This window comes from Hoplias malabaricus, chromosome 9 (assembly GCF_029633855.1).
Source record: "Hoplias malabaricus isolate fHopMal1 chromosome 9, fHopMal1.hap1, whole genome shotgun sequence".
In the NCBI taxonomy this organism is placed as follows: domain Eukaryota; kingdom Metazoa; phylum Chordata; class Actinopteri; order Characiformes; family Erythrinidae; genus Hoplias; species Hoplias malabaricus.
In genome coordinates, this window is record NC_089808.1 from 22,802,768 (window position 1) to 22,943,156 (window position 140,389).

Consider the following 140,389-nt stretch of genomic DNA (forward strand, 5'->3'; position numbering starts at 1 on the left):
TCTCTACTCCTTCATGGTGTGCCTTTCAACTAAACAGAAACTAAGTAATTGATGATTGTCAGAATAAGTATGTTCTTCTCTAAACTGCTGAGTTGCTCAAGAGGTGATATCATGGATAGAGCTTTTTTTATTATTTATCATGGGCTGGAACTGAGCTGGATGAACTGGATTTGCTCAGTTTTGGTGCCAGAGATATTGCATGTTGAAGCCAAATATGTGACACATTGAGAAAAGCTTGTGAAACTAGTACACATACTTGACAAGTTTGGGAAGGAATTATTTTTGCCAGGTCACGAATAATGTCTTATGATCATCTGATATTGAAATCACTGGAATCCTGGAGTGGTGGATGTTGAGTGGAGTTTTGTTTTATGATTATGTGCATTTTCTCTAAATGGCTTGTGACCAAGTACATGTTTATTTCTTTTTTTTTTGTATCCTTCCTTTGAGCTACCACTTATGGAAATAGGGCCAAAATAATAATATTAAAAAAAAAACTCTTATTAGGATAACTGTAACTTTTTTTTAGCTACACAAAACCATCATAACTGTTACAAATGTATAGTTCTCATTTTTAAAAATAATAAAATAATTACCCACTGTCCTTTTCAAGTTGTGAATATGAAAAAGAAATTATAAAAATTTATTTAGAATAAAATCTTGCATTAACTTACATTAAAAGTCCCCATTTTGGAGATACAGTGGGGGCACTCGTGGTCTAAAGATTAGAGAATTGGGCTTGAAACCAAAGGGTTTCTGGCTTGATCTCTATGACCAGCAGAAAAATGTGGGTGGGTGGAGTGAATAAACAGCACTGTCTCCCCCCTCAACATCCACAGCTAAACTGCCATTGAGCAAGGCTCTTAACCGCCGATAGCTTCCCAGGCACTGAGGTAGTTGCCCACCACTCGGGTGTGTTTCTGTTCTTTGCCGTTAATGACTAGTGTTTTTGTGTTTGTGTGTTGTGACTCAAGTTTCACGTTAATTCTGTTCTATGATGTTTAGGGCACATCTTGAATTTTATTTAAATGTATTTTATTTCACATTTCACAAAGTATTCTTTCTGACAGAAACAACATGCTCCAAACACTGCCTCATAATTCAGTTACACCGGTTTGATACTGAGTGACGTGCTTTTTTAAATGTATTTTTTTTTTTTTAGTTTATTGAGATGTGTGAAAAGAGAAAAGACTCATTTGGAGAAATGGCAGTGTCGATTGTTCTCACAGAGCTGGAGTCAGCTGGAATGTGAGGTTGAGCTGTGGTTTTGGAGATGTGGAGCTCCAGCTCTGTGGTCTGAGTGTGGCGAGATCCCCACTGGCTTTAAGCTGTTGTTGCTTGGAAATTCCTCCTGTGCTTGTGTAGTGATAAGGAACCCATAGTCAATTCAGCTTTAGTGAGGCTCATTTAGGCTTCACGTTCATTTCGAATGATGAACTCGATGTGTTTATGAGCCCAGGCATGTGTTTGGCTGCTGAGAGTAAATTACACATTTTGATGTGAAGGGTAACTAATCACTGTAGGACTGCATGAGCACTACATAAACCCCTCATGATAACTGATATAAATTGCAACTTACATCTTTGCAAAATTTAATTCACAGATGTACAACTATTTTGTTGCTTTCCGAATCTCCAGTTTGGTGGTTTACATATGTTTACAAACTTTGAAAATACCAGCAGTACTTTATAAATAAATTGACCTACAATAATGCTCCAAAATGTTTTACATTTACACAGTGGTGCAGCAGGTAGTGTCGCAGTCACACAGCTCCAGGGACTCCGAGTGAGGCGTTTGGTGTGTTCTCCCTGTGTCTGCATGGGTTTCCTCCGGATGACTGTCTGTGAGGGGTGTGGTGTGTTCTCCCTGTGTCTGCATGGTTTTCCTCCGGGTGACTGTCTGTGAGGAGTGTGGTGTGTTTTCCCTGTGTCTGCATGGGTTTCCTCTGGGTGAATGTCTCTGAGGAGTGTGGTGTGTCCTCCCTGTGTCTGCGTGGGTTTCCTCCGGGTGACTGTCTGTGATGAGTGTGGTGTGTTCTCTCTGTGTCAGCATGTGTTTCCTCCGGGTGACTGTCTGTGATGAGTGTGGTGTGTTCTCCCTGTGTCTGCGTGGGTTTCCTCCGGGTGACTGTCTGTGAGGAGTGTGGTGTGTTCTCCCTGTGTCTGCATGGGGCTTTCTACGGGTGACTGTCTGTGAGGGGTGTGGTGTGTTCTCCCTGTGTCAGCATGTGTTTCCTCCGGGTGACTGTCTGTGATGAGTGTGGTGTGTTCTCTCTGTGTCAGCATGTGTTTCCTCCGGGTGACTGTCTGTGATGAGTGTGGTGTGTTCTCCCTGTGTCTGCGTGGGTTTCCTCCGGGTGACTGTCTGTGAGGTGTGTGGTGTGTTCTCCCTGTGTCTGCGTGGGGCTTTCTACGGGTGACTGTCTGTGAGGGGTGTGGTTTGTTCTCCCTGTGTCTGTGTGGGTTTCCTCCGGGTGACTGTCTGTAAGGAGTTTGGTGTGTTCTTTCTGTGTCTGTGTGGGTTTCCTCCGGGTGCCCTGGTTTACTCCCAGTGTCCAAAAACACACGTTGGTAGGTGGATTGTTGACTCAAATGTGTCCATGTGTGAGTTATTGTGCGAGTGTGTGTCGCCCTGTGAAGAACTGGCACCCCCTCCAGGGTGTGTTACTGCCTTGCGCCCAGTGATTCCACCCTGAACTGGATAAGCAGTTCCAGACAATGAATGGATGGTAAGAAGTTACAAGACTTTATCCACAGCTCAGAGCCAATCGCTGACTGTTTTATTGTATGTTGTGCGCATCCTGACCAGTTACAGGTCTTGTAGTGTTTTCAGAATTCAAGGACAGTGCAGTGACAGCAGGGGTTGTATTTTCTGCCAGAAAAAGAAAACTACAATATTCTAGAGGGCAGCCTTGGTCGCATGTTTATAGAAGCAAACTTGGGATTCGAAGGTTGCCATTTCGATATCCCCAACTAGCAGGGAATTGGGGGTGGGGGAGTGAAGGGACAGCACTGTCTCCTCCCTCAACATCCACAGCTGGACTGCATTTACACCAAACCACTGCCATTTAACCATTTAATTGTGAGAGGTATGAGAAATTCTTTTTTGAAATTAATGCATACAATTCATACAAAACCATTAGGTGCAGAATGTACATTTAGAGTGGGTTATACACTGATCAACTGTAACATGACCACCTCCTTGCTTCTACATTCATTGTCCATTCTCTCAGCTTCATTGTCCATACAGGAACACTGTGTAGTTCTACAATTACAGACTGTAGTCCATCCATTGCTCTGCATACTTTGTTTGCCTCAGTACACCCTGTTCTTCAATGCTCATGTATGATATATTGAGTGTTCTTCTTGAAGCATGCTGAGCATCAGTGATGTTTAAACATTTACATTGTTTACAACAATCTGAATTTGTGGAAATGTGTAGCTGTGATAAAACACAAAGCATTATTTTACATTTATTGCCCATTTTTATGGCAGAAAAACAAAAGAGTGAATCTGGTTATACAGAATGTAAATTGAAGGCAATGATAATGTAGTACATAATTATATTTAAATTAACAGAAAATATGGTTAACTGCCAGTAATACATTCAGACGTGTACAGGTGAAGTCAATGAGACCATGAGATTTACAGCTGGTCTTCTACAACTGTTTGGTAACAGACACAGTCTTGGTTCTCAGTCGCTGGTCCACTCCAGCAAGCTCCATAACTTCTCTTTGTAAACTGGATCTGTAAACTGAAGAGGAAAAAAACAGTTTTATCATTTCCCTTAAAAAATGTTTTCGCAGTAGAAAGTCAGATTTTTTCAAGACATTACATTTCAAGAACTTGCCTTAACCTGATGTTGTACTCCCCCTAGTGGGCACAATATTCCCTGTCTCCTGGTTTAAATCTACTGATAGAGGAGTCCCGACATGTGCATGTTCACAGAGTGTAATGAATCAGCAGAATCAGAGCTCTTTGTGTGCTCTATGTCTCATATCACTGTAGAAATAATGCACAAGGCTTTCTCTCCTGTTGGAGGTGCTGTGTTTGTTTATGAGAGCTTATTCTGAATGGGCTTTTGAGTGGTCAGAGCTGACCCCTGTTGTGTTTAATCAGAGTAAATATAAACACAATTGATGTGTTAATTAAATTCATATGCACGAGTCCTGTTGTTCAAAAGGACCATTTCTGCCTCCAAAAAATAAACATCTAAGTTTGTTTGACTGCATTCATTACAGATCAAACACACGCACAACATCTGTGACACATCACGCTGTTAACAGAGAACAGGACATGACATGGCTGAAAAGGAAGCCACTCAAAATGGCAGCCTGCGAACAGAGGCTAAGGGTTGAATTATGAATGCATTTAATTTGAAAATGCCAAGATTTTAAACTATATACATTTATTGACAAATAGACAGGAAGCAATGTATAAATTATATTTAAACAGTTTTCTACTAACTCCTCGTGCAATCCACAAGCCAAGACATGTTTGGTGTCTTCTTTGGTTTAATCTGCAAGGCTAATGTTGCTAACACTAGAGCCAACCGCCCAAATCTTTTCTGAAAACACAGCCTTAAATCACTCCAAGATCTTTCTTTAGGAAACAATATGACTTTCTGTGAACTATTTACTAACTTTTATATAAATAAAACCTCACAGTGCCAGCTGAACAGTGTCAGACATTTTAGAAAGAGTTTTTGTACCGAATTCTGCCTTCCCTCAGAGACCAAATATTGTATGGCAGAATGCATACATATGAATGGGAAATGTGAATGGGAAAATGGACTAAATTTAATTGTAATTTATTTCACAATGTTTTGAACAAAAAATGTAGTAAATATCCATAACAAAACAAACAGTCACCTTCTCTCTGGGTTCCTCATGTAGTCTGTCTCTTTATTAACTCCCACTCTGTCAGCTTCTGCTTTCACTCTCATGTCAGCACTGCTCTCAGTCATCTCTCTGAGCTCCGTTTGGGAGCTGGACATGCCACTGTGGGCAACACAACACGTGAGCACTACATGTGGTTTAAAGACCACACTCTAAAAATGTAGTTTACAAACCTTAAAGCTCTGTCAATGCACAAAACCCACAGCTTCACAGACTGTATATATACAGCACTATGCAAAAGTCAGAGACCAACATCCATTTATTCAATTTCTAGTCAAAAAAAGCCATTACACACAATTCATTATTCTTTCATACTTATTTTCACATAAAATTACACTTGCATAAGTTAAAAAAACAGGTGTTTTCAAAATTAGACTTCACTATTCACAATTACTAAATAGATTAAAAGCTATAGGGAACCATATTGCATGGCCTGGTATTGCATCTAAAATGGCCCCCTCAGGTAAACAGCTATAAAGATTTCATGTTCATTGATCATTTATTAATACAGGTCATTTTCATAATATCTGCACTAAAGTGTAATATTGCACAATTTTGCCATATTTAGTTATTGGCCCAGACTGGGAGAAAACATCACCTGATTGACCGTCACTGTATGGCAATATCTCAGATGCAGAGCTAGTGTCCAGATGTCCATCAAAATTTGGCAAAGTCTGAGTGGACTTCCAGCTATGTAGGAGAGATTCTGTTTTAAAAATATGGCTTCCCCCATGTGGGGAATCCACTCTGTGGAGCATAAAGTAGTCATTTCAGGGACTACAAAGCCATTCTTCTGCTGTAACAATAAAAAATGGCGATTATTAATATTATTTACTTCTTTTTAATGGTAAAAATGACTGAATGCTCCTTTAATCCCTAGCCTTGTGCGGCCAGTCAGCGCCACATCATTCATGTAACAGATTAGCATTGCTCTTCATTGCCTGGAGGACAATAAACATTTGAATGGAGTTATTTGTTCCCCAGACTCTGGACACTGGACAATGCTCTCCTTCCAGAAGCCAACAGCTCAGGTCATGTGGCTACATTACTGCATTGTTTGCTCCAGTTTGCTGATCTGGAGCTCTCGGTTCTGTAGGATTCTTCTCAGAGAGTCGATCTCTCGCTGCTTGTCCAGCAGCTCCCTCTGCAGGCGATGGTTGGTCTCCTCCAGAGTCTCACAGTAAGCCTAGGGCGACATATACTGCTGTTTTGTTTTCATTCATGACAATATAAAGATGCTTCCCGTCAACATCTCTGAACAGTGGACATTTAAATGTGTGGACATCCCTATTTGCCGGTTTCTCGTAGTTACTGAAAGTGATAATGATTTGTGGTGGCTTATGAAGACAATATCTCACCCTGCTCTCTTCCAGACTGTCAAAAGGACCAGGGGGGTCATCCAGGCACAAGAACGCTCTCACTGAATCACTGCAAAAAGAAGGCAGACATTGGACATTCAGGGTGAGCACAGACTTTATGGCCTGTGTCAGCATCCCACGAAATCAACAGAACTGGACTCAATCCAGTACTGAGGTCCGTTTCAAAAGGTATAAACAAAGCTGTATCTTTGGTGTAACAAGCTTTAAAGTCATTATATCCAAACATCTCTAGACAATCTCTATAAGAAAGCATGCGGTACTCTCTATGGGCCATTGTGGAGTAGCTGCACATGATCAAAACATCAACAACCCCATTGCGAAGCATAGACTCGAAAGGTATTCCTACCCCAACATTGGGCTGGGCATCACTTATGTTAATGTAGCTGAATGGCATCAAACTCAAACTTCAAACAGGGTTGAAACATGGTTTAAAGTAGCTGTAGAGGTTGTTCGCCACCTGTCAGTGATGTCTTTGTGGGCTACAAGGTTCTGCAGGAAAGCCTGAAGACCCAGCTGTCTCTCCTCTAGGAAGTTCATGTCATAGTTGTCTTTGAACCAACGCTTGGGCGGCAAAGCAAGCCGGAATTGGGGGAATGCTTCTTTGAGCTAACACACACACACACACACACACACACACACACACACACACATATATATAAAAAGATCAATGTGATACAGTAGCTACACCTGTTATTACCGCACTGTCCCCTGAGCCCATCCACTTCCTCCTAACCTTGTCATTGAGTCTGGAGAAGTCAGTGTATCGTCGGAAAATCACCCAGCTCTCGTCAGGTGCTCGCCTCACCAACACCTTATAGACCTGAAACAGACAGAAAGAAAAAGACATTAAAAATATTAAAATATCTGTGAAATCTAAGTAGAAAATGAATGTGTTAATTATACGCTGCAGAAAATCACATGGAAGCTTCAACAATTAAAAATAATTCACATTGTATTGTGTCCACCATTTGTTGAGTGACATTAAAGGCACGCTAGGTAGTAATTTCACCTTAAAATTACAGCTTCAAAACCATTATGTTGCTGCACTGACCTGTAATAGGGAGAAAAGAGCCTCTGTTTTTGCTACTCTGTGCTCAGCACTGCCTAAAACTGCACTGTGTAACTTTTGGTGAAGGGTAGGAATCCCCCCTTGATTTCATGACAGAGCTGCAAAAGTGAATTACATTCTGTGAACTCAGAGGCAGCCCAAAAGCAAAAATACCATTTCTGACATACTGTTCCTTTAAGATCTGGTATCTGGCATGGCTAATATTTCATGCTAACACCAGAACCTTTGATTGGTTCTTCTTTTGTGTCTATTTCCTTTTCGAGCTACAGATTTCTTGATGACTCCACATCTTCTCAGGCCCATAGCACTGGGCTTTCTCCTGTTGTTTTGAATATATTTCTCTGACTTATATTTCTTTATGCAAGTGGACTATTTTATAGCTAATTATAAATATACATAAAAATCAATAACTCAATCATTTTTGACAGGAAACTAAACGAAGGGTGGTCTCAAACCTATGTCCATGTTTAGTAGTTAGCAACTAAAAAGTTCCAATCTGACCAATGATCATTATCACAATCAGTCTCTTCTTAAGCCACATTTTGGCAGTGTTTTATAAATAGTGTGGAGCTTTGTCATGAGTGTGTGACTGTTACACACAGCCATGCCATTTATTTTCAGAACTGCATTCCTCTTACTGAACCGATCCAAGCAGAAAATGCTGGATTGGATACTGGAGGAAATATGAACAAATACAATCAGATACTGTAACAAATCAACCCTGAAATAGTCAGTAAAAACCAAAAGTCTAAGCTTACTGTAAACTTTGCCCGTTCCTCCATGACCTCGTAGCCCACTAAGGTAGCTATGGGTGGTCTGTCATAAAGACTTTCTCGACTGGCTCCGTTCTCCGTGCTGTTGAGCCTCCTCAGCCCTCTCCTCACCCATATGTTTTGAGACAGAGAGTCTGAGCTGGCAGTGAGGTTGCTCAGGCTGGATGTTCTCCTGTATCCGAGTCTTGAGTGATGGGATGAGGGACACATCTCCATGGGGTATGGGACGGGGACAAACGGCCCGGCCATAACTATGACTTTAAAAAGGAAATAAAAAAGAAATAGAAGAGTTATCATTGACCAACATTTTGTGTGTAATATTTATTTGCAGAGTTTGTCATATTACAACAGTGATCAGAAGTGTGTTTTGTACATAATCAAAACAACAAAATATCATTTGACTTAGGTTTCACAAAATTTGGCCCATGACTAGAGAACTGTGGAACATCACAGAACACCCAGCATCTACTTATAATTTATATAAAGCGTTATAAGTGCCAGTTGTAACATATTTTGAGTTTGATTCTGGTTTAAAAACAAGGACATAGCTCCAAAGTGGGAGATGTGAATGCAGAACAACAAAACAGAGGAATATAAAAGCCAAAAAATGGGAAATTAATCTACTGTAAATATGGTGGAACAAAATATATATAAAGTAAATATAATTGTTATTTGATATAAGTGACACGTGCATAAATAAAAGCATAACCAATAAAAATACTGCAAATATATTTGTATTTAAATATATTAAATTGGTAAAAACAAACTCACGTAGTGTTGAATCTTATGCAGTATAATTTTATCAGGTTACTTACCAACAGCGGATTAGTTATTGAGGTTAATCAGCTGTATCGGGGAGAGCTGGGCAGGAATGAGCGTTAAATGGCCTAGATTTAATGCGATATTGTTGCCCTAAAATCAGCTGACAGACTCAAAACCACATAAGACCCACCTGTCTTCCGTCAAGCCCCGCCCCCATTGCGCTAGGATTGGTTAGAATGTCATGCTCACTCGCAGCCCGCAGAATTAACCAATTCTATCGCAGTTGGCGTGAGAGGGACAGCCAATCAAGGTGCAGGAGGGCGGGACCTGACTGAAAACGGGTGAGTATGAAAAATAACTCAAATTCGCACAATCGCTGGAGTGTTTCATCTGTAGGCGGAGCCATAGAGCCGCGGTATGATTGACTGTGAGTAGAGCCAATCAGATTTTAGAAAGATTTATATTATAAATAAAATCTACTAAATAATTCATTTAATTCATGAAAGACTTCCATAATTAATGGAAATATTCACACTATGTTCGTGCTGTTTAACAAAGCTAGTGTAGTAATAATACATTTTATTAATACTATGCTAGCTTTCTTAAAGAGAAATTACATCCAAAACTGAAAGCTTAAACATGGCTATGTTTGTTGTAAACATGCCTTCTTGCCTCTGAGATATTCTATTTTAAAACTAGGAATACCACCTTCTGATGATGTATGTTGAAGGTGAAAGAGCATTTTTGGAAATCTACAGCTGTATTACAGAACAACACACACACACACACACACACACACACACGCACGCACACACACACACACACGCACACCTTGTATTCATTCACTGGGTTATAACATTGTGAGGGATTCCCTGAAAATTCCCCAAAATGTACTGGACATTCCCTGAAACCTGACACATTACTGGAATTCCCGAAGTCGTTAGGCTCACAGTAATGAGGGCAGGCCTACATTTAAGTCAGCATATGTGCATTGCTGTATTACCACTCAGTCTCAGAGGTTAGGACAGACATCCAGTGTCTTTATATGGAGCTGTGACTGAGTGTAAAGGTATGACTCTGGGAACTGTGATGAAACCAATGTCACCAATGAGATCAGCTAGAGTGGCTAAGCTGCTGTTATTTTTATCAGACGGAGGCTGTTTGGCCAACATTGTGGAAGGCAGTTGACTAAATCTGGAATTCCAGGAATGTCTATGAGGAAACACTTCCCTGGATTTATTTGGAATATCTTTATGTGAAAATAAGACCCAATTCAGTTATACATATACACATGCACAAATAAATACGTATGGACAGGTTTAAATAAAAATATATATGCTTATGTAAATTATTTCACACTCATTCATCAAAAGCCACGCCCCCACCACAAACTCTTTGCTGTGATTGGTCAGTCTGATTTTGTCCTCTGTGATTGGTCAGAAGTCAAATTAGGTTTAAAAAAAATAGAACTAAATACTGTTCTAGTCTATTCCATTCTATTCCATTGCTGCTGTTGCCCCGTTCTTTTGGTTCATAAACTGCTGCTGTGATTTATACAACCTCAGCCTCACGCGCATCAGACGCTGACCAATCAGCGCGCGCTCTCTCTCCCAGGGGACGTGGCTCCTGTACGGAATCGGGTGCGAAAAAAAATCCACGCGCTGCCGGTGTCTCCGCCTCTTTTACCCACACGCACCTGCGACACGGGAGAGGAGGATCCGAAAAACAGAGGAGAGAGGGAGACAGAAAGTGAGAGAGTGAAAGAGGGAGGAAGAGAGAGAGAGAAAATACACGATTCAAATGACCGCGGAGAGCGCGAGCAGCTGCTCCTACGGACTCTGCGCGTGACAGCGCCACGTGCGGTTCGTAACAGCCGCTAACGGCGCTGCGGCGAAGGCACGAGCTGAACGGCAACGTTTCGTCTCCGTTTTTTTTAGGGGGGTGTTGTTCGTTTGTGTGTGTGTGTGTGTGTGTGTGTGTGTGTGTGTGACGGAGTTGGTTGGGAGTGATACGCAGCAGATTCACCGAAACTGACGGTTTCTTTTCGTTAAAGTTCCCCTAAAACGTCATTGTTTCTGTTGTTTTCGTTTGACACAAACCCTTAACGTTCCGTTAATTCGAACTAAAGTACCGTTGCTGTCCCTTGCATCTTCTGAAGTTTGAAAAAACGAAAATAAACAGTCGTGTGCCAGTTTCGTTCTTAGAATTGGCGTGACGTTTCCCGTTAACGTGAAAGTTCCAGTTTCGTAAAAGCCGTTAATTTCGTACGAAACCGACGTAGTGTGACAGTTATATTTACATAAAACGACGGTGTAGCTTTAGCGCGAAAGGGACCCGAACGAAAACCGTAACGTTAACGTAACCGCCCCGGGCTCTGTTCACATGGTCATGCCGTTAATGAGGCACTGTGACGCGTCCGCGTCTTCGGCGGCGCCTCGCGGGGAATTCCGTTAGGTGTTCTCCCGGTTCTCCCGGTTCTAGCTCGTGATGGAGTCCGCGGGCTGTGTGAATATCGGCCGGTTAACAAGCACGCTGCCCGTCATCCCGTACCGTAAACTCACTGACCTCCACTACATCAGCAAAGGCGGCTTCGGAACGGTGTTCCGGGCGCAGCACAGCGACTGGAGAACCACCGTCGCCATCAAGTGCCTGAAACTGGACTCGCCCGTCGGCGAGAGGTGAGTCTATGCACTCAATTGTTTTGGAAATCTGCTAGAAAGAAGGCTGTAATTATTGAGGTTTGTCCCCTTTTTTTACAATAAGGACCTGTACTTTACAGTGAAGGCTTTAAACTAGGTTCTGAAACATTGCTGTGAGGATTTGATTGCCTTCAGTCCTATAAACATTAGTGAGGTCCAGTACTGAGGCTGGGTGATCAGTATTTTGGATGTGGGATTATTAGATAGAGCTCAAACACTACAGGTGCACTTTCACAAGCTGACTGTCTTTAAACCCCTCTGGTGGACTCTTGGTATTGGGCATAGGGGTCTTAACTATGTCCAGACTAATGTAAACTAAGCAACAATGTCCACAATATGTGCATTTTCACTGTTTGTAGTTGAGGGATGTCAACAAACTTTTGGCCAAACCCCATTCTGCCAAAACATGAACTTCAAATGAACTTTTGCGTTTTCTACACGCATTGTCCAATTTATCATCTTCACTCACAATACAGGAACACTTCATAGTTCTACAATTACAAACTGAATTTTATCTGTTGGTTTGCATACTTTTTAGCCCCCTTTCACCCTGTCCTTTAATGGTGAGTTTGCAGGTATCTCAGTATTACAGAGACACCGACGTGGTGCTGATGGTGTGTAATGACGCCTTTCTACTGCATGGTACATAATCTGCGCCGCTTGGCTCTTATATATATATATATATATATATATAGAATCAGCATGCTCTTCCAAGCGAGCTGAAAAGAGACTAAATGTAAAAGAGCAATGGTTGGTCAGAGAGAGCTGTTAATCACTATGAAATGCAGACTACCCGCACAAACTGGCCATCTGTAAAATCTTTAATCTACAGCAGAGATTATATTTGTTTTTATCTGACCCAAAATGACAGCTCATTGACAGGTTCAAACGCTCCTTGGATCAGTGGCTGAGGAAAAACTCCAGCTAGAGTGGGACGAGCAGCAAGGAGCGCGGAGCCGTCTGAGCCCCTTGAAACAAGCAAAAACACACACAGGAAACTGCAGTTAATATTACAGACACTTTTTTTTTTAAAATTATTATTATTTTAAAGCTCATGGTTCCTGTTAGAGATGGGCTTTTGCAACATCATCAGCTATATTTCACAGTGGAAAATTTATAAGTTACTAGGGACCAGGTCTGAAAGGTATGTCAAGACTTGCCAAGTCCATTCCAGTAGATTTGCACGCAATGCAAAGCGCCATTACTGTGTTGCACTGGTTTGAAAGGATCAGACACAGCAGTTGCTCCTGGAGTTTTGCAGCACCTTACCTACCCACTCCCCACTCTATTAAACACCCGCTACATTGTTGGTCCACCCTGTAGATGTAAAGTCAGAGACAATAGGTCATCTGTAGCTGCGCAGTGTGTGTTGCCAATAACACTCGTACCAATATAACACACTAACACACCACCACCACATTAGTGTCAATGTAGCACTGAGAATGATCCACCACCACATCACACCTGCTCTGTGGTGGTCTTGTGAGGGGTCCTGACCATTTGAAAAACAGGGTGAATGGTCTGTATTGTCAGTGGAGTTGATAAAATAGACAAGGTTAAAGTATGCGTAAGACACACTTAACAGTTCAGCAGGACGTTGGTCTGGTGTAAGTTGCATTCAGTTGTTGCTCAGAAGGGGAAACCCATAGAGCATTTACTTCATTTGAAACTTCCCCACAGAGAAAGGAACTGTTTACTGAAAGAGGCTGAGGTGCTCCACAAAGCCCGTTTCAACCATATCATTCAAATCTTTGGAGTGTGCAATGAGCCCGAGTTCTTCTGTATCGTCACCGAATTCATGACCAACGGATCTCTGGACGAACTTCTGCACGAGGTAAGCATCAGTTGTCTGTAACCGTTTATCCAGTTCAAGGTTGAGGTGGGTCAAAACCCTACCAGAAAACCCTACTAGCTGTTATACAGCCTCTGTTGTTGCTAGGTTCATCACTTTTGTAACTTTTGTAGGAGGGTAGGGAACCACCCCACACCACTCCCTCTCGAATTCAGGGCAGTACTGTGAATATGAATTACATTCTTCAACTGTAGGGGGAGCCCAGGAGCATATCTTAGTTTGTGTTCCTATAGTCTAGGCTTGGATTACCTGGGACGGGTTGTGTTTGTGATGTCACAACACATGGTTGGGGTGGGGGGGGGGGGGTCTGCTAGGCTCTCTCTGCTCATGGCAGAGCAAAGGCATCTGGAGTCAATGGAGAGAATTCCATATGTTGAGAAACACATACAGATGAGGATATTGCTCTATTCCTGCTGCATAGGTGGGTAATATTGTCTTATTTTTGCTGTTTCGGATTTCTTAAAGTGGCATGTCTCCTAATCTGCGAGACAGCTAACTGCATTACCGAAAGTGCTACTAAACTACTCAAGTTACAAACGAGTTTCTGTGGTAATTCAAAGTGTGAATATGAATAGAAGCTTACAGACAAGTTAACCTTCAGCCATCATACCGTTCCACCTTAAAAGATGCAGAGCTTCTGAAGGTAAACAAACCAGAGAGAACATCAGTTCCCCACATCTTAGACGTTCCTTTTAAACCGGGTGATGGACTGGTGCTCTGGCCAGAGTGTGGTCCTGCCTTGCCCCTGGACCGACCATGACCCTAGTGCAGTGACAGACGATGAATGAATCTGAGTGAATGAATCAGCGTCCTTAAACAACATTGTTAAAGATGTAGGCTGAAGTAAAAACAGCAGCTCTTGTGTTATGAAATTTCCTCATTCGAGTTCCTTCACGTTTAGCATTGTCTTCCATGTTACCTGTCTTTCACAGCCCACTGTTTTCTCTTGTGTGACAGAAAAACATGTATCCTGCGGTGGCCTGGCCACTGAGGCTTCGCGTTCTGTATGAAATTGCACTGGGGGTAAACTTCCTCCATAACATGAGCCCTCCACTGCTCCATCACGATCTGAAAACACAGAATATCCTGCTGGACGGAGAGTACCATGTGAAGGTGTGTGAGCTTTTCCTACTTTTGTGATGAATTGCACGTATGCCATCATTCACACAGCTTTTTTTTAATTCTGAGGAAAACCACTTCCTCTTGATGGCGATGACTCTTAAGATTGATACCCGTGAGTAACCTTTTCCAAACACACGAGTTAGATTTAGACACTCCTTAACCTTCCGGCCTGCAGTTCTGAGCCATTACTCGGAGATAGAAGGCTTCTATTAACCTGTGTGATCTTCTTATGAAAAGCAGTGGGTGATTTGCATTTGAGCAGGACCTTGATTATTCCAGGAGCAGTCTTGTGTAAACCTCTTCTATTAATAAGGATATGCCTAGAACCGTTGAAATGAACTCTTCTCCTGATTGCAACAAGCCCAATTGTTCTTGAGAGCCATCTGCATGTGGACGCTGGGTTATGCATAATAACCCCATAACCTAGTTGAACTCCTCATCTAATTTGTATTTCTTGTTTATCATCCTTGACAGATAGCTGATTTCGGCCTGTCCAAATGGCGCCAGCTTTCAATCAGCAAAGGGTCTGGCTCTAAGCCCGTGGAGATGGGAGGCACCGTCATCTACATGCCGCCTGAGGAGTACGAACCCAATAAGAGCCGAAGAGCTGACGTCAAACAGGACATGTACAGGTCTGAGTTGGCTTGATATCATGTTAGGAAGCCTATGCTATACCATGACTATTGTACTTTTAGAGACAAGCCAAGTTCATTTTTCAGTATGTTTTGATGAAATAAGAATAGTAAACAAGCATAATTGTACTACTTTTTTTTTTTTAACCTTTCTTTCTACACTTATCTGTCTTTATACAATAGCAGTGAACACTTCAGAAAGTTTAACGAACAGTAACAACACACTCTGCTGGTGTTAATAATAATTATTGAGAAAGACTAGTGCTTTACTTTTGAAAACAGAGCCAAAGCAAGCATCTTATCTGATTTGTAGTTTACTGATTAGCTGTTTAGAAAGTCAATACTTGCTTCTCTTCCACTTTTGGCTTCTCAGCAGCAGGGGATTTAAAAAGAAAGCTCTGGCTACTTCAAGAAAGATCCCTGTTATTTATAATGTGTCTAAGTTGAAGAGTAAATGATGACCTATTACTGTAATGTTTATAAATGTAGTTCTAAATTATGCTTTCCTCTACATGACTATGGTTTCTCTTTGTAGCATCTGGCGTTTTTCAAACAGACTGAAGAGTTTATTTTAATGGCTTGTCCTTTCTGGTCTGCATTTTTCACTTATTCAGCTCATACCTAGTTAGGGCTGGATAATTATTCGATATCAATATATATCACAATATAAACAATATATAATAACAATGATATGAATTTTAAACACATTTTCAATATTTCTATATATACATTATTTACAGCATCAGTCACGCACTGACATTCATTACAGGGCGCTACCGTCAGTTCATTGCACTCTATTTTAAAGTTAGTTAAAAAATATTAACAATGACAAAGCTAATAGGTTTAAGTTTGTCATTGATGTCATGTTTCTTGTTTTTCCTGGCAATTTTTCAGAGTGATTTTTATTGTTTATATGATATCGGAATTATATAGTATCAGCAGAAACTAAGAAATATATTGTGATATAAATTTTGGCCATATCGCCCAGCCCTATACCCAGTTATTTTAGAGAGAGAGAGAGAGAGAGAGAGAGAGAGAGAGAGAGAGAGAGAGAGAGAGAGAGAGAGAGAGAGAGAGAGAGAGAGAGAGAGAGAGAGAGAGAGAGAGAGAGAGAGAGAGAGAGAGAGAGAGAGAATGAAAGAATGAATGAATCCTGAAACGATTGCATTTTCATTGTTTTTTGTTGGGCTTCCTGAGGTTTTTGAATGCCTTCACAGATCTGTGAACAAGACACAGAAACGGCACTCTGCTCACAACAAAGCCCACATTAGTCACACCTGCTTGGGCTCCTCCTCTTTATGAAGGGACATTTTTTCCAGAGACACTGCAAATTAAGTAATGACTGAACATTCTGATGTGACAGAGCAAAAGACAAATTCTTGTTCTATCAGCTTTTGTTAGAAGTTAAGTTAACTCACAATTTTAAAGTAGCATAATTTGTCATGCATGTGCCCAGCCCTTCCCCCAGTACATGACTGGACTAGTCTTGCGTTAGGCCCCAGTTTGTCCAAGATTAGTCAGAAGCCTGTTGAAATTGTTGGACTGAAGTGAGAGTTTTTCTTCCTCTAAGGGGAGTCCCGAGTGGGCAAGTGTGGCAGTTCTTCAGCCATTCACTCTGTTGTTCTCTTCCTCTTTCAGTTATGCCATTATCATGTGGGAAGTGCTGTCGCGACGGATACCGTTTGAAGGTAGTGGAAATGGATGGTTTTACTTTCTAATTTTGAACATCATGACTTAGAGGAACATGCAAGCCAGGTTTTAGGCCTTACGACACAGTCGAGGGTCCGGCTACAAAGTGAGAATGAACTTTCTCCCCTGACCCACCGTCAGAACAAACCCTAAAACACAGCCCAGTAAACAAGGAACTTCCCTGGACATTTAGAATAGATCTAAAAATAGTCAGTCTGTCAAGGACATTTTAATATGTCAGTGGACGTCCAAAATCCATTTTAATAGGTCAGTTAAATGGTGACCAATTAATAATGTCAATGGACGTCCAAAAAAACGTCTGATAGTCGTCTTTTCAACTTTCATTTTCAACCTTTAGAAAATGTAGATTAGACGGCACTCATTACATTATTTCAACGGCAAAATGTTTACTGGGAGTGGAAAGTTAATCACCCTCAGGTTTATTAGTATTTTTGGGTGAAATTGTAAACTGAACTCTTGGGACATTCATAGCTTCAGGGACAATTGTACTTTAAAATAACACACAAAACAACTTGGATGCAGAAATACACAAGAGTCCCGACCTAAAGAAACTAGGAGGAGATTTTAAAAAGGTATAGCTATTAGCCCCTCACTTTTCTCAGTGTTCACAGAACAAGTATTATACCGTTGGCATTGAATTTTTCATTGTCATTGTTCCAGAAACAGTTTCCTCCTCGTAAATCAAAAATCACATACGTTTGCTGTGTAATTTAATCACAGACAGCTCTGTTCTTAACATGACACCGCTGTATTTCATAACTGCTTCCTTCTTTTTCTTTCCTCACATACATTGAGTTATTGTTTCTCCATGTGAATCAGACGCCACCAACCCCATGCAGATCATGTTCAGTGTCCTGCGAGGACTGCGGCCCGATACGGGACCGGACAGTCTGCCCACAGACATCCCCAGCAGGGAGACACTCATCAGCCTCATGACCAGCGGCTGGACGGCCAACCCAGACGAGCGGCCTTCTTTCCTCAGTGAGTGTCTCAGAACACAACTGTCCAGCGAATACCAACAAACTGTTGATATAACATACCTGCGTGCGTTTACAAGGTGACTGTAGGATGCTTTGCCTAATGCACGTTGTTCTAGAAAGTTCTTCCTGTGCAGACTAATAGTGAACAATATTAGTGAGGTGATCTTTTTGGATTTTGGATCTAAATGTGTTTAAACAAGTTTAAACTTGTGGTAATAGACCCAAGGAGAGTGGAGATATGAGAGCCTCCGTGTGGCTCATTTGACACTTCTATAACAGGGTAATATGTCCCTTTTAAGGCCTGCGTAGTCATCTCCAGTCATCTGCTTGTTTGGATATTACTTCCCTCCCCCACATAAAACATAGTTTATTATACAGACTTTAAATATTTTAGCTCTTGCAAAAAAAAAAGTTTTTTAATATAAATGTAATTACCTCAGATTGAGGTGGTCTTGTCAGTTCTCAATTTAAAAACATGATCTGTCTTGGCTCGTATTTGAACACAGTGCTTTTCCCTGAATTGTAAACTGTGCTGTGTTTTGTAAGAGCTACAGAGTAGCAGGCCTATTTTTACCGTCCTTTACTGAGGGCTTCCTAATCCTTGCTATGGCCCATTTTACTACCTCTGTGCCGCTCTGTTCTTCAGTTCCTCTTTTTTCACAAGCATTTTCTTGTCCCATTTTTTTATTTATATAAAAAGTACTTCCTTTCCTTTCAGCAGCCAGTCAAGTAGTTAATAGGGTTTCTAAATGTCTTGATTTGTGATTGTTCATGTATTTGTGTTGTCCACTAGACTGTCTAATCGAACTGGAGCCTATGCTGCGGAGGTTTGACGAGATTGACATCCTAGAGGCAGTACTGGAGGTCAAAAGATCTAAGGTGTGTTTATACAGGGACATGAAGGGATATAAAAGAGAAGGCAACATGTTATATGTTGGAAAATGAAATAGTTAAGCCCTTATTAAAACATTGGGCCTTATTACAGAAACAGTCCTATTGTTTTAGAGGGTTACAAGTTTGGCTTTTAGTTTTGGGATTACAGGTCTGTCCCCCTTCAAAGACGAAAGAGCCTGATCTTCTTAACTGCCTGTGGCCATTGCCAAGTTGGCCACAGAGTGTAAAGGCTTTTCTTTAAGCTCTCTGGTGTGTGTCAGAAGATGAGGAGATGAATAATTTATTTGGTTCTGAGATGAATTATAATTTGATTAGGAGATATAAGCTCAGTGGGAGTTGCACAATTTCGAACATAGCATGTGTCAGACCTTTGTGAATGCAGTAAAACCGAGCTACGACTGCCTTTAAAAGTTTTCTAAAGGTTTCACTTTCATTTGTCACACATTCTCCCAAATACAATATGTGTATTTTCTCCTTCTTTATAGTATATGAGGCCACTGAGCAGTGGCTCAACAATGCCTACGAATGGAAAACCCATAGAAGAGAAGAGTTTGAAGCTACACAGTACTCCCTGGCCAGTCAGTTTCTATGGCATCTTTTTCACAGACCTGCTTTTAATGATGTCTGCTGTGTGTGTATACATATTTAAATAACATATTCCTGCTTCTAGGTGGTTGTGAATTTCTCTTTTTCATGTGTCACCCTAGTAGCTTAAAGGTTTATCAGTTTGGGATCATGCAAAGCTACAGAAAATTAGATTAGCATTGGTTTTATTGTAAATATGAATGTTATTTACGATGGTGAAATATTTTTGATTATGATTCTGTGACAGGACAACAGCTCCACATCTGGATCAGGGTCCTGCTCCTCTCAGGAGACAGATATGTCCCAACCAGCCTTCCTTACAATCTCAAATCCTTCTCATGGTAATTCTTTAAGCCTGCATTTCTACTGCACTGTTGGTGGTGTGAATTTGCACCAAAAATTAGACATGTTTTAAAAGGTGATGAAGAAGAATTTGAAGAATTGCCTGACTGCTCCTTTAACTATACCTTGTACATGTTTCCACTCAGGTGCACACGGACCCATACCGTCAGTTTTATCCTTACCTTTGGATGCTCCAAAACCTCTGTTGGATCAGAGCTTTCAAAATAACCTGAACCCACAGTACCAGACGGCCCAGCCCATCTCTAACTACAATATCCCTCTTAAACCCCATCCTCCTCAGACTGAGTGCGACCTGCCCCTCAATATCCAGCCTCTCACCTTGCAGACACACCCACAAGGTACATGGCATGAAGCTACACTCTAGGTCTGTCCCAAACCTTCTACACTATACACTATAGGTCCATCCCAAAAGGTTCGGACTACGTAGATGGCTGTTTAAATCAGTAGCATTCTAATGGACGTCTGTCCTCATGAGGCAGATTATTGAGACACTCTACCTGTAGACCAATGGCGTCACAGCTTGTTCCCACCCACTGCATGCAACAGGTGTTTACTTACCTCAGTGGCTAGTGTTGCCTCCACATTCCTGCGAATTCCTTGGAGTCTAGTTTTCCTGTTTTTATTGGCATTAAAATCATTTCTGCTCTGGGAGAAAAGCAAAATAGACGGGAATTAAGCTTGCATTCAGTGGCACGGTGGAGCAGCAGGTAGTGTCACAGTCACACAGCTCCGGGGACCTGGAGGTTGTGGGTTTGAGTCCCGCTCCGGGTGACTGTCTGTGAGGAGTTTGGTGTGTTCTCCCCATGTCTGTGTGTGTTTCCTCCAGGTGCTCCGGTTTCCAAAAACACGTTGGTAGGCAGATTGGTGACTCAGAAGTGTCCGTAGGTGTGAGTGAATGTGTGAGTGTGTCGCCCTTTGAAAGTCTGGCGCCCCCTCCAGGGTGTGCTCCTGCCTTGCACCCAGTGATTCCAGGTAGACTCAGGACCCACCCCCATAGTGAATGATGAATGAATGATGTTGCATTGCATTATGGGATTCGCAGCTGAGGAACGGTTCAATACTGCCTTAAATTTTAGCCAGATTAAGGTATCTCGGTAGGCAGCATATTTAAGGTATCTAAGAATTGGGACACCCTACAGGTCAAGAGAGCTCACACTATGACATAACATGCTCTGTATGTCAACAGTTCACTAGGATTTGCGACAGACCTCAAATTTCCAAAATTAACCACACACATTTTAAAGGGACACTAGGTAAGATTTGGTATTTTTGCTTTAGGGCTCTCTGTTGCAGAGTATAATTCACTTTTACAGCACTCTCTTGAAATCAAGGAGGAGGGTGTTTTTTGTTTCTACAGCAAGTAACTGCAGCTGCTATTGTTCATAGTCATTTTAACTGTTTTTGGCTGATCTGTAATCTCCTCCCTCACATTCTCAGATTTCCCGTTGCCGTTGGAGAGCGGAGGTCCGGCCGGGCGCTGGATCAGCTCTCGGCGGGAGGAAGTGGTGCAGCAGATGACGGAGGCTTGTCTGAATCAGAGTTTGGATGCACTGCTGGCCCGGGAGCTGCTGATGCGCGAGGACTACGAGCTGGTGTCCAACCAGCCCACTCGCACCGCCAAAGTCCGCAAGCTGCTGGACACCTGTGAGCGCCACAGCGAGGAGTTCTGCCGCGTCGTGGTGAGGAAACTTCAGGAGAACAAGCAGATGGGTTTGCAGCCCTATCCTGACCTCACCTCCCCAACACCACCTCCACCTTACAGTGCCCCCAGCGCTCCACTACTCTCCAGCTCATACAACAACACCCGCAACCTCTTCTGATCCGCCAACTCCTTTCAGCCGGACACTTCTATACTTCCTTTCAGGAGTCCTTTCAGTGACTCCTCTGAGGTTTGCTCTTGTTTTCGGAATATCTCGGAAATCTGTTTTTCTGAAATCTGGAGCGTGTGTGATGTTCGTTTAACAGATTGTTTTGCTGCGTAGCTTTTCTGTGTGACTGAACATCGCCTTTGGAATCAATCCTTGGGATCTTACACATCAGCCCTTGTTCTGGAGGGTCCTGGAGGCATTGGACTTTCTCCTTGTTCCTGTGTGGAATTACATAATCCAGGCTGGTTACAGTTGCTCTTGTAGGACTCTTTTAAAACATTGCTGAACTGATCAGAATGAACATGGATAAAGCTTTCGGTCCTACAGACTTGGTCAGCATTTTCCATGAGTTCCTCGCCTCTGCATTTAAGTGATTTTGTCTTCCTCTGCAATGATCATGATTTTTCCATGACCTGCAAAACATACAAGGCTCTTATAATGTAGCTTTTCTGCTCCAGCAGAGTCATTCAGCTTGGCCCAAATTGGATGTGGGTTTGAATCTTATTTCCTTCATAGCAATTAGGTCATTTATGGGTCTGATGAATTTTGTGAAGATAACTGATTACAGTCAGTTATGTCATATGCCTATAATCACATCACTAAAGTCAACAAGACGCTGTCTGGTTCCTTGTGCAATTTAGTTTTTTTCTGAATCGGCTATTGTGTTTGTCTGTAGGGAAATGGCAGCTTTTGAATACTGTGCATAGTTAGTGGCAGTGTGATACAAACTCGTTTGTCGTGTACTATTTTAGGTTCCGGCCGTTCTGTAGCTTGGCTAGGCTCGCCTCGGTACACTACTTATTATTCACAATCCTCTGTGGTTTTATACCAAAACAACATGCAGGTTTCTTGAGTGGAACATGACTTTGCTAAATTGGTGCCAGAGGACGCTATGAAAGGAAATCTCTTTTGCTTTGAAAGAATTCAAGCATTTCGGGAAGAATGCAGGTTTGGGCATAATGCATAAGGTTGCATTAGCCATGATTAGGGCTGGACAATAATTCAATATCAATATATATCGCAATATAACATTTTTCAATAACAATGAATAACATTTTCAATATAATAATAATAATACGTTACATTTGTATAGCTCCTTTCTCAAACTTTCCAAAGGACACTCCATTAAAAAAAAGTGATCATGATATCAATAAATATATATATTTACAGCATCTGATCACTGATGGGGCACTGTCATTATTTCATTGCACTCAATTTTATAGTTAGCTTGAAAATATTATAATTTACAAAGAGGTTGTTGTTTGATGGTGATGTCATCTTCCTTTCGGTTCTTTGTTTTTTGTTTTTCTGTGGATTGTTTATTGTTTATTTCGATATCAAAATTGTTATTGACTGAAATTAAGAGATATATTGTGATATAAATTTGGCCGTATCGTCCAGCTCTAGCCATGGTCTTAACATACACATTACAAGCTGTAACATCAAGAGCTGTGTGAACCCTTACAATTTCTCATTCAGTTTGTGATAAAGACTACTGAGCAAGTAGGTGAATAGTGGCTCCAAGCTGTTGTGCAGTTTGTATTTGCAACCTTATGGACTTTTTCTAGACAAGGGATCCTTCTCTGTCTTTGGAGTCAATTTTATGATTCTTGGAGCACACGACAAGCCTTGAATTTACAGTCTAAATCTGGGAAGAGGAGAAGACCGCTTTGAGCGAATGAAAAATGCCTTCTGCAGAAGGCAGCACCAGCCAAGCTGTTACGTTTCGGTCTAGGGGATGGGTAGAAAGAGAAACTCACAAGCTGTTCTGATTAACCCTGTGTATGGACTTATACCTGCTGACTGAATGTGCTGCTCCGTGGACTGTGGCTCAGTGTCTTAGAGCCCACCCTGAGACCGAGAGACCTACGCCACATTACTGACGAATATCTCAGGACTCTACTGAGGGACTTGTTCAGAAAAGGCTTGTTCTTCACCTACAAAGCCAGTTCCACTGGTACCTGATGTGTCTGTTTAACAACATTGTTGTTGTTGTTATGTTCAAGTTTACATCTCAAGAGGCAGTTAGAAAAGTGCTTTACATACCTTCTAACCCCCACAGCCCCCTCATTGTCACATACAGTTTTTGGCTTTTGGCCTAGTTGTGTTCTGGGCTGCACTGAATTGGATTAGCAAAGCTAAACCTCGTAGGGCTGGACAATAATTCAATATCAGTATATATCGCAATATAAAATGCTTCAATAACAATGATATGATTTTTAAACACATTTTCAATATTTCAATATGAATTATTTGCAACATCAGTCACTGACTGACGTTCATTACAGGGCACTCATTTTAAAATTTAGTTTAAAAATATTAGTATTTACAAAGCCAAGACATTTAGGTTTGTCAGATATGTCATATTTCTTGTTTGTTCTTGGAAGTTTTTCAGTGGGTTTTATACTGTTTATATCGATATTGGATATTATATCGTATCAACCAAAATGAAGAAATATATCGTGATATAAATCTTGCCCGTATCGTCCAGCTGTAATTTCATGCTTAATAAATTCCACCTGATTTAGTGGGATTTTTTTTTTCCCCGTTTTTAGATCATTTTGGATTTGTGAGGTACTCTTTCACATCAGCATTTAAGCAAGGTAGCACTTGGCCTTGATTTAGTTTTGACCTCTGTCTGGAGCATTTATTCCTGGATAAAGTAATAATGTCCTTGATTTCGAGGCCATGCTTTTGTTATGCTACCTAGGATAGGACTGTATTTGTTGAGCTCGTTCTCATGCACATCCCCTACCACTGTGGAGCTGGACGCTTCCCAAATAGCTTTTGGTTTGCTCAGTCTTCCCTGAGGCTGCAAACCACACAGTCTTTTCATGCTGCAAACATCGGGTTTGCTCTCTTGCCAAGTCAGTTGGTCTGAGATATGTAGGCCACACTTTGACAAATCAGTGTAGCTTCATGTTCGGACACTCCTCAGCCTCAGTTTGAGTTTATGGAGGGAGAACTGCTTGTGCAGTTTTATGTTTCAATACTCCAGTAAGTAACTCCGGTTTTTAGAAGGCAACATATACCATATCTTATGTTCATAGGTAGAAATAACTAAATCTGTGCCAAATGTGTCAGAATTGTTCGTTGCCTTAAAAAACAGGCTAGGCCCAAATGAAGACGCTTGCCTTTTTCTCTAATAGTGTCATTCCTTGTTTGTTTTATTTATCAAACACATAAGAGACCGATCTCTCTGCTGTCACTCATCCTAAATCCTGACTAATAATGCATAGCCAATGTAGCAACGTACAGGTGGCAGGGATGTGATTTCTTTTATTACTGAACATGTTCTGTACATAAAGAGCGACTTCCAAAAGAGACTTCGTCTGTGAAGCTGTGTTATTAAACTGTGTATAATTCCTTCCACACTGCGAGTGCTGTCTTGTCACTTCACAAACACCACAAGGTTCAACTTCACTGATTTCGCAATGCTTGTAATGCCAGGAGTCAGTCAGCTTTTCCCATGCTCTGTTTACACCATGGTTCAGATGGCGACTTACAGTGTAGAATGCACTTGTTCTTGGGAAATTCATACTGAGAAATGTGATTCAGTTTAGACGGCTATTTTGAAACTAGGTAGTCTCCCTGTGGTGCTCTTCCTAAAGAAACCATGGTAAATGCAAAGTTACAGGGTTCTGCATTTTAAATTATTTCCCACGAGTTTGGGTCCCTTTCCCCTGTGTCTAATCAGTAATGATTATTAGATGCTCCTTGGTTTAAGATTTAAAAGTTCACTCAATTACCCTTGAAAACTTTGATTATTATCATAAAGTAAATCACTGCTCTCTCTGCAAATTTAATATGAGTCTTTCACAGTGGACTGTGTTGTTCAACTTTGCTATTGAAAGGGGAGGGTCTCTCTCTATCTCTCCCCATCAGTACAGAAGTCTAGAAATAGATGCTGGAACTTGAGAAGCCGTCTGTCCTCTTGTTTGGAAAAACATCTCTGAATATTGCCCTGGTCTGTGATTGCGACACAACTCCCTGGAGCTTTACCTCAGCAGTTCACTCTGAGCCTCAGCCTTCCTTCATCTGGACCTGGATCTCTACAGAAAACAATTATAACCTTTTTCTACTATTTTTGTCGACCACAATTTCACCTTCTCTGCTGTATGTCATCACAGAACGTTAAAGGTATTGTATCTGAATTTCTGTTCTTGTTATTTGACTTGGTGTAGTGTGTTTAGTGGGTTTGTCCCAAATGAATGATCTAGAGCTTGTTTTGAAGTGACAACTTAAACATAGGAATATAAGATGTTTCAGTTGCTTAAAGGGAACAACTACGATGGTGGGAAAACACAGTTCTCTCTGGTTGTTTACATTTAGAAGCTCAGTGTCTTTTAAGGTGGAATGGTGTCTTTGATTTGTTTATTTTTGTAGCACTTTTGGTAAGGCAGTTAGCCATCTTGTTTGGAGAAGTTTCCATCTTAAGTGATCCGAAACAGCAAAAAGTCAATATTACTTATCAATGGAGCACGAATAACTCAATCCTCATTTCGGTTCGTGATTTTTAATGGTTGGAGTTCTCTCTGTTGTCTAAAAACACTCCAGATTACTCTCTGCAAAAAGCAGAGAGAGAGAGAGAGATAGCCTAGCATACTCATTTACAGACAATGGGGCTTCGTAAACATATTAAACCAGTTTCAAGCAAAAACTAACCAGAGAGCATCAAATGGTGAGGAAACATCTAAATTTTATAAAAAGTGTTTATTGATTACAATCGTGAACATCAATTTTAAGGCGTGATGCAATTTTCCCTTTGTGTTGTGTTTCTTTTCGTAATAAATTTTGGAAATGGCCATGGTTTCTGCCGTGCAGAAAACCCTCCAGCATATCATCACTGTCTGGACAAATCTTTATATGTCAAAAAGAAAAAAACATTCTTCACATTTTTACGAGTAATAATGTAACCGGATTTTATTCCAAGTCATTTTTGGACCATTTTTATGAGTCCATTCAACATGAAATTCAGCTGGCATTCATCCTATCATCCTATAATCAGGAGATTGCTGGATCAGTTCAATAGAGTATAACTGTCTTTGCTCTCTTGGTGGGTGGGATTGCCCTTCCTCTCCCCCAAGTCTTTGCTCGCAATGATAGCTAGGATGTGATAGATCTGGGCTGTATGCGTTTTCCACAGACACGGTAAACTGTTCAGTGGCATTTAGTTGGCAGGCGTTTGAAAAAAACTGGTGGACTGAAGTAATCAGGCGACTCACTGACTGGATAACACCAGGGTTCTGGGGTTGTGGTTTCAAGCCCCACCATGTGTCAATCTTTGTGAGGCGTGTAGTGTGTTCTCTCTATACCTGCATGGGTTTCTTCCAGGAGCTCCAGTTTCCTCCAAAAACCCCCAAAAAACGGGGGGTTGGTAGGTGGTTTGACTGTTTAAAGTGTCCAAATATGTGAATATGTGAATCTGTCAATGAGTGTGTGTGAGTAAGGAACTGGGTGTGTGGTGCCCTCTAATGGACTGGAGCCCTGTCCAGGGTGTGTTCCTGAATTGTGTCCAGTGATTCCTGGTAGGCTGTGGAAAGGATGAAGCAGATACAAAATATGAATATATTAATTAATAATATTTAGGAAGAGCATTTCAATAAATATTCAAATATATTCCAGATTTTGTCCTGCGATGACCTGACCATATAATTCAAATATCTGTTATCTCTTACTTTGTTGACCAGCATGAAGCAGAAGTTGCTGGACATGGGGCAAAGGCTTTGTCCCCCATCCCGGGCAGACTCAGACATTGACCTGAAGGCTCCAACAGGTCCTCAAGGTCAAGAGGAGAAGATGGTCATGAGGAGGGAAATCTCTCTGGCCAATGGTATCTGCCTCATTGTGGGGAACATGATCGGGTCTGGGATCTTCGTGTCTCCTAAGGGCGTTTTGCTCTATAGCGCCTCCTACGGACTCTCCCTGGTTATCTGGGCTCTTGGGGGCTTGTTCTCTGTTTTCGGAGCCTTGTGTTATGCCGAGTTGGGGACCACCATCGGCAAGTCTGGTGCCAGCTATGCCTACATCCTGGAGGCATTCGGCGGCTTCTTGGCCTTTATCCGCCTGTGGACCTCCATTCTCCTGGTGGAGCCGGCCAGCCAGGCAGTCATCTCCTTGACCTTCGCCAACTACCTAGTGGAGGCACTCTACCCCACCTGCCAACCACCGTATGACGCTGTCAGACTCATCGCTGCGGCCTGTCTCTGTGAGTCCTCCATGTAGATGGAGATAATATGATAATTTAATGAAGGGCATCATTTACAAGTCTATGCATTAATATGATAACCATAAATAGACAATCATAATTCATTCATTCATTATCTGTAAGCACTTATCCAGTTCAGGGTTATGGCAGGAATACACCCTGGAGGGGGCGCCAGTCCTTCACAGGGTAACAATGACACACACACACACACACACCCACCTACGGACACTTTTGAGTCGCCAATCCACCTACCAACGTGTGTTTTTGGACTGTGGGAGGAAACAGGAGCACACGGAGGAGAGCCACACGGACACAAGGAGAACACACCAACTCCTCACGTCACCCGGAGCGGGAATCAAACCCACAACCTCCAGGTCCCTGGAGCTGTGTGACTGCGACACTACCTGCTGCGCCACCGTGCCGCCTACACTCATTCATTTTTATATTCATATTTATAATTCATTTTCTGGGCATAGCCTCATGAACGTTGCCCTTCAGTAAGGTGTTAGTATTGTAATTTGTCTCTGCTTACACTATTTTCCTATAATAATAATAATAATAATACACGGCATAAAGAGCACCACAATATAAACAAACAAATGAAGATGATAATGGAGCAAAACAAACACAAGAGCACTTAGTAAAAACAGAGGAAACAAGAATGGAAAAGAAAGAGAACAGAGCAAAAACGGCTAAAATTCAGGGCTTCTGCTCCTCGCTCCTGACTGAGAACACCGCTGTGGCGTTTGATTCTTGTGGTGTTTTGGTGAAAGTAGATCACAGATGTTTCATTAAAACCCAGAAGTGTGTTCCCTGTTGAAAAGGGGTATAATGTGTCCAGTTTAAGTGTGATAATCGGTTTGACTACACTTGCATGTCACATCAGGAAGATGAAAGATCCCACAGAGGGTTTGAGGCAGGGGGAATTTTACTGAATGAATGTTGAGCAGTGGCAGACGACTGGTGGTTTCTGCAGAAGTGGAGGTAATCGCTTTAGTGCTGTTAGTCACTGTGGTCAACTTTTGTAAGAGAACATTTAGGCTGGAGTTTTTCCATAAGCTTACTTTTTCCCCAGTGCTTTTGGACATTCCCTTGTGAAGACTCTGGGCTTGTTTCACTTTACTAGATTTTGTCAGTATGCTTGAAAGACTAATGCAAGCCTAAAAGGCAGGGTTTTCCTGTTGGGAATTCCGTTTCACTGAGGAGGCTTCATGTTTGACTCAAGTTATCAGGCTCATGTGAGAAATGCAGCTTTGTGGAATCCCTTGTGGCACTGACAGTTGCTGCAGCATCAGAAATGAAAGAACAGTGTTTGAGTTATGCTAGCAGGGTCAGTGAAAATCAGTATTTGGTGACGGTTGTACAGTTGGCACTGACTGTTACATTGTTCCAGTCACAAACAAGAACAGTCTATTTCAGGAGCCCAGTTGTTTTAATATATTTTTAACCCCATATGGGTTCTACAGTAAGTAATCTGCTAAGCTATATTTAAAAAATCTTACTGCTGACTTATTAATTATGAACTTCTTTATTTATCTATCTTCCTCCTTTAATGTTCCTGTCAATCACAGAAAGTCAGATTTTCAGAACATTGAACTATTCATTAAAAAGCTATTAAATATTCAGTTTTGTTAACATTATATTCATTCCTTATCTGAAAACACTTATCCACTTCAGGGTGGCACTGGGGACACACCCTGAAGGGGGCGCCACACGGGCCGACACACAGACTCACACATTCACTCAGACATTTGAGTCGCCAGTCCACTTCTACTAACGTGTGTTTTTGGAGCGTGGGAGGAAACCGGAGCACCCGGAGGAAAAGGGGAGAACACACCACACTCCTCACAGACAGTCACCCAGAGGAAACCCACGCGGACACAGGGAGAACACACCCCACTCCTCACAGACAGTCACCCGGAGCAGGACTCGAACCCACAACCTCCAGGTCCCTGGAGCTGTTAGACTGAGACACTACCTGCTGTGCCACTTACCGCCTGGTCTAAACCCATAGGCTGCCTGCACTGACAGCCAGAATGCAGAGAAGAATAGAGTTTTCTGCCAGTTGGGCCGTGTTCCCTCTGGGCAAAACAGACGTCAGTATTACAGACGCAGTGCTAACTTTTGAGTGGGCAACAGCATACTCTCAGATGTCACTGGCTGGAGCTTTAGTATTAGGATCTGGACTATGCCATATCAATTGTCCTAAAGCTGTGATTGGAACTGAAGCATGTTCTTGAGAAAGTGTAAAGCTGTATTTTTTTTTGTGAGGAGATATATTTTTAAATCATGATTACAAAAAAATAATCCTGGTATTCTTATTTTGTATAAATTGAATTATTTGCCAAAGAGAAGAAGTGACTCAGTTAGTGTATGTTCTTATAGTCGCTGTTGTAAAACATATATCTCTGAGCTGGCTGCTTTAAAAGAAAAGATATTCCTTAGTTTAAAATTGAATGAATTATGCCTCTTCCTTTCTGTCTCAGGTATGTTGATCTTTGTAAACTGTGCCTATGTGAAGTGGGGCACTCTGGTTCAAGATGTCTTCACCTACACCAAGATCATGTCACTCATCCTCATCATTTCCATTGGCGTCATAACGATAATAAGAGGTAAAGAGTAAGCTTTCATACTAATCTGTGCAACTGTAGTACTAGTAAAGATGTAGAATTGTGGCCGTTGAGCCGAGTTTATTGAATGTGCACTATGTTGCAGGACAGGATAGTATAGGCTTTTATTATCCCACTGGGGGAAATTCGCATTGTTACAGCAGCAGAGTATACAAAAGTAAATAAAGTAAACCAAGAGTAATAAGTAGACACATTATACAAGTACAAAATAAGATATGCTATAGACATAAATATGTAAACATCTGTTTGCAGAGAAATAAAAAATAAAAATAAACATTACACAAGTTCACAGCATGGATATTGCTCATAAATTGTGTAGGTATTGCACAGGTACTGTTCTGTCACAGCAGTTACATGAATACTGACATTGGCAGTCGAGCATTATACAGGTAATGAGTCATAGCAGCAAATATTGCAGGCTGATATCATTTGCAATGTTAAGTTTCAGATATCAGACAAGGTCTCAATTAATCCTTTTCCAACAAATAATCGTCTCTGCCATTGTACTGTGCTTCTGTGCTCTTTTCAGCCTGTGTTTGCAGAGGGGATTTTGTGTGCGGTCATGTGACAGCTTGCCTCTGTTTGATCGCTACTTTTGATTGGTGAGACGCAGTCATATGACAGAGCCTCTGTTGGAAGGCTCAACAAAACAAAATAAAGAGGTCATGCATTGGATGGATAAATAAATATGTAGCAAGCAGACTGTAACTCAGTGTGACTGAGTAAAAGTACCACTTCTTCTTCACAAATGTACTCAAGTAAAAGAGAAATGTATGCTGCATTAAAACTACTCTTATAAGTACAATTTATCCAAAACGTTACTCAAGTAAATGTAACAAAGTAATTGTAGTGTGTTACTACCCACCTCTGGATATGATGCATGTGTAAATGTTGCTGAGTTTGTGAACAGCAGAGAAAAGTAGCCAAAACACACATATGGAGCATTTTCCTGTTTTTATTTCTCTGTTTTCTTTGCAAATAAAACAACACGTAATTTCCCATTTTTCATTTTACCTTTTCAAACCAAAAAGCTCCACGGATGCGTCTGATTCACTGGTCTTTAACCCAGCATTATATCGAGGACAATATAATTAGCTGTAAATGACTCCATTTAGCTCCACTGTGTGATAACACTTTATTTGAGGCTCTGGGTGCCTGACCCACCCACAGATGTACTCTTATTCAGGTCTAGCTGGGAAAGAATTGTCTGGTTCAGGAAACATTTTATGTTGGTGGAAAAATAGGATCATGAACAGGATCCGAACTGGTTCTACACTGGTGGAAAATGGCTATATAATGTGATATTATGTCCATGAATGATAAATTCCTTCTAAAATTTCATTACCTCTCTTACCAGGTTGATTTCTCTTTTGTGGCCAAATAAAAAAACAATCAGTCATCAACTACAACCACTGCTTTTACAGGATGATGGAGTTAAGATATTATTTTACTTTATAAACATTAAGTTTCAACTTTCCCATGTGCCACAGGAGAAACGAAGAACTTCGAGAATCCATTTGAAGGTTCCTCCATGGAGGCTGGCAGTATCGCTCTGGCTCTGTACTCGGCTCTGTTCTCTTACTCTGGCTGGGACACGCTCAATTTCGTCACTGAAGAGATTGTGAATCCAGAGAGGTCTTGCAGGCTTATGTTTCATGTTGTGGTTATTACACAAATAGAAGCCTATCAAATGCCTTGCCACCCCATCACCCAGCTAGATGATGGAGCTAGACTTTATTATCTGACCTGACAAAATAAACATCCATCTCTGGACTTTTTTAACACACAAAAAAAAACTGTTTTATTGTGGTTTGACTTTGAATAAGTTCATATTTGACAGGTAAAACCCTGCAGTCATATTTGCATTCAGGATCGATGTGGGTTATTGTTTTTGCATACAGGAATTTGCCTCTAGCCATTGCCGTCTCCATGCCTATAGTAACTATTATCTACCTTCTGACCAACGTGGCATACTATGTGGTGCTGGACATACCTTCATTTATGGCCAGTGATGCTGTTGCAGTGGTATGTTGGGGTCCAATGATATTATCTTATTATTATTTATATCTTATCTCTATTAAAGACTGAATACAAGAATGAAAGTAGATTTATCACTATATAAATTTTTATTTTTTTGCTCCATTTTCGTCAGACATTCGGAAACCAGGTGCTCGGACCCATGAATTGGATCATTCCCATCGCTGTGGCTATGTCCTGTTATGGAGGACTTAACGCCTCTATCATTGCTGCCTCAAGGTGTGGTTTCCCTGTTTTTAGCTTTAGGCATCTCTTATCAATAATGATGGTGAATTTAAATTAATGTACAGCTGCTCCAGAGCGTCCCATTTCATGTCCTGCTTTTTCTGTGAAGATTATACCCCGTCTTTTGTACCGCAGTTGTACATCTGTGTCAACAATAGCTTCCACTTAAAGTAGCGGTCAGTCGCACAACGAATATGAACTATGCTATGTAGGGCATAGAGATGTTACGTTTCTGTCTGATTATCTTGTCCCACCTTCTTGTGGCAGGTTGTTCTATGTGGGGGCGAGAGAAGGCCACCTCCCTGACAGCTTGAGTCTGATCCATGCCAAGCGCTACACTCCTGTCCCTGCGCTTCTGTTTAATGTAAGTCTGATGTGAAGGATATCTCCGAAACAAGTTTATGATTCTGATAAATGTTTGTAAAAGTTGTTTACAATTTGTAGATCCCTACCCACCCAGTGTGAGATATATATATATATATATATATATATATATATATATATATATATATATATATATATAGTGGTGGAAAAATCATGACAGAAAATAAGACAGCTCTTTGAGTCTCTGAGTCGGCATCAAGTGAGACAGCATTTATTAATTAACGTGAGAGAGGGACGTGCGCGCAACGCTGTTTTTCACCTCTTTTTTTTCCTGACTATTTTTGATCAGCGTCTTTTTATACGTGGAAAACCCTTTGAAGTACACCATCTGTTCGCTCTTTTACATTTCAGTCATCTTTTACTGTATCCTGTTCCCAAAACTCAGAGTTTCCCACCATTTGTTTCCCCCTATCTCCTGTATTTCTAACACCTTTCCAGACGTGGCCTGTGCCTCCCCCTCTATCTCCTTGGTCTGGAGACAAAGGGAGGTGTCAATATGTTATTTGAAACACACATACACACAAGTCTGTGGTCTCACACAGAGAATTAGGAATAAAACAATTTCAGTTTACACAAACATGCGTGGCCATTGCTGATTAAATATCTCTATTGATTATGAATCATTTATATAAATAAATTTCCATCACAATTTATATATATATATATATATATATATATATATATATATATATATATATATATAGCAAAGGCTGGGTGGGGATAGATAGAATATATATTTTTTTTTCCCTTCTTCTTCTTCCCCTCTCTCTACCCCACCCAGCCCAGCCTCAACCCTTGTGCATTACTGTGTGACAAACATAAGTGAGGTCAAGTACCGATGTTGACTAATTAGTTCTGGATCACAAACACCACACCACCTCATTCCAAATGTATTGGATGCATCTCAGTGCTGTTGGGCTTTATTCCCTTTTAGGTAGTGCTTGGCTTTGGGCATAGTACATCTTCGACTTATGTGGGTCCAGAGCCTACCCAGAATCACTGGGCGCAAGGCAGCAAAACACCCTGGAGGGGGCGCCAGTCCTTCACAGGGCGACACACGCACACACATCTACAGACAGTTTTTGAGTCACCAATCCACCTACAAACGTGTGTTTTTGGAAACCAGAGCAGCCAGAGGAAACCTATGCGGACACAAAGAGAACACACCAAACTCCTCACAGACAGTCACCCAGAGCGGGACTTGAACCCACAACCTGGAGCTGTGTGACTGTGACACTACCTGCTGCGCCACTGTGTCACCCCTTCATTTTTAAAACTACGTAACAGTTACTATAAAATGACAAAAGACAAAAGAGTGGGGTTTTTTTCCCCTGATCTGTGTAATTTATTATTGAGTATTTTCTGATATTGAGTCTCAATACTATACTTGTATTTTCTTAAATAATATTGTTGGACAGTGCAGTGCATCTCTGCAGGGTTTAGTTCTTAGTTTCTGTTGACAAAGCCAAGAGGTTTGGCTTTTTTATGGTTCATATCAATATCGGAATTATGTTGTATCGACAGAAACTAAGAACTACATTTTATGGTGCATACGATGTAGTTCTTAGATTCTGTCGATACCTCAAGACAGAGGTATATCGATATAATTCTGATATTGATATCAACCATAAAAAAGCCAAACCTCTTGGCTTTGTCAATATTAATATTCTTAAGCTAACTTTAAAATTTAGCGTAAAAAACTGACGACAGCGCCCCCTGGACGACAGACCGTCAGTCAGTGTCTGATGCTGTAAATAATGTATGTGGTAAAATTGAATATCTGTTTAGAAATCATATCATTGTTATTGAAAAAGTAAATATTGTGATATATATTGATATTGAATTATTGTCCAGCCCTATATATAGTATACAAAATATAAATACAATACAATACTTGGTGCAGCTTTACTGGAGTAAAACTAAAAACTAGAACACTCAAACTGAGTAATGTAACCACTATAGCAGTTATAAGTGTTAGACTGCTTTTGTTCTCCAATTTAAACTGCTTCTACCCTGCAGACGATTTTGCCACATCCCGCTACAAATTTCACTCTCCGTTTAAGACACCCATGTGACCGCTGACATCAGATAAAAGCTTGGGCATAGCTCCATGCTCAATAAATCCAATATTGACTGGCCCTGATACCAGTATTTGAGATCAGACCAGGACATCCCTACACCTTGGTCAACACTGGGTGAAAGAACTTAAATTGGAAGGGGTCTTTGTGACTCCTTCTCAGTGACTCCTTCTCAGTTACAACACTTCACCGCAACCAAGATATCAGCTGTGGCTCTCCCCCTCTTCTTCCTGTTAATCTCCTATTGGATATCTTCTATTTTTAGGGCACTACACTCATTTATTCGACCTCCCTTCAAGTTGAGTCTATGATTCTTTCTTTTACAGACCTATCTGGAGCAACTTACTGTTTTCTCATGTTACAGTTGTAGGCAAACAGAGTATTAGTAGAATCCGATTTCACCCCTGAGCCCTATCACTTAGCCCTGCCCCTCCATTTTGCCTAAGGGTGAGGTGTCTCAATTCTTGTTGGGAAAGAGGGGTAGGGATATGTGAATCCCTGGCAAGATGGCGGTGCAAGCAACCAGTCTGTATTTTCTCCTTTACAAACTATTAGAATCATTGTATTACCTTAGTTTAATACAGTTTCAATGTTTTATGTCTAATCCAAGCATAAAGCATTGCTACTACTATGCAAATGTCCCATTGGTTAGGAAATCCAGGATTGCTGAAATTTGCTGACCTTTTGAAACCATATGACACTCTAAAAGGGCAGCACGGTGGTGCAGCAGGTAGTGTCACAGTCACACAGCTCCAGGGACCTGAAGGTGTGGGTTCAAGCCCCACTGGGTGACTGTCTGTGACGAGTGTGGTGTGTTCTCCCTGTGTCTCTGTGGGTTTCCTCCCTGTGACTGTCTGTGAGGAGTGTGGTGTGTTCTCCCTGTGTCTGTGTGGGTTTCCTCCCTGTGACTGTCTGTGAGGAGTGTGGTGTGTTCTCCCTGTGTCTGTGTGGGTTTCCTCCGGGTGACTGTCTGTGAGGAGTGTGGTGTGTTCTTTCCTCCAACGCTTCATTATCATGCGTTGGTGGGTGGATTGGCAACCCAAAAGTATCCTTAGTTGTGAATGTGTGTCGCCTTGTAAAAAACTAGCACCCACTCCAGGGTGTATTCCCGCCTTGAGCCCAGTGATTCTGGGTAGGCTCCGTACCCACCATGACCCTGAACTGGATAAGCGCTTACAGACAATGAATGAATGGATGATGCTCTAAATTTAACTATGTTAAAGTCCAGGAGTACTTCTCTAATATTGCAGCAGGGTGCAGCCTGAGCACTGCTCTTTTCTGTGTTCTGATGATGTATCAGGCTCCTAAAAGACTGCTGCAGGGCGACTTAGTTCCAAGGAACAAGATAACACTCAAAAACAAGGGGTAGAGTTAAAATGAAGAAATGGGAGTCACCCATAGAGATTTTACTGGTACCAGAGCAGGAAATCTACCCTAGGATTCTGCTAGAAGATAGTGGCGTATCGGGCACTCCACACCTACCATCTGCTGTCCCAGAATACCCCTCATCATGTAGAGGCTTGTGTATGTCCTTGGGCCTCATTCCAAAAGGGCATTGTCCAGCTAGTTTGGGATCAACACCAAGCCTGGAATGACTCTCCACTGAGAGTGATAACAACTATAGGTCTTTGTCTACACTTTCCTCTCTCGTTTACGTTTTCACACTGCAGAAAAAAAGCTAGATTCTGGTGTTTACTGACTGTAATGAAGTGACATTTCCCTTTCTTATGCATGCAGATTATCTTATACATTCCAAGTGTAGCATACTGGTTATTTTGGGAAAAAATGAACATGGCATTGACAGTTATACCGCATGTTGCTTTGCATCTTACAGGGCATTATGGGGCTGATCTTCCTGTGTGTGGAGGACGTGTTCCAGCTCATCAATTACTTCAGCTTCAGTTACTGGCTGTACGTAGGTCTGTCTGTGGCCGGCCTCATCTACCTCCGCTACACTCAGCCGGACAGACACAGGCCTGTGAAGGTACTGGATTAGTATTAACAGCCGCCCCTCTCTGTCTTGAGGTTAATGCAAGAGAACTTCATTAAAAAGTGTTGTGCATTGTGCTTTGTCCCTTTTTGTCTTCTCTCCTTCAGCTGACGCTCCTATTTCCCTTCATCTACTGCTTGTGCAGCCTGTTCTTGGTCATTGTTCCACTCTACAGTGACACAGTCAATTCCCTCATAGGGGTAGGAATCGCTCTGTCTGGTGTGCCAGTGTATTACCTGTGTATTTACCTCCCAGAAGAAAAGAGGCCGAGATGGGTCAGTAAGCTAAACGGTAAGTGTTTTATTTATTTGTAAGATGATGGTGTATTTTAAAGGGTGGTGCGGTGACACTACAGGAACATAGGGTTCTGTTTGCAATCCCTGCTTTGGTCACTGTCTGTGAGGAGTGTGAGATGCCCTGTGATGGACTGGCGCTCTGTCCTGTGTGTTCCTGCTTTGTGGTCAATGACTCGATCTTTAAGTCCAGATAAATCGGTCTAAAACGTGAAATGTTGCCAGAGGCCACTGGCAATAGACTGTGTTGAGCCCAGCCTATGGCATCGGCATCTGAGATGCGCTGCAGGAGTTTAACAGATTTGAAAAGCGTGGATTATCCCTCTAGCCTTCCGGTTTAGAGCATCAGGACTGTGTCAGCTTCCTCCCCTCTGCTGCAAACGGATAATTATTACTCTCAGTTCTCAGAACTGATGGAGTGATAATGAAAGAAATTGAGCGGTAAAAAGGCTTTGCCCCCGTAGAGATGCAGATATTTGGTCTTCTTTATGCTTTATGATTGTGGGTGCTGCTGTTACGTCTGACGTTGTAGTCCTAAACTGATTTGCTGTGGTAAATGGGGAATATTCGATGTCTTAAAACATTTATCATTTATTTTTCCTCATCTTTGCACTGATATTTTGGGTCACCTCTGTGAAGATTGTACTAGGGCTAGCCCCGAATATTCGGCTGTTTGGATCTTCATTCTTTGTGTAGGTATTCGGTTTTTAATTCTGAGATTTTGGCTATTAGTTTTTAGGGTGGCATGGTGGCGCAGCAGGTAGGGGTCCTCTGTGAAGAGTGTGGTGTGTTCTTCCTGTGTCTACGTGGGTTTCCTCCGGGTGACTGTCTGTGAGGAGTGTGGTGTGTTCTCTCTGTGTCTGCGTTGGTTTCCTCCCGGTGACTGTCTGTGAGGAGTGTGGTGTGTTCTCTCTGTGTCTGCGTTGGTTTCCTCCGGGTGACTGTCTGTGAGGAGTGTGGTGTGTTCTCTAGTTTCTAGTTTGTACTAAATAAAATGGATACATGTACTTTCCCTTTCTCCACTTATTCCAAAGGTATTCAAAGGAGAGCCTTCACTCAAAACAAACTCAGTTCCATGCTTTATATCCTTTTTATTTGACTATTTACTTTGAGCATGATGACCTTAGGCTCCATCGCTCCACAGTTTCCTGTTCTGTTGGTCAGTGCTTCTTACACATGCACCTCAGGAAGAAAAAGAAAATGCAAGGAAAATGTTGGATGTTGTAGGATTACATTAGGAGTTGTCTGTGTCATGTATAGCAGGTAAAGAGACTGAATGTAAACGCATACGTGGAATTTTAATCCAAAACAAAGACACAATAAAAGGAACCAACAATAGAAAGAAATAGTAAATTGAAAGAAGAAGCTAAACTCAAGAAATAAGCTGAAAAAAGAGAGCACGAATATTCACACCGGAATGACAGACACCAAAGAGACACAGACAAAGGTTTGTAAACACAAGGGCTGTTAATCACTGACCACCAACTGGTTATTTGCCGATGCAGGGCAGGACTTAGGCAGGTAACAGAGGGGTGGAGATAAGGACAAAATCAAAACAGAAAAACACAGCTCAAAATCTTCGCATGAGATGTTTTGACTCGTAAGATGTGATTTACGAGGCGGGAAGAGTGTTGTGCTTCTTCCCACTTCTGTTTCTCAAAAACTAAAAGCTCTGTGTATCAAGCTCAACGTGACTGTGTTGCCGTTCTCAGTAGAGAGTTCTGAGTAGTGCTGCCTTCTCTGACAAATTTAATGTGTTGACCCTGTCTCTTCTTTCTCTCTGTCTCTCATCTGTCTGCTGTACCCTCTGCCAGCTACCATCACCAAATACACTCAGATCATGTGCTACTGCTGCCTGACTGACCTGGACGTGGAGCCGGAGAAGCCGACAGAGAGTAAGACCCAGTAGGACTCAACAGTGGAGATTTTATACTTGATATTTGACTTTCTTGAAGAGGACATGGATATGGAACATTTGGCACATTACGTCCCTCACTAACAGTAAAAGGACTATTTAATTGTTCCCATTGAGTGAGACACTTTGACTGAAGGTGATTTGTTCTTCAGGGTGCTCCTTGGCAAAGGTGGGTAGAGTAACCCAAGTCCAGACTCAAGTAGAAATATTGTTACTTGGTAAAATGTAAAGGTAGCATCCAAAAACAACCAAAGTAGATGAGTCTTGAGTAACTTCTAGGACTGCAGTGGAACCTCCAGCATGTGTCAGCACAAAAACCGAAGGGTGCACCACTCTGTCCCTCACATTCATCATTTTGGTTTAAAATAAAAAAAAGCTAAAGCTTCAAATTAATGGTGTGACCTGATAACAAAACACTCACGGTACACGCCAACAGAAATTAGTCAGTAAGTATAAACACAGTAAAAAGTACTCATCTAAGTGCTAAGTACATGTCTTGAGTTAGTGTTTCTAGTTACTCCCCACCTCTGCTCATTGGCTCATTAGCTGGTGTTTTGAAAGCACGTCACGTCTCCTTGTTTGAAGACTTCAATGCAGCTCTTGGTGAGAAGTCACCAGACCCAGGAGGACTGTACTTGGCAACAAATGCCTCCTGTTCCTTTACCCTCTGTTGTTCTTTATGTATCTAAAGACGAGAAGATGAGAAAATGACCTTCGGCAAGAACATGGTGGACATGTAAATTGTGTCAGTTTTGTACATGTACTGATTGTCTGAAGTGCTTTGACAAGAAGAGGGAAAGGAATGTGTTCAGATCTTCTCTGGTATTTTTTTTCTAACACCTCTGAATTAATGGGATGCACCATTTTTTTTTTACCTTCTGACAACAGCAATTTTGATAAACATTACTCCATATCTCTGCCGTTGTCTGGACTGTCTATTATATACATTACATAGGATATTATTTATTATTTTGTGTACCTGGAGCCTACCAACCCACAAACTGTGAAACAAGACCAAAAACCCGTCAGTCATTCTGATTTTGTGCTGCTTCTGATGTCAAATGGAGCGACAGTGTTCACATTGCCCCGCCCCCTTGTATGAGTCTGTCCAATCAGTTAAATGCAGCAAAACAGACACAACAAGTGGAGAGCACTGTGTATAAACAGAAAACAAGAACAGAGAAGAAAGAGAACTGAGGGAAAATGGCTAAAACCCAAAGCTTCTGCTCGTCGCTCCACACTACTGTGTGCTTGGGGTCAGGGTGAACAGCGAGCGGCTCATTATCATTTAAATGAACAGGAGCGGAAAGCGGCCGTTCTGAACAGAGGGGACAACGCAGCTGTGTGGTTTGATCCTCGTGGTGTTTTGATCAAAGCAGGTCACATTTCAGTTAAACTCAGAACTGTGTTCACAAGGGGAAAAGGGGTATAAAATGTAGGGCACATTAAATACACACAACATGTTCACGCTCAACTAATACAGTACGTTAACTGCCAGACTGGATTTGACCCTGCCAGATTTCTATTTCTCAACGATCTTCTGATCTGGCTTCATGATGGATTACCATTATATGTATATTTTAAATTAGAGCAGTAACCCATGTCCTAGATTGCTTCCTGCAGTTGATTTCACAAGGCCTTGGCCCAGCATAGCTTCTTCACTTTTCCAGATGCTTCTCGCTTAAAATAGAATGCAAGGCCTTCCCTGAGATCCTGTGGCCGATATCTAATATTATATTGTCTGCTACATGTCTGTAGATGTCAGAGAAGTTCACTCGCCCTCTGTCTTACTTACATTTGACTGGCCTTCACAAATTCTGTCCACTGTTTTAGGACCATTTTTTCTTGACTAACCAAAGCTACACTTGGGAGACTGTACACTCTAATTCCAGCTCTGGATGTGTTCAAATCTGAAGCAAGAGTGGAGCTTTATTTTCTATTTTCTAAATGAAAGTTTTAACATGAGACATATTCTACACCTTTCCCACTAGTGAACACATTCCTGGGTCTGGGTCTTACTGAAACATCAAAACACCACTAGGATCAAACACCACAGCAGCGTTCTCCTGTCTGAACAGCCCTGTTCAGAACGGCAGATTTCAGAACCCGTTCCTTTAAATGATGATGAACCACTCGCTGTTCACCCTGACTCCGAGTGCACAGCAGTGAGGATCGAGGAACAGAAGTTGTTAGCCGTTTTCGCTCAGTTCTCTTTCTTCTCCATTCTCATCTTCTCTGTTTTTACTCAGTGCTCTTATTTCTCTGTGCCTGTCCTGTCTGTTTTGCTGCTTTTAAATGCGGGTCCAGGGCTGTGATTGGACAGATTCAGACAAGGGGGCGGGGCAATTCTAGTCTCTGCACTCAACGTCAGAGTTGGAGCAGAACCAGAAGAACTCTTTTATCACATTTTCAGACTTACATAGCCCACAGTAAACTGACTAGTTGATGTTGTTTCACAGTGTGAGTGTTGGTGGGCACTAGATGACCAATTTAATGTGCAACTGAAAAAATGATATGCCCCATTTTATGCTGTTTATCTGAAGGGGGCTTCTGTTTGGTGGCCTTAAATGATTATTAGGAGTCCAGTGTCTTAGAAACTAACGAAAAAGTAAAGAAATGAAATGCTAATAGAACTGTTATCCTGCTAAGTGTTGGAGGGAAACATTTTTTATTTCCTCTGATCAAACAGGACACAGGACAAGTTAGACATTTGAAATAACTTGGAAAAACATTGGCTTTCATTGCTCATGACTCAACAGCGTGTGCGTAAGCCACAGGAAGGTCAGCAGTTTAGAGGGAGGAACTATAGCTGAGTAATGTTCCAGAAGGAGGAACTTCAGTCCCTTCCTTCATGGCCTCTCTGAGCAATCTGGGTCACAGGGGTACAATGACTCAGCATGCTTTGAGCTGGTGGTGGGCAGTTTTAAGAGCAGCACGTTAGGATGCATATCTGGCTTTGTATTAGCCTCGTATTAGAGCATTAAACACAAACCATGACAACAGTCAGAAACTACTGTCCTTCAGCATGTCCCCATGCTTTTGGCAAACTAATAACGTCATCTACGACCAGGAAAGTGCTGAGTAATGCCAGGATGATCACAGTCAGTAAATATTTCCAGGCCTGTGTTCCTGTTAACTGAGCGTTTATCTAACGTCACTTAATAACTTTAGGGATAAGCTCGAGCTTGACTTAAATGTTACCATTTTGAGAGAAGAGGCGGAGTAAATGCACACATAAAAACTGTAAAAAGTTGTTGTTTATCGTATTGTATTCCCAGAATCACATATCACATATATTCCTTGTCAGTTTAAAAATACTGATAATATATATATATATATATATATATATATATGTATATATATATATATATATATATACCTTGTGACTTATATTAATCCTACTCCCACAGATTTTAGATTTATACTTTGAGCAGGTGCTGATTTGAAACAGAAAATAGTGTTACGTCAGAATAAACTGCTCCTCCACTGACTCTTCGAACTAAATTGATTTGTCTTACAAAAGCCTTGAATGTGTTTACGGGTGGTAATTGTCTTTGATACTAAATTAAAGACAGCAAAAAGAGAAAAAAGGAATTCAAAGTATTGCATAATAGAAATTATTCATAACATTATTAATGCATTTTCTTTATAATGCATTATATTGCATTTACCCCTTATTTACCCCTGGTCACTTCATGTGACACCTATCTGTACTGTATGAGAAGTTTCTGCTGTACAGAGTTATGTTACTTAGAATGAGTTATGGTTGTACTGGGAAGAGTTTTAGCTGTAGTGGGAGGGGTTACAGTGGTAGTGGGAAGAATTTAGTTGTATGGGAAGAGTTACATTTGTACCAAGAGGGGTTTTGGCTGTATAGCACTAGTTTTTGCTGTAGTGGGAGGGGTTTGTGTTATATGGGAGGCGTTTTGGCCATAGAGGGAGGAGTTTGTTATATGGGAGGGGTTTTGGCTGTAGTGGGAGGGGGTTGGGTTGTTTGGGAGGTGTTTTGGCTGAAGTGGGAGGGGTTGGGGTTGTTTGGAAGGAGTTTTGGCTGTAGTGGGAAGAGTCTGAGTTGTATGGGAGGAGTTTTGGCTCTAGTGGGAGGGGATTTGGTAGTGGGAGGGGCTTCAGTTGTAATTAGAGGAGTCAGGGTTGTATAGAATGTGTTTGGCAATGTGGCAGTAGCTTCAGCTGTAATGGGAAGAGTTTGGGAGGAGTTTTGGCTGTAGTGGGAAGGGTTTAATTTGTAATTGGAGGCATCTGGGTTGTATAAAAGGAGTTTGGATTCAGCTGTAATGGGAGGAGTTTGGATTGTCTGGTAGGAACTTCAGCTGTAATGGGAGGAATTTGTGTTGTATGGGAGGAGTTTTGTCTGTAGTGGGAGTTTAAGAGGTCATAGGAGAGGTTTTGGTGGTTGAATGTGTTCTAGAGAGATGGATGTGTGTACACAGCTATAACATGTGGCTCAAAATGTGTCTCTGACCACATCCTAAAGTGGTTTGAGCGCTTAGATTTGTATCTGTTGTAAATGCATCTTAATTTAGGTTAGTTTACGCTGTGGCTTGGCCTTAACCAGATATAATCCTGATACTCAAGACTGATGAAGTTACCAGGTGTAACTGGGATCTGAGAGCGGCCTTTATTAAGATCAGATTGATTACATGTTGTATGAGCTGTTGCAAGAGCAGTTTGGCTGTTACTTTATTCAGCTGTCTGTAAGTCTTGATTTTCAGCTGAAACCCTAAAATCTGGTTGAATTCTGCACAATAGAGAGAGAGAATGGCCTTTATTGTCATAGCTCAGTGCATGTTCAAGGCAACAAAATGCATTCAGCAAAAGAAGCAGGAGCAATGGACCTGAGCGCCTCTGACATGGGCCCAAATGTGATGATCATTACGTTTTCTTCAGCACATCTCCAGAACAGCATATCTTAAGGTTGTTCCCATTTATACAGTGGTTAGTACCTATCAAAAGTGGTACAAAGAAACACAACCAGTAAAGACTAACTGGTCCAGTCCCACAGAAGAGCTACCGTGGCACACACTGCTGAGGGGGTTAATGCTGCTCTCATGACCCTGTCACCAGATCACCAGCTGCCTTTCCTTGGCCCACTTTTGGCAGGTACAGACTACCACACACAGGGAACACCCCACAAGACTTGTTGGGTTTGGAGATGTTTTGTTCAAAATATTCGGGACATCAGTTTGAACCTCATTAACGTGGCTCAGATCTCCTCTCAACAGGATTATTTTACCTAATATTGGGGGGGTTGTGTGCAAATTTTTAAAGAAGAGATTAATTTGATTTCTGTTCATTACTCACATTATTATTACTGTGATGAACTACTCTTCAGATATGTTTCAGCAGATATACGTCCAGACATGTAGCCCTACAGCAGGAGGTATTTCTAAAAATTCGCTGGTTTCTGAAAACTGTGGTGAGAGTAACTATTAACTTCTAGCAATGTAAAGAACCAAAAAAGCCAACTCACGCTGCTGCAATGTTGAAGCCTCCACCGTGGAGATGGGAGCGAATGACATTGGGTTAGTCGTGTTGGGTGAGTTGGTGTACAAAGACAAGAAATCTGTTACCGGTTACAAAGTAAAAAAAAACATGGTTCTGTCAGTTTTGTTACCGAAAAATATTTAAAAAAATATTCGTTGCCGTAGACGAGAACTAAATAAAAATAATCATCTTGAAGAACCTAGATGAAATGTCTTTGCACTTTTTGTCAAAGAATAAATACTAATCTATAATATGATAAATGACCTGTTATTTCTGATTTACAAATACAAAATCACAAGGACATCAAAACAGGAAAATGCTCCGTCACGCGTCACCTTTCCTGTTGCGTTCACTGTCTGTTCAGAGCTGCAGCTCAGACAACTCTGAACCACACTCTGACGTCATTTTACACAAGGCACAAAGAACACACCACAGTATCTGCCGCTGTGTCGCATGACTCTAGGGAAGAAAGGGGGTTTTCCTATAGGAGTGTGAGGAGATTTTGGTCTGTAGTTAACTCCATTTCTATCTTAAAACACCTGTGCATCATAGTCCTGAGACTGGGAGCAGATTTTACTTACATTTTTCCAAACATATTTTCAGAGTCTGGTTCCCAGCTGTCCTGCTGGGCAGCGTCGCTCCACACGTGTTTATTGTAGAGGAGTCGACTCCACAAGAATTGTTTCTTCGAACTGTGGTCAGCTGTTAAACTGTTGTTTATGAAAGTTAGTAAAATAGTAAAACCTTTAAAAATACATGATTAAATTAGGCTAAATTTACTTTGAGTACATTAAATAAAAACAAAAAGACTACAGTGTTTTACGTACAGTGTTCCACAATCATTAAATGACTAAAATGAGGCTGTAACTATTATAAACTTTAGTCAAAAGACTAAAACTAAATCAAAATGAGTTGCTAAACTTAGCACTGGTTCTGAGAAGTTGCTGGTTTCGGTGTTGAAAGTAACTTCTAGAAGTGTAAAGCATCAAAACAGCCAACTCGCTCCTCTGGTGTCGTAGTTTTTGGTGTGGTGATGACATCGAATGGCTTTTTGATGAGTTGTGATTGGTGGAGTGTAGGTCTCCAGTGGGGTGGAGATGCTTTCACCTGTTAAAAATGAAAAACATTCACAATGAGATCAGTACGAGCAGCTCTGTATTCTACACAGTCATCAGTGTGTAACAAATGTTAACAGGTCTGTGAAGTAACTTAACAGATCTGTGTTTGTGCCAATAAACTAATCCACTGTCCATTCTCTCAGCTCCACTGACCATATCGGAGCACTTTGAGCAGGTGGGATGTGGTGGTGGATCATTTTCAGTCATTTTGGCTTTAGTCATAAAGCTAAAACTAAATCAAAATCAGCTGCTAAAAATAACAATGGTTCTGAGAAGTCGCTAGTTTCTGAAAACTGTGATGAGAGTCATTATCATCTAGAAATGTAAAGAAAAAATTGGTTCTTCACCAATTTTAAGTTGCAAAATGTGAGACTGTCAAGTCTGTGAATGAATTAAGCAATTTTTTTAAATCTGTTTGTGCAGAATTGTTCACATTTTAGAGGAATTCATATATTCACAAACATTTACGCACCACCAAACAAGCAGTGTCCCACATCTATCAGCCATAACATTAAAATCACCTCCTTGTTGCACTGGTGGACTTCTACCATCACACCTGATTTCAAAATACTCTCGATATAATAAACTATTTTTTACACATTTGTGTATTCGGATTATATTGTTAATTTTAGTTTCGTGTTTATACATTCCAGTGTATTTGTGGATTTGGGTTGTATGAAGTTACTCAAACACATGCAAATGTCAGGACATTTTTGAATAATATTTTACAAGCTCAAAAGCTTGAGTTTGACACGTGCTGTAGAAGATAGTCCCCTCTTGTCATGTGTATAATTGCTTCAGAGTGTGGTTCTAAAGCCATCCTGCTAGCTAACAGCTCTGAGAAAACTTACAAGAGCAAGCGTAAAAAAAAAACAAGAGAGCGCCTTGTGTGTTTACTCGCCTTGAGTTGCCTTGACGACGGTGTTAAATTTTCGTTAGAGATAAAATAAACAGATAGACCGTTTTTGTGTTTCTTATTCTTTTCGAATTTGTTTTGATTTCAAAGGGAAAAAGATATTGCTTGTTTTTACATTACATGGAGTATGAAATCCGTTTTTCATTTGTTAAATATGAACTTAAATTAAAAAAAGAATGACCAAAAAGTACACGGACCAAGAAATCTCTGTTTTGTTTTATTTATTTATTTTTTTTATTTAAAATGGAAAACAGAGAGTTATTTTTATGTTGTTTTTTTTTATTTATGTTTATTTTTATAAATGGAAAAAAGAAAAATGATTTTCGTTTTCCATTTTGAATTGAGAATCAGATTAAGTCATTTACCCCTTTTCTATTTTCCCATTTCAAATCAAGAACTGAATAAAATTTGGGAACGTGTTTTATCTGCTTTGTTTAAAAGCGGTGTTGCTTAGGGAAGACTACCCCATTCATTCCTAATATGGGCTTAGAACTGACCACAGACTGACGGATGACTTCTGTAAATGCAGTTTTGTGGAAACACTGAGTAGTTGTTTTGCTGTTATGTAAGGTGTTGACTCACTTACGCCCATTGTTTTTGGTGTTGTCTCCACTGCGCTTAATATTTAACCCATAAACTAATATTTCATATTTAAAGTGATTGTTGTGCAATAGATTTGAAGTAAAACGGGGGGGCAGATTGTACAGAAGTATCCTGAATGACCAGATATGAACGAGTGGTCATACAGTCCCTGGTTATATAAACAAAAGATCTGCGTGTGAAGACTTTTCACACGACCTGGACAGTCTCATGACTACTATGTGTTGTAGTAGATGGTTGAACACAAGCAAAAATGTTGTTAGACAAGATTAATTACCAATTACTGATTGGTATCACCTTTAAAGAATGTTTTTGCAGCGTCCAGAGTTGATCAGCCACATATTTTTCGAGACTTCTTGTTCTTGTAGTGCCACCATCAAATTGACTGATTCATTAAATTTATAAAATTAAATCAAATGAGTCCCTGAGCTGAGCCACTAAAACTACCACAAATAAAGTGAATACATTAAATAAATTCAAACTCTATATGAATCTGGAAGACTCACTTTGTCCATGAGTGAAGGCGATGGAGCCTACAAACAGAAAGAGGAGCATCTCTCCCGTTGGACATCTCTGTGAGCTCTGCCTGCTGCGGAAAAACTTTCCTTTCAAAATGTAACACACTGCCAGTTAAGCTGCACTTTCAGAAATGCAGCTACTGTGAAGAAATATCTCTGGGGTCAGTCGTAATTAGAAGCTCCACCCACCAGTGACATCAACCTGTCAAACACCTGCATACAGGACTGAATAACATTAAAGGCCTTATGCAAGCATGCTCTAGTCTAGGAGGATAAAAGATAACAACGTAATAATATGAAATATTGTCATAAAATAAATTATAATCAGCTGTGTGTAAATTTCCACAGGTTATATAAAAATATTAGATAGGAATGATAAAGACAAAAAACATGGAACTACGACATGCAATAGAACTTATAGAATTTATTTGGAAAACACACAATTCCAACCAACATCTAAGACTGAACTCCAGAGGCGTGGTTTAACTCTCCTGCAAACTTCTTGCTGAATTATTTTGTCCTGTTTATTTTCTCTAGTAAATCTTTTCTGAGCTGAGACAGGTGTATGGACCAGTTCCTAACCACATTAACAAAAAACAGGCCTCCTTCTTTATGTCTTGTGTCTTTAAAGGTAAGATATGAAAACTAGGGAAGTGAATGGGGCTTATTTATAACATTTAGAGGCATTTGATGCAGGGGTTGATGTATCTCTGTGGAGTAAGTTATGGTTGTTAAGAAAAGTGAATTATAGTATTTAGTTTTATCATCATCATCATCATTATTATTATTATTATTATTATTATGGACTCTTGAGTTGACTGCTTCTGCTGCTGCTCCGAGACTCTTGAGGTGAGGAGCTGGACCCCAGAGGAGAGGCGATGGAGAGCCCCAGACCCAGCTCCACTGTCTTTACACTGGGAGACTGAACTGCTGAGCCTCTGGAGCTGCTGCTGGCTGAGGAACCTGAGGATCTAATACAAACAACAATAAACAGCAAGAAATAGACCATAAGCATGGGGGTTGTCACTAGACTGGTCTTGTTGTATTATTTTCATTCATTCATTGTCTGTAAGCCTCCCCGGAACCACTGGGTGCAGGACAGGAACACACCCTGGAGGGGGTGCCAGTCCTTCAAAGGGCGACACACTCACACTGTGTTTTTGGACCGTGGGAGGAAACTGGAGCAGCCGGAGGAAAAACAAACCACTCATCACAGACAGTCACCCGGAGCAAGACGCAAACCCACAACCTCCCCCATATACATACATACATTGAATATGAATTTGGAATATTTTAATATATTATGAATATTTGCAACAATATTCACTGTTAATTTTATTTATATTTATTCATGAACACCCCTTTTCAAAATAGTAAATAATAGTTTTACATATGTATATTGAAAATTCATTGTTTTAGGTTTACTTCATTTCTATTTATTGATTTGTTTGTTTATTAAAACATACTCCCCCTATTATTGTTTAATTTTAAATTTGCCCCTCCAATTTATTTGTAATTTTGTTAATATTTAATATAAAACATTATTTCAAAACAATTTTTTCCTTTGTCGTCTTGTCTGCTGTGTTATCCTATTAAATCACATTTTCTCCAGAGCTGTAACTAAACCCAGTCAGAGCTGATGATTACAGCTCTGTGAATGAGCTCCAAGTGAAGATGGATGTGGGTGAAGCTGGGAAAATGGAGTGCTCTGCTGTGAGGTGGAGGTCTGTGGAGAGTTCTACCTCAGAGAGATGGAGCTGCGAGCCGAGCTTATCTTTGAACTCTGTCGACTTGACGGAGTGGAGGAGGGAGATGGCAGGGAGAGTTTGGCCTAAAATGGAAGAGATAAACACAGTCATTCTGCAAACAATGAAACAATTCCTGGTGTAAAACTGGCAAGCGTACCCTCTACTTAAATATCAACCTTGCCTTTCTTTACAAACAAGCTAAGCCTCAAGTTTAGAGGCTGAGGTGTCACACTTTATTTTGATACCCCACTAGATTTAAGTTGAGTAGAGTGAATATTTAAACAGCACAGATTATTGAGGATTTAAGGACATTCAATTCTAGATCTGGAGCTTATACCAAAACGCACAGTTTGAAAACAAGCAACCCACTATTTCTGTTGTCTGCCCAAATCTGAAAACATGCCATGAAATTAGATGTTATGATTTTGCTTCATGTCTTACAGCATGTGCAGATATTTCAGAACTGCCCCAATCACAGCACTGGACCTGCATTTATGTGATAGTACAATGACAAGAATGAACTACGAGTGCGGAGAAATAAGAGCACTGAATAAAAACTGAGAAAACGAGAATGGAGAAGAGAGAGAAATGATTGGAAATGGCTTAAAACAAGAGCTTCAGCTTCTCGCTCCTCACTGCTGTGCACTCGGGGTCGGGGGTGAACAGCGAGAGGCTCATTATCATTTAAAGGAACAGGCGCTGAAACTGGCCACTCTGAACAGGGCTCTTAATACAGGGGGAGAATGCTGCTGTGGGGTTTTATCCTTGTGATATTTTGACAAAAGCAGGTCCCAGGCGTGTCATAAAGATCCAGAGCTGTGTTCACTGGTGGAAAAGGTGTAGAATATGTCCCTTTTCAAACAGTAGGTGAGAATGTTCAAAGCAGAGGGAACCATCAAAAAACAAAAAAGTAATGTGTATATGTACAACCTCATTTGCTGCCTCTGAGATGTTCTACCTGCATGAAGTACATCTGTAATATGGCCTGAAGATCAGGACGCTCCTCCATCAGCTCCAAGAGCATCTTGTTGACAGTTTTATTTAAGTCTTTCAGTTCTTTTAGCTCAATGTCCCGCTCCTCAAAGGTCTCCTCCTTGGTCTTCTTAGCGGAGCGGATTTCCTTTGTGAGTTTGGAGCACTGCAGAAGAAAGGGGAACAGTTTGAGAACAAAACAAATTCAGCTTGTGTATAGGAATGATTGAAGCAAAGCTGTTGCTCTGCAAATGCAAGACCACTTTCATTTATTTAAACCCCATTCCAAATTGCAGTATCATCATTTGTAGTACATATTTTATACACCTTTTGCTCACAGACTTTCTTTGTGTTTTCCTATGAAATCTTCAGGCATACAGCCAAGGGTTATCCTCAGAAGTTGGTTGTAGTTGCTGCTTCTTGCTGATCAAAGTAACGCCCAACACTTACAGACACTTGGGTGGCAAATGCCATGCAGCTAATTCCATTTAAGCAAAAGCAGGCTTGCCTGGACTTCTTTCAGATTGGAATGTCTTGGAGATGTAAGATTGAATTGCTTTCATTGTTGTTTTATTGGTTTGTTGTATTTTGCAGTTGTTATGGGTCATGTCTTCTCACTATCTTTTAATAATAATATTAAGTAGAAACTCCTGTTTTTTCAGTTGTTCTCTCATCTCAAATGTAACTGGATTATACACAGTGTCTTAAGTATCTCCCTGTACTATTTAACCTGCATTTTATTGCAGTTTGAGTGGGGATTAAATAGATAGAGTGGACTACTATTGGACGACATCAAGCTTAGCGAGCAGGTTAATGTGTGTGAGTTAGAGAAATCTTGTGGCAGTTGTGACCTAAAGGTTAGTGAAGTGGGCTTGGGACCAGAAATTTACTGGAGTGTTACCCAGGGCAGGAAAAACAGAGGAGTTAAAGAACAGTGCTTTCTCCTCCTTCAACATCCACAGTTAATGTGACAGATTTTTGAGAAAGCTGATCCTGAAGTGTGTGTGTGTGAAGTAGGGCTGGGCAATTAATCAAAAATTAATCAAAATACACATTCAGAACTTCTAATCGACAAAATTGTTTATATCAATTGTTTTTATTCTGTTATGTCCCCACTGTGTGTTCATGTACTGTCCCTTTAAAACTACCAAGCTGTAGTCACATGATTCTACCACTATCTGCCACATGGAGGAGAACCTAAACGCCGAGGCCAACCTAGCGACTTGAGCAGCTTGTACCTCCGAACCTTAAGACTATACTCCCAGCTACATTTGATAAAATATCCCAGTTTTAACACTGGAGCATATTTACAGCACAAGCCTTGTCAACGAACTATGAGAGTCAAAAAACAAAAACAAAATAATACTTCATTAATCATAATCGTGGTAAAATGTACAATTAATTGTGATATTGATTTGCACTCATATCGCCCAGCACTAGTGTAAAGACATTAATAAAGCATAATTTCTTCTTGTTCTTTTAATAAACAGATGAATGTGATGTAGATTATCTTTAAAATATTTTTGATGTACCCCATAGGACTCAGACCCTGAATTCTGTGAAATTCCAGTTGTAAAAAAGCGCCATAAAATAAATCTGAAATTAAATTAATTGAATATCATTACAAAAATTTAAAGTGACGCAGTGTCTTGTTTTTTCAAGTTAAAATATGCTACTTCTACACAGTGTTCCAAAGCCTGGAGTGGAATGAAATGATCTAAATGCATTAAGTAGCTGTTGTATTCATGGATAAAATAGATAAAAGATAGCTAATGCCTGGTATCACTTTGCCTAACAATAGATCCACAATGGCGTATGGAATAACACAGAGGAGTCAGACCTGTCTGTTCACTCTGTCCAGTTTCTCTTGCTGGGAAAAAAGCTCTGCATTCAGAGCAAGAATGTGTGACTGGACGTCATTTTTTCGTTGGCTCTGAGTTGCTTCCTCCTGCAGAATGGCATTCAGTGAGCTGCTCATGCCCTGAAGAAGGTAAACAACATGCAACAGTGATTGGTTTGATTTTAATCTGCTTTCCTTGTGTCAGGTAACTGATTCAAAAAAGCGAGCATGAGTGCAATTGTTCTGTCAGATTAATTAATGTTACATCAACTGAAACTAAAAACCTTACGGTCCTATTCACAGTGTTGACTTACAATATCAAGTCGTTATTAAACGAGTACATTGTTTTTTAATAGAAAAATGACATTTACTTTCAAGTTCTCAAAGGTTTGCGTCTGTACTTCTGCTAATCTCTATTTGCTCAAATGTCAAAAGTTAAAAACATGGCTATCACAGAAAGGATGTTTTTAAGAGCACACAACCCATTTCACCTAATTCAGATCAGAGTGGTAAACATTTATAAATATGACCTGGAGGGGTTTTAGTTTGAAATTCTATTGTTAAAATGCTTCAGGATTTCACTGATAAATATCTGGCAACCAGACCATAACTGAACAAACAAAGAGTTCAGAGCAAACACAGCTTTACACAGAAGCTAATCATAAACTGAGCCTAACCTGTGCTACAGCTCGATGATTTTGCTGCTACATAATTATGAACCAATTCTGGACAGAATTTAAAATATTTCTTCTACACTTAAATAAATAAATAATGATTTAAGAAAAAAGAGAAAATGTTAGGTGACAAAGCTTGAAGAGAGCAATAATCACTGTAAATAAATATCCTGTCGTATAACAGCTATTTTCAATAGTATCATCCTGTTACTCTTGAAAAAGGGCTCTTCACCATGAATTTATCGCATCACAAAGAGTGGTGTGAGGGTGTGGGTATAACAAACAGTTCCCATCATGCCCTGCAGCCCCCAGAGAGAAAGGAGCTCTTTATTCAGTTTCTACTTCAGAAGGATGTCGATTCTTTTATAGTGGTTTTCTGGCAACCCACCTGCCAGTTCTTAACAGTTATTTTACAGTGAAACTACTACTAACCTGAATGTCTTCCTGTAGTTCTCTGATTTGTCGTCTCTTATGCTTGTACTTCTCTTCAACAGCTCTTTTCTGTTCATCTAACTTCGTTTTTTCCTTATACTCAGGACCTACAGAAATATTTCACAGTTTTAAGGCCTTAGGCAGAGGTTAAATAATGATACTGACACATATTGGTAGTCTCTAGACAGATGCTGGGTGCAGTTCCCCTGGTGAAATTTAGGGTTGCTTCTGAAATTCAACCTTATAGCAGTTGAACCACAATATATTTATTAACAATTCATCCTTTAGCTAACTACAGTCAGGTGTAAAAGAGAAGGACTGGGACATACTGGACTCTGTGACCTTGCTGAAGGATTTGCGGTAGGTCGTGTTACGATTATTAACAACATGGAAGGTGTTTTCCAAGGCTTTGATCTCTTTCTCTGTCTTGCGGATTTTAGCGTCAAGCTCATCCCCTACGCGCTGAAGCTCCTCTTTCTCCTGAGCTGCCTTTAGGAAATAAAATAAAAACAGGCAAATATACACCTAATTTTGTGTTCCTTCAATATATCTGTGCATTAATAAACATTTTAAATGTCTCTTTATTTTTGTATGTAAAAAACGTGCTCTTTTCAGGCTGTTAATGGCACGCCATTGTGGAGAATAATCAATCTGCTAAACATGCATGAATGAGATCCAAGGCAGGTTCATGAGGCACTTAAAAATCATTCAATCACTTTCTGTCAACACTTCATCCCCAAAAGGGGGTTAAACCCAGGACCACAGGACTCTGGAGCTGTGTGTCAGCACTAAACTCTAAATTTATATTCTGTTATTTATCAATAATATAAAAGTTCTTCTACCTTAATAATATAATAGGCCTGAGATTTTTCCTCCTCTCCCTCTGGCGCAGCCATCGCGATGGTCATGATCTCATACCGCTTCCTCATCTTGTCGATTTTGGACAGCCGTTCATGAACCTCGGCACTGGGAAGCAAACATCAATCATGGCCCGTGTAAGATGGTGTATCAGGTAACTGATAATGCACAGGTAAGTAACACCCCACATAGAACCAAAACAAGCTAATATCTGCACAGGTCTGGACCTGTGGCTCTGAACCAGCAATGTCTCACCTGAGCCCCTGTCTCTCCTGATCAGTGATTTTGATCTGCTTGGTGAGCATTTCTCTGTGGACGCCGATCTCCTCCTGACGCTCCTTCATGGCGGCCTGCAGCTGCAGCCGTCTCTTCTCCAGGGAGAGCATGCCATCTGCTCTGTTGTACAGCAGGTCCCGCAAACGCTTCACTTCCAGCCTCAGGATGTTATCTTCCACCATGCTATCCTATGGGAAACGGATAGGTTAGCCTTTGGGGCTTTTTGGCAGGAGCTGGGGGCGTGAAGTAGCTCGAGGCAACACAGCTGTTTCACCTGTTTCCGAAGACGCAGTTTCTTCAGCTCTTTGTCAGAAGTGTCATTGAAGAGTTGCAGCTCCTCAATCTTGGTGGTCAGGTCTCTCTTTTGTGCTTCAGTTTTCTCTGCCTCTTTTTTTACACAGCGGATATCGTCCTAAAAAACATGCATGCTTTGTTTTTTCCTTTTTTTGTGCTTTTCCAGTGTTCTTGCTGAATAAATGGACATACAGCTCTACAACATTAACCATACATTTTTTCATCTATTAGGATGCAGTCAGTGACCTGTTCACATGGCTACTGTGAAAATAATTAAGTGTACAAATATGTTTTAAAGATATAAATGTGTAATTGTAATTCAATATTCCAACATTCTTCCATGCTTTTGCCATTTTATGATAAGTGTGTATTGTAATATAAAAAATGTTTCATTTCATTAAAAAAATCTTGCACACTGCATTCGTTATGAGTAATTTTGTTGGCTTCACCTGAAGCTTTTTGAGCTGTGTGGTGAGTACACTGGCTGCGTTCTTCTTCTCATCCAGAGCTTTGCTGAGCTCTGAGGTTTGCTTCTCCAGAGCCTGCTTCTCTTCAGTGTTCACCTCACCTCGCAGACGGGCCATTTTCCTCTCTAGCAGCTGGATCTGGAAGTCCTGAGGTGGAGAAGGTACGGACATTTACGAGAAAAGCTTATCACTATTTGTGGGTCACCTCTATGTCGACAGGATAAGCCTCAGTAAGTGCCGAGCCTTGACAGTGAAGGGTCTTTGGAATGGAAATCAACAAAATATGAAATATTTAATGGTGGACCAGGTCTGATTACGAAACACTTCGAGGGCCCTGTTCTCTTGCCTGGTTGTAGATGATCCCCTGTTGTTTGAGGGCATTCTGGTCCTGTTTGCTGATACGACTCTCCAAGTTGGAGAGAGCTGTGCGGCTGCCAGAGAGCTCAGCCATGGTGTTTTTCTCTTTTGCTCTCAGGCCCTGCAGCTCCTGATTCTTCCGGAAGAGAAGCTCTCGCAGCCGCAGCAGCTGGGTATCGATCTCCTGCAAACACAAACGCATAGTGGTATACTGAGTTTAACGGAAGAAGCTAAGCTTTAACACACCAATAATATTTACAGCATTTAATGTTTAAAGCAATAATAAGTAATATTTGACTGGCCTGTATTAGGGAGAACAGAGCCTCTGCCGTTGCTATTCTGGGATCAGCACTGCAGAAACTGCACTATGTAATATTTGGTGGAGATTTGGAAACCACCCTCCACCCCCTTCTCTTTCTTCTCCTTAATTTCAGGACAGTGCTGATAAAGTAAATTGCACCCTGCAACTGTAGGGGGATCCCCCGACCATTCATTCATTCATCGTCTGTAACAGCTTATCCAGTTCAGGGTCGCGGTGGGTCCAGAGCCTACCCGGAATCATTGAGCGCAAGGCAGGAATGCACCATGGAGGGGGTGCCATTCCTTCACAGGGCAGCACACACACACACACACACACATTCACTCACACAGTCATACCTATGGACACTTTTGAGTCGCCAATCCACCTACCAATGTGTGTGGGGAGTACTTTTTCACTTTTCCTATTGAAACCAAATGAAATGCTCTTTAAACCTTGAGTCCATTCTCTCAGATGAGACCCCCACAGTAGGATGCCATACAGTGTCCTCCCCTGCAGCTGTCTGCATATAGGGACGTAGTGAAATGTGGCGCTTACTTTAATGTGTTGCTCCTGGCCGCGGAGCAGCTGCTCCATCTGCTCTGCTCTCTCCTCTGTGCTGAGCGCTGCCTCTGTGGCCACCTGAAGCTTCTCCTCCAGAGCAGCGTTCTGCAGACGGGCCTCGTCAAGCCTGCGAGACAAAACACAACACTGCTGAATTTACATGGCAAAAAAACCCTGAAATAAAGGAGTTAGGCTTAGCATAGGCAAGGCATAAAACAGACACTGCATCTCATTAAACTGCCATCATAGGGGCTCAACAAGCTTGAAGGAGAACACTAACTGCCTGATTCTGTTATGATAGCTTCCATACACACACACATTGGCTAGCATTTTGCTGGATGTTTAGGGGAAAATGAGAGCCACCAAATCCAAACCTGTGGCACCATTTAAAGCAGTCATTCAAAATGCTGTGTAGTCCAGGACTAGCCTTAATCCCTGTCTTAATCCCTGACACACATTCCAGAGCATTACTTTGTGGTCTTGTCGCTGATCTCCTTCTTCATGTTGATTAGGTTAGACCTCAGGGCCTCCACTTCTGTAGCTGCACGGTCCACTGTGCCTTTCAGAGTTTGCAGCTGTGAAAAAGAAACATCTTTTAATGTCCAATAAAACAACTCTATGTCATTTTTTACCTTTTAAATTACAGCTTCAATATCACTGTGACGCTCCCCGGACTTGTTATATGGAGAATAGAGCCTCTATTGTTGCTACTCTGGGCTCAGCACTGCAGAAAGTGCACAGTAACATAGCCTTTGTTGTAACTTAGCCTTGTATGAATTTTCAAGGGTAAATATTAATCCTTAATGTCAAAGACCCTTTCTAAACCATTTAAAATGTTCCACTTGACAGAGAGATAAAGCTGAGTATCTTGAGCACAAAAAGATAAGAAATATAATAAGTACAAGTTAAGAAAATTTTGAGGAAAGGTATGAGGTTTTGTGCCAAAGCACAGCTCTCAAAGTTTGTGCTAGAGAGTGATTAGAGACTGTAGGTTTGTTGCAAGTAATGAACAACAAATCAATGATGCCCCAGGGATCACTACACAATTGAATACACTGTCATACACTTATTTGAACTGTGAAGGAAGGAAGATTAGGTAAGGGTTGAAAATTCAGAAGTCCCTCCAGCAGTTTTCTAAAACTCGCCTCATCACGAAGACGTATGCGGCTGCTCTCCTGCTCCTGCAGCTGCTGCTGGAGTCGGATGGCCTGTCGCTCAGCCACGTTGATCTTCCTCTCACACTCTTTATTGTTCTCCACCTCGCCGGCTAGGAAGTTCTTCTTCTCTTTTATCAGTGCTTCCCGCTCACGGATCACCTGGTTCACCTCGGCCAGCATCTACCAGAGACAAGGATAGATCAACAAACTCGCAGAGCCTTCATCCCTGCTATAGCTATATGCAATTATTGAGATGTGAGATCGCAGGTACGAATTCCAGGTGATGCCTTAGCTGTTCGAGGCTGGGAGTCCTAGACCGCAAATTGGCCAGGCTTTCTGAGTGGGTAGGACAGCCCCTTCTCCTCATCACTGAGCATAGTGCTGGCTAGAATGAGTATCTGTCAGCTGGTGTGAAATTTTTGGACAGTATGTGGTCTAAAAAGCTAAAACTTAACTAAAAATAGCAGCAGATGACCTCGCGTGTTCACCTCCATTCTCCTGAGGCTGGTGGCGCTGTGTGTTGAGACTCAGTAAAAGTGTGGAATTGGGGACCACTAATATTTAGGAAGAAAATTCAGCAAAAAAATGGGGATAAACAATTCCTTTACAGTTTTAAAAAAAACAGTAACAATATAAAGTGCCTTAAGAAATGTCCTCACAAATGGCTTTGACATTCTATATTTAAAATAAGATTTATCTCCAAGTATAAGCCTGTGCTATATGTTTAAGTAAAGTGTCATTACAATTATTCATTCATTCATTGTCTGAAACCGCTTAACAAGTTCAGGGTCGTGGGGGGGCCGGAGCCCACCCAGAATCACTGGGGGCAAGGCGGGAACACATCCTGGTGTCAGTCCCCCACAGGGCGACACACACTCGCACATTCACACCTACAGACACTTTTGAGTGACCAATCCCCCTAACAACGTGTGTTTTTGGACTGTGGGAGGAAACCCACGCAGACACAGGGACAACACACCAACCTTCTCACAGACAGTCACCCTCCAGGTCCCTGGAGCTGTGTGACTGCGACACTACCTGCTGCACCACCGTGCCACCCTCATATATATACACATATATTGCCCCGTTAGCCCAGATTCATTAGTGCTTTTGAAACAATATCAATGGACACCGGAGGTACAGGCTATGGCTGAAATGCCACAAATTACCAAAGCACACTGCTGCATCTCCTGATCTCTCTTCCTCATCTGCTCGATAGTGTTCTCCCACTGGTGGATCAGCTCCTGCCTCTCCACATGAGCCTGCCGGAAATTCTCTGCAGTCTTGTCCAGACCAATCTGTGCACGACACACAAATTCCACAGAAGAACATGACAATGACAATGACGGACAGTTAGGATGCCTGAAGCTGATTCAATTATTTCCACTATTTTTATTGTTTTGTTTATTTAACTACTGTCTGTAGCTCTACATTTACAGACTTTGTGATACATTAGTAATACTGTGGTATGTAATCGGGGTCATTTTCTGACCACAGAACTGCCCTTGTCTGAAAATGTTTGGGATATGGACCACTCCCAGCCTAGCAGAAACACTGCTGTGTCAGACACACATCTTAAATCTGTAAACTCACACAAACACACTCACACACAACTATGCCAGTATCATTGCAGAGTGACCCCAAAAATATCAGGTCAATATATGTTCAGTGATGCATAGAGGGCCTGATAATGTGTGCAGAAACAGGTCTGGTCTCGGTCTGGAAGTGCACACTTTAACTGACCTGTGCTGTGGCAGTCTCTGTTAGCTCATTGTCCAAAGCTTTTCTTTTCTGCTTAGCTTCCAGTGTCAGTTTCTCAATGTTCAGAGTCAGTTCCTGTATAAACAGAAAAGCCAGCTGTAATACTGCACATTCCTTCAGTACTTCAGGTTCCTGGGTATACGTTGCCAGTTTTAAGTTGCAAGCACACATATGTTTGTGTATTTTAAAGGACAAGTACACTGTCAAACAGTAATTTTTTGTCTACTGTTGTCTTTTGAATGTTCAGAAAAAAGCTCAACAATAACGAACAGAAGTGAGTACAGAGGGGATCCTCTTCGGATCTTACAACATTTAACAGGCACATAAGATGAGAGCGGAGAAGAAAGACATCAGCGCCTAACAGCTAAAATGTGTGGCTGCTGCTTTCTTGGGGGGGAGGCTGTGTGTGGCTCATTCTCATTTAAAGGAACCAGCCATTCTGAACAGGGCTGTTAAACAGGGGAGAACGCTGAGGTGGTTCTGGACCCTTGTGGTATTTTGACCAATAGTACATCACAGACATTTCGTTAAAACCCTACACCTGTGTTTCCTTGTGTTGTAACACATCATTGTTACACTCAGAAATGGCACACCAAACAAAAAGGTTTGTCCCATCAGTGTACTCTGGCATTAAAAGAAACACTTGGTAAGATTTGGTTATATATTTAGTGGTGGTTATATATTTAGTGGTGGTTAAGGAGCAGGGTGGGAGTCCTACCCTCCTCCAAAAGTTACACAATGCAGTTTCTGCAGTGCTGAGACCAGATTAGCAAGGACAGACGCTCTATTCTCTCTATTACAGCTCAGTGGATCATCACAAAGATATTGAAGCTGTAATTTGAAGGTAAAAATATAGTCCCTAGTATTTCTTTAAGAGCTGGTGTTTAATAACTCACTCGAATCCTGCTCTCATCCTGCTGAGCGTACTTGATGATGGCCATGGTGTCCTCGTCTTTGTGTGCTGATTCCTTCAGCCAGATGTCCAGAGTTTGCTGGTCCCAGTTCAGTTGTTTCTTCAGCTCCTCCAGTTTCTGAGTGGCTTTGAATATGCTGTTCTAATAGAGGTGAAAAAACAGGACAGGAATTTAGAAAGATTAGAGACCAAAAACAAGCTGCAAAAGTGCATTGCACTAGTTAGACATTTGGACACCTCATTGAAGATATCTTGCTGTTGCTGTTTTAAAATAATAGAGAAGATGCCAAAACCATGAACACAAATGGAAATATGTGATAAGCAAAAAGCTTTAAACTAAAGAAATCTCCCATTTTAAAGGAACACTGGGGTAAAATTTGGTATTTGGGACATAGGCTCTCCTACATTGACAGAATGTAATTAACTTTAACAGCACTGTGTAGTTTCTGCAGTGCTGAGTCTGCAACGACAGAGGCGTTATTCTCCCCTTTACAGGTCACTGAAGCATCACAACAATTTTGAAGCTGTAATTTGAAGGTAAAAATACTACCTAGTGTTACTTTAAGTTCTTCAAATGTAATTTTTGATGGGCAATTTTATTCCTGTGTTTGCTTCATGAGGATACACCTCCGTCCCCCAATCACTCATGAAGCTATGTCCATAGCTTTGTCTGGTAAATTCTGAATCTTAGTGAGATGTCAAAACCTCCTGCGAGTTCTTTTTCTCCCGCAGTGATCCCTGCTCTTTCTCCAGCTGAGCGATCTCCTGACGAAGGCGGCCCATCTCTCTCTCTGCCAGGGCTTTGAAATGCTTCTCAGACTCGGTCTCATTTTCCCTGGCCTTACACAGCGCCTGCAGAAAGATCAGACTTCAATCAATCACTGAACATTAAAGGGGAATTTGTTTAATTCAGTAACTGAGATGTTCACAAAGGCACTCAGAGTTGTTTGGTGTAAAATGGCCAGTGGTAGAAAAGTGTTCTGCTTTTCTTTACAATTTAGACCAAAAACATATTTTAGAAATATTAAAATACAGTCTCAGGTGTTGAACATTCATCAGAATCAGAAAAAAAACATCTATTACCACCACTGTGAGCCATTTTCTTTACTTACTAAGATATTTTTAAACCTAGAAAATGACCCTGACCAGATGCATAGACCACTTTTCTTGTTACAACTTAATAGGGGGAAACCTGAGTGTGGGAGAGCTCCTGCTGCACGTTCTTCAGATGTTCAGCCATGGCATTTATCCTGTCTTTGTACTCGCTCAGTTTGTTATCGATGTCTGTCTTCTCCTTCTGTTTTCTCTGGAGCTGAGGAGTGGAAAAAAGAACAACTTTAAGTTAAAACGAATAACATTCTGGATCACAAACAGCACTTCAACCTGTCCCAGTAGTATTGTTTGGAGATACATCACGACTGGGTACACAGTTCCAGTGCTCCAGAGCTGGTGGTAAAGACTGGAATTGCGCTCATGTGTAGCTGCTCCAAAGTGTCCTTATTCTAATGGGGTTTGCGTAAGGGGTTATACCTAGCCCTCTGGCCTACGAGTGGCATTAGGCAAAGTAACCTTAGGTTCAAAGAAACTAAATTCCCTCATTAGAAACGTATCCATATAAGTTTGGACATGCAGTAGTTTAAAGCAACACTGCGCTGTAGGCTCCTCCAACAGCAGCAGCTGCAGAGTGGAATTTACTTTTACAGCAATGTCCTGAAATCAAATGTTCGGCTACACAGTGCTGTTTATGCAGTGTTGAACCCAGAGTAGCAAAGACAGAGGCTCTGTTCTCATAATTACAGCTCAGTGGAGCATCACAATGATTTTGAATTTGTAATTTTATGGTACACATACTACGTACTGTTGCTTTGAAGTAAAGAATAAGAAAAGAATAAGACGGCTAAACTTGCTCACCTCTTCTTCTAGAGCTTTGTTTTCTGCGTTAGCCACTGGAATGGCGAAGCCTTCGTCCCAGTTCACCTCAGACAAAACCGCTCTGGCCATTTTCAGGACTCTTTATCGACCAAATCTGTTCAAATAAGAATAAAACCTCTGAGAAACCCGCTTTCCGTTAACTTCCCTCAGCCTGTTGCTGTAAGCGTTGCCTAGCAACAATGCCGTCACTGGCGCCACCGCCATGTGCCAGCAGAGGGCTCTAAACTCACAACATTATACAGTACAACCGGTAAGCTATAACATTATGACCACCTCCTTTTTGTTTCTCATTTCTGACCATACAGGAGCACTCTGTAGTTTATAGTTACCAACTGACTGGACTCCCTCTGCTTTGCATACTTTCTTTTTAGTGTAACTGGACGCTGCCCACAGGACACTGTAGGCTGGATATTTTCAGTTGGTGGGCTATTCTCAGACCAGCAACACTGCTGTGTCTGATCCACTCGTACCACCACCAAAGCAGCACTGAAAAGAGCCTGGTAATATGTTTGTTGCCTCAGCTGAGTAGAGGAAGCTCTAACATATTCATATAATCTCAGGATTAGGGCCACATTTTTGTGACATCTGGTGGCTGAGTAGGTGAACTTCAATAACAGAGAGGCATTTCAGTGCACCTTTAAGCTTTATCAATTAAAAAGACACAGAACTTCCTGTTTGATCTAAATGCACTTTTATGGTTATACCTCAAGGTGAATATCTAATTATAGCCATTTTAGTTTTTATTACAACTTTTGATACTATTCTCCATAATAATACTGCAATTGTATTTTGTTGTTAAAAGTATATCCTGATTGTAGTTTTAGAAATTTTATAAAACTATCATGTGCAAATATAAATTTGGCAAGCTTATGTACAGGGTGGGCCATTTATATGGATACACCTTAATAAAATGGTTATTGGTTGGTAATGGGAATGGTAGCCGATACTTCCTGTTTGTGGCACATTAGTATATGGGAAGGGGAAAACTTTCTAAGATGGGTGGTGACCAATGGTGGCCATTTTGAAGTCGGCCATTTTGGATCCAACTTTAGTTTTTTCAATGGGAAGAGGGTCATGTGACACATCAAACTTATTGGGAATTACACAAGAAAAACAATGGTGCTTGGTTTTAATGTAATTTTATTCGTTCATGAGTTATTTCTATAAGTTTCTGACCACTTATAAATTGTGTTCAAAGTGCTGCCCATTGTGTTGGATTGTCAATGCAACCCTCTTCTCCCACTCTTCACACACTGATAGCAACACCGCAGGAGAAATGCTAGCACAGGCTTCCAGTATCCGTAATTTCAGGTGCTGCACATCTCGTATCTTCACAGCATCCCATGCCTTCAGATGACCCCAAAGATAAAAGTCTAAGGGGGTCAGATTGGGAGACCTTGGGGGCCATTCAGCTGGCCCACGACGACCAATCCACTTTCCAGGAAACTGTTCATCTAGGAATGCTCGGACCTGACACCCATAATGTGGTGGTGCACCAGCTTGCTGGAAAAACTCAGGGAGCATGCCAGCTTCAGTGCATAACGAGGAAAACACATCATCATGTAAAAATTTCACATATCCAGTGGCCTTCAGGTTTCCATTGATGAAGACTGGCCCCAGTATATTTGTACCCCATATACCACACCATACCATCATTTTTTGTTCCAACAGTCTTGGAGGGATCTATCCCATGTGGGTTAGTGCCAGACCAATAGCAGTGTTTTTGTTTGTTAACTTCACCATTCACATAAAAGTTTGCCTCATCATTGAACAAAATCTTGTTTTTCTGTTTAAACTGAGGGTCCTGTTCCAATTTTTGTTTGGCCCATTCTGCAAATTCAGTGCACCGATCTGGGTCATCCTCGTTGAGATGCTGCAGCAGCTCAAGTTTGTATGTGTGTCATTTGTGAGTAGCTAATATCCATCGAAGGGATGTTTGACTGATGCCACTTTGACTGATGCGAGTGCTATGCTGTCGACTCTTGCTGAATGAAGCTAGGACAGCCACTGATGTTTCTTCATTAGTGACAGTTTTCATGCGTCCACATTTTGGCAAATCCAACACTGAACCAGTTTCACGAAACTTGGCAAGCAGTTAACTGTAGCATGGGAGATGGGTGGTCTCGTAGGGTGTCTTGCATTGAAATCTGCTGCAATGACCCGGTTACTGTGTTCACCAGACATAAGTACAATTTCTATCTGCTCCTCACCCGTGAACATCTGTGACATGTCAATGGCTGTAAACAAAGAGAAACATGTAAATATCTCATGAATGAATAAATGTATGTTAAAACCAATCACACCATTGTTTTGTCTTGTGAAATTCCCAATATGTTTGATGTGTCACATGACCCTCTTCCCATTGAAAAAAAACAAAAAGTGGATCCAAAATGGCCACCATGGTCACCACCCATCTTGAAAAGTTTCCCCCTCCCATATACTAATGTGCCACAAACAGGAAGTTAATATCACCAACCTTATCCATATAAATGGCCCACCCTGTACAAAAAAAGTACAATCAAGCTAAAGGCGAATTCAGTTTTAGATTATGAAAATGGCCAGTGCACCTATACCTTGTCGAAAATGCCCCTATGTATATGCCTGATGTAATCAGTGAGTTCAACTAATTTAAAGTGCACTAATCAATTCAACAGGCACATCTACCCAGTCAGCAGATGAGACAAATCCCAAATCCCAACACATGCACAACATGAAGCCTGTTTTTTTATCGCCTTGCACTGTGTACCATCGCTGTGTCCGAAACTCTGCCCCAATATTTTGGGGCTCTTCTTTTTAGTAGAAGTCTCTGAAAATGTAATGGACAATATTCAGTGCACTCAAACAATCCCACAATGCACCGCAAAAAGATGCCGTACAACAAACTGTGTACACTAGCTGACATTAATGGATAGTGGATGCGCACAATGCACTGTGCTGTTTGGCAAAAACACACGAGGTACAAATGTACGAAATCGCTCTCTACCCTCTTGAATTCAATTCCCTAGAACAGCGCACAGTATAGTGAGTAATATAGGCAATAGTGAATAGGGAGCCATTTCAGACACAGGGCACCGCAGCGCAGAGAAGGATCCACCACACAAAACATACCTGCTCTGTGGTGGTCCGGACCATTGCAGAACAAGGTGAAAGCAGGCAAACGGAGTATGCAGAGGAAAAGATGGGCTACAGAGAGACATTACAGGCAGTGGAGGTGATAAAATGGACAGAACTATTGAGCTAAGCTAACAGTTTAGCAGCACAATGGCTTAGAAACTAAATGGTAACCACATTGATAATTGGTGTTATGGCGGATTGATGAGTGTGCTGTATTTACTGTGTTTTTAGAATGACAAAAGCAAAACTATTTATAAAAGGATGTAATATAGCAAATATACTGTCATAATGACGATCAAGTTTAATCAAAACCAAACAAGCAGTGTGAAATCATAGCCATTTTCAACAGCAACAGAAAATATACAATAAGTCACAATAAAACTAACAGGATTTGGGTGTTTCTGTACTTCTTGCCTTGTCCCCTAAAAAAAAGTATACAATCAAAGCTCTGTGTCTCAGATGTTTCATAAAAACCAAAAGAAAAATAAACATTCAAAAGCAGGAATGCACACAGGAGTATTAAAATTAATATTTAATATCTGATGGGATTTAGACATTCCCTGACCAAGCCCTAGGAGTGGATTAAGGTGGCATGTCTGAGTGTCTATTGGGATTCAGCTTCTGTCCGACTGATTTTGGAGCATTGATGGGATCCTAGAGCTTGAGCCAGCCTTGGGTCGACACAAGTGGCACACATCCAAAAATGTACAATTTAAAAAGCCCAAACCACCACTAGATGACCAAAGAGGAGACGCGTCTTTGAAATGTCTGTTGTACACAAGCGTCTCGATCCTGAGGGTTGGAAAGGCAAAGTAGATTTCAGTTCAGTTCTCTGTGCTCTGGGAGCCAAAGTAGAGGTCCGGGTGTCCCCTCAGTGGGACCTTAAAGACCTTCGGGGCCTAAACAGCTGTGCTCTTGGTCCCGATGTGCGGCCGAGCAAACTCCACAAAGTCATCAATTAGCACTGGCCATGCTCCTGCAAAACGAGGACATAACAGTTACAGGTAAATAAGGACATGGTACTTTAGATTTCAGGATTAGTTGTGCTTAATGTGGGCAGCATGGTTGTGCAACAGGTAGTGTCACAGTCACACAGCTACGGGGCCCTGGAGGTTGTGGGCTCAAGTCCCGCTCCAGTTGACTGTCTGAAGAGTGTGGTGTGTTCTCCCTGTGTCTGCGTCGGTTTCCTCCGGGTGACTGTCTGTGAGGAGTGTGGTGTGTTCTCCCTTTGTCTGTGTGGGTTTCCTCCGGGTGCTCCGGTTTCCTCCCATGGTCCAAAAAACACACGTTGGTAGGTGGACTGGTGACTCAAAGTGTCCATAGGTGTGAGTGTGTGAGTGAATGTGTGAGCTTGAGTTGCCCTGTGAAGGACTGGTGCCCCCTCCAGGGTGGAATCATTGGTGCCCCCTCCCAGCATGACCCTGAACTGCATAAGTGGCTACAGACTATGAATGAATGTGCTTAATATGACCAGGTACATGTTTAGAAAAAAGAAAATCACTTTTTCACATTAGCACTTTAATATTGGGATCTGGAGTGCCTACCAACCCACAAACAGTGAAGGCATGGTATGAAAAAAGCTGTTTTTTTTTTTTATGCTTGTGGTACTTTTACCAAAGCAGGTCACCAAAATTTAACTAAGACCCAGAACTGTGTTCATTTGTGGACAAATGGGAATAATATGTCTCCCTTAAAGCTTGGCATGAAAGTTTAAAGACTTAACTAAGTCAAGCCTCTGATTAAGAACAGCTTGTGTGAAGGTCCTTAACGAATTATGCTATGCTATGACAACACTAAAACCTGTCTAGTAATGAGAAGTAAATAATGAGAATTCTAACTGTACATTAATGCAGTGATGAAGAGAAGCGCTGGTAAATGCATGAAAGTGTAAAATGTGTGTACACAGACCCTCCTCATCGTAGTTGGACATGTCGTCGGTTATCATTGTGCTGAAGTCTAACAAGAGGTTCCAGGTGTCTTTGGGAATGGATCTCTTATGGTGTTCCTGCAGGAAACAAAACAGGTCAATACCTTTGTTATCGAATATGGAAACACAGCTCGTCAGAGGTACACACAACACTAAAGGCTGATTTATGCTTCTCCGCTGACGCACAGAAGAGCTTATACAGCAGCCTGCAAAAGTGCCCTACGCCATTATGAATGTTTATGCTCTCTGCAATTACACCATCAAAACACTAGGACTGAATCTCAAATATCTTCCTCAGCCCTACGTAGTGCAAAATGTAGTGGTGAAGTAGTATTACTTTTTTCATTCGTGAAGTGCACTATTTAGGGAGTAGGGAGTGTTACATAAACTAAGAACTATTCCACAATATCTGGGACCCTTTCATACACATTCTTTTGCATTTTTACATGCATCTGTTTGTTGGCAAAACATATGCAGTACACCTCCAATGATGCTTCATTATTAGCAGCACAAAAAGAGGCAGTGACTGGCTTCACATTTCTGAGACATTGCGCTGCATCCCCCCCAGGCTGGTGGCAATTTGAGTGATTGAGGGAGAAAAGTGGAGACAGCTAGCTGTCAATTACCAGTTGAGGATTAATGATTGGGAAGAAAAGTGAGATAAAAATATGAAGATTAGTAAGAGAGATAAACAGTCTTACCACTAAAAACTTGTTCCACAGATCTAGGAATTTGAAGCGTCCAGCGAGTACTAAATTCCAGTAAGCGATTGCCATTTCTAAATCTAGAACAAATAAAATACAGAGAATATAAATTTAAGATGTCATATGGTGACCGATCCAATGCAGAGGAAACAAACAGACACTTACCCAGGCCTTTTTGTCCAGGATTCTTTGCAAAGTTGAAGGTAAACTGATAGAAGTCCTTGAATTTCCCCTGGTCTTTTAACTCCTGCTCCATTTTGGGCAGCTGTGCTTTGAGCTTCTCTATGCTGTCGCATCTTCAGACACAAAAAAGTAATATTACAGTCTTCCTAAGACTAGATGAACCTCTATTCAAAAGTCTTTTGAACCCTAGTGCTCTTACAAGGTTTACGTTTGTAGAAAGATTAAGGTACATTACCCTTGTTCAGTCATTCCATCCATGAACTCCTGCTTTGAAAACTCGCATTGTGTGGCTGCACGAAACTTCCAAGCTATCAGTAGTACACTTATACTGGCCGGATCTAGACCCAGGTCATCACAGAACTGCTGAATGCCATCTATGCCAATCTTGTTTTCATCGTGGGGGTCTATTGGAATGAGAAGAAAAAACATTTTTCGTTCCAGATTACAATGTCTTAGGCCAGGACTTTACCAATCATAAATTACCAACCATATACTTCAGCACTATCATGTGTCATACTGTCAAGCAATATGATACTAATCTAAAATGTTTAACTTGCTTTGGTCAAAATACCAAAAGGATCAAATACCACAGCAGCATTTTCCAACGGTTTAAAACAGCCCTGTTCAGAACGGCTGGTTTCAGGCCTGTTCCTTTAAACGATAATGAGCCGCACGCTGTTCATGCAGAAACTCTGGTTTTTAGCTGTTTCTGTTTGTTTCTTTTTCTTCTCCATTCTCATTTTCTCCCCTCTGTGCTTATATTGTCCCTAACCTCGTCTTTAAGTATTAAACACACTAAAGTTATATTAGTATATTTAATGACTAACAACTAATGAAAATCAATAAGCTTTTGTTCCATGTCTGTAGATCAGATAATGAATGAATGAGTATTCCCTCATTTCCACTTACCTCTGTACCGATTGTAGAGCTGTTCTAGTTTTTTCTTGTCAAATGATCCCTTAATATTTTGTATGTAGAGTTCAGGATTCTGGAAGAAGTTGTCTGTGGCCACGTCTAGTTTCCAGTCATTCTGGGACAAACAATTCAGTGCTGTTTTTTCGTTGGACTGGGTGAAAACCATGAACTGACGAACTTTATCCTTCTGTGAGGATTTCAGCTTGTTCTGTTGGGAAAAAGCACAGGCAAATTTAAGTGATTCAGTATCCACTTTGAACAGAGCTCAAATAGGTGAAGGTCTGCTTAAGTATTAATGTGTTTCACTTATGCACAAAACTCTATGAGGAAAAAGGCTCCACTTATTATCTAGTGGCATATAAATAGTAGAAATAACAGTACTTGTGCATGGTTTCAGGCTCCTTTACTCCTGAATGAATCTGACCCAGTCCTGTAACAAACCTATACTGAAACAGCCCACACTCACATGTGGTGTTGAGTTTTAGCTTTGTATTAGAGTAGTTCACTAGAATGAGAAAGATATCCTACATTTGGCTGGATCATTCAAACAGGCAGATTTAGAACCCTAACCCTTAGTACCTTAATAAATAAAACTCTAAACCACCTACAATTAGTAAGCGCAGACCTATGAAAATGAAAATATATTCTGTCACTTTCTCCACCCACACCTCCACCGCTTGCCTGAGTCTCAAAAGCTCTGTTCTGCAAGCTGAGGACTGGTTCCTTAGGTCTGTGATGTCAGAAACCGTAAATATCTGAAACTGTGTTTTTGAGACCATATTTGGAAAATTGCCATTTCAAGGCAGAAATGGTCAGCCATGGTTTTGACTGTTATTTTGTGTGTATAAACCTCACAGGGACATGTTAACAAGATCAAACACATGGGTGTATATGGGACGGTAGGTCTTTAAAGAAAAAAAACAAAGTTTTGGTATCTGGTTGTTATCAGAAAGAAGTGGTACTTTGTGACCTTTTTAGGTAGGCAATATGATTATATAATGTAGTCTGGTGTGCAACGTTATTCATCCAGTTTCTATTCTGCAGAGCATAACTGAGTTACTCCAACCCTCAGCCTGTTCACAGCTACAATATAGAAATAATTGACTTTAATTGGCTGCTGTTCAAATGGCTGCCTTCGCCCTACATAGTGCGCTACATACGTCATAAAAGAGAACGTTCTGTTTCCTAAAGTGCTCCACGACAACAAATTGAAATGAGCCCTTTAAGTGTGAGTGCTTTTACTTCTTTATTTTAGCTTACTAGGACGTTTTGCAGCTAAATGTTAAGACTAAACCCACCTTTGAGGGGTTCATTTCACTTGTCAGTGAGCTTCAGTCTTTATTGAACACCTCTGTAGCTCAGAGAAGGGCAATAAAAGCCACGTTTAAAGCAAATAAACGACTTTTCCCTGCTGTTTGGTTGTAATGAGCCTTAGCCGGTGGCTACTAACGTTAACTCTGAGCCCTACAGCTCAAGTGCACATACAGCCGCTTAAAATACAAATACACCCATTTTCACAGATAAAACCGGTCACAAATCTGTTGAACGAGAGCCGTAATTACCTCTAACTGTGTTTCCCCATCAAGCAGACATTAACAAAACGAATAAAAACCTGTATTTTTGTCCTCATTTACCATGTTTGTGATCTCCAGTCACCCTCTTCCTCTCTCCCTCTCTCTCCGCTCTTCATGTATTTCCGCTACTGCTCACTGAGGCCCCCACAGGCAGAGAGGGGGAAATGAACAGAAATAATATTTATTAACTTCTTAATCTACAGAAACACTTTATAGATCTAGTTTCAGAATGTAGTCCACCTGTTGCTCTACATATTTTGTTAGCCCCATTTCACCCTGTTCTTCAACGCTCAGGACCCCACAGAGTGGGGACAGGGACATGTTGGTATATGTGGATCAGACAACAGCAGTAATGCTGCAAGTTTTAAGTCCCCGTGTCACCGTTGGACTGAGAATAGTCCACCATCCAAAAAAAGATCCAGCCAACAGCATCCTGTGTCTACTGGTGAAGGACTGGAGTATGACCAACACAAAATGTGCAGCACTAGATGACCTACTGTCTACATCTTTAAGGTGGACCAACGAGGCAGGAGTGTCTAACAGAGTGGACAGTGAATGGACACAGTGAATAGACCACAAAACCACTTTGCCAGCACAATTAAAGTGTTAAAGACCCCCCCCCCATCAATTGGTGGGGTCTTTGTGTGTGTGCGGGGGCTAAGTTCTACATCTAGGCCCAGTTTCCCAAAAACATCTTAGTGTTAAGTTTGTCTTAACAGGGAGAGAAAGTGTTCACTGTAATGCTCACTCTAACACTTAGGAATCTTCTTTGTTCTAAGATGCTCTTAGGAAACCCAGCCCTGTTATTTTGAGGAACGCAGATCAGATTGTGTTCTCCCCATGTCTCTTTGGGTTTACTCTGAAAAAATTCCAGAATGAGTGTGTGTGGTACAGTGATAACCAGTGTGTAATACAACCAATAAGAGTCCTTAGGCAAGACTCCTAACACTGCGTTGGTCTACCTGCAATACCAGTAATCTTGTGAGTCGCATTGGATAAGAGTGTGTGAAACTGTCCGTAGGTGTAAGTGATTGGGTTAGTTTGAGTAATTGTCTGAGTGCAATTGTTCACAGGTGTGGCTGGTTGAGTGTGTAATTGCTCATATACGTGTGATTAAGAGATGACCTTGGATGGACCGGCTCCCCAAACAGGGTGTGATTGTATCTTGTGCCCAATGACTCTGGGTAGGATCCAAACTCACGGTGATATTGATTGAGATGGACCACTTTAAAAAGATGAATGAATGAAAGAATTAATTTGTTTTTAGGGGTTTAATCAATTAAAAGAGGTGGACATTAATTTATGGTCTTGGTCATTCCAAGTGATCAGATGTGAAATGCTGTTTTGTAGATTAACTTATTGTCATAGTAGTGGTGATATTAACAAGACGTACTTCACAGAAAATTCTGTGATTATGCTAAATCATATTTGAAATTTGGTTATGATAGGCTTGTGGTTAATTAAAATCCATTCCTGTCAGTTATGTTTAAGACACAGATAGTACCTGAAGATATTGTATTCTTTCAAATTTAGAACTGTTCTAAAATAATCAAAATTACATTTAAAAAGTATAGTAGCTGTGGAAAGTAAATAGTCTCTGTATTCTGGTTGCAGACATTAAAACCTACCATTTACCATTCTAAACTATGAGTTTCTCTACAATTGAACTTTTCTTATCAAACTAATCAATGAGTACTTGTGACTGAATTATTTGTATAACTATAACTTTAATAGTTAGAAAATAATTTGAAAAATTGTTGGGTATCCCCTCAACCCTCTTTGGTACACCTTCGTTTCACCTTGGTGTTTTTTTTCTGGATGTGAGCTAAAAATTGGTAAAAGAACAGAAAGTGGAGGGAATTTTCCACGCATTAGCAACAGCCCATTAGGCCTTAACTGCTGGAGACCCCGTAGCGACCTCAGCACGCCTTCAGCATTGCGGCAATATCCATGCGTCTCATGATATAGTCCTGCGCATAGTCCGTCCCACGTTAAAAGTAAAAGCGCCGTTGCACTTTATCTGAGCACAGGGTGATTAAACACCACTGCTACTGTGAATTAAGAGGGATTTTAAAGCGAAGAACCAACGTGTCTGTCGGGCCGTTTTATAACAGCTCTGATAACGATACGGGAGTTGAAGAAAAGGTGTCCCGGTTAGATAAAAAAATCGCCCGAGCTTCGTGCGCTCCTCCTTTCCGAGTGGATGCCGAAGTCGCGAACGGACCATGTCTAGCGGTTCTGCCGATTACAACAGGTATTTCGCTTTCATTTCGGTTAAATTCGGTTTTTGAAGAGGCTAAATTGTTATATCCTACACAAACTGTGGGTTTCGACGTGTTCAAATTAGAATTTTTGTTATTAAATAGTTAGAAACGGGCCATACCGCGGCCTGCGCCACACCAGTTTGTGCTCAACGGCGACATTACAAAAACGTTTGTAACCGTCGTTTAACGTTTAGTTTTGGCACGTTGTCGTATTTAATTTATATATGTAGTTTTTAAACTACACATTCCAATGTGTTTCATCAGTATTTGTTGTTTATTAGCTCAGTTCTCGTTGACGCCCGCATCTGGTCGCTGCGGCCTAGTTTCCTTAGCTGCTGCTCGTTGGAATTCTCCGTTCCATCTTAAACTGCAGCCGTTAACATACGGCTGTTATGGCGTTTAAGGTGGATCCAAAAGTTAGCGTAAAAAGCGTGCGCTTGCGTCGTGAAGCTACGAGTTAGAAGCTGTTTTAAGACAAAGCGAGGTAGGACTGCTATCCTTTGACAATAAAGACTGTTAGCCTTTGTCATTTAACATATTTAAAATGTGTGTAAGGTGTACCTTTTTTATAGGCCCAAATATGAAAGTTCTCAGAGTTGACCTTAAAATGGCACAAATGATTTGGCTGCGCAAGTGCATGTCTGTAAAGGGTGATTGGAGTGCCAGTAGCGGTGTATATTACGGTAATGCAGTAGTAATGTTATTCAGCATGGAGCGAAGGGCTCACTTTGCTCCCTCCATCCACGTGGCATGTGAGGAACGCATTTCGGTTCCCAACATGTTACACTGCTCTCGGCCTGTTCTCCAACTGAGACATTCTCCGGTGTCTATTATGTAACCTTTAAAGTCTTGGAGGACTTGCAGACCCTTTTCTTAACCTCATTTTGTCTTTTAGCTCCAGAGATCGAGACCATGGAGGGCCAGAAGGGATGGAGCCTGATGGTGTCATCGAGGTGAGCACCTTGTTGTTTATTATGTAGTAAAATTATTTCTGTATAAACCAATCTTAATGTTTGGAAGTTACTAGGAACACGTGCTATTTTATACTATGTATGAAACAAGCCATCAAAAATGAATACTGATGCGACAAATTTTTCTTTCGCATGCAAATTTCCAGTGATGGAATAAAATCATGAGACTAGTGGTGTGCTCAAATCATCTCAATCTTTAATGTAAATACAACAGTATTAAATTAGATGATTTTAAAATGAGAAAGACAGGCTATCCTTACCAGTTGACATCAAATGATTAAGATGAGCACTTCGGGGCTCTCTTGGCTTTGGAGGATTGCGATGATGAAATGGCTTTATACGTTTTGTTGATGGGTCAGTGTAAGTTGGGTCAGGATAGTTGGCCTATTTTTCTCATCTTGACATGGCAAAAAATAATCCCTGTGTTAATTTTACATAGGTTTTGTTTAGACCTGGCTCATGCATGTAACCACACTGCAAGGCCCCTATCTTTTCTGTGATTAAACCCCCAGTTTTGTTAAATGTGAGAGGGTGTCATAACTGTCTTGTTCTTTGTTAGTGCAGTGATTTTACCTATTACAGCCCCAGTGCTGCTAAAACACACAATATTTCCAGGCAGCGTCATCCTTATTCAGAATTTCACATTGAAGTCATCCTTATGTCGAGTATCTTTGAAGTAAAACGTGCTGAAGTATTGACTATATGGTCTCTTTAGCATGATTATATTGGGTACATTATACAAGGATTGTGTGTGTTCTCTCTTGCAGAGCAACTGGAACGAGATCACAGACAACTTCGATGACATGAACCTGAAGGAGACGCTTCTCCGCGGGATTTATGCCTATGGTTTTGAGAAGCCGTCAGCTATTCAGCAGAGAGCAATTATTCCTTGCATAAAAGGTGATTAGAACTAGGTTATCAGTTAAAGAACATATTTTGGTAATACTCTTAAACTGATACGAAATGTATTTGTTCCCCCAACGCACAGTTTTATCTCGTCCTGCGGCCCTAGGATGTTTCCGGCGGGGAGTCTACGTGTTCCTGTGAACGCTTGAGATTTACACTATCTCTGGTTTTCAGGTTACGATGTCATTGCCCAAGCCCAATCAGGCACTGGCAAAACAGCCACGTTTGCCATCTCCATCCTGCAGCAATTGGAGATTGAGCAGAAAGAGACTCAGGCTCTGGTCCTGGCACCAACCCGAGAGCTCGCTCAGCAGGTATGCTGTACCCGAGGTCATGATAAACTTAAGTGTGTCTCAGACCAAGGCGGCATATTTGGGGAGTAGCTGAAGCCAAGGTACTATTTTGCTATTCTTCTTGCTTTGTGACTGGTCAAAGTGTGGACTTTGTGTTTGAATGTGTCCTTATTTGGTGCTTAGCAGCAGACAGCAGCCCAGTCGTGTTAAATGTGTTTTCCTTGTATTTAGGAGTCTTCCTTTATTTTAAAATTAGTTTAAATTGATTGTATTAGGAAATTTAGGCAGTAAAAAGCTGATTATATTTTATTTTGTGTGCACTTAATCAGCGTTTTTGTCCTTCTGTGTGGTTTACAGATTCAGAAGGTCATCTTGGCCCTCGGTGACTACATGGGTGCCTCATGCCACGCCTGCATTGGGGGCACCAATGTTCGCAATGAAATGCAGAAGCTTCAAGCAGAAGCCCCCCACATTGTTGTGGGCACTCCTGGTCGTGTGTTTGACATGCTGAACAGGAGGTTTCTCTGTGAGTGTCTGGGTCTTAACCAGTTCATCTGTGTAATGTTTTCAAGTGTGAAATGATGGTATTCCATCTTTCGGGACTGACAAGTCATGGAGATATCTTTTTCTTTTTTACTGATCACATTCTTGGGGGTGCCATAATCATTCCTACATGTTGGTTTCTTTTTGATAAGTAATCAGTATGTACACTCTCTTTCGTCGTTAGCTCCCAAATGGATCAAGATGTTTGTCTTGGATGAAGCAGATGAAATGCTTAGTCGTGGATTCAAGGATCAGATTTATGAAATTTTCCAGAAATTGAGCACAAACATTCAGGTGAGTGGAGCCTGGTAAAATTTATGCTCCTTGTCTTCCATACTAAAGAACTGTGCTTAAATCGCAGAATCCTGGTTCTCCTGGTTTATGCGATAGTGATAGCAGAGTGCAAACATGGAAGAAGAGCAAAAGCCCTGCACTGGTTATGAAATATGGTTGGACCTCTTTCTTAATGTCCAGTGGCCTGTTTCAAGGTTCAGCGCAACAGTTATTGTAACAGACCCAGTCGCCTGTGTCTAGTGTAGTTTTGGCTTCACATGCTGCTGTGAAGAAACCAATCATAATGTACTATGGTGTGCTGTCCTGCAGGTGGTGCTGCTTTCAGCCACAATGCCTGCTGAGGTGCTGGATGTGACCACAAAGTTTATGCGAGAGCCTGTCCGCATTCTGGTGAAGAAAGAAGAGCTGACTCTAGAGGGCATCAAGCAGTTCTACATTAATGTAGAAAGAGAGGTGAGTGTATTTTATTTTATTTCTAAAGGCCTGTTTAAGCCAGTCATGAGTTTTTCTAGATGGAACCCCTTCTTTTCCAAAGTGCCATGCCAAAATCAGCAGGTCTAAGCTTTCGGGCTCAGTTCTGGTGGTCGTGCTAGTATGGCTTACTACAAAGAAGGGAGAGCAAAGACACAGCATCGCAAATGAGTCTAGGAGGGACCTCTTTCTTAATGTCCTGTGTCCTACGTCTCGAGATTCTGTGCGACAAGCTACAGAAAGGGGACCTTGTCTGCAGCATTGTTAGTTTGATGCATTTTCTGATAGCATAATGGCTCCATCTGCAGGAATGGAAGTTGGACACTCTCTGTGACCTCTACGAAACCCTGACAATCACCCAGGCGGTCATTTTCTTGAACACAAGAAGAAAGGTGGACTGGCTGACCGAGAAGATGCATGCGAGGGACTTCACTGTGTCTGCCCTGGTAAGATGGTTTATGAATGCCTCTAGTTCATCTGTTCGATTGAGTGTTTAGCATCAATCTGCCTGTTGGATTAAATATGAAATGATGGTTTTTCATCTTTCGGGACTGACCCGTAATGGAGACACTTTCTCAGTGCTGATCATACCTCCAACCAACTGGCTGTGCATTAATTATGGGTAGTTGGGTGAGTATTTTTGGTTTATTTCTGAAAAAATGCTCTTGTTTTATTGCAGCATGGAGACATGGACCAGAAAGAGAGAGACATCATCATGAGAGAGTTCAGATCTGGCTCCAGCAGAGTGCTGATTACTACAGATTTGTTGGTGAGTTAAGTGTAGCCTTCTGTATGTGGTAGAAAGCATTCCTTGGGCCTCTGTGTTGTGTATTGGAGAAGCAGAAGTGCCTTTGGTCATCTTTGACCCAATAGATGTTTATTAAAAGCTTGCAGGCCACTGCTTTATGCAGATGAGTGAAGTGATGTTGTGTTTCCTCAGGCTCGTGGAATTGATGTGCAGCAGGTTTCCCTCGTCATCAACTACGACCTTCCGACAAACCGAGAGAACTACATTCATAGGTGAGTCGTCTCCTAGGGTCAGATGTTTCAAGCCGTTTTCAGTGACAAATTGCTAACTCCTTTACTCCCCCACAGGATTGGCCGCGGAGGGCGCTTTGGCAGAAAAGGTGTTGCCATCAACTTCGTTACTGAGGAGGACAAGAGGATTCTTCGAGACATCGAGACGTTTTACAACACGACCGTTGAGGAGATGCCAATGAATGTCGCTGATCTGATTTAAACTCTGGAGATTTTAATGCAGGGATAGCTGTTCAGAATAATCACTTGCATTTTTGCGCTTATTTTATTGGAAGAATTTAAAAACCTGTTCTCCTCAATGCTGGCTGTGGATCAGATTTGCGAATTTGATACGTGACGTGACTTTTTCTGCGTGGACGGTTGTAGACTCCCTACCAGCTCCCCCTGGTAGTGGAGTTTACAGAACATGGGTTCTTTAAATGTATTCTTTATCAGGTATTTTCTTCCTAGTATGTTTAAAATGTATGTGTTAGATGTTCTTCACCGTTTAGTAATCTACTTGTGGACTAAAAGATACAAGTGCTGCATTAAGTCTGCCAATTATGTTATGCTAACATATGTGTGCAGTTTAACTTCCCATGTCAGTAAAACAAAAGGCACTTTTTTTCTTTTTGTTGAATGTATTAATTTAATTGTATATTGTTTTATCAAGTACTTCTTTATGTGAAGTCCTCTTCAAAAGTGGGTCTTAAACTAAATGTTCCATGTAGTGTTTTGCTCATTTTGACAATAAAGAGGATAGTGATATTCAGCCTAGGACTTGGTGTGTCTCTTAAGCCTTTGTGACAATTAGAGATGAGCCTTGGGAAAGGCCACTGAGAAGAAAAACTGTTTCTCTGTGCCTTGGAAACGCAAACCCGAGTCTCTGTGTGCACGTCAGTGAAATATGTACTGCAGATGTTGGGATAGTAACGTTTAATGCTTAAGGAGAGAGGATGTAGCCAGTGGCTGTCACCAGATTTAATTTACAATCTACAACAGGCAGACTCCAACACAACTTTACAGCAACAACTTGAGAAGAGGAAATTCCAAGGGTGATGTGAGATTAGATTGAAGATGGACTAATTAGGCTTCTGTAATCTGCAAGTAAAAACAACTTACGTTGGCTTCTCTAATAAACGTGCTATTAATCTGCAACACCTTTTATGAGCTGGATGTGTGTAATGGGATATGTTTTTCTAGAGGGAGCTGCTTATGGGTTTTTTTTTTTTTTTAAATGGTGGTTCAATCTGTATTCCAAAAGTCAATGCAGTTCTGGGGTCTTGAACACCTATGACCTGCTTTGGTCAAAATACCACAAGGATCAAACACCTTTCCATGTAAATGGCCCTGCTGATCTCTGCAAAAGGTCAGTGTCACAAAGCTCACAGAACCTCGTTTTTACAGTATTAGCTTGTTTCTATTTTCTCCACTGATCAAGACTGCTACAGTTTAATTCCAACTTTGCTCATGTAAACATGGCTCAGACATCTCAACTTTAGATTCCCTGATGCATGAGGGATTGTTACAACTCCAAAGAGCTTGCACTTGATGTACAGTATCTGAATCTTTATTACAGTTTGCCCCAAACTGACTGGGTGGTGGTGTTTCAGTGTGAGAGCTGGTGGGTTCCAGGGCCCAAATTTATGTAAACAGGCATTGAGGAAGTTAATTTTAAACCAGTCCCTTTTTTAACACTAAGGGGTGGCTTCCCAGACAGGGGTTAAGCCTAGTCCTGGACTACTCAGCATTTTGAATTATGATTTTCATTTTAAAACGAGGATACAGACTAGACTGAACTGGCTGATGACTGTGGGGTAGTTTCTCATTCAGAACAGGCCAAGATTAGGCTGTAGTTTTAAACCTGAAGATGAGTGCATTAAAATGCACTTCTTTAGTAAGTTTCTTTTCAGGGCCCCATAGATTGGTCTAACGACAGTTTTAGTTTTGAGAAATGGGGAGGCTCTGTGACCACAAAAAAAAAAAAGACTTTCCATTCATAGAAGATAAAAAAAAACAGGTGAGACAGGCAGAAAGTAAAGCAGTTTCCTGTGGTAGAAGGGGCTTTCCACTTGGGCCAGTGGATCCGGACTGATTTCTGCTTTAGTGTAAAGAAAGTGTAACGTTTATAAGAAAAATCCCTGGGGCGTTCTAAAACTTTGTAATCAAAGAAAACACCACACTGATAAAAGTAGGGCCGGGCAATTAACCGAAATCAACATTCAGAACTTGTCTATATCAGTTATATCAATTATTTTTTACTTTTGTATTATTCTGTTATGTCTCCACTGCGTTTTGGTACTGTTCCTTTAAAACCACACTACCAGGCTGTAATCGTGCGTTTCTGCTCCATGGACGCAACCGCAACACAGAGGCCGACCGACTCGAGCAATTCGTACTTTGGTTTTTACTATAATTAAGATGACACTGAAGAAAAAGAAGGCAAACACTGAGGAAAAGCAACCAAAGCACAATCACACACCGAATATAAACAGTGCTCTGAAAACGAGAGGAACAAGCTCCCAGCGACATTAGAAAAAATATCTCAGCTTTAACACTGGAGCACATTTACAGCACAAGCCTCGTCACTGAACTATGAGGGTCATAAATACAAAAACAAAATATTCGTTCATGAACTGTATTTGTAGGGTCGCACTCACACAGCTCCAGGGGCCTGGAAGTTGTGGGTTGGATTCCCGCTCCAGGTGACTGTCTGTGAGGAGTTTGGTGTGTTCTCCCTGTGTCTGCGTGGGTTTCCTCCGGTTTCCTCCCACAGTCCAAAAACACACGTTGGTAGGTGGATTGGCGACTCAAAAGTGTCCGTAGGTGTGAGTGTATGCGTGTGAGTGTGTGTTGCGCTGTGACGGACTGGCGCCCCCTCCAGGGTGTGTTCCCGCCTTGCGCCCAATGATTCCAGGTAGGCTCTGGACCCACCGCGACCCTGAACTGGATAAGGGTTACAGATAATGAATGAATGAATTGTATTTGTGGTAAAATGTACAATTAATCGTGATACTGATTTGCGCCCATATCGTCCAGCACTAGGTTTAAGTGTTATATTTCGTATACTACATTCAACATTGCAGACTAGGCAAATGTAAGGTGGTCACAAGATTAGAAACACACATTAGAAACATTTCCTTGAGACTACGGCTTGTTCTTTGAAGAGAAAGAGGGTAAATGCATCAAGAAAGAAGAGGATTTATAAAAGCCACAAGGATTTCTTTAAGACGTGGGTTGTAGGCAGATGCCTATTAATCAACACTGAAATAAGCAGTGACGATCTAAATAGAAGCATCAAAAGATTTATTAACGATACAAAAAAGCAAATTGCATTTTCCATGTACACAAATCTCATAAGAGACAGAACAGACACAACATACATTTCCAAACCAGTCACAGGACACTCAGACACAGGCAACACAATCTGACGTCTGGGCAGCAGAGTCATTTGATACATTAGCTAAAAATAGGGTTGTTCTTCTTCAGCAGGGCCAGGTGGTGTCAGTATCCAGTTATGAAACAGGTTTCACTTGGAAGGATGTTCAAATGAGCCCCAATCAGCATGTCGTTCTGATCTCATTTGCCACGTCAGAGGGTTGACCATAATTTCGTCATAATCCTTGATTAAACAGGACTTTGGAAATGGGCACCTGCCGGAGCCACCTGTGTTCACTGAACAAAGCCACGCCTTTATCTGTAAACATCTGCTCGTGCCAGGTAAACTCTACTTGGGAATACTGTCTATGCTATTTGACTAAAGCTAAGAGTTTGCAGTTAGAGCATCAAAAGGCATCCAGATCTGAACAGTTCGCTGCTCTGAAGCAGATTTCCACACATCTTGACACCCTGAGTAAAAGGATGTGATCACAAGATCAACACCTGACCAACCGGTGTAAACTATAACTTTTGCTGGCTATTGCTGAGGTAGTGAACACACACCTTACACTACACGTTTCATAATTCCAAGGATGTGTTCCTTAGAGGTAAAAATAGGCTTCAGAATTCCCTGTAACAACAATAGAGGAGAGCACCGTCTTTCTTTTTTTATTTTTCCAAAGCAAGAGAGCTGCCAATGCACTAGGCCCTTGCAGAACAGACTTTAAGAACAACTTGTGCTTGTGGATATGTGTTAGTGTTTTCACCTCCCTGTTCTTGTATTCTGTTTAAGACTGACCGGTGAAGCTTGTTAAACATGCAAGAGGCATAATAGATGAACCTTGATTTATGCAAATAGGATTAGTGAGGGCTCAAACCATTGACTCAAGGATATTCCTTGTAGCCTGTCTCACATGTGTACACGGGTTTCTCTCCAATTGTTGGTAAGAGGAGCTCTCGTGATCAAGTTAAAAAAAAAAAAAACGTATCTGCAAGGCCAAGTATATGGTAGGTTCTCAGTGGTGTGCCACTATGACACTTCACGAAGAATTTATGGCTCAAAAAAATAAATAAAATTGGGGGGAAAAAAATATCCAACTTACACACACTTCTCAGCCTTATACTTAAGATTACCTCCTTGTATCTACACTCATTGTTTTCTTAATTCATCAACTCCACTGACCACACAGATGCACTTTTTAGTTCTACCTTTACAGACTATAGTCCACCTGTTGCTCTGCATACATTTTAGCACCCTTTCATCTTATTCCTCAAATGGTCAGGACACCCAAAAAAGCATGTATGATTTGGATGGTGGATCATTTTCAGCGCTGCAGTGACACCAACGTGGTGTTTGTGCGCTGATACGAGTGGATCAGACACAGCAGTCGCTGCTGGAGTTTTTAAACCATGGGTCCACTCACTGTCCACTCTGTGAGACACTCCTCCCTCGTTGGTCCACCTTGTAGATGTAAAGTCAGAGACAGTAGCTCATCTGTCGCTGCACAGTGTGTGTTGGTCGTCCTCTAGTTCTTCATCAACGACTTCAGTCCAGGAGTGACACTGAGGGGTTTATCGACTCCAGCAGCACTGCTGTGTCTGATCCACTCGTATCACACACTAACACACAACCACCATGTCAGAGTCACTGCAGCACTGGGAATGATCCACCATCTGAATCATACCTGTTCTTTGGTGGTCCTGACCATTGAAGAACAGGGTGAGAGGGGGCTAACCAATTGTGTAGAGCAACAGATTTAATTTGCTGTTCCTGTAGAGTCAGTGGAGCTGATAAAATGGACAATGAGTTTAGAAGTAAAGGCCATCTTAATTATATGACTGACCATTCAGGAAAAAGTCTCATGAGCCAAAAAAAAAAAAAAAAAAAAATAAAATAAAATAAAAAATGCTAAAACAATGAGGAAAAAAAAAAACATCTGTCTTAAAAGAATGCTGCTTTGCATGGATAGGTGTTTATAAAGATAGGTTTACAAAGTAATCTCACTTTAATTAAAGTGCAGTAGAGCTTCCCAAAGAGTCCTGAGGACACACTCTCCACACTAGGATCTGTTGCATGTCTCCAAAGTTCATGGAAGTCTTTCACGTGTCCATGCGAGGTCATCATCTGATTATAAATGCAAGGGTGGTAAGGGGCTTTGCCCTCTCCCGAGAAGAAGACATGCTCCTGGGGTGAAATCCCCATGGCATTGGCACAAACTCCCATGAAGACATCGTCAATGTAAAGAGAGGCATTCAGGTTGAGGGAAGCTTGATAGAGCCTGGAGGCCACATCGCTGGAGATGACGTAACCAGCCCCAGGGGTGTAATCAGGATACAGCAACCAGGGATACATTTCTTCAGACACATAATACTTGCTGTCCTTTCTGCGAATTGGTGGAGAACCCCGATGCACTTTCCCAACCCAGAAGTCTTTTACCCCAGTGCGGATGACCTCTTGCAAATAACGGATCAGGTTCGGCACATGAACGAAGATGTCATCGTCTGCAGACATGAGGAATCGAGCATGGGCACAGAATGCATGTGTCCAGCCCAGCTGCATGAGCAACTTAACGGTGAGGTTGTGGAAAGTATCGAGAAAATCCTGTTGGATCAAATCCTGATAACGTTCGTCTTCCCAAAGGAGTTTCCGCTGAAACCTATTCCTCTCCAAAGTCTGAGGGTGAACACCAAGAGCAAAGACCACCTTCACAGTCACACCCAAAGTCCTCTCGATATAGGTCTCATCCCCCCATGTGGACCGAATGGCCTGTCGCCTCTCAAAGTTCTCCGGTGAGCTTTTCACAAACAGCAGAAGCAAGATGTCCCTGTCTGCACACTTCCACTTGTGGTTTATCAAATACTGGTGGTTGCTGAACTTCCGGGCTTCCTCGCGGCTAATGGTCAAGTTTGCCGTGATGTAGTCGAGGCTGGGGAGCAGGTGCCTTAAGGAGTAGGACTTTATGTGGCTCATTAGGTTGTAGTCTAAACTTTCCCAGTACACCATGACCACTGACAACGCAAAGCACGTCATCATCAGCTGCTGGAGTTGTCGTTTTCGGATCCGGCGTAGATTCACCATCATCCTGCACCTTTAGACGTCGAGCTGCTGTCAGGTCCGACAAGGGGCACGAAAGGAGCCTGGGTTACATTTCATGGAGAAAGGCTGTTTCTCAGGGCATTGTAGTTGGATTTCCATCATAAGGCAGAGAACATGTTAAATCTGGAACAGAAACATGGGAACATTTGTAAATGTGTATGTACCTTACAAACCAAAATACCTCTGTTGTGTTTTGCGTGTTCATTAGATCATCAAATAAGTAGTAAGAGTACCTGCACAATAAGTGGACTTGATAAAAATGGGCAACAAGTGCAAGTACAGGGCAGAGGTTCTTTTAAACATAGTTTCACCCAACAATGACCTGGAAATCTCACACACACACACACACTACACTGTGGATTTATTGTAGGCACTAACTGTAAATATGAATATGCAAATATATCTATTTAAATATATTTGACAATACAAATGTCACAAAAGCAGTGCTCTTGTCAAAATGCGACAGAATTAGGCGTCCTATTTTAGCTTGTGTGAAACCCTCTCTATATATTTAATTACAGGACAATCACCAAATCTATCCTGTCTAACGCTAACATACAGCACTGTTTGACTTTTCTGTAGGAAGTGTTCTGGTTGGAGTTTTTCAGAGATCCCTGAATCAATGCAAAAGCCAACACAGCAAACGTGCCATAGGGTGGGCCAATAATGGGGGGCTTTAAGGCCTTAGGGACAAAGTGCTGAGAGCGATGCAAAGCTTTCAAACACAGTGAGGTGTCTGATGGAACACAAAGGAAACTCAGAACCCATAGCTTCCGCTGGACACTGGGTTATAACCAAATGATCGTCAACCTGGAATGCCTCACATCATTTAAAGAAGTACTAATGTGCATTTTCTTTTCTCCCCACAGCATCCACCTACCAACGTGTGTTTTTGGACCATGGGAAGAAACCAGATCACCCGGAGGAAACACTAAACTATTAGTAATTACATTATCAGTAATATTTGTTGTCGTTAATATTGACCACTGTGTTTACCGGTGTTTGTTTACATAAGAATGATTTGTTTGTTTGCTCTATTTATTGTGTTCTCTGTTCTGGGTCCATAATATGGATTTAATTTGGGGGTGGTCCAGACACAGCCATGTAGTTATTCCTTGGCTACTTTATTAGGTTTATCAGTGAGCGTTAAGAGGGAAGGACTGAAGAGATTCAAGGTCGGTCTGAATGTGAGAAGCATCATCTTTGAATTTGAAACATTTTTCTATACACTTTTTAAAAGCCTTAGCTGAGGAAATGTGTTGTAGTTGATAAAGTACAGAACAAATACCAAAGTAATTCAAGTCCTGCACCAAGAATAAAACCTTAATAGACAACAATAAAACACTGCTATTAAAAAAAAAGTTGTGATACATGTTATTTCCAGGCCTTATTGACAGGTCTGGCACATGTAACACGTTTACCTCTGTACCCAATCTCTGGTAACCAACATATGCCTGTTCTTCGGTTGGTGGAACACATGTAAGTTTGCTGTAAAACAGTGTGTTTCTAACCCAGTGGACAGTAAGTACACAAACAGTGGAGCAAAGTGCAGACTACTTCCTTTAAAATAGGTGTCCTTGTGTACATGAGTTGAAATCCATGTAATTAACAGATATAACAGCTGACCAGAGGAGGATAGGTCCCCCCGTGTGAGCCTTGGTTCCTCCCAAGGTTTCTTCCTCAGCCCCTTGCTTCGCTCACCTGGGGAATATTTACATTTCATGTTAAAACTTTTATCTTTACTGGAATTCTGTGAAACTGCTTTGTGACACCATCAATTGTAAAAAGCGCTATACAAATAAATTTGATTTGATTTATTAAACCACTTGGCAAAATGCTGTGATCACACAGAGAAGCCCGACATGACTTTGCATTTGTCAAGAACAACGTGGCTTGTTTTCCAGCTGCAACATCAGTGTCAGAACAGTTGAAATGACACCTTTAGCTTAAAACTTCAATCCAGTTTTGGTTCTCCTAACTGTTATCTCGGGTAACAGCGGCGAGCTCATCTCTAAGGTGACAGACAAACACCGTTGTAAACACAGCAGGTCATCAAATCCCTTTCACATTAAGAGTCCAGGTTGCCATGGGGCAACAGAACACAAATCCTGCTCTGCATGGATTGTGCACTGGCAGTCCCCCCTGAAAATGTACTAGCCAACTCAGTCAGGAGAGATTTGGTGTGAAATGTTTAGGTGTGGAGAAACCAAAGTGAGTCAAGCGTATTCAGATGTGCTCATAGAAACCAGGCGCTAGAATATTTCCAAGCCTGACTGCTCAAACACAGACAGTGATTACAAAAACTGAAAAAGAATTTGACATTTGACACAGTTCACACAGAAAACAGTTGCAAACATCTCTCATAAAATTATTGCTCACATTTCAGTTCCAAAATCTATAGCCTTCCTATTACAAGTACTTGAGAGCAGTTTTAACTTCAAAAATGGCATTAAACGTGTGGCATCTTTAATGCATCCTGCAACATTTCATGCGACCCTCCCTAAAAAAGGACACAAGACAGAGTCTTAAAAAGTAGGTGACAGATTTACATTCTGATTAACACCCTGCAAAAACAGCTAAATGTTCAACTAGAGTTGTCAAAATTAATGTATTAAGGCTGTTTTTTTAACTAAATATTTTGATAAATTTGGCCACAATAATTCACTGTTTTTACAGAGCCTACTGACATATTAGTTTCATCCAGTGTGGTAAACCTAGCGTTGCTATCGCAGAGTTCAGGAGGTAGGTTAAATTTTTTAAATACATATTTCAGCATAAACATCTTATATTCTTACACTTTCTCTCGATATTTAAGCCATGAGCTGTGGTGTAGTTTTAATTTCCTCCACTAAAGCTACTGTGTCCTACACTAAAGCTCTCTCTGAAATTTTTACTCAGCAAATGAAGATAATCTAATTCAAATAATCAATATTACACTGAGATATTTAAATAAATAAATAAAGAACAGCATTATTCTGGCCAGTTTATCAAGCATAATCATGCTACACCTTTATAACTTGATTTTTGTGATTACGTTTGTCTATATTTATATTAGTAGTGTCTTGATCTAAATACATAATTCCACTTTGTTGATCAACCATTGATAATATTATTTTGCATTTATATATCCATTACTAAAAGTTTAAGTCTTGCAAAAGGACAATAAGAATGAGTTTAATCACAAGCAAATAGTGCAATTAATTAGTTAATTCTTTTAACTGACCTACATCAATAATTCAAAGGGTTTGTAGAACCAGTTTGACCGAGTCAAGGCAAAGAACTGAATTAAAAAGTATAATCCTTTCATGAATTGCAATGTCCCCTCTCCATGCCCTTTATCTGTATTCCCCATGAAGCTCTGAAGGCGTGTAGGCTCGCTGGTGGCTGTGGAGAGTAATAAAGTCTGTATCTGGGCTGCAGATATTGTGACTTCTGGTTCCTATCACCAGCACTGAAGAAATCAGAGTCATGTTTGTCTTTAATCAACCACTGTATTATGCAGGAATCTGACAAATCTGTGGAATTCTCTTAAAAACACGTGCAAAAGAATAAAAACAAACATTGTAAGCATAGCTTAGAGGTGATTATGGAGTTTTCAAAAAAGTAATTTTGGAGCCTGGTCTTGGTACATGCAGAGCTCTTTTTTTCCCCTTTTATAAACTTTATAATAGTTTTGTAGCTCTGGTGCAGAACAACTCCCAGTCCAAATTTGATTTTCTCCATATTCAGACTGTATCCATATTGATTTTTTAAAGTCTGGACAGCATTTAAAAAAAAAAACCTAACAAACACAAATCAATAAAAAACACAAATCAAAACCTTTAAATCAGATATCCTCCCCTACCAACAATGCGAAAAAAAAAAAACCTCTGTATGGTTTTATTGTGGTAAACCTAAGCCCTTCTGACATTGGGCTGCATTTTATATAGAGCCCAGACACTTGAGTTGTCTGCCCCCCTTGTCTGAATCTCTCTAATCATAACACTGGAACCACGGTAATGTGAGGAGAAAGAAAAGCATCGTCTAAAAACTGAGAAAATGAGAATGGAGAAGAAAGAACAGTGAAATCGGCTGAAAACCAGAGCTTCTGCTTCTCACTCCCCACTGCTGTGCGCTTGGAGTCGGGGTGAAAAGCAACCGGCTCATTATCATTTAAAGCAACAGGCACTGAATGCGGTCGCTCATAGATAGGGGGAGAACGTGACTGTGGGATTTGATCCTTGTGGTGATTTGAGCAAAGCAGGTCACAGCTGTTTTATTAAGACCCAGAACAGTGTTCACTTGTGGATAAATGGGTGTAATATGTCCCATTTAACGCACCACTATACATAAAGTTGGACACTGCTTTGCATGTACAGGTCATCTTTAAGCTTCATGGAAGAAAAGCAGAATATAATTTTTGCATAATCTCTATGTCTCCACATTAGCTGTTAACTCCTATCACACACAAATCAGACACAAAGGGAGGGTGAGAAGAAGAAGTAGAAGAAGAAAAAAAAAAGAAACTTCCTTTCTTAGAGGTAATGACCAACATGTTTTCACACCACAAATAACTCAGCATCACAGCTCAACAACAAATGCTAGGGACACCTCAGTAAACCACAGAACAAAACCATATATGGCGAGTTAGGACTCATCGTGTTGGATGGCTAAGGCATCACACGTACACATATATGGCTTTGTCCTGTGGTTGACTGAGGTGTCCCCAGCATCAGCTCTTTTGGATGACAGACAAGATAATGATTAGAAGTTCTTAATGTCAATTTCGTTTAATTGCCCAGACAATCTTGTCTATACTGATTATATAAATTATGTTTATATACAAATTAAAATTGGATTCTGTTATGTCTCCACTGTGCGTTCATGTACTGTCCCTTTAAAAACTATGCTATCAAGCTGTAGTCACATGATTCAGCACCCTATCTGCCACATGGAGGAGAACCTAAACGGCGAGGCCGACGGAGCGACTCGAGCAGCACATACCAAACAAAAACACAGCATATGTGGTTTGGAAGTGCTGTGACTATAATTAAGACGGCACTAAACAAAAAGAATTCAAATGTAAACGCTGAGGGGAAGAAAAAAAAAAAACAAAATAAAAAAAAGTTTCAGCCAAAGCACAATCACACACCATATATAAATATATAAATATCCCAGCTGTAATCCTGGAGCATATTTACAGCACAAGTCTCAAAACTGAACTATGAGGGTCATAAATACAAAAACAAAATAATCGTTTATTAATCATAATCGTGGTAAAATGTACAAATAATTGTGATATTGATTTGCGCTCATATCACCCAGCACTAAATATACCACTTTTTTTTTTTTAAGCTCTCTTCACAGCCCAACGAGTTGCACATTCACCCACATTAGCTGGCCACCATGCCTCATGACCAAAATGGGGGTAACACTCCACCCAAACACAGAGCAAAGACTTATATGCTCATTTAGGTTTCACAGTCACTCTGTCTCGCATGGCTAAGGCGTCACTGGGCAATCTCCTAATGTTAGAGCCTCGCTAGAGCCCAATTAGCGACCTCCCACAGTCTCTTAGCAGCTAGTCCTAGAGACAGTGTTTTTGGTTTACCAGGTCTTGCATGGCTGTTGTGGGTTTTTCTTACTGCATATTTTAATAATTTGGATCCGTTTGTTAGCTTTAACTTTGACTTTCAGCTTCATTATTCACTGAAATATCTGGTCAGGATTTGAACGGACATTGTTTTTGTTGAACTGAATAAGTACAGGCACATGAACTTCTTTTCTCCACACTATAGAGACAGCAGCAAATTTATAGCAAGAGATTTCCTCAGACATGGTGTAGATGTCAGGGATGAATAAAAAGGTTGAACAAAGGAAAAATATGGACATCTCTAGGACATTCAACAAAAAGTGGGACCATGCAGGAAAAGAGTGCCGGCTTTTTTATACTTGTTTCTTTCCTGGCACCTCATATAATGTTTTTTGCTCTTTTTAACCTCGTACTTGTGCTCTCAATCAGAAAATCACTGCTCCTTTTGACCTCGTAGGAGGTAAACTGTAATGCGAGTTCTTGAATTTGGGCATGGCGCACCATCTGAGCATTAAGAAGTAATTTAAGAAGCACAATTTTTTAATTAAAAGAAAAAAACAAAACAAATCCACTAATGCCAAAATAACTCAATAAGCACTGAACTCAAACAATATCATGTGGAGTTCACTTGCTCCGAGTAACATCTCTTTTGGGAAACCCACATTTTTCTGTTGCAAAAAATATGTTGCTAGCAAACAGTAGAGTTCTAGTTCTGTTATCAGTGTTACTGCAGATGTTAGCTTAGGCAAGAGGAAACGGCTCACAATCAGGACACAAAAAATAAAGAACCAACGGTTTTATTTAAGGTAGGCCTACATTGCTTAAGCTACACTGCAGTGAAAATGTACCCTTTCCTCAAACTAAAGGTTACCTTGGACCTTACAGAGTAATCCTGCATCTTGATGGTGAGAAGACTGCACACACACTGTCCTCAGAAAGTATATGATAAAAGTGCTAAAAAGTCACGTTATGCAGAAAACCACAGCAAAAATTGTACAGAAACACCTGCCCTATGAACTGGCAGGAAACATGGGGGCGAGAGGTGAAAAGAACCGTGCTTCCTCCTGCCTCAGCATCTACTGAAGTGCCCTTGTGCACATAATCCAACAGCCCGTGAGTTTGTGTTTGTGTGAGTGTGTGTTTGTGTGTGTTTTAATCCCATTTTCAACGCACGTCCTGAGTTAGGAGACCTGAAAACCTAGAGGTGCCCAATAGAGCCCAACAGGGCGATACCGTAGCATTCCCAATAATATCAAAAACATGTTTTTAAATTATCTTTTTAAAAAATCATATTGTGATAATTGCAATGTTCTGACTTATGTAAATATACCATGCCGTCACATGTAATCAGTCATACATTCGTTAAAAAAATGTAATGTTAAATACATTCAAAATAATAATAATTTTAGATGTTAATGTTTTTAAATATTACACACATTTTAAGCTATGGTTCATGACATTTAGTAACAAATATTGCCTTTAAAAATAGCACATTTAAAGTCCACAACTAAAATTAGACTTTTATAATTTAAGGGACTAAAACTGTGCTAAAAATAATTTAAGTTCATTTTTATTTATGTTAGTTTTTTGTTAATTATTAAAAGTAATTAAATGTACTAAAATTAAACTAAAACTAATACACATTTCAGTTGCCAAATCATACACACAGTTGCCAAAATTAACACTGCTCAGCATTTTTATATTCATTGTATTAGTTTTGTTATTTAAGGGTATTTTTCATATAAATGTTTGCTGTTTATATTCTTGCATTAAACATCCTATATTTTAATTTTGTTACATAATGTATTTTATACTGGAAAAACCGTCAAGTTTATTTATTTATCTCCCTCCCCTAATGAATATTTGTAAATGTTATATTTACACAAATATTAACCTATTAAAATAATTATTTAAATTTTTAAAATGTAATATAATATAGCCCCCTCCAGTGTTTGTTCCTGGCTCGTGCCCAGTGATTCCGAGTAGGTTACAGACAAGACAATGAATATTAATTACATTCTCTCAGTGAGATTCTCAGTGTACAATCTCTTCTAGGGGGAACAACTCAAACCTCAAAATTATCGATGACCCTACACATCTATACAGAGCTGTGTACAGATCCGTTTTTTTTTTTTTTTTGGTTCTCTTGCACACAATTTCACTTCCACTTCCACTTCAGTCAAATCTCTTGATTTACTTGTGTACACAGGGTTGGTCATAGTGTGCATGTCCAGATAAGGTTAAATGCTAAATGCTGTGAAAGACGTGTCCTCCTTTGTCATTCACTGCACAGAAATCTAACATTCATCAGCATGAATGTTAGCTGTTCCTTTAAATAACAATGAGCCACTCACTGTTCACCCTGACCCTGAGCGCACAGCAGTGAGGAGCGAGGAGCAGAAGCTCTGTTTTTTTCGCCGTTTACGCTCGATTCTTTTTCTTATCCATTTTTACTCAGTGCTCTCATTTCTCCGCACTCGTTGTGTCTGTTTTGCTCTGTTTAATCATAAAACGCGGGTCCAGCTCTGTGAATTGGTGACTCAGACAAAGGGTTAGGACAACTCTGGAGTGCCTGCACCCTACGTACAACACAGCACACAACATCTGAAAGACACATTATTATCCCATGTTTTCAGACTTTCACTAGATCACAGAAATCTGACCAGGCTGTTTTAACACACACAGTGTGTGTTTGTTGGTAAGAGCTCCCAAACTAATATGCTAATGCTCTTAAAAATTAAAAATGATATCCTCATAATATATCCACTTTAAAATGACCAAATCTGACATGGTTTTCAACCTACTTTTCTCCCTTCACTTAAAATAATAAATTCATTTAAAAAAAGGTTTGTTTTATGTGCACTTCAGACCAATATGAACACTCCCATCATGAACGGTGGCTACTCTCAAATATTTAAATGTCACACATTTACATATACAGTGTTGGAGTATTTGCAGGTATTGTAACTTCTACTTAATGCTATATAAACTCTAGTCTCCAAAAAAGACAAGAATTGATGACACTGTTCTATTTTTTCCTCTTTACACAGAAAAGAGAAATATAAAAAATAGGTTACATTTCGGTTTTGCACTGACTTACAGCAAACAGCACACATAAGAAAAAGAGACGTATATGGATGAGAAAATGTATAAGAACCCATGACCACAGGAACTCACTAGTCTGCGGAGCGTGTGGAGGTTAATAGGCTAAACGTTTTTGCAATGAAAAACACAGCTGCTCGTTGTATTACTGTCTGTGTGCATGCACAGGTATTCTATAAGAAACTATATTACCATACAAAGTAAAGAGGATTTAATGTCATTTCAGCTTTATATCCATACACAGTGAAATGAAATCCTGTTCCTCCAGGACCATGGTGCAACACAAAATAGGAGTGCAGGCTACAATCTACAGCATAATAACTCTGAAGGTAGGGATGGATGATATGGCCAAAATTAATACCACAATATATTTCCAAATATTTCGGTCTATATGATACTTTTCTTAAAAGCCCTAACCCAAACCCACCACAAATATGTGTAACTCCATTCATTATCTGTAACCAGTTTTTCAGTTCAGGGTTGCGGTGGGTCCCTGATTGTGTGTGTGTGCGCGTCTGTTGCCCTGTGAAGGACTGGCACCCCCACCAGGCTGTGTTCCTGCCTTGTGCTCAGTTATTCCGGAGCCTGAATCACTGGCCACAAGGCAGGAACACACCCTGGAGGGGGAGCCAGTCCTTCACAGGGCAACACACACACTCACACCTACGGACACTTTTGAGTCACCAATCCACCTACCAACGTGTGTTTTTGGACTGGGGGAGGAAACCGGAGCACCCGGAGAAAACCTACGCAGACACAGGGAGAACACACCACACTCCTCACAGACAGTCACCCGGAGCGGGTTCTGAATAGTCACTAAATCTAGTGGCAAAATCACTAAGTTCACTATACAGAGTGGAGGTTTGGACCCTGATGTGACATTTCACAAGGTGGATTGGTCACGACTTAACAAATGGAAAGTTGTTAGTATAAATTCCTGCCATTGCTGCTGAAAAACATTCTAGAGGAGATATTGGGCTCACAACAGTGCACTGTAAAAAAAAGTGCTTATTAAAATATCAGACATATGTTTGAAAATCATATATATATATATATATATATATATATATATATATATATATATATACACACACACTAACAGATTAAATTTGAGTGTTACTTTAACTGATTGATTTAGAGGGGTATTTTGATGGTGGGCAGATATCTGATGGGGACACGGCTGACTTGTGAGATCAAATGTTAATTTTAGACTGTTTTAATTTCCTGTGCATAATGTTGTAATGAATTTTAAATGTGGAGTTGTCATTTTAATTGAGAACTGTTTAAGCTTCTCAAACAATATTATAAACTACCTCTGTTTCTACACTCACTGTCCTTTTTATGTGCACTACTGACCATACAGTTCAGATATACAAGTCTATTTAGGTTTGGGCTATTTCCACTGGTCTATTTGTCAAAGTTAATACAATGCAACTGGCAAAGGAAACAGGAACTAAAGTTATAAACGTTGCATTTAAATCTTCTTCATTTTCCCTTGGTAAACTTAATTTGTACAGATTCACCTGCTGTTTAATGACTTTTTAATGAAAACATTTTACATAGCTTGTACCTTCTCTTTTATAACTTCAGATATGTATGTGTTAGAAATACTTACACATACACAAACTGATCAGCCAGACATTAAAACGTCCACTTTGCAGTTCTACAATTACAGACTGTAGTCCGTCTGTTGCTCTGTATACTTTCTTTGTGCACATTCACCCTGTTCTAAAATCATGGGTCATGGGTCATGAGCCCCACAGAGCAGGCATGGTTTGAATGGTGGATCATTCTCAGCGCTGAAGGGACACTGAGGTGGTGGTGTGTTGTGTGGGTATGAGGTGATCAGACACAGCAGTGCTGCTGGAGTTTTTTTTTTTTTTTACTAATACACCAGCTCTGTGGTAGTGTTGTGTGGGACCTGATCACTGAAAAACTAAGTGAAAAGGGGCAGAGCAACAAATAAACAGTTTTTTGAACCAAGTTCAAGTATATGGTTGGTGGAGATCATAATAGAAACAATTAATGTAGAAACAAGGTGATTATTTAATGTTGTGGCTGAACAAAGTGTGTGTGTGTGTGTGTGTATATATATATATATATATATATATATATATATATATATATATATATATAATGTAAATATTTCTAAGTATTTATAAATGTCCCTTAATGCATGTTGTGTGCATCATGAAACAAAACCATGTCTCAAATAAATAAATAAATAAATATTTTTAAATTATACATGAAAGTAATAGGATTCTATATAAAAGCAGATTAAAAATGAGTGAGTGTAGAGACTTAGGGGTTATATGAATTGTTGGGTTGATTTTTGTAAACGTAAATGCAGAAAATCATTAACATCAGTTATATTAGCGATACTATAGATTTACTTGAGCGAGTGTTTGTTTTTAGAGCTTTAACAATATTTAACAACACATACATCCTAAGTAGATATAGATAAAGAAAATATTCTATCTAACGTGTTATTTAAAAATAGAAATATTTTAAATAAAGTCCTGTAAGGGGCAGGTGAACGCCAAATATTTAAGGGAGTGGTTAAAAATTAAATGTAGTAAAAGATGAGGAGTGCCCTGCTAGTTAGCTACCGCCCTCCCTCCTGTATTTTAAACACAATAAAGTGTATAAACATTAAACCGTAAATGGTATAAACGGTCGTTTAAAGACTAGGAGCTGTTTAACAGTCGTAGCACTGAACTCCCATTTCTCTGCGATATTTTCACACATTTTATGAGGGGTAAAAAAACACATTACTCTATATTTCATTATTTTACCAAACTCCACGCCCAAACATTAAAGTGAACTATTAAAAGGAAAATGATGTGTTAAAATGAGTGTTATTATCCTCGTTTAATTTATATCTTTGGAATTTTCCGTTCCACCTTAAAACGGCGGCCGTTGACGTTACCACCGCTTCGCAGATTTTCTACCTGAATTTCAGCCAAAACCTCAATAAACAATGTTAAACTTTTTAAAACCGGTTCAGAAACTAAAAAAACTAAAAATGGAGCTTACCTACCTCCTTCTCGCCCGGAGCTGGAGCTGGAGCTAGCCCTCCTCCCAGGGTCTGAGGAGAAGAGTAAAATGTGAAGAGTAGTTCCGTTGTGTTTCTTTTTTTTATGAATATCTCTCTCTCTCTCTCTCTCTCTCTCTCTCTCTCTCTCTGTGTGTGTGTGTGTGTGCGTGTCCCAGGAATATATCACGTTGTGGGGACACAGACTGTTTATACGTTGACATTGTGGTGACACTCATATCATATCAGGTATCATACACACAATGTTAATCCTGAATGGCTGAAAGGGGTTGCACGAGAAACCATTATGAGAAACAAAGCCACATGGCCTATTCAGTTTTCCTAAAAACCAGAGTAATTTAACACAGTGTGCACCAAATATGTAACCTGAAACTCTTATGTAAGAAAAATCCATACATATACATCAATTTTTGTCAATTTGTAGTTTCATACATCTTTTGAACACAACAGCTGTCCTTCACATAGTGTAAAAAGTTCAAGATGAATGGAAATATAGAAATTACTCAAAATAAGATCTTTTTTACATTGACTTCCACTGAAAGGTAAGTACTTTTTCCCCTTTTAATATAAAGTTGCTATGAGTTATTAATTTTTTTACAAAATACAACCAAGCTAAGCAGTGACAACATTTGAAATCTTTTCTTTGAGCTTTTGTCACTGTAATAAAAATAGAAAACTAATACAGCACATTTTTTGTTAATTGCATTAAGAAAAAAAAAGCTTTCAAAAAGTGGGGCATGTAAACTGTTTATTCCCAGTTACAGATATTATAGAAATAAGACAACAGGCATGAATCACACCCACAAGAATACACACACTGTCCGCATGAGGAGTTCTAGCACAAAATTGATCTCTAAAAGCAGTAGTTTAGTGGTAGAATTTTGTCTTTGAGACTGTTAATATAACATTGTTTATTTGCACTGCATTCACTTGAAGGATGGAGCTCTATCCAGTGTCTTAGCTGCACCCATGGCTGATATGGTGCACATATACTGTATGCTCTCTAGAGTATGCATTGGCAACAGAACAAGACACTTATGGTACATAGTACCTACACAGATGCGCCAAACTGTACAAAAATACATGTTAAGTAAACATGGCTTAACATTACTGCTGCCTTTTGTATTGTTTTTTTTTCCAAAGCCTGCTGTTCCTGCCAGAAACTGTTGTTTGCCATGTCACCAACTACATTTCTGAAGGGGGCAGCTCTTGTGTAAAACAAAGCAGGTACCAAACAGTGAGTAGAGAAGTATAAAGTACGTACCATGCAGTGGGACGCACAGCTAGATTGCCATGTGCATTGGTAAGTTTCGACAAGAGAGGTATATGCAGTACTGATCTGTGGAGCAGGAAATTGTGTTCTAGATTATATAGAACTTTCGAGATTATATACAGTGATATATATGATCCAGAAATAAGCATTCAACCATTACCTGACATTACTCATGTTTTTCTCGGACTTTGTTCTTCTGTCACGAGTCTGACAACACTTCATGAGTTACCAGTTTTCAGCAGAACAAAAGCCCTTTTGCTCCAGACAGTAAAAACCACAAACTTTCACGTTCATTGCAATTTTCTTTTGAATTTCACTCTAAATTGAAATCTATCCATTGAACTGACAAATACTCGGGGCAAGGATCTCATTCCAAAGAAGTGCATATGCTGTTTGGCTATTTGCTGTCGCCCTAGTCCTTTACCAAACTATACTTTGCATACCACTGTTTTTGCAGGAGTGTTTACACCCATCATCACTGCTCAGTTCATTCATTCATTCATTCATTATCTGAAACAACTTGATCATGTTCAGGGCAATGGTGGGGGGCCAGAATCTCCCCAGATTACACACGTTCATCCAGTCACTCACACACTCACCCGGACACACCTGTGGACCAGTTTCACACAGCCAATCCACCTACCAACGTGTTTTTGAGCTGTGGGAGGAATCCAAGTCACCCAGAGGAAACCCCCGCACTCACACAGAGAACACACTACACTCTTCACAGAAAGTGACTTATGTGAGCTTTGAATACACTACCTACAGCTTTGTGAAAGTGAGACTATCTTTAGCACAGTGCCGCCTCGGCTCAGTTCAGTGGTGAAACAGTTTCCAAAGTATCTAGGTCTAAATTGTCTCTCAGATGATGTGTAGAACCACCTGGGAAAACTGTGGTCAAAAGCCAGTCACTGATGTAGGGCTGGGGCAGCAGTGGGAATCACAGTTTATGAGCCATAAATAAATAGACTAATGTTTGTGCTTATTATTTAAAGAATGTATCCAATATGCAGAGTCCCACATCTATGTTGTCTATGTTTTTATTTATATATTTATTATTATAAATATGAAGAAAGTCCCAGTAGACACAACACATCTAAATAAAAAGAGTAGCTCAGTGGTTAGGGTGCAAACCGTGTTTATTAAAGCTTTAAGACATTTGAATTTGGATCAGCGTTTAATTTGAAACATCCCGTTCTAGAGAAACTACGTCTGTTGAATACCACACATTCAGAAACAGTGGGTAACCAGTAAACATACAACCACTAAAGCTGGGTATTAATAGACCCGTGCCTCGGTTTCAAGTGAAACTGCTGCCTTTTGTGCAAGAGACAAAAGATAACAATGTGCGTGAAACCACAGGCAGTTCGACACCGCATCGTGTCACTGGGATTCAAGGCACAACCAAAGAAGCACAAAGTTCTTAATATCACTCGAAAAAATAATCAGAATGGACTAGGGGTCTATGCTCAACCTCATCTCCCCTCCTGATTTCACTCCCCAAGGACACTCGATACCAGGGAAGGTGAAATCAGGACGGGAGGTGAGATTAGGCACCACACAGGAGCTCATGTCTGGAGAGTTGCTCATTGGCTGTAACTGATGCTGATTCTCCTTTAAACACATGATTGGCTGTAAAAATGTGCTGGTTTAGTAATTGTTTAAAATAAAAAAAATACCCAAAACATTCTAGCCAGAATTACAAACTCACCACCCATTCCACCTTAAATGGCGCTATTACTCGAGTGCTCCCCACATTTAATCAAGAGTAAAGATCTGAGACTCTTTCTACCTTAAACAGTGTTCGATAACATTCTGCTACCAACATTACAGTTAAATTCCTACGATGGAGTTTTAGGCCCATGGCAAAAAAAGAAAGAAAGAAAGAAAAAAAAGGATTCTGAGAATAAAATCGGAATGATTTTAAGATTAAAATCTGAAAAATTCTGAGAAAAATGTCTGTATAATTCCAAGAATAAAGTCAGAATTCTGAGAACAATGTCGGAATCATTCTGAGAATAAAGTTGGAAAACATCTGAGAATAAAATCTGAATATTATGTTTGGATTTGAATTATTATTTATTATAATATGTAGACAGACAGACTCGCAGTCTGTGTCTCATAGAGTGAGTTGTGAAAGAAGCAGTCAATGAACAGAATTATTTATTAAACACATTCACATGACATGACAACTAACCCCGTCAGTGCAATCACTGATTGCAATGCATAGGGCTTTAGTCTATGGTACGAGTCTATAAACCATTGTCCTGTCATTGTCATTAACGAATGAAATTTATTTAATACAATCAGTACCATATAAGAGGCTCTCTCTGTTTTCTTGTTGCAGTTATAAACTAAACAATTACCCACCTTGTTTCTACACTCACTGTCCATTTTATCAGCTCCACTGACCATAATGGAGCATTTTGTAGTACTACAATTAGACTGTAGTCCGCCAGTACGTTCTTCAATTGTCAGGACCCCCACAGAGCGAGGCTCTAATCAACACAGAGTGCCTTGGTCGTCCTCTAGTCCTCCTTCTGTGGAGTATTCTTAGTCCGGCAGTGACACTGAGGGCTTTAAAAACTCCAGCAGCTACTGCTGTCTCTGATCCACAAACTGTGCAGAAACAGATGTGCCTTTGACTTTACATCTGCAAGGTGGACCAAGGAGGTAGGAGTGTCTAACAGGGTGGACAGCGTTGAAAACTGTAATTGTAGACCTATTCCTGTGTGGTCAGTGGAGTTGAATGAGTGTTGATACAGTGTAGGCGTTCATAATCCAGTGCTCGTTCGGTTGTTCAACAGCTCCTGTGCAGATTTGCATTTATAAGACATTCCTCACAGGCACAAGGCATTTCCTGCATGAGCCCGTGGTCAAGGCTTTGACCTGTCTACTGTGGCATATCTCTTCAAGACGTTCTTCATTTTCCTATTGCTTTGCATGCATTTGATTATCTGGACAGGGAAAAGCCCAGTAGATATCTATTCTACATGGGTAAATGCTTGTGGATGCCTGCTCATCCGTTGCTTCTGAAATGAGGGGCTGCTGTAACAGCTTCTTCTCTTCTGGGAAGAGTTTGGATGTGATATTTCATTGGATGATTCCAGAACACGAGTGAGGTCATGTACCGGTGTTGAATATCACTCCAGAGGACCCAGTTATTTGAAAAACCCCAGCATTTGGCATTGGGAATTGTGACCTCAGACTCATACAGCTGCTGCAGAGCATCTCATTCTACAAGTTCATGGTTTACTCCCAAGATGAATAAAACTGTTAAATCATTGTGATGCTTGACTGACCTGCAATAAAGAGAACAGAGCGTCGGTTGTCACTACATCGGGCTCAGCACTGCAGAAATGGCACTATGTAACTTTAGGAGGGCAGTAGGAAACTACCTCGCACTCCCACCCTGTTGATTGCAGGACAATGCTGTAAAAATAATGTACTATCTGCAACACAGACAGGCACCCGGAGCGGGACTCGATCCCACAACCTCCAAGACCCTGGAGCTGTGTGACTGTGACACTACCTGCTGCCACCGCGCCGCCCAGGCCATGAACAAAAATGTTACCTAGTGTTGCTTTAAAGTGCCTGGAATTCTTAATAAAAATAATTAAAAAATTTTCCCCCCAATGTTCTGAACAAACAACTGTGAGAAAGAACCAACAAACTTTGCTCTTATCAAAATATAGTTTATTCTGGACTTTTTTTTTTCCATTTGATTTGACTCAAATCACAAAGGTCAAATCAACATTGCAGAGAAAATTTTCCGCAACAAACTGTGAGCAAGAGAAAGAAAATTGGGGAGGAAAAAAAAAATAAATAAAAATAATGGTGGGAAAGGGAGGAAAAATAAGAGCAAAAACAAATAAAAAGAATCACTGAACAGATATTTACATGGTCCACATGTTAAGATATGTCCATGTACGTCTTTAGCTTTTCTCTTCTTCGCCTTCTTCACGTAGACGACTACAAATAAAGCAGAATTACAAAAAGACTTCAAAAAGAGTACAAAACCTCCAGGGGCGGTGGACGCTGCGAGGAGAGAGCCAGGCAGAAAAGAAACCAGCGCTTTTTCTTTGTTTTCCCAAGTGCACCATAAAGAGCACGTCTTTTTAAAATCACCCAAAAAAAAAAAAAAAAAAAAAAAAAAAAAAAAAAAAAAAAAAAAAAAACACGTTATAAAATACCATTCCACTGTCATAGACAATGTAATAAATAGTGTCTTTATGGTACAATCTATGTAATGATTTTATTTTCTTTTCTTTTTTTTTAAAGCAAGCATCAAAATACTCATCTCTTTACAAAACTGGAGACATTCTGGACAAAGACTTGCAAATTATGATTTTTAGGCTGTGGCATATTTTAAGAAAAAAAAAAAAAAGTTGAATTTTTTTAATATACATGTATATAAAAATTACTTGGATTTCGATATCAAAAAACTAAAATTGCTCGGATATCATCACACTACGACACGCTAACCGTTCTTTTCTGTACAGGTGTTCGAACAAGTGTCCTCTGATAACGTTCAAGTCGACACGAGAGACACCCACAGACCACGACTTCATTCAAACCAAAATCCAGAATTGTTAAGTGCTCAATGGAATTTCTTTGCATTTACTTCTAGCTAAAGTGCAGGAGAGTATCTTGTGTGTCATCCGTCCTTTTGCTTCCGATTGGTTACAACTATGACCGTCTAATGGTATTTTATAAAGGAGCTTGACAGCTTATCACTTTTAAAATGCGCCATTTTCCTGAGGAATACCTGCGCTCATGCCGCTGCTGCTGTTAGAAATCCCTCCTCCAGGTCGGGTCAAGCTTTCACGATGTTCTTGAATGTGCCACGTCTGAACCAACCCCCCCCACCCCCCAAAAAAAAAAAAAAAAAATAAAAACATCCACCAACTCAGTGCACTGACTGACTCCAAACTCTCGGAAGAGCACCCTGTTCTCTTTTCCAACACGACTCTGGACTGACATAGAAAGCAAAGCAAATTCAACGTCGTCGGGAATGCTGTAGACGTTTGGAAAGTGTGGAAATCTTCGCCGAAAATTCTGACTTACTCTAATCCTAACCTTGGATCAGAGCGGCCACACAGAGACCAACACTTGTGACAAGTGGATAAAAGTGACACTTCAGGTGGAGCGTTCACCTTAAACCAAATATAACTGGTCAGCTCTAGTTCTGCACTGGAGACTAATGAAAGCCCAGACCCACTTTAAGGGCTGGATAGGGATTAAAATGGAATTCCACCAACTTTGCACTGAAGCTTTTAGATGTGAACAGTCCTTCAGAGTTTGATTTAAAATGTGCCATTCTAGAAAAACAGAAATCTGCTATTAACCATTTTAAAGCAACAGTAGGTAGTATTTTATAGTTACCCCTGTATTCATTGGCTGCTCTTTAAAGCAACACTATGCAGTATTTTTGCCGTATAAATCACAACTTCAAAATCACTGTGATGCTCCACTGAGCTGTAAGATCAGACACTGTCTGATCTGCCTTTGGTAGGTAACCACACCCATTCCCACCCCCTCGATTTCAGGATAGTGCTCTAGAAGAGAATTACACTCTAACCGTAGCGGGAGCCCAGTATACCAAATCTTACTTAGTGCTGCTTTAAAGCACATATTTATAACAGGAAATAAATGAGAATATCTGATGCCGAAGACATTTTTAAAAGAGTTTTAAGTTAAAGACAGATCTAGGTTTACTTGTGGGTGACAGATGTAGGCTGACAGACCACAGTTCCTAACGCTGGGTATGAATTGACGTGTGCACCTTAATTTCAAGCAATCCTGCAGGTTCTTTTTTTTTTTACAAGAAACACCATGAAATAACGTGTAAGCCACGAGCAGGTCTTCAAAAACCACATCAGCAAGAGATGACTTGGCCCTGCACTTTGCACACTGCAACACTGGTGGAGAATAATTCATTGCAGCTTGTATAGGCTCCAGTGCAAATCTAAACAAGTGCAAGCTTCACACACCTTCACACTTTGGAGATATTATATATAAACACACCAGGGACACCTTAAACTCTCTCACACCGTGCTGCCAAATTGTTTGAAGCGTACTGCACACCGAACACAAAGCTGAAGTGAACCTGCCCTTAATGCTGGCGAAACGTGAACTTGCAACACGCTGATTTCCATAAACTGTGTGGATAAACGTCCTCTCCTCAGTGACTGATGTTCTGCATTCTGTTTATAACAATGAGAGGAAGGTTCTGGGCTAGTTTCCTCCATTCATTTAAAACAGGCAGAAACCCTCAAATCCATTTTAATTTGAGTTGCTTTGCATAGGTCGTGTTAAAATACGTTCAAACAAATATTATGCTTTACCTTTGCTCTAATGGTTTTAATCATATCTAAAGTTAAAAAGAAACTGCAGTGCTGTCTCCCCTAATTAAAAAAAAAGGGGGAAACTGAAATTTTGGCAACTTTTAACTACCTTGTTGCCTCACACTGTTAATCGTCAGTTACTGATGACCACTTTGTTGTGTTCAATGCTTAGTGCTGAAGTGTGCACTACACACACATACAGTGATGACATCTTGTGCCTCTAAGTTTCGGAATGAAGATTTAGGGCGGAAAAATAAAAGAAAAACTAAAACTAGAAATAAAACAACCAAAGTATACGGGTGATGTGTTAGTTGTGTGTCCTGCGTGGGAATATTTAACAGTCCTTTGTCACCCCTTTGTGTGTGTCAAACAGTGTGTCCTCTCTGAGAGGGCTCCTACAGACTGGGGTTCACAGCTCCGATCAGCAGGACCCAGAGCCAGGGACAGTCAGTGAATTTGGCTATGTACACATTCATAGTCGGTCCATGGCTTCCCCTGTTGGCAGCATCATTTTCGCAGGTCTAATACGCAAACCTGAAACAAACGGGGAGGCACTTATTAGACTTCTCTGTTTTAACAGTGCAACAAACAGCTTATGAAACTGCTTTAGAGGCTGGAGTAACAATCGCTCATGTTCACTGTATGCAAGCCAGTGTCTGAAATGTAATTAAGCAATAAAAAGGTGGCCAAAACTGGGGGATGTAAGTGCATTAAAAAAAATTAAATAAAATAATTAAAAATTAATAAATAAAAAATTGACTGAGGAGCAGAAATATACTAGACAATTAGTTGCTTTACACATTAATAAGTCACTCAATAAACCTATACATTCTGGCCACTCAGACTCCTTGTTCTGGAGTGAGATAAAATAAAAGCTTGACTTATCCTGAAGTTGCAGAGACAATCTGAAAACTTAAAGTAAATATCGTAGTCGCAGTCTCTGTAAGAGCATTAACACTCACCGATCCGTCTGACGCGCTCGCTCCCACTTTGTCACCGGTGGAGTTCCAACACACTTCGAAAATGCCCCCCGTCCCTCGGTAGCTGTTCACTAGAGCACCACTCTGTGGTGAAAAAAAGGAACGACAGAACAAGACACTGAATGTCTGGAGTTTGTAGAACTGTTTCTGATCTGACCTTTGGAGTACTAACAGTGCTTGAAATATGTATTTGAAATACACTGAACAAAAATGCATAAGAAAACTGAGAGTGTGTAAAAAAACAGGCAACAGGAGGCTTATTGAATGCCAGTTAATAAATTAATAAAATTGGCCATTAAAATATTTATTTCTTAATTTACTTTTGCATATGATGAATTTAAAAATTCCCTGTAAAAGAATTTTTAAACAATTTAAAATATTTATTGTTACACTTACAGCTCGCCTTTCTAGACACCCAAGGATGCTTTTACATTTTTGGACTGTGGGAGGAAACCCACACAAAATATGGAAACTCCACCTAGATGGGACTTAAAACCCAATATCCTCTGAACGTGCTAACCACCAACCCATAAATTACTACTACTACTAAGACAATGATGAATAGAGCAGCATGCTCATTTTACTAAAAAATACCTGTGTGTTCCAGATGTGGACACATTTGTCAAAGGATCCACTGGCCAGGTGGCGTCCGTCAGGGCTGAAGGCCACGCTGTAGACGGGCTCCTGGTGCCGGGTGAGGGTGTGGATACAGGTGCCGCGCTCAGCATCCCACAGACGCACTGTCGAGTCAAAAGACGCGCTGCGGGAGAGCAGAGGGAAACAGGCCTCATCCCACGGTCTTAACATGCGAGTATTAGAAAAAACGGTTCTGAAACAGGTGGGTGATGGTGTACCTGGCCAGCATTAGATTGGCGTTGGGGTTGTTGGTTCCAGGTCCAGTAGGGCTCCATTTAATGGTGTAAATCTCTTTATTGTGGGCTTGCAAGTCATGAACACATGTGTCCTGCTTCATGCTCCAAAGCTGCAAAATAACAGAAACAAGTGCTCATTAATATAGAGTCTTAAATTCTGACATCTGAATATGTTTTTAAATATTCTTGAAAGCAAACAGAATATCTGTACTGTGTTACCTTTAGCGTCATGTCATCGGAGCAGGAGGCTAGAAGGCTGCCAGTTGGATCCCATTTGATTGCGTTCACTTCATTCTGGGATTGGTCAGAGGAGTAGAAATTGTAAGTAGCAGCTCGCTGGACACAGCTGGTCGATGAGATCTTAAAGCAATAAAAGGTTTGTAAAGGACCTATGTTTTTTTTACCGTGTGGCCCTGGAATGTCTTGACTGGTCGGTCCTGGCCCAGTTTGCACACGTGTATGCACATGTCTGTGCTGCAGGAGGCGAACGTGTTATTGCTCTGCCAGTCCACGTCCAGAGCGGGAGCTTCACAAACACAGACAGTTAAACATATAAAGCAACATACTGAATGTGCTTGAGCAGCAGAGTCTTTTGATGCACTACTGTAGGAGAAGTTGGTATCGTAGGAGAATATAAATTCGTATATAAATATCGTAGGAGAATATAAATTGCAAGTATAATTACTTGTTGATTTTTAACATTTGTTTATTTCAGCTACTGCAGGCATGATTATGAGTATCTCTCTCCCGTGTCAGAAGCTCATGCTGATATAAAACAGGTCCCTATTGAATTGGTGCCCTCTTCTGGTTAAGTCATAAACTCCCTCTAGTCTTGATGTTTCTTTAAAATGTACGCAAATTTTTTTAAAAATATATATATGAACTGCTGAAACTCCAGGTTCATGTCTATCCAGTGGAACTAACAGCTCACACCACAGACAGGAAAAGACAAAGCTAAAACTTGTATAAAGCATTTGGCAAAATTAAAATTCTTGGCACTCACCTGAATGGAATGGAAACTGCTGTTTGGCTTCACCCGTGTGTGCGTCCCAAATGATTGTGGTCTGAGGAACACAGTACAACTTAGTGAACAGCAAAAAACTGTTCATATCTCTTTTTTATCTCATTTTAAAACAAGCTCAACCTAAAACATACCTTATCAACTCCAGCACTGAGGATAAAGTTGCCTTTCTTGTTCCACTTTAGAGCGAATATGGGTCCCTTGTGTTGCCCCAGCGTACTCGCGAGGTTGCCTAAAAGACGATGACGTGAGATGTTTAATATTAAGATGAAGTGAGAAAACAGCAGAGTACAGTGAATAAGCAAAAGCGCTTGGACAAACGAGACGTACCATCTTTAGTCCATATTCTGGCAAAGCCATCATAGGAGCCGGTGGCTAGAAGGGTACCTTCACTCTGTCCAGAAAAGAGAAAAGAGTTTGTGTAAAGGAGAGGGATTAGGGTTGAGCAGTGTGTAAGATACATCAGTCGGAGAAAACCAAGCTCAAGCTTTTGTAATCAACTTACAGAAAACCAGGAGACATTCATAAGAAGAAGAAGACTCTCAAGTGTTTCACTGCATTTGGTGTAAGAGGGGAAATCTGTTTCTAAAACTATGGCTTGAAAGTTTGTGCTCAAATCTAGGACAAGGGAGGAGGGAGAGGAAAAAAAAACCTTCCACCTAAGACAAGAGCAACAGTGAGAGAGAGACAGAAATACTGCCAAAGAGAGCAGCTACGGCTACAGCTCTCACATTCCAGTCCAGTGAGGTGACGTCTTTGTTGCTGGGCACGTCCTGACCTCCCTCTCTGATGCAGTGGCGCAGAACCAGCTGTGTGGATCCGCCTGAGCTGCTCTCACTCAGGTTCCAGATACGTGCCGTCGAGTCTCCGGATCTGGACACACACAGGGAACGAACGCTATGAAACACTGACATTGCTTCAAACTGAGTCTGCATTCAGTAGTTATTGGCTGCTTTTTGTTATATGACCACAAAAGGCTTACAATTATAACAACTGATTAATATAACATTTATTATTATTTTTAATGAAATGCCGGCCAATGTGGAAAAAGTCATTAAGTCATTCTGACATTAAAGACTCTGTACATGATCCTGGAGGAAACGTTGACAGCACGGCAAGTTTCGCGCCCCTGCCTTCTTCAGTGCTCCTTCAGAAGCTCAAATTAGTTTGTTTCTTTCTCGTTTGTTTGTTTTTCAGACCAGAGATCTAGCATATCACGAGGAAACAGCTGGCAAATTTCACACACACAAAAAAAGTGTATTGGATCTAAATCATATACACCAGCTTTAAGCCATGGGCACCAGAATTTAGTCAGCAAATTTTTGACAAACTTATTGGAATCTAAAAAATTATGAATATCCTAAATTAACTCTATATAAATCAATGAAATCAAATCCACAAAACAGATCAGGAACAGAGAGACCAGAGAACAGAAGAGAGTGAGTGGCTAAAATACTAGTGACTTTTATTTTTATGAACACAATGAGCAACACTGAGGTCAAAAAGAAAAATAATTATTGAGGTAATGCACACATTTAAGACAAGCCGATAATCATTGTGAAAGGCCTTGGCTGCGACCCTGACAGGGTGGGGTTTCAAAATGGAGGAAACACTATTAGTAGCTCTGTGTAAGCAAGCCATTTTATATAAAATGGTCTGCACTGATTATATAGTGCACCACAAACACAAAGCGCCCTGGAGTGTGGTCAGTAAGGAGGCTGGATCAGAGGGCATCTCTCTTTTGCTGTGTTTTAATTACTGCTGGTAAGTTAGCAGGTTTGTTAGCCAACAGCACAACTGTTACTGTGTTGCTGATCTTCCTGCCCATCACAAAATGTCAGTGACCCTAAACAGCGTGTACTACAGTTTGTCAGAATGACTCATATATGGTTCTTCACTGCAGGGGCTCAGTAATCCTGATCATTGACTAGCTGGCTTTATCAGATAAGAAAAAGGACAAAGGATACAAGGAGAAATGACTTACCCAGAAGCAAGCAGGTCGCTGACAGGGTTCCAGGCACAGATGAACACCTCAGACTCGTGACCTCGTAGCACCATGGCCTTACTGGCCGGGATCTCCACCGCCCGGTCCACCTCCATCATGTCCGAATGATGGTCTAAGACGAAGAGATGGGGGCTCACACTAAGTATGTTCACTGTCCACACCAAAAACAGCTAGCTGACGAAACTAAGAGCTAACAGCTTTAATAAGGGCCTCTACGTTTTAACATTGTCCCTTCTCAAACACACATGAATGAACAGTTAGGATTCCTCTCCAAGTGTGTTGAGCTGTGTGAGCTGCAGTTGGAATAGATGTGCTACTGCTTTATGATATCAGGTATGTGCTCATTTTCTTTAGTATAATTTTAGAAAACAATTATAATTGTTTGAGAGAAAGACACAGAGTGAGTGTGCAAGAGAGACAAAAAGAGAAATAATGTGCTCACTAGGTAAATTGTGTGCTCCATTCTCCTCTCCATTGGCAGTGTTCTCTCCATTCTTGGCCCCCAATGTGCTGGAGGTGCTGGAGGCTGATGCGGCCTGCTGCTGGGCCAGTTTGTCGCGGTAAACCTGCTGCCGCGTTTGCACCACGTCCGGCATCACGGCGTCGATCAGAGAAAGAGACTCGATCGGCCGTCCGTCAAACAGAGTGCCGTCCTGAGAAGGTGGAAACTGCAGGTTAAATTACAGAAAGACTCCACGACTGCTTGTTCATATATAATTTGGGCAGAGAATCGTTATCAGCAAAGCAGTAACACGACATGGACATGGTAGCGTGAGTGGATAATTGTTGTCTTTGTAAGTCGTTGATGCCTCACATCACATGGTGAGGCATGCAGTTTATTAATTCAGAAATGGTATCGGATCAGTATTGGCCAATATTGAATGTGTATGTATCGTATTGGAATAGAAAAATTGGATTGGTGCATCCCTAATAGAAACAGATTCCAGCAGTTGTGCATGGGTAAAGTGGTTCTGTATAAACAGCGCAGTAACAGTCAGTACTTGCCTCATTTATGCTTACTTCTGCCTCCACATACTGCAGGCCTTTCTGGATGATGGAGATGAGGGCAGCGGGAGGCACCAGGGCTCCGTTTATGTTCGACTGGCTGATGTGGCTCTCTATGCCAAATGTGAAGGCGGAGTGGGAGAAGCCTGTGGTATAAAAGGCATGTGGATGATGAAGAAGCTCTTGCAGGTTACAGGTTTTTACAGACTGTTTACAGCCTCTTTTCCACAATGACCCATATCTAATGAAACTGCCAATGAGAGACATATATAGAAAAGCCTTTACTAATACTAATTAAATGGTGAAGGCCACACACACACACACACACAGACAAAGAATTTCAGCTAGATCAGTTACAGATACACCATTTCCTCTTTCCCAATAGTGTCTCCACCCTTGGCTGTTTCAAATATGGGGAAAGGACCTCTCCCCAGGCTGCAGCCATTTAAGAGCTTTCCAGATGAGATACTGGCAGGTTCAAGTTCAGTAAGCAGAAGTCACGAGCCTGTGTGCTTAATTGCTCTAGTTTAATTTGATGAAACTATAAGCCAGTTTATTTCATCTTAGCTTCACCCCATGCTGCAAGCTCAGGGATATTTAATTGCCTACCCACTCCCTGGGTAATAAAGCCACTGTTGTGCTAGATGTGTAAAGCTTGTCTTGCGAAATAAACAAGACAGAGGCTGAACTATTAAACAGCAGCACGACACACACACACACACACACACACACACACACACACACAGAGCAAATACCAGGTGTCTTGACACTGTAGACACCCTTTAATCAGTATACTAAAAGCTATTCAAGATGTACTCACTGTAGGTACAGATTTATTTGTGTGTAAACATTCAATGCTCTAGAGCCACTGCACATTTAAGGGCTCAAAAAATTTTAAACCCCAACTGTCTTCTGAGCTGGAAAGCATTGGAGTGGTGTTTGTGATCAAGAATTAAGCATCAGAACCGGACCTTCCTCATGTTCTCATGGCTGAAAGCCAACAAATCCTTAGAGAAAACATTCCAAAATCTAGAATAAAGCTTTCCCACAAGAACAGGTGTTTCAACAAACGGCTACAGCAGACAAATGACACACTGATGCCCTTCATTTCTGCAGGAATGTTGGATAAGCAGGATATGGGACAAGTTTCTCACCTGACTCCTGCAGGTATCTGTACACCAGGAAGTTGACTTCATCACTGCTTATGCTCATTTTGGATCCTGGTTAACCCAAGACGTCAGGGCAAGAGGGGAGCCTGGGGGAAAAATTGGAGGGTGGGGTACACAACAAGAACCAAAACAACAACAAAAAAACACAGGTTAGATCCCAGCTTTCACATCAAGTATCACTACACACTGAAGGTAGGTAACTATTAATCAGGACGAGGCCCTTTGTACTGATGTTACCAAACAACGCAAATATGCAATAACAGGGCATTCGACGGCTGTTATAAAGTATTACCCACATCACGTAACTATTGTGAAGTCAAGGGACAGTTTGAAGGTGTGGAGATCACTAATAGAGTAATATAAACTTAGAACAGTATCATTAGGTGTATTAATAGACTATGTTCACTAGGGCTGGGTGATATGGCCCTAAAATAATATCACAATATTTAAGGATATTTTGGCAAAAATTATATTGTTGGCGATATGAAAAAACTGAAAATAATTGCATTATTTCATGAACACACTATTATAACAAAATAAATGTTATATTAATATTAATTACATTAAATTAATAATATATTTGATTTCTTATATAGATTATATTACAAATTTAGTACAAATATAACAATTTTAAACATTCAGAAGAAATGACCAATAAATATGTAAACATTTGTATATTTTGTAAACAACTATAACTTACCTAGATTCTGACATGGTAAAAAAATATTTATTGATATTTTATATATTTATATGTATGCCATATTACATGTAACCGCAATACTTCATTATGTAAACAAGTCAGAATATCATGATATTGATTTGTTTTTTATCATTTAAAAAAAGGGTGATATTATTGCACACGATACGATAATGGCACAGCCCTAATGTTCACGATCACCAACAACAAAATCACCATCTCTAAAACATCTAAACCAAAACGCTCACGTATTTTGGATGCAAATTGATGTGTATGGTTTGCAGCAGTTTTTCGTTGATGATGCAGCACCCAAGAATGTCTCTTGCGCACCACTTTTAAACTACTTCATATTTAGGTTGTTTTGTGTTGAATAAAATGAAAATTATGATTTTTAATTACAATTAACTAAAGAACACTTAATAATAATAATAATAATAATAAATAAATAAATAAAACAAACAAAATCCTATCATGTACTGTACTGGTTTTTGCTGCCCAGGACACGCAAAGTTGCATGTACTGTAAATTTCATAAGTCGCTACTTGGCTGATCATATCTGTGCAACATGCTTAGTGCAGCAACCCACACACGAGGTGAGAAACAGAGGGCTAAGAAAGTGAAAACAGAGCTGTTAACCAAAAACGAACAATGTCACACATGTTTGTTCCTCCTAAAGAAAGATCAAAACCAATCTCTCGAGTCTTCTGAGTGCGTGGCATTTACTAACAACAATGGGAAGCGTCCCTATGAGACAAAACATTATTAAACATGTGCCTTGTTTGATCAGAAGCTTGGTCCCTAACAACTTATGATGTTATAACTACTATGCTACTTCACTATACAGTTAACGGCACTGAATCATAACGCACGTTAGATTTTATAAGGCGAACATTTACCTGAGGAAGCTGAACCTAATTGGATTTTAAACAAATATCCCTGCTATAGTGTCTCCACTCTGTATAAGACACAGTACGAATCCGAAAGATCTGTTTTATGCCATGTTTTCTGACTTAGGCAGAACACCAAAATGAATAGATGGTCTTGTTTCAGTGTGTGGGTTTGTAGGCTCCACATCCCCAAATTGAAATGACTGAAAATTATTTTTACATATGGCCCTTTTAAGCGAAAGTCGGATAATCAAACTTATTCATATACTTCTTATTTCATACTAATAATGTGGTCTCTTTAGAGGACTCCAGTTCTCTGTTGTGCTCAAGCAAAGCATGTTACAGAACAAAGAGCAAAGAGAATAATAGAGTGGCTCTAGTTCTTTTCTTTCTCTCTGCCCCTGGCTCAAGGCTAATTTCCACTCGTTCACTTGCAAGCAGAATTAATTACAGCTCCTTGGTAGAGGCTGTTTATAGTAAGCACATTGTGTAGCAGCACTTTAAAGTGAAACCTTATGACTCTGTTTAAAATAAATTAAATAATTAATAAATGAATGAACATATGGATGGAGTGTATGTGAACTAACAACTACTAAAAAGAACCCAAAATGCCAAATATGGAAATAAGTAAAAGTGCAAAAATTTTGCCAGCTCCCAAAAAGTGTCTGGTGCAAAAGTGGAATACTGGTAGAGTGTTCACATGTCAAAATAGACTGAAATGAATAATCAGGTTTAATGGTCTGCACCAAAAAAGTAATCTAGTAGATGCAAGAAAAATCCAGCAAAATAAAACTATACACATAACGTAAACTGTCAAGTTGGACGCTATTATAGAAAAATGATCCACTCATTTACAACTTGAGATTAACTGCATTAACCCATTTAAGCTCAAACTCAGGCGATGATCCTGCAAATCTGCTTAAAGCATCGTCAAGCTCAAGTCCATCAAGGTTTTATGATATGTCAACGAGCTGCAGACAGTCCTACTCTCCAGACAGCTTACTTGAAACCCGGTTTTAAAGTGTTGTTATTGAACATTTGGCGTACAGTAAGAAAGTGCAAGTCCTAAAGTCTGCTAGAGGGGTATAAGCCTTGAGCAGTAATTTATTTGAGCAGTGGAACTGGATTCTCTGGAGAGATAAGACCCTATCCAATACTTCTAAGATGAGGAGGAGTTGGGTTGAAGGGTTGCTGACCAGATAAACATGACAACTTCACTAAATTATTTTGACTGTTGTTTAAACGAATCTACAAGAGCAGGATAGAACATAAAAACTAGAGCTTGATGCTTATATCAATACAGTTCTTCTTATGAGCCATCGCTGCTACTATCTGCACCTTGCCTGGTGTACAGCAGTGAGAGGGAGTGAACTTGTGAACCACAAACAACCTCTGACTGACCCCATTTCTGAAGATTCGCTCCCCTCGATACCTGACTGTGAAATTCCTCATCCCTCAAGCAGACGTTAGATGGATGCAGTAGGTTTTCTAGCTTTCTATGAGCTTCTTTGTTGCATAAAACATAAAAGCTCCAGTATGAAAGACACAGATGTTCACCGATCACTGGTGGAGCTCATCAAAACAGCCTAATCACCTGCATTATATATATATATATATACACACACTATATACCTACAGAGAAAAACATGTAGCTGCTACTTACCATGGGATCAAGTGGATTACTTGCTCATGCTCTTGATATCCATGGGAGCAGAAGAGAATTCTTCAGCCTGTGTGCGAGAAAACAAACAAACAAACAAAAAAAAAACACCAGATCTATGATCACAGGGTTAATGCTCATATTCGCTGATATACATGGGACAAAATAAATACATAAATAAATATAAATTTTTTAAAAATCCCACAAAATTGTACAATTCCAGAAATACATCAGATTTAATTTGATTATCTGATCCAGCATAACATCTCATCTACACAGTCTCTGGCTTTTAAGTCGTACATCAGCGCTGTAATAAAACCATGCAGCTGAATGGGAAGCTCATGACAGAGTGTCAGCGAGGGAAACTGGGTCAGCAAAACAACTGCTCCTCTACAACTCTGATCAAATTACAGATTATAAACCGCAAATTAGAAACCACATCCTTCATTCACCCTGCGCTTCCAAGTCACTGAGGGCTGTCTAGTCCTCTGGGACACTTCCAGACAGTTTCTGCATCCTGTTTAATGTGGTTAGGCTGAATAACAAGAAACACAGCCAAAGATACCCGCCATCTAGCATCAATTGCTTACTGCGAATATCAGCTTAATTTTTCCTATGCTCTGTTAGCAAAGGAAAAATCCTGCATTCAGTCCATGTGACTAACGTGGAGAGCAATAAGCTCATAGCAATTTTATTCCCCAATAGCTACATTTACAGAGACTAGACCAAACGCTGCTAAAATTAACGTCAAAATATAGAAGCTATGGCTGGATGCCTGCTGATCTGTTGGTTTGTGTGTGTGTGGGCTTGCTCACTCCCACAGATAGGTTACTCAAGTCCCCCCCAGAGGAATAATAAAGTAACTTCTTGAGGTGATGTGCGTTCCTAAAAAAAAAAACTCACCAAGACAGAACTGTTCACAGTGGTAGCGACAGGAACCAGAAGTCACAGTATCTACAACACAAATTTAAACATAATATCTATATTTATGACTCAAAAAAATCAACCAGGGGACCCATAAATAAACTTAAAAAATTAAACTTTTTTGGGAACTAGTACACTTCATAAAACCCTGTGTGTAATCTTCTGCCATTAAGCAAAAATATTTTCCTGAATATTTACAGGATGTGTCTTAATTTTTAAATGCCATCCAGTGTAAATCAAGCTTTACCCTTCTAAATCAGTCATTTTGAAGTGAGCTGATTTTAATAACAAATGTTTTAATTTTGTTGTATTTTTAATAATGAGTGGAATATCTCTGAAATTCCCTGTGTACAAAGTTGCATACTACATTTATTAGCTTGCCTTCTTTACATTTTAGGTAGACGCTTGGTTACCATCACCACCACTGAATTCAATTCTTACTGATATTGTGTGCGAATTTTAAAAATTGGTGAGGTTCCCCTTTAAGTGCACAGTTATGAATGCTACACTACACAGAAACAGATGGTCTAATTGAGATGCAAACTTTGCTATAAACATAGAAATATAACACTAACATTAACACAGAAACACACACACAAACATCACGTCCCATCCCCCCACACGCACATGCTAGTCGGCTAATGGCTGTCCTTTAAGCTAAGCTAACCCCATAGCTTGGCTAAGCCAGGTTTTTCATTTCCCTAACTTTCAAATCCACCTTAAGAACTGCAGCGGTTCTACGTTACTGTGGCGCCGAAAAACAAGCTACTATCTAGCGTTGAATGGCAGCCAACTTTTACTTAAGGTGGACTGGCCACTCCAACAAGGCTCTGGTCAAACTTCATGTAAGATGTACCGGGAAACTCGGAGGAAGACGATCACCACTACGTTAACTGTTGCACCTCTTAAGGTGGAGCAGGAAAATCGGAATACGCGGCAAGAGAACAATGTTAGCCTGTTTTTATTTAATGTGGATTGGGATATTTGAAACAAAGCAAATAACATTAGCTGATGTCTACCAACTTTTATTCTAAGTGGAATGGAAAAGTTAAACAAACTCATGGCGAATTAGTGTCATTACCGTTCTCCAACTTCCATTTAAGGTGGACTGGAAAACTTCGAATGACCAGCAGGCGCACAAGTAACGCTAGCTAACATTAATTTAAGGTGGAGCGGGTAATTCTAGAAACGAGTTTGTGGATGAGGGACTAAGTTGTTTATTTTAAGAAATAACGCATTTCAGAAACATCAAACCGACTTAAGAACGTAAAACAAACCTCCAGACTCGAACTTTCCCCGCGTGAGTTGAAACTGGGTCATGGTTAAGCTAACGCTAAGCTACAATTAGCTTGAGAGTGTTTACAGGCCCCAGAGCTGTTAAAAGCGCTTACATTTAAAATCCAGACTTTGCTGCTCCGTCGGTTCGACCTTTATAAAAACAAAAACTCTTTCCCTCCGCACAGGAACCGTTATTGGCGAATATCACCTGGTTTCTGTGCAGATATTGATGCCGAAAGTTGAACATCCAGAGCTCGCCGTGAGCGCCGCAGAAGGAGAGAAAAACGGCCTCAGGACCTCAGGACCTGCAGGGCGCAAAGGAGCGGGGCGCGATCCAAACCACAACGCTACCGCACTACGGAGTGTGTATAGACAAGAGGGGCATTGAGTTAGCGGTGCATTAATTTAAGTGTAGTGTGTAGTGTCTGAGTATCAGATTTGGAACGTGTCCACACGTTCCTCGCCTGGGCACAAAATAGAGCCAATATCTTTAATGCATACACATAAACCACTAAAATAAACATATAAAATAAATATAAATATGCAAATATATTTAGTCAATATATAATTATTGTATCAAATAATATACAAAAAAATAAAAATAAGAAAAAGATAGGACATCATGATATGTTCCTTAGGTTTGTGACGTCAGAAACACTGACAGTCTGAGTTCCTGTTTTTGGAATTTCAGAGTTTCAGACTAGAAATGCTCAGCCATGGCCCTGACTCCTTTTTTAACTTATGATACATATGGTAGTGTACGAACAGCACCACACAAACATGCTAACAATAAACACTGGGAATAGTTTAACTTTCCATACAAAGTTATTATGTATTAAATGTTTATAGATCATCATCTTCATGAGAGTCTGTACCCATATGTACTTATTAAAGGTTTTACAATTTCTCAAACAATATTTACTTTTTTTTGCTTGTTTATTACATTTTTTACTTCTCTCTCTCTCTTTCTCTCTCTCTCTCTCTCTCTCTCTCACACACACACACACATACACACACACACACACACACACACACACACACACACACACACACAGACACACACGCCCTCCCTCTTACTCCTCTCCATTTTTAGTTATTTGTTGTTTAAAAATAATGAGTTCACTGCTCAGTTTTTTAAGTTCATTTTTGCTTGTCTGGTCACTGTCAGAGAGCGAGAGCGAGAGAGAGAGAGAGAGAGAGAGAGTGTGTGTGTGTGGGGGGGGCTCCTCCTCCTTTCCTCTGCTCTGCTCTGTTTTCATTCATGGGTTGGAACAGGCTCCAATATATAGTCCAGTATATAGCCAAAAGTTTAAGGACACCTGTTCATCCGAACTAGCTTTTGTAATGGGAATTAAAAGGGTATTTGTCTCTCTTTTGCTGCAGTGACAGTCTCTACTCTCCTGGGGAGGCTTTTGTTTGGATGTTGAATCATTGCCTGTGAAAATTTGAAGGCGTTCAGCCACTAATCCTGGATGACCAACACCACCCTACACAGATGGTTCTGGAGAACTACTGTTTTCACAGCAAAACAAAATGCACCCTGCACTGTTTACATTCATTCAGAAGTTCTGCGTCTTTTAAAGTGGAATGTTTTAAGTAGCCGACTGTACCTTGTAAATGGCTGAAATTTAACTCATCTGTAAGTGAAATACTACAGAAACTCATTTGTAACTCAAGCTGTTTAGTTTTGTAGCACTTTCAGTCATGGTTTACTTTAATACAGTTATTCCTGTCTTGAATTCAGAGCCAGTTCCACCTTAAGTAATCTGTAATAACAAAAATAATCATTATTACCCACGTATGAAGCAGAAACAGAGCAACATCCTCATCTCTTTTTAGGTTTTTCATCATTTGGAGGTCTCTTCACCGTCCAAACGCCTCCGGATGCAGTTTGTTGGCTGTGGCTTATCAAATGACACGAAAAGAAAAAAGGCCAGAGCCAGTTCACACCGAGACAATTAGGTCCCGTTCACATTAATCTGTTTATTTAAAAAAAATGAAAAATATGAAAATATCCCCATCCAGATGAATACAAAAATGGCTGCATTATCATAACAGTCCAATAGGGGGCCATAGTACGCCTTAAAGAGATGCATCAAAACACCACAAAGCATGAGAGAAACACAGGTTTAATCCCAAATCATTCCATGTAGTGCACTACACACGTCGTGAAATGACTGAATCTAGATCTTTATACTGCATTGTATATTTCTAATACAGCATAATTTATATTTATTCACATGGGGGAATATGAAATCTACTGCTACCTGCATGTACACAGTAGTCTAAGGACTTATGTACGTCACTAAAGAGGGAATAAGGCGGTATTAGTGTTTCAGCCAGAGACAGGCGCGTTGAGTGATGTCAGAGTTTCTAAAAATAAGCGTTTTCTTCGTCCACACAAGAACAGTGACAACGGCCAAAAATCTCCACCTTGGAGAGCGTGGACTGAGCTAGGGCAGCGTACAAAACATATGTAACAACATAAATGATCTTTATTCATGAATAAATGTGATACAGCCACATCCCTGTGGGTGTTTTTATGCAAAGAGAGCTCTAAAATAACTGGATGGAGGCTCGTGTTTGTGAGTAAAAGATGAAGTATGTGATTTACATCAGTGGGATGACAGCAGGGGGCTGCTACCTGAGTTTCTGCCATTAACTACTCTGCCCCCTATTGCTGAGGCCTGTTTTAACTCTGAGCTCATAAAATGTAACTCTGCAGGAGTCCTGAAGTCTGTACTCTGTGCTGAATCACACACACAAACACACACCATATAACCTGGGTAGCATGGTTGTCTGCCTCACACCTACAGAATCTCAGGGTGCTCTGTTGTCCCTGTTTCCGTGTTGGTTTCCTCCCACAATACAGAAACATATGTCTGGGGAAATTGTCCAGAGGTGTGTGTGTGTGTGTGTGTGTGTGTGTGTGTGTGTGTGTGAGAGAGAGAGAGAGAGAGAGAGAGAGAGAGAGAGAGAGAGAGAGAAAGTGACAGGGTGAGAGTGTGACTTTGTCCACAGGTGTGAATGTGTTAGCGACTGGTTGAATTAGTCCACAGAGATGAATGATTGAAATAGTCCACAAGGGTGAGAGTGTGTGAATGATTGGGTGAATGTGTGAGTGATGGCTGAAGGTATGAAACTGTCCACAAGTGTGTGTGTGTGCGTGTTATGGACAGGTATGTTCCTAACTAGTCTCCAGGCACACTGCAACCCTTATCCCTTAACCCTTAAACCCTTATGAGTAATTGAATGTCTGCACTGTGAATAGACACTTCAGCACCATTCAACAGTCTGAAAGGATGCGGAGCTACCAAATAGCTGTTACTAAAGAAGACACATTAAGCTGCTGCTTTTCTCAAAACAGTGGAGTGGCCGCCCCAGTGTCCATAGCTTTGTGAGAAGAAGAAATCGTAACCAACCTAATTCTCCAACATTAGATCCAGTTAGCCAGTGTTTACTGGAAATTTCGGAAATGAAATTAATGAGGGGTAGGGCATCTCAGCTGGTCACCGTTTCCATGGACACAGGTCCTTAGTATGGTATTGTTTCTCCTAAGTCCTCACAGAAGCGTGTCATTAGCAGCTGGAGCGGGTCTCAGTGCTGCCTCGACTCAAATCCACATATGCTCAGACACAGTGAAGCCAATAAAAGCCCTCCGCCTTGCTGTACCCCTGGCAACAGAGCTGCTATCTGCTGTAAATGACCCAGCTAATTGAATGCTGGAAAGCAGCAGAGGGACAGAGAAACTCTGTGAGTCAGCCATGATTATTCAAATACACTCTACATCTGAATTTACTGCGGGGTTTCAGCATTAGGCCGAACGCACACTGAACAACAGATCCATCTTAAAAAAAGACAACACTTTCTGAGCTGAGTATATTCAAGGCTTGAAAAGTGACCATTTATGTTTCAAAGGAATACAACAGCAACTTTTCCCTTTAAAGGAACACGATGTAATATTATTTACCGTAAAACTCCAGCTTCAAAATCAGTACTGCTTCACTGAACTGTAAAAGGGAAAATAGAATCTCTGTCGTGCTACTCTGTGCTCAGCGCTACACTATGTAACTATTGGAGGAGGGTAGGAAACCAGCCTTCATCCCTCTACCCCTCCCTCACCAACTGTAGGAGGAGCCCAGGAGCAAAAATACCAAATTTGACCTAGTATTCCTTTAACACTGATATCCCTGGTCAGATATCACTGAATATAACTCTTACGTGTTTACCTGTGCTTACCTGCGGACCCTAAACTCACCTTTTAATAATAATTTGAAAATATTCCAATGTCAGTATCTGGGCAAAGTAATTTTGATTTTAGAATGTATTTTGCTTTATCACAGTGCAGTGACTTTCTAAAGTGGTACATATTTTTCTCACCTATCATTTTACAGCAGCAACAAAGACGTCTTCAAGTGTTTGGAGAAAACAGACAGGACTTACCAGATTTACAGAAAAGTAGTTCCAGTTACTTTCTAATTAGTCAGTCAAAGCCTGTAAAACATCTACACACAATATTACAATATACGCAACAGAGCCACTTCAGAAATAATCAATTAAAAAAGCAGTTTGCTCATTAATTCACTTATCCATACTCTGTAACTGCGCCATTCTTTTAAGTGTCAGAGTAGGTTAAGAGACTATCTGGAATTACTGGGGGATTTGGCAGGAATACACCCTGTCCATCACTGGGCATCACACACTCACCCAGTCACTCACACCTGCGGACAGTTTCACACACTCAGCCAGTCATTCACACCTGCGAACAGTTTCACACACTCACCCAGTCACTCACACCTGCGGACAGTTTCACACACTCACCCAGTCACTCACACCTGCGGACAGTTTCACACACTCAGCCAGTCACTCACACCTGCGGACAGTTTCACACACTCACCCAGTCACTCACACCTGCGGTCAGTTTTACACACTCACCCAGTCACTCACACCTGCGGACAGTTTCACACACTCACCCAGTCACTCACACCTGCGGACAGTTTTACACAGTCACTCACACCTGCGGACAGTTTCACACACTCACCCAGTCACTCACACCTGCGGACAGTTTCACACACTCACCCAGTCACTCACACCTGCGGACAGTTTTACACACTCACCCTGTCACTCACACCTGCGGACAGTTTCACACACTCACCCAGTCACTCACACCTGCGGACAGTTTTACACACTCACCCTGTCACTCACACCTGCGGACAGTTTCACACACTCACCCAGTCACTCACACCTGCGGACAGTTTCACACACTCAGTCAGTCACTCACATCTGCAGACAGTTTTACACAGTCACTCACACCTGCGGACAGTTTCACACACTCACCCAGTCACTCACACCTGCGGTCAGTTTTACACACTCACCCAGTCACTCACACCTGCGGACAGTTTCACACACTCAGCCAGTCACTCACACCTGCGGACAGTTTCACACACTCACCCAGTCACTCACACCTGCGGACAGTTTCACACACTCAGCCAGTCACTCACACCTGCGGACAGTTTCACACACTCACCCAGTCACTCACACCTGCGGACAGTTTCACACACTCAGCCAGTCACTCACATCTGCAGACAGTTTTACACAGTCACTCACACCTGCGGACAGTTTCACACACTCAGCCAGTCACTCACACCTGCGGACAGTTTCTCACACTCACCCAGTCACTCACACCTGCGGACAGTTTCACACACTCAGCCAGTCACTCACATCTGCAGACAGTTTTACACAGTCACTCACACCTGCGGACAGTTTCACACACTCAGCCAGTCACTCACATCTGCAGACAGTTTTACACAGTCACTCACACCTGCGGACAGTTTCACACACTCAGCCAGTCACTCACATCTGCAGACAGTTTTACACAGTCACTCACACCTGCGGACAGTTTCACACAGTCACTCACACCTGCAGACAGTTTCACACACTCAGCCAGTCACTCACACCTGCAGACAGTTTTACACAGTCACTCACACCTGCAGACAGTTTCACACACTCAGTCAGTCACTCACACCTGTGGACAGTTTCACACACTCACACAGTCACTCACACCTGCAGACAGTTTCACACCTGCGGACAGTTTCACACACTCACCCAGTCATTCACACCTGTGGACAGTTTCACACAGTCACTCACACCTGCAGACAGTTTCACACACTCAGCCAGTCACTCACACCTGCAGACAGTTTTACACAGTCACTCACACCTGTGGACAGTTTCACACACTCAGCCAGTCACTCACACCTGTGGACAGTTTCACACACTCACACAGTCACTCACACCTGCAGACAGTTTCACACCTGCGGACAGTTTCACACACTCACCCAGTCATTCACACCTGTGGACAGTTTCACACACTCAGCCAGTCACTCACACCTGTGGACAGTTTCACACACTCACACAGTCACTCACACCTGCGGACAGTTTCTCACACTCACACAGTCACTCACACCTGCGGACAGTTTCACACACTCACACAGTCACTCACACCTGCGGACAGTTTCACACACTCACACAGTCACTCACACCTGCGGACAGTTTCTCACACTCACACAGTCACTCACACCTGCGGACAGTTTCTCACACTCACCCAGTCACTCACACCTGCGGACAGTTTCACACACTCACACAGTCACTCACACCTGCGGACAGTTTCACACACTCACCTGGTTTTTCTTAAAACAGAAAGGAACAGAAGAGAACAGAGAGCTACTGAGACCAAAATGTCTGGACTAGAGCTTCAGGACAATGTCTGTTGTACAGAAAAATAAATTAAGCGAATATCCAGATATCTGGGTATATCTTCAATCCAAGCGAAGGAGACCCATTTTTACTATTCTGAGAGTGAGAAAACACCAACAGATTGGGGAAAATGGTTCATTTGCGCCTGGACACATTTAAACATCACTTGCCGCTTCTATTATTGATGACCTTGTTATAAACGCAGAACTAGCAGCGTTTTTATGCCAACAGCGCCACCCAGTGTCACAATGTGGTATTGACTTTAGTGTGTGTGTGTGTGTATATGTGTGTGTGTGTGTGTGTGTGTGTGTGTGTGTGTGTGTGTGTGTGTCAGGAATATATAAAATTTTGGATACCAAAGCCTGTTTTGTCCTGTTTGTGGAGACAACCAGTTGTAACCCACAATGTAAATCATTACGTTTTAAGGTAAAGACATGTTTAAATTTGGGTTAAGTTTAGGGTTGGGGCTTGGGTTTAGATAGTAAGTAGTAATTATGAATACGTAAAAGGTAACTTAGCTAACAGGGAACATTACCCAAAAGGTTCTAATCAAGTTATAAAGAGAACGTTGTGGGGTAACACTTTAAATTACAGCCCGCCAATTACTGGGTAAGTACTGAGTAAGTAAATTGTTTGATAGTAGGAATATGTGGTTATTACTGGGTATCTTACAGATTTTTACAAAAAAATTTCCAAAAGATTATATAATTGAATGAAAAGTATGACAGTTTATGTAAGTTACTATTACTATAACTATTACTTAGCTTCTATTTATTTATTTATTTTGCTACTATTGCAGTTACTGTGTTTCTGAATGTAATTATAGATTACAGTGCACCTACAGAGAAGGACATGGTCAGCTACTTTCATTACAGGCTCTAATTACATTCAGAACAACAGTGAATTCAGAATAGAAGCTGCATTCCTTATTTATAAGAAAATGACAGTAACTTGCATAAAGGGTCATACTGTCACGGCAGTGCAGGGAGGACGAGGAGACGGACGTAAACGCAAGGAAGTTTTATTAAACACAGATAGAATCAAAATAAACATGGGTAGATACACGGAAACTAGACAAGACTAAACTATGAATTAACCAAAGACAGAAAGGAGACAGCCATGAACTGGGGTAGACCTGTGAGACACACAAAAAGGGAGTTACACACACAACACCAGACAAAGGAGCGCTGAAACAAAGGGACTATATAGGAACAAGGCAAACGAGGAACACCTGAAGACAATAATGAGACAGAGGCAGGACCAAGGTGGGGCTAGGGCGGAGACAGGAACAACAACAAAACAAAGCCATGTGCAGAGAAAACAGACATGACGAGACGAGGGCGTGACACATACTTTTTATTCAATTTTGTAATCTATAATAATCTGTGTGGAGTGTTCTCTCCATGTCCTTATGGGTTTCCTGTGTGTGCTCCGGTTTCTTCCCACGCTCCAAAAACACACGTTGGTAGGTGGACTGGCGACTCAAAAGTATATAGGTGTGAGTGTGTGAGTGAAACTGTGAGTGTGTGTGTCACCCTGTGAAGGGCTGGCACCCCCTCCAGGATGTCTGCCCTTGCCCTCAGTGATTCTGGGTAGGCTCCAGGCCCACCATGACCCTGAATCGGATAAGCGGTTACAGACAATGAATTAATGAATAAATCTATAATTATGATGAAAAGTACAAGTGGATTCGGAACATATTTATTTGCCTTATTTGTAAAGTATTTGTAACATACCCAGTAATAACCACATATTTCTAGTATTATATCATTTACTTACTCAGTACTTTTTTGTCTTACACCTTACTTAACAGGTACTTACTCTGTACTTACCCAGTAATTATCGGGCTGTAATTTAAAGTGTTACCAAATGTTTTCTTTAAAACTGTATTAGAACATTTGGGTAACGTTAGCCAAAGTTGTGAGAATGTTCCCTGCGAGCTGGAAAGCCTCCACAAAATGGATGATTATGTAATATCCCTATGACTCACAGATAAAAGATCCCTTGGACCCTTGGGCATATAGCACTTAATGTCTTCTTTTGTGAGAAACAGGGAGTGATCCCAAAAACAGGATTTCTTAGTTTAGCCAGATAACTTAAATCCAAAAAAGCCTGTCCAAAAATAAATAAATAAATGTAAAAATAATAAAAAGAGGGACATTCCTACTGGACAACTCTCAGCTTTGTCTTTGTGCTTAAGTAATTGACAGTAACTGCACTAACTTTACTGTTGTTATTTTTTATAGAGGTACGTTCTGGCAAGGCCTTTACTGTAACCCCTCCATCATGTGACTGACATATAGTCTATTTACATCACTGGAGGGGGGGACATTGTGGTTGTCACAAGTGACCCGTACTGGACACGTATTGGGTCCTAGTCATGAATCTCTTGGTGGACACGTGCTGCATTTCCAGTTCCATGAAATGCTTCTGAGTGTGAAGTGTCTGCAGTTTTATAATGCAAATAGAGGGTGATGACCATTGATTCTCCAGGGGAAATGACCAGATCAGCCAAGACTAATCAAGGTACGTCCCTCTGATCAAGAACAAGAATGAACACAAAGCTTAGCTACACTAACAGACCACTTTATTAGAAACATCTGTCTTGTAACTCTGCTTTGCTAGTGTAGAATTAGTGACTCAAGCTCAAATGTTTACATGGCTTCATTTCTCTTCTGATGTGAATTTTTGACCAGAAACATATTTGTCCATCTACATTTAGTTGGTGTTACAGTCTTGATCCGGCAGATTTGTGTATGACCCCAGTCCTATTATCTAGAGCAGGGGTCCACAAACCCAGTCCGTGAGGGCTGGTATCCAGCAAAGTTGAGTGATTCTTCTGCTCACACACACCTGATTCAACTCATCTGTTAGTTGCCAGGTTTAGGGGTGTCACATAACTTTGCTGCTGGACTGAAGTTAAGCATCTCTGATCTAGAGACTGCAAGTTTGATACCTGGTGATGCCACAGCCATCCATATTCATCCTCATTCTGTTTGGATAAGTAGGTTGAATAGGTTGGCCCTCCATCTTTTCTCATCATTTTGATAGCTAACATAATAGAAATTGTTAGTTAGGGTTCTCCTGCAAGCTTGTTGATCTGTATCGTGATATAGCAGTTTTTGCTTGATGAAACTAAGCAGGGATTTTAGTTTTTAATATATCAAAAATTTAACATTTTAAAGTGTCAAAAAATAATACCAGCACGGTGGTGCAGCAGGTAGTGTCACAGTCACACAGCTCCAGGGACCTGGATGTTGTGGGTTCGATTCCCGCTCCGGGTGACTGTCTGTGAGGAGTTGGTGTGTTCTCCTTGTGTCCGTGTGAGTTTCCTCCAACAGTCCAAAAACACATATTGGTAGGTGGATTGGCAACTCAAAAGTGTCCAAATAATGAATGAATGAATAAAAATAATAATGATGTACTTATGTCAGAATAACCATATATTTTCTAAATGAGTAGAATTTTTTTTTCTTAAGCCAAAGTGATAAAGTCATTATTTTGACCTAATTAGTTACAAGATTTCTTGAAAAATGTAACGTCGCCGCGCCGGGGGTTATTTTGCCTGGTCAAATGTTAATTGCTGTTTAAATTTGCTTGGACATTCCCAGCAGATAAACTGCTTGGTCACTCCCACTAACACAAAGTGCTGGGCGGCCAGTAATTAGTGCCGCTTTTAGTAAAACTGCCCTGGAAGTCAGAGATCTGCAATCTGTAATATCTGTGACCTTCCTACACTGCTGCTACACGCTTGAATAAAGCTCTGTAATGAGGTGCCATAGGAGTTCATAGCTGTGGATTAGGATTTAAATGTTCTGTTAGCATTGTGTGGATTTTAATGCGTTGGTGGACACAAAGGGGGTTCATTATCTGAGGAACAGTTCTTTTAACATGACATAATGTGATGCAAATGTACACAGGTCATTGCACTGGTTTATTACACACTGTGAGTTTCATGCAAGCAATAAATTCATTGTAAATTCATTGTATCTTTATATTTCATCTCACACACAGTTAAAGTCAACTTAAAACTAAGTTGGTGCTTTTTTGAACTTATTGGTTCTTGTCCCTGGCCATATTAGTTCATCTATATAAAGGGCTACATTCTTGTTTTAAAAGATAAGTATTTTTACTTGGCCCCACCCCCCAACATATTTTCTGTGTTTAATGACATCACTGTGCACTAGCAAGTGGGGAAAAATATGAACCAATAATACTGACGCACAGAGAACCAAGGGGCACACTTGTATGAAAGCTGTTTGAATAAAATATGTAATTAAAAATAGCTTTGCACCCAATCTTCACCTATCTCAGACACCCTCACTGACACCAATACTGAGTTTCACTCGAAAATACAGCACAACATGGAAAAACATGACCTCTGATTTCAAGTAAAGTAACTTTATACAAAAATATACACCAGCATCTTGGACGGTGAATAGCCTCTGACTCGCTAAGAGATAGTTAGCAATAGGCTACATGCTACATGGTCTTTTAAAAGAATGAAACATTGTGAACCCCGGTCACTCCATAAACACCCAACAAACATGGCAGAAAATACCTGCTGGAACATTCTTCAGAGTCAGCAGCTGAATGTCCAGGTCCTGGACAGGGGACAGTGTGAAATACATGGAAATAAACACCAGCTGGAAATGTCAGTCCAGTGTATAAGAGACTGGTGTTGGGTTACTAACTCTATTTGAAATCATTGCAGTGGATAAAACCCACTCAAATCTTAAATAAAAACATTAGAACCAATAGAATTAAGATTTGATTACATTTCTTTATATTGGAAATTGGTTTAATGGTTGCCAGTAGTGACTGTTAGTTATTTAAAGGCACAGTCAGCCGTTTTCTCCAATGATTCTTCGACACATATTGAAACAGCTGTTATACTGACACCTGGTGAGCTGGATGTGTCAGAGATTCTATACTAAGCTTATTTTAAACATGGCTGCCCACATATGTGGCACCTGTTGTATGGAGCATAAACTGGTTCATTCACAGGGAGTTGCACTATAGGGAAAATAATATAATCACTTTCATAAAGTTGTTTGCTCTAAATATTGTTACCTGTGATTATTTGTTTATTTATACAGACCACTTTAAATTTTAGGATATTTTCAGAAATTTTAACAGTCAGAAAAGTAGTTAATTACCAGATTTACATAAAGAGATTTAATTGGAGACCCCGAGAGCCAAAGACTTTGGTTTGCCTTGAAAGGTAGTGAAGCCCATTAATACAGACAAGGATCTTCAGCTGGGGGAGAAATTGCCCTTTTGGATCACACAGTGGTCAACCTTAGGAGAGATAATAGAAAATGATTCTTGCAGTGGCAGCACTTTGAGCTTCTTTGGACTCGGAAGCGCCTCCTCATCTGTTTCACTTCCCACTCCTCTGTGTGCCGAATACACACCATGATATCTGCAGGGAACGGCCAGTCAGCAAAGATATCCCTTCTCTCAGGATGTTGATTAGCCATTAAACTTGAATTTGTATTACCTTTTTTTTTTACCACAATGTTCATGACCTGAATTGTTTTACATGTGTTTTTCTACCTGAATGATATTTACCTGAATTTTACCCTTCTTTTAGAAACTTCAGTAAATTTTCATCATTCATTCATTGTCTGTAACCCTTATCCGGTTCAGGGTCGCGGTGTGTCCAGAGCATACCTGGAATCACTGGGCGCAAGATGGGAACACTCCCTGTAGGGGGCGCCAGTCCTACACCGGGCGACATACACTCACACATTCACTCACACTCTCACACCTATGGACACTTTTGAGTCACCAACCCACCTACCAACGTATGTTTTTGGACTGTGGGAGGAAACCAGAGCACCCGGAGGAAACCCACACGGACACAAAGAGAACACACCACACGCCTCATAGACAGTCACCTGGAGGAGACCCACACGGACATAGAGAAAACACACCACACTCCTCACAGACAGTCACCCGGAGGAAACCCACATGGACACTGAGAGAACACACCACACTCCTCACAGACAGTCACCCGGAGGAAACCCACACAGACACAGGGAGAACACACCACACTCCTCACTGACAGTCACCTGGAGGAAACCTACGCAGACACAGAGAGAACACACTACATTCATCACAGACAGTCACCCAGAGGAAACCCACGTGGACACAAAGAGAACACACCACACTCCTCACAGACAGTCACCTGGAGGAAATCCACGTGGACACAGGGAGAACACACCACACTCCTTACAGACAGTCACCCGGAGGAAACCCATGCAGACACAGGGAGAACACACCACACTCCTCACAGACAGTCACCTGGAGGAAACCCACGTGGACACAGGGAGAACACACCACACTCCTTACAGACAGTCACCCGGAGGAAACCCACGTGGACACAGGGAAAACACACCACACTCCTCACAGACAGTCACCCAGAGGAAACCCACGCGGACACAGGGATGACACACCACACTCCTCACAGACAGTCACCCGAAGGAAACCTACATAGACACAGGGAGAACACACCAAACTCCTCACAGACAGTCACCTGGAGTGGGGCTCGAACCCACAACCTCCAGGACCCTGAAGCTGTGTGACTGCGACATTACCTGCTACACCACTGTGCCTCCCCGTAAATTTTCAATAACATCAAATTTTACACACTTTTTGTCTGCACCAGACAGTTTCAGGTTCTAGTGACACTGATTTAACCCCATAATTCTCCCACCTATTCCATATTTAAATAATCAGTCATGTGGTTATCTTTTAGACCCTTTGCACGGCCACATTAAATTTCAGACTTCAAAATGGCTGCTGCTATTTATAGGTGGACACAATTGTTTAGTCACTCTGTCTCTGCTGGATATGCTTGTTAAAAGAGTTGTATGTATGAACTATTATTTTAAAAATGACATAATCCAACTCCCTTTTTAATAAAGTTTATGCTCATGTGTGTCCTGCTGGCACAATACAGCAGGTACCCTGCTATTTCTGTGTCTTCAGTTCATCTCACTCAAGGTCAGTCGAGGCAAAGCTGGGCCCATTTTGTAGTTCATTAGGTCGGAAATCCCTGGCCTTTGCAGTTTTTCAGAACTCATGGAACACAATATGCCAAGCTACAAATCTCACCAGCTTCTCTAATGAACCTTTAAAAGGCTGTGCAGCTGCTAGCGTGTTCTCAAAAGCAGTGGGGGGAAAGAGTGGGTTGCTATCAACACAAAACGAACCCCCTTTGTTGGACTCCTTCAATACAGGTAAGGCAGAAGACCTCAAGCATGCAAATGGAGCTGTTAGCAGCTGGCTCTGGATTAACGCTGTGGATTGAAGCAGGTAACATGCCCGCTGTGATGGTGAATGCTTTTCTGCTTTTTCACAAGGGGGCTACACTGCGCAGATACAGAGGACTTTTCATCAAGATTCTTCTCGCTCTCGTCTACCTTCTGTTCAGCCGAGGATGAGTTAGCGGCTGCCTCACTAAGTAAGCTTGAATGTTGCTCTCCCGCTGAAATCCAATGGATATTTTTTAAAATTCTTTTCAGTGTGCAACAGAGCTGTGCATGTCAGCACGAAATCTGATGTTGGCTTCACAGGGGATATTTGTTCTTCCTCTTCTATACTTGGAACACATACAAATGATGACATTGTGCCTGTAGCCCTTCTACAGTTCTTCAGTTTCCTTAAATGGTAGGTTCAACTGGAGACTCAGCAGTGTCCATAGGTGTGAGTGTGGGAGTGGGACTGGCGCCCCCTCCAGGGTGTGTTCCTGCCTTGCGCCCAGTGATTCCAAGTAGGCTCTGGACCCACCGTGACCCTTAATTAGATAAGTGCTAATACACAGTGAATTAATTTTTGAATGAAAAATATTCCCAGTAGTTGATGATAGCTCTTGTACATCTTGGAGCTTACTCTGTATCCAGTTTCAACTGGAGGTTGTGGGTTTGAGTCCCGCTCCTGTCTGTGAGGGGTGTGGGGTGTTCTCCCTGTGTTTGCATAGGTTTCCTCCAGGTGACTGTCTGTGAGGAGTTTGATGTGGTCTCCCCTTGTCAGCGTGGGTTTCCCATGGTCCAAAGACACACTTTATAGGTGTGAGTGACCCACCCCCACCCTGAACTGGATAAGCGTACAGACAATGTTGTCCTGGCTCGGATGCAGCAAAACAAGCAAATACTATGACACTACCACCACCATGTTTCACAGATGAGACAAGGTTTTGTTTTCCTTTCCTTTCTTTCTTTAATTTCTCACGTAAACCTAACCATTCTGTTCTGATCATACATTTCCACAAAACATTTCTCCATTAGTCCTCTGGTTTGTCTATTTGAACTTTAGCAATTCCCAAAAGGGGAGCTATGTTTTTTTTTCCTTGCGCACAATTGCTTTTTATTAGTGTTCTTTTGATGGTGGATTCATGAATATTAACATTTGTCAATTTTAGAAAAGCCTTTAGTTGCTTAGAACTCATCCTGGGCTCTTTGTGAACCCACAGAATATTACACATCTTGCTCTAGGAGTGATCTTTGCTGTCTTTGTTGATCGAATCCTAATGGAGGCTAACTTCAGTCTTGAATGTTTTTCATTTGTCCATTTCATTTTTAAATATATGGCCAATATTAGACGTTTACAGACATTTTACTCTGTGTAATACTGGATTTTTCTCAATAAGTAATTAACCAAGTGTAAAAGGGCTCACAAACTTCCAGGCACCACCTTATATACTTCATTAGAAGCCACTTCTTTGTTGTTCTACTTGCTGTCCATTTTATGAGCTCTTCGTATTTAATAGGTCCACTACAGGTGTGCAATTACCCCTGTGATAAATGTATTTGAAAGGCTAATTGTAAATGAAAGGCTTGAGGATGGCTACAGAAGCTGTTCATTAATAGACTGCACATCTATAACTGTACTCCAGCAAGATGGAACTTTAAAGGAGTGGTTTCCAATAAAGTAGCCAGTGACTGTATTACGTAACCCATAGCTGTAGAACTAGTAAATCTCATTTCTGCCCAACAAGCCGTCCAGTAATGGGCCTGGCAATCTCCAAAGTGGAGCTACATCGACCCTCATCCCCCCGGTCACCCGCCCAGAAGCTCACTCCTCATAACTCACACTCAAGCACTTGGACTACATTTGAATACGCATAAGCTTTCAGTGAGTTTTAATGAATCGAGGGATGATGTGATTGGCTGAGGCCGGTGCGCTCCACTATTCTCGTTTATCTGTGAACAGAGCGTGGGTAGCAGAGGTGTGATGAACTTACGCTGACAAGGCACCAATTTCACCAGGTATGTCTTTCACTAGTGCTTTTATTGTGTTCAGCACAGGAATAGAACCATATCCATCAAGCTGTCCAGTGCGGCAGAGAATTCTTTGTGTTTGCGGGGAGTTGTTTGCCCAGAGTTGGTGACTGTGGGACGCTTCGTGTTTGCAGAATGTGGTCAGATCACACTTGTCCTGGGAGAGTGAGGGTTAAAGCAGAACTCATGACTTTCTTTATTAAGGAGATTTCTCTTGTAAAACCTTTTTTATTTTATTATTTGGAACGACTGAGCAACGATGCACCAGAGGTACAGCACTTTATTGCTTTTTTTCTGCTGACTATTTTATTTCAAATGCTATAGGAGCTGTCTGTATTACTGGATGTATTTAATTCATTTTCATCATGCACTGTCCACATATGGGGCTTTTAATAATACACTAGTCAGGTTGATTGAGTTGTCAGGGTGCATGCTAGAAGCCAAAAGGCAGGACACTTTACTCATCCGCAACTTTTTAAATTAACAAGGACTTGTAGAGAGTGAGCTTTATTAATTCTGAGAGGTTAGTAATATAAATATTAATGAGCGTGTTTAGAAAAGCTCCTGGTTAGTGTGTTTAGATCCTAATTTACTGCTATGGCGTGGACGGATACTGAAGGATTAACACTACAAAGAGAGAGTGGCTGGAGGACAGGCTGGAAATTAACAGCGTACTTGGAGGGTGTCCAAATATGGCACATGGGACAGCTGTTAGCATGAATTTTAATGATAAAAAGAAAACAAATCCATTATTCTTAATCAAAGTGTGACAGAAAGAAATGGACTGTATTTTACAGTACTTTAACATGCTAGCAAGCTAAAGAGCAGCACTGAGATACTGAAATGAGTCTAACAGAAATCATATATATATATATATATATATATATATATATATATAAATATAAAAAATGAACAAATTTTTTCTACCTTAGTTGTAATCAGGATAAGGTACTTGAAGATAGCATTTTGGCTGAACAAAATAGACATGTAATTAAGCTTTAACAGTATTAGCAGTAGTTGTATCTGTCCATAGATAACAAAATAACAGTCATACAGTGTCAGAAAACACATAACTGAACACTGAAGCAAAATTTGTGCTCATTGAGGCAGTGGCACAGTGCTAACTCATTAGCCTCATGGCTCCAGCTCAAACTAAAGAGGTACATTTCAGAAACATTATTAGTCTTGGCTAATATGCTACAGTTAGATTGAAAAGTGTATTTAATGTTACAGAACCACATCTTTAGGTAAAATTAAATGAAAATTTGCTAAATAGGTTTGAGCTGATTTCTCGGACATGGACTAACCTTAGTTTCAGAATAAACTGCTGCACTCAGATGGAAAGATTGTTTAGTCTAGGATAAGCTTAATCTAGTCTTTAGGTTTTTGGCATAGAAATTATAATAATTCCAAACCATGAGTATCATTCATTATTAGTGTTCAGTTCTTTTGCCCTGTTTACCAAACTATTTGTTTAGGGGGGGTGACCGTGGGAGGTGTGTTAGGCCAGTCTCTTTCTGTGTGTGTGTGTGTGTGTGTGAGAGAGAGAGAGAGAGAGAGAGAGTGCTCAGTTCTTGCTATAGCAACTATCTTTCTTCAGGTCTTTCCGGAATTCTCTTCAAAGCCCCTGGCAGGGTGGAAAGACTTCAGGAAAGATGTTCTTTGTGACGGGGAGAAAAGTAGCCAGTGCTGCTAATGAGAAAAGGTATGAGGCATTTTCTTTAAAGAATAAAGAAAAAACTCAGTAGGAGTGTCTGAACATTTGTCTGGCATTTTATCACACTAAAAACCACATTTTCATAAATTAATCCACATACTTACATATTTATAGTAGTCAATAAACAGATGTGATACATTTTGTCCACTTATGTGTGGTGCGTGACTATAGTTCCTGCCTAAAATATAAACCCCTCAAGGTTACTTTTCTAATTTGGAGGTGTGCTGTGCTACTTATAAATATTACTACCAATTCATTGCATTACATGTATATTACATACTGACCTGAGTCTGCACTTTCTGCTCAACAAAAACATTAATAGTGTTGAAAAATTTGAATCAGAACTGAAATAATGCATATTTTTGTCATTGTAATTTTGGTTTATGTGTATTGATATTTTGCGTGAACTCTTTTCAATGTAGAAGCATCTATCAGAGGTTCCGCGGCTATGAGCTGATGGAGAAGAGGAGGACGGAGACGGCGCTGAAGGCTGGAGAAGACAGAGCCCTTTTCCTGGGTCTCAGCATGGTCTTCTGCTCCATCATGATGTACTTTGTGCTCTGCATCACCATGGTGCGCTCCTACACTGACAGGTATCAGGAACATTGCTTGATTAAACTTCTTCAGCACCATTTCATACAGCTCTATAAACACAGAACAGCAGGAGATTGTTTTTAAAAATTTGTATTAAAGTCAATGTATTTAAAACCTTATATTGTAGTATTTTAGTAGTACTATTGCTGCTTTGTGGCGCCCCCTCCAGGGTGTATTCCTGCCTTGCGCCCAGTGAATCCGGGTAGTCTCCGGACCCACCGTGACCCTGAACTGGATAAGCGCTTACAGATAATTAATAAATGAATGAATGTTGCTGCTTAGTAAATCTTGGTTAGAAACTACTGTGTATGGTTGAAATTGTCACCTAAAGAAATGGTCAAAATGTAATTCTCCAGTTAGGACTTGGTTCCTCCATATTACCTAGATAGACCCAGCTCGACCCAAAACCTAAACCTAAAACCAAAGCTGCACCTGCTTCAGTAGGTTGAAACACAGATTTGTTTAACAGTATTTTTTCTGCTTGATGACTCCTGGCTGGTGCAGTGTGTGGACAGAGGAGAGCATCTGTACCATACTGAACTCCTCCCTGATCATGGAGGTCAACTGCTCATACAGCTGTGGTTCAGACTGCTGGAGGAGCTCCAGATATCCCTGCCTTCAGGTCTACGTCAGCATCAATGCAACGGGACGCATTGGGCTTCTGTCCTACAACGAGGAGGCGCAGGACATCAGTTCTGAGGTCAGAATTCTTAAGAACCCATTGGAATAGCTTAATTTTATTTCAAAATATTTATCATTTTATTAGATAATTGAAAAAACTGCACGAGGAGTCAGTGGGGTTTGTGATCAAGCGCTATCTGACCGAATGCATTCAGATCCTCACAGCAATGTTCTGGTATCTAATGTAAAGCCGTCCTGGTCGAGTACAGGCTGGAATATTTGCCAATTCACATTGTGTGTTCTTCCACAGTGCTTTTACGTCCCAAAGTGTCAGAAGGACCACACGGCTGTGAATGTGATGATGGCAAACATCTCAGAGACACTGAAGGCTCAGCAGCAGGTTTGGTGTTATTATGATCCCAAGGAACAGCAGAGCGTCATTCTCCTGAGTAGACTGTATGGCTCTGGTGCCATGTTCCACTCTCTCTTCTGGCCTTCCTGCATGCTGGCTGGAGGAAGCCTCATTATCTTCATGGTCAAACTCACACAATATCTGTCCATTCTCTGTGAACACATAAGCAAGATGCCCAAGTGACCTCAGAAGGACTTGGAGAGTCTGGACCCAACCAGGACCTTTACACCGAAAGACCTTGAAAAATCAATTTTCAGTCCATATCACTTGGTCCACCCTGAATTAACAGGACCCTGACAGCCTCATTAGAAAGAATGAGGATGGAACTTTTATTACTGGACAATGTTGTGGACACCTGGGAATGTCCCCTGACAAAAGGGCAAATATACGTTGTATTAACTATGCTCCATTTTTGAGATAATCCTTAATGGAGTTACCAATTATAAGCTATGCATAGTATTCATAATTATTTTCTTTGTGAGATAATAACTTTTACAGTTCCACATTACAGCCTATAACGAGGATTTGATATATTATTTCTCATGCTGTATTCTTTATGGAAATCTCTACACAGCGTCCCATGTTGCTTTAATAAAATTCACAAATCTGGTTCCTTTGTCAGTCAGTGGACACAGTGTTACTCTATACAAACATATCCTACAATCCCATCACTCCATTTTAAAATCATCCATCCATCCATTCTATCATGCCCCTTCTGCTTTATCCAGCTAGAAAAAATAAAACAAATTGATAAATAATAAACATTTAAAAAAACAACCCTTCAAGATACACCAATCAAAGAGTATTTAAGTATTTACACCAGAGTTTCACTCTCAAGATTACCGTGGCACCACTGTAAAATGCAGGCAGACCCGGATCTTCAAATTATAGGCCTATGGGCACAAATGTGTAGATGGATCCCAAGTAGCTATGTGTTTAGTGATGTGGGCATTTTTGTGGAACATTCCGTGTTAATTGTAACCGCAAGGCTTTCTACTTTCTCTCAGACATAACATCGGTTATTAAAGTAAGATTAAAACTGTCATGGGGTGGCACAGTGGTGCAGCAGGTAGGTGTCGCAGTCACACAGCTCCAGGGACCTCCAGTCCCGCTCTGGGTGACTGTCTGTGAGGAGTGTGGTGTGTTCTCCCTGTGTCTGCGTGGGTTTCCTCCGGGTGACTGTCTGTGAGGAGTGTGGTGTGTTCTCCCTGTGTCTGCGTGGGTTTCCTCCGGGTGACTGTCTGTGAGGAGTGTGGTGTGTTCTCCCTGTGTCTGTGTGGGTTTCTTCCGGGTGACTGTCTGTGAGGAGTGTGGTGTGTTCTCTCTGTGTCTGTGTGGGTTTCCTCCGGGTGACTGTCTGAGAGGAGTGTGGTGTGTTCTCCCTGTGTTTGCGTGGGTTTCCTCCTGTGACTGTCTGTGAGGAGTCTGGTGTTTTCTCCCCGTCTCTGCGTGGGTTTCCTCCGGGTGACTGTCTGTGAGGAGTGTGGTGTCTTCTCCCTGTGTCTGTGTGGGTATCCTCCAGGTGCTCCGGTTTCCTCCCACAGTCCAAAAACACACGTTGGTAGGTGATTTTGCGACTTAAAAGTGTCTGTAGGTGTGAGTGTGTGAGTGAATGTGTGAGTGTGTGTCACACTGTGAAGGACTGGCGCCCCCTCCAGGGTTTATTCCTGCCTTGCGCCCAATGATTCCAGGTAGGCTCTGGACCCACCGTGACCCTGAACTGGATAAGGGCTACAGACAATGAATGAATGAATAAAACTGTCATTCAGTGTAGTTTATCTAGGAGGGACTTTGACTCCATTGGCTGCAGCACTAAATGATGGACAGCTAACTATATTTTTTGGCCCAAGTGTCCCTTTAAATGACTAAAGTTGACACCAGGCTGCAGTTCCCTGTGGATGTGCAACGTAACAGACATGCAGGTCTGTGTGCGTCTTTCTACTGATTGTTGGGTCTTGGTCTTCCACATTGTTTTATTCCCATTTGCAAATCCAAATATAACAAAATATGTTCTGCCATGAAATCCACTCCCAGTGGAATATTTTATTGCTCAATATTTGCTCTGTAATGGCTCAGGAGACATAATGGTCATTCTGTCAAATTGTTTAGAGACATGAGACACAAGGCAGATAAAGGAGGTAAAGAAGAGATCATTTAGGATTTAGTTAATTTGAGCAGGTTTTATGACTTTAGTGAGATCGCCACTAAAACTCAAGAGGGTTTTAGAACGTGTCGTAAGATCACAGACGTCTTTATCTCAGGAGACACATTTGAGCAACAGGAGACTTATGCTAAAGTCTCCTTTGTTTTTCCATTTGATCTTATTGTTGTCTCTGAGAAACTGCAGAGACATTAAAGAGATCTCATTTGTGATTTTTTATTCATCTGGGATGACCTCACCTTTAACTCTGTGCTGGAGAATGACACAGCAGGACTCAAGTTCTTTTCACTTGTGGCATGTTCAACACCACAGCTACAGAGAAACAGGCTCATGTTTAATGAAACATCAACTGCTCAGCCATATAAAGCTTAAGCAAAGTACTGAATACATTTCTACATTCTCTGTAAACCCACTTTAAATTATTAAAACTCTGCATGACTGGAACATGTTTCTTTTGTTTTCAGCTACAATTTCCGACCATTATCCATTACATTGCTTAACTGCCAGATGTTCAGTCTCTATTTCGTTTTATTATTAGCTGCAGGCTTTGCATTGTACAAAAGTGAACACTTAATAAAAACCTTACAGATTTCCACACAGCTTCAAATAAAGATCTTTTCATTACAGAAAAGCCTTCGGTCCTCAGAAAAGAACTGAAGTGCTACACCTCGGGAATGCAGTGTTTAAAGAAAACAGAGAACTTAAAATGACTTTATGTTAGCTAAAGAATTCATCTGAAACCTAATATTAAAACATCATCTGTAACTTACTTAAATGTCAGTCGGATAAGCCCACCCATCAATTTACCATGTATTCTGCTACAGATAAGCTACAAAAGATAATATGCTCGCAAGCATATTGTCTATCCAATCTACTTGCTAACCAACTATTTGAATTTGTTTTGAAATGTTCCTTACAGCTTAAGGTGCTTTGATATTTGATCAGAATAAAGGTTCTAATAACTACAAGGAAATTTATCAAAGGTGACTGCACCGTGAACAGAATAATGTCAAATCATTAATGACTGCACACACAGTAGCAAACCTGAAAGGCTGGATATGTAAGATTTCCATTTAAAACAGTAAGGTCCATTCTCAGGCTGATATTTCAAGAGACCAAGTGCATCTGTGACTCATTTAAGCCCAAGCTTGAGTTGAATTGCAAGTCCAAGTCACTGACCTGAGTCTGCCTAGTATTATACCATGTAGAATCTGCATGCACATGGTGGTAGTAGTGTGTCATATTGGTGTTTTAGTAGTTATATGCTGGTTGTAGGATGTTAGCTGCCTGGATCCTGCTCCATGGTGGGACTCTCAGGCCTCCTCCTCAGCAGCTGGTAGAGTTTGCCCTGGGTCAGCATGGTCTGGCCCAGTTCCCCTCTGTCTCTTGTGGTGATTTCAGTGCAGATCAGAGCCAGGTTCTGTGTGAGTATAACCAGGCCCACCAGCAAGCACCCACCAAAGAGCATGAGGCTCGGCCACAGCAGACACTGGATTGCCAGGCGCACTGTGTACCTCTTCTTTAGGATTGCGTCCTCAGGATATCTCCCTGTGCTGGGGTAACAACTTAGGGCCTGCCCTTGCCAGGTCAACAAGAAGTCTCGGATTTTAAGGGCCTCCTCCACCAGCTCTGACTTGTTCTGCTGGCTTTTAGGGATGTAAAAACACTGCAAGGTAAGAGAGAGAGAGTTAGATCTGATAACAAAATTACTAGTAGATTTATAAAATGTCCCAGGAAATATATAGACAAGGCACTGTCTGAGATATAATAGTGAGTATCAAATAGGTAATTTTGGGCAGCTGTGGCCAAATTTTGAGGAAAGCAGGCTTAGGGCAGGCAGGAAAATGGGGGCACAGGTAGCGTTTACTCCCTGAATATCCACAACTGAGTTGGCCTTTAGCAAGGCACCTAAGCCCCAACTGCTCCTTGGGAGCTGAGATGGCTTCCCACCACTCAGAGTGTATGTGATAATTGCCATGGATGGCGAAATTCCAGAGGCTGTGTATTACTGTGTAATGACAATAAAAGCAAGTTTCACATTTCACGAGTGTGGATATTACCTCTGGGCTGAGGTTCACTGATACTTCGTCATAGTGTAGACGTGTTCTTCTCCCAAATGGCAAAATGTACACAAAGACCTGCAGGCAAAGGGGACTGCTCAAGCTGCCACAGTCATCTGACTCATTTAAAAGCTCAGCCTGGATCAAGGAGCAGTTGGTGGCCTCTCCCCAGTCACTGCACAGGCAAAAGCAACATACATAGACTAGCATTTTAACCACAACGAGGCATCAGGGTTACTTGCTTAGCCAGCAAACATTTTCTCTCACATCCATGGAGCAGTTTTACTGGGTTAAATGATCATAAATATGTTTGCTTCTGCCAAAACTGATTTGCTGTTTATCACTGGGCTAATGCACTTTTCCACTGCATGTTACCTACACTATCTGACTCTACTCTGTTTTTTTGCTTTTGGTGCCTGGTCCCTGGAACTGGGTACTTCTTTAGTACCTGCTTGCTTGTGGTTCCATGTGAGCCCAGGAGGGACTAATCTGTGACAAGTAAACCTTGCACTAATTGGCCAGAGAGACTTGTCAATCACAATGAAATGCAGACATCCAGCACAAACTAGGCGTCTGTAAAATCTCAAAGCTACAGCAGGGGTCATGTTTGTTTTTGTCCGACTCAGGAAGGCAGTTTGTATAATTATGGCATGTTCTTTTGAAGAGGTTCAAACGCTCCTTGGATTTGTGGCCAATGAAATATCTCAGCGAGAGATGGACAAGGAAGGAAAAAAACTGTAC

General features: G+C 40.9%; 10 protein-coding genes and 4 non-coding genes across 27 annotated transcripts in view; 8 read left to right on the plus strand and 6 right to left on the minus strand.

Annotated features, from left to right (window-relative positions):
* Positions 1 to 2,823: 2,823 nt before the first annotated feature.
* LOC136707211 (sorting nexin-16-like) lies at positions 2,824 to 27,023 on the minus strand. Of its 4 annotated transcripts, none has more exons than XM_066681160.1 (8): positions 26,901 to 27,023; positions 8,104 to 8,375; positions 7,010 to 7,096; positions 6,734 to 6,882; positions 6,256 to 6,325; positions 5,947 to 6,083; positions 4,871 to 4,999; positions 2,824 to 3,753 (listed from the first exon to the last, which is right to left on the minus strand). In XM_066681160.1, exons 2-8 carry the CDS (start codon positions 8,365 to 8,367, stop codon positions 3,645 to 3,647), a joined length of 945 nt encoding a protein of 314 aa, XP_066537257.1. In that variant the 5' UTR covers positions 8,368 to 8,375; positions 26,901 to 27,023; the 3' UTR covers positions 2,824 to 3,644. The 4 variants fall into 4 exon arrangements, with proteins under 4 accessions (XP_066537257.1, XP_066537256.1, XP_066537258.1 ...); XM_066681159.1 differs by lacking the exon at positions 26,901 to 27,023 and adding an exon at positions 11,446 to 11,540; XM_066681161.1 differs by lacking the exon at positions 26,901 to 27,023 and adding an exon at positions 11,431 to 11,491.
* Positions 10,611 to 24,947, plus strand: ripk2 (receptor-interacting serine-threonine kinase 2). The gene is made up of 11 exons (XM_066681155.1): positions 10,611 to 11,558; positions 13,260 to 13,413; positions 14,389 to 14,544; positions 15,028 to 15,185; positions 16,824 to 16,873; positions 17,715 to 17,876; positions 18,669 to 18,754; positions 19,255 to 19,347; positions 19,602 to 19,695; positions 19,843 to 20,055; positions 21,155 to 24,947. The coding sequence occupies exons 1-11, from the start codon at positions 11,368 to 11,370 to the stop codon at positions 21,535 to 21,537; spliced, it is 1,740 nt and encodes a 579-aa protein (XP_066537252.1). The 5' UTR covers positions 10,611 to 11,367; the 3' UTR covers positions 21,538 to 24,947.
* LOC136707210 (Y+L amino acid transporter 2) lies at positions 25,587 to 39,380 on the plus strand. 3 transcript variants are annotated; one of them, XR_010804206.1, is made up of 10 exons: positions 25,587 to 25,725; positions 27,276 to 27,793; positions 30,280 to 30,405; positions 31,914 to 32,058; positions 32,325 to 32,448; positions 32,576 to 32,679; positions 32,953 to 33,049; positions 36,982 to 37,131; positions 37,336 to 37,428; positions 39,245 to 39,268. XR_010804206.1 is itself a non-coding variant. In XM_066681156.1 (10 exons), exons 2-10 carry the CDS (start codon positions 27,277 to 27,279, stop codon positions 39,337 to 39,339), a joined length of 1,542 nt encoding a protein of 513 aa, XP_066537253.1. In that variant the 5' UTR covers positions 25,587 to 25,725; position 27,276; the 3' UTR covers positions 39,340 to 39,380. The 3 variants fall into 3 exon arrangements, 2 of the variants coding, with proteins under 2 accessions (XP_066537253.1, XP_066537254.1); XM_066681156.1 differs by having other exon boundaries at positions 37,245 to 37,428; positions 39,245 to 39,380; XM_066681157.1 differs by lacking the exon at positions 25,587 to 25,725 and adding an exon at positions 26,675 to 26,962 and having other exon boundaries at positions 37,245 to 37,428; positions 39,245 to 39,380.
* ccdc39 (coiled-coil domain 39 molecular ruler complex subunit) lies at positions 38,367 to 62,709 on the minus strand. 2 transcript variants are annotated; one of them, XM_066681153.1, is made up of 24 exons: positions 62,525 to 62,709; positions 61,806 to 61,925; positions 61,319 to 61,465; positions 60,597 to 60,755; positions 59,683 to 59,775; positions 59,109 to 59,237; positions 57,928 to 58,119; positions 57,254 to 57,357; positions 56,777 to 56,909; positions 55,910 to 56,104; positions 55,546 to 55,710; positions 55,077 to 55,214; positions 54,782 to 54,990; positions 54,511 to 54,634; positions 53,998 to 54,157; positions 53,669 to 53,775; positions 52,563 to 52,703; positions 50,709 to 50,888; positions 49,745 to 49,833; positions 47,991 to 48,973; positions 45,772 to 45,957; positions 45,432 to 45,560; positions 44,837 to 44,929; positions 38,369 to 40,030 (listed from the first exon to the last, which is right to left on the minus strand). In XM_066681153.1, the coding sequence occupies exons 1-20, from the start codon at positions 62,612 to 62,614 to the stop codon at positions 48,802 to 48,804; spliced, it is 2,847 nt and encodes a 948-aa protein (XP_066537250.1). In that variant the 5' UTR covers positions 62,615 to 62,709; the 3' UTR covers positions 38,369 to 40,030; positions 44,837 to 44,929; positions 45,432 to 45,560; positions 45,772 to 45,957; positions 47,991 to 48,801. The 2 variants fall into 2 exon arrangements, with proteins under 2 accessions (XP_066537251.1, XP_066537250.1); XM_066681154.1 differs by lacking the exon at positions 44,837 to 44,929 and having other exon boundaries at positions 38,367 to 40,030; positions 45,432 to 45,957.
* A 2,992-nt stretch (positions 62,710 to 65,701) lies between these two features.
* Positions 65,702 to 71,227, minus strand: dcun1d1 (DCN1, defective in cullin neddylation 1, domain containing 1 (S. cerevisiae)). Of its 2 annotated transcripts, XM_066681091.1 has the most exons (8): positions 71,203 to 71,227; positions 71,023 to 71,097; positions 69,383 to 69,596; positions 68,709 to 68,877; positions 68,456 to 68,586; positions 68,288 to 68,370; positions 67,568 to 67,664; positions 65,706 to 66,635 (listed from the first exon to the last, which is right to left on the minus strand). In XM_066681091.1, the coding sequence occupies exons 2-8, from the start codon at positions 71,023 to 71,025 to the stop codon at positions 66,559 to 66,561; spliced, it is 774 nt and encodes a 257-aa protein (XP_066537188.1). In that variant the 5' UTR covers positions 71,026 to 71,097; positions 71,203 to 71,227; the 3' UTR covers positions 65,706 to 66,558. The 2 variants fall into 2 exon arrangements, with proteins under 2 accessions (XP_066537189.1, XP_066537188.1); XM_066681092.1 differs by lacking the exon at positions 71,203 to 71,227 and having other exon boundaries at positions 65,702 to 66,635; positions 70,951 to 71,040.
* Positions 71,228 to 73,117: 1,890 nt separating this feature from the next.
* eif4a2 (eukaryotic translation initiation factor 4A2) lies at positions 73,118 to 78,510 on the plus strand. Its single transcript, XM_066680848.1, has 11 exons — positions 73,118 to 73,216; positions 74,122 to 74,179; positions 74,965 to 75,097; positions 75,278 to 75,417; positions 75,754 to 75,922; positions 76,124 to 76,233; positions 76,543 to 76,686; positions 77,013 to 77,150; positions 77,384 to 77,473; positions 77,645 to 77,724; positions 77,800 to 78,510. The coding sequence occupies exons 1-11, from the start codon at positions 73,188 to 73,190 to the stop codon at positions 77,942 to 77,944; spliced, it is 1,236 nt and encodes a 411-aa protein (XP_066536945.1). The 5' UTR covers positions 73,118 to 73,187; the 3' UTR covers positions 77,945 to 78,510.
* LOC136707940 (small nucleolar RNA SNORD2) lies at positions 75,968 to 76,042 on the plus strand. Its single transcript, XR_010804299.1, has one exon. It is a non-coding gene; the product is annotated as a small nucleolar RNA SNORD2 (small nucleolar RNA).
* On the plus strand, positions 76,267 to 76,443 carry LOC136707936 (small nucleolar RNA SNORA81). The gene has a single exon (XR_010804295.1). It is a non-coding gene; the product is annotated as a small nucleolar RNA SNORA81 (small nucleolar RNA).
* LOC136707937 (small nucleolar RNA SNORA81) lies at positions 76,753 to 76,938 on the plus strand. Its single transcript, XR_010804296.1, has one exon. It is a non-coding gene; the product is annotated as a small nucleolar RNA SNORA81 (small nucleolar RNA).
* LOC136707942 (small nucleolar RNA SNORD2) lies at positions 77,225 to 77,295 on the plus strand. Its single transcript, XR_010804300.1, has one exon. It is a non-coding gene; the product is annotated as a small nucleolar RNA SNORD2 (small nucleolar RNA).
* A 2,533-nt stretch (positions 78,511 to 81,043) lies between the features above and the next one.
* On the minus strand, positions 81,044 to 97,329 carry b3gnt5b (UDP-GlcNAc:betaGal beta-1,3-N-acetylglucosaminyltransferase 5b). Of its 3 annotated transcripts, XM_066680305.1 has the most exons (3): positions 97,190 to 97,329; positions 95,907 to 95,958; positions 81,044 to 84,319 (listed from the first exon to the last, which is right to left on the minus strand). In XM_066680305.1, the coding sequence occupies exon 3, from the start codon at positions 84,179 to 84,181 to the stop codon at positions 83,042 to 83,044; it is 1,140 nt and encodes a 379-aa protein (XP_066536402.1). In that variant the 5' UTR covers positions 84,182 to 84,319; positions 95,907 to 95,958; positions 97,190 to 97,329; the 3' UTR covers positions 81,044 to 83,041. The 3 variants fall into 3 exon arrangements, with proteins under 3 accessions (XP_066536402.1, XP_066536400.1, XP_066536401.1); XM_066680303.1 differs by lacking the exon at positions 97,190 to 97,329 and having other exon boundaries at positions 95,911 to 96,038; XM_066680304.1 differs by lacking the exon at positions 97,190 to 97,329 and having other exon boundaries at positions 95,907 to 96,009.
* A 3,553-nt stretch (positions 97,330 to 100,882) lies between these two features.
* tbl1xr1b (TBL1X/Y related 1b) lies at positions 100,883 to 116,358 on the minus strand. Of its 5 annotated transcripts, none has more exons than XM_066681461.1 (17): positions 116,157 to 116,358; positions 114,745 to 114,795; positions 113,845 to 113,911; positions 110,583 to 110,683; positions 109,429 to 109,574; positions 108,866 to 109,076; positions 108,403 to 108,535; positions 107,150 to 107,291; positions 106,749 to 106,812; positions 106,553 to 106,650; positions 106,401 to 106,461; positions 105,802 to 105,923; positions 105,617 to 105,691; positions 105,380 to 105,507; positions 105,120 to 105,285; positions 104,508 to 104,609; positions 100,883 to 104,079 (listed from the first exon to the last, which is right to left on the minus strand). In XM_066681461.1, exons 4-17 carry the CDS (start codon positions 110,638 to 110,640, stop codon positions 104,053 to 104,055), a joined length of 1,533 nt encoding a protein of 510 aa, XP_066537558.1. In that variant the 5' UTR covers positions 110,641 to 110,683; positions 113,845 to 113,911; positions 114,745 to 114,795; positions 116,157 to 116,358; the 3' UTR covers positions 100,883 to 104,052. The 5 variants fall into 5 exon arrangements, with proteins under 5 accessions (XP_066537558.1, XP_066537560.1, XP_066537559.1 ...); XM_066681463.1 differs by lacking the exon at positions 116,157 to 116,358 and adding an exon at positions 115,393 to 115,448; XM_066681462.1 differs by lacking the exon at positions 114,745 to 114,795.
* A 15,984-nt stretch (positions 116,359 to 132,342) lies between these two features.
* Positions 132,343 to 135,610, plus strand: kcnmb2a (potassium large conductance calcium-activated channel, subfamily M, beta member 2a). Its single transcript, XM_066680244.1, has 5 exons — positions 132,343 to 132,353; positions 133,684 to 133,788; positions 134,223 to 134,393; positions 134,899 to 135,094; positions 135,326 to 135,610. Exons 1-5 carry the CDS (start codon positions 132,343 to 132,345, stop codon positions 135,608 to 135,610), a joined length of 768 nt encoding a protein of 255 aa, XP_066536341.1.
* Positions 135,611 to 138,867: 3,257 nt separating this feature from the next.
* kcnmb3 (potassium calcium-activated channel subfamily M regulatory beta subunit 3) overlaps positions 138,868 to 140,389 on the minus strand; it is a 5,248-nt gene continuing 3,726 nt past the window's right edge. Inside the window, exons 3-4 of the mRNA XM_066680245.1 lie at positions 139,649 to 139,823; positions 138,868 to 139,254 (exon numbers count right to left, since the gene is read on the minus strand). Coding sequence (XP_066536342.1) covers positions 138,868 to 139,254; positions 139,649 to 139,823 — 562 coding nt within the window. The remainder of the gene's footprint in view (positions 139,255 to 139,648; positions 139,824 to 140,389) is intronic.

What these genes read in the sequence shown, in the direction of transcription:
- LOC136707211 (XM_066681160.1), bottom strand. Translation starts at nt 8,367, where the DNA reads ATGGCCGGGCCGTTTGTCCCCGTCCCATACCCCATGGAGATGTGTCCC. An exon ending in ACAGTCTGGAAGAGAGCAGG is followed by an intron (nt 6,084 to 6,255) that starts GTGAGATATTGT and finishes ATGTCGCCCTAG; the next exon opens with GCTTACTGTGAGACTCTGGA. An exon ending in ATGAGGAACCCAGAGAGAAG is followed by an intron (nt 3,754 to 4,870) that starts GTGACTGTTTGT and finishes TTTCCTCTTCAG; the next exon opens with TTTACAGATCCAGTTTACAA.
- ripk2 (XM_066681155.1), top strand. Translation starts at nt 11,368, where the DNA reads ATGGAGTCCGCGGGCTGTGTGAATATCGGCCGGTTAACAAGCACGCTG. An exon ending in GCGACGGATACCGTTTGAAG is followed by an intron (nt 16,874 to 17,714) that starts GTAGTGGAAATG and finishes CATGTGAATCAG; the next exon opens with ACGCCACCAACCCCATGCAG. An exon ending in AATCTCAAATCCTTCTCATG is followed by an intron (nt 19,696 to 19,842) that starts GTAATTCTTTAA and finishes GTTTCCACTCAG; the next exon opens with GTGCACACGGACCCATACCG.
- LOC136707210 (XM_066681156.1), top strand. Translation starts at nt 27,277, where the DNA reads ATGAAGCAGAAGTTGCTGGACATGGGGCAAAGGCTTTGTCCCCCATCC. An exon ending in CATCGCTGCGGCCTGTCTCT is followed by an intron (nt 27,794 to 30,279) that starts GTGAGTCCTCCA and finishes TTTCTGTCTCAG; the next exon opens with GTATGTTGATCTTTGTAAAC. An exon ending in TCCCTGCGCTTCTGTTTAAT is followed by an intron (nt 33,050 to 36,981) that starts GTAAGTCTGATG and finishes TGCATCTTACAG; the next exon opens with GGCATTATGGGGCTGATCTT.
- ccdc39 (XM_066681154.1), bottom strand. Translation starts at nt 62,614, where the DNA reads ATGGCCAGAGCGGTTTTGTCTGAGGTGAACTGGGACGAAGGCTTCGCC. An exon ending in AGAAAAAGAACTCGCAGGAG is followed by an intron (nt 60,756 to 61,318) that starts GTTTTGACATCT and finishes CACCTCTATTAG; the next exon opens with AACAGCATATTCAAAGCCAC. An exon ending in AGATGCAGCAGTGTGCTTTG is followed by an intron (nt 58,120 to 59,108) that starts GTAATTTGTGGC and finishes TGTCTCTGGTAG; the next exon opens with ATGCTGGCCGAGGTGAACCA.
- dcun1d1 (XM_066681091.1), bottom strand. An exon ending in TGTGGAACAAGTTTTTAGTG is followed by an intron (nt 67,665 to 68,287) that starts GTAAGACTGTTT and finishes TGTTTCCTGCAG; the next exon opens with GAACACCATAAGAGATCCAT. An exon ending in GTCCAACTACGATGAGGAGG is followed by an intron (nt 66,636 to 67,567) that starts GTCTGTGTACAC and finishes CTCGTTTTGCAG; the next exon opens with GAGCATGGCCAGTGCTAATT.
- eif4a2 (XM_066680848.1), top strand. Translation starts at nt 73,188, where the DNA reads ATGTCTAGCGGTTCTGCCGATTACAACAG. An exon ending in AGCCTGATGGTGTCATCGAG is followed by an intron (nt 74,180 to 74,964) that starts GTGAGCACCTTG and finishes TCTCTCTTGCAG; the next exon opens with AGCAACTGGAACGAGATCAC. An exon ending in CGAGAGAACTACATTCATAG is followed by an intron (nt 77,725 to 77,799) that starts GTGAGTCGTCTC and finishes ACTCCCCCACAG; the next exon opens with GATTGGCCGCGGAGGGCGCT.
- b3gnt5b (XM_066680305.1), bottom strand. Translation starts at nt 84,181, where the DNA reads ATGATGGTGAATCTACGCCGGATCCGAAAACGACAACTCCAGCAGCTG.
- tbl1xr1b (XM_066681462.1), bottom strand. Translation starts at nt 110,640, where the DNA reads ATGAGCATAAGCAGTGATGAAGTCAACTTCCTGGTGTACAGATACCTG. An exon ending in AGCGACCTGCTTGCTTCTGG is followed by an intron (nt 107,292 to 108,402) that starts GTAAGTCATTTC and finishes GTGTGTGTCCAG; the next exon opens with ATCCGGAGACTCGACGGCAC. An exon ending in GCAGTTTCCATTCCATTCAG is followed by an intron (nt 105,924 to 106,400) that starts GTGAGTGCCAAG and finishes GTGTTTGTGAAG; the next exon opens with CTCCCGCTCTGGACGTGGAC.
- kcnmb2a (XM_066680244.1), top strand. An exon ending in GTGCGCTCCTACACTGACAG is followed by an intron (nt 134,394 to 134,898) that starts GTATCAGGAACA and finishes TGGCTGGTGCAG; the next exon opens with TGTGTGGACAGAGGAGAGCA. An exon ending in CGCAGGACATCAGTTCTGAG is followed by an intron (nt 135,095 to 135,325) that starts GTCAGAATTCTT and finishes GTTCTTCCACAG; the next exon opens with TGCTTTTACGTCCCAAAGTG.